Source organism: Symphalangus syndactylus, chromosome 5, assembly GCF_028878055.3.
Source record: "Symphalangus syndactylus isolate Jambi chromosome 5, NHGRI_mSymSyn1-v2.1_pri, whole genome shotgun sequence".
Classification (NCBI taxonomy): domain Eukaryota; kingdom Metazoa; phylum Chordata; class Mammalia; order Primates; family Hylobatidae; genus Symphalangus; species Symphalangus syndactylus.
The window spans coordinates 88,886,618-88,989,798 of NC_072427.2; the positions used below are offsets into that span (position 1 = coordinate 88,886,618).

Consider the following 103,181-nt stretch of genomic DNA (forward strand, 5'->3'; position numbering starts at 1 on the left):
CAGGGGAAGGGTCCCTTTTGCATTGCCAAGTGCCATAACCATGAGCACTACTCTACCATGGTTCTGCCTCCTGGCCAAGCAGGCTGGTTTGCAAGAATGAAATGAATGATTCTACTGCTAGGACTTAACCTTGAAATGGAAAGTCATGCAATCCCATTTGCAGGATCCGTCTGTGCACATGCCTCTGTAGAGAGCAGCATTCCCAGGGACCTGGGAAACAGGTGGCACTGTAAGGTGCCTGTTCCCCAAAACACATCCTAAAAGGTGTTGTAATGGTGAAAACGTTTTCCTTCTTTATTGCCCCTTTTTATTTATGTGAGCAACTGTTTGTCTTTTTTTGTATCTTTTTTAAACTGTAAAGTTCAATTGTGAAAATGAATATCATGCAAATAAATTATGCAAATTTTTTTCAAAGTAATTACTGCATCTTTGAAGTTCTACCTGGTGAGTAGGACCAGCTTCCATTTCCTTGTAAGGGGGTGATGTTGAGGCTGCTGGTCAGAGGACCAAAGGTGAGGCAAGGCCAGACTTGGTGCTCCTCTGGTTGGTGCCCTCAGTTCCTGCAGCCTGTCCTGTTGGAGAGGTCCCTCGAATGACTCCTTATTGTTATTCTGTTAGTCTGTTTCCATGCTCCTAATAAAGACATACCCAAGACTGCAATTTACAAAAGAAAGAAGTTTATTGGATTTACAATTCCACATGGCTGGGGAGGCCTCACAATCGTGGCAGAAAGCAAGGAGGAGCAAGTCACATCTTACATGGATGGCAGCATACAAAGAGCTTGTGCACAGAAACTCCCATTTTTTAAACCATCAGATCTCGTGAGACCCATTCACTATCACAAGAACAGCATGGGAAAGACCCGCCCCATGATTCAATCATCTCCTATCAGGTCCCTCCCACAACACATGGGAATTATGGGAGCTACAAGATGAGATTTGGGTGGGAGAGATCCAAACAATATAATTCTGCCCCTGCACCCTCCAAATCTCATATCTTTACATTTCAAAACCAATCAGGCCTTCCCAACAGTCCCCCAAAATCTTAACTCATTTCAGCATTAATTCAAAACTCCACAGTCCAAAGTCTCATCCAACACAAGGCAAGTTGCTTCCACCTATGAGCCTGTGAAATCAAGAGCAAGTTAATTACTTCCTAGATACAATGGGGGTACAGGCATTGGGTAAATATAGCCATTCCAAATGGGAGAAATTGGCCAAAATAAAGGGGCTGCAGGCCCCTTGCAAGTCCAAAATCCAGCAGGGCAGTCCAATCTTAAAGCACCAAAATGACCTCCTTTGACTCTATCTGTCATATCCAGGTCATGCTGATGCAAGAGGTGGGTTCCCATGGTCTTGGGCAGCTCCACCTCTGTGACTTTGTAAGGTATAGCCTCCTTCCTGGCTGCGTCATGGGCTGGTGTTGAGTGTCTGTGGCTTTTCCAGGCACATGGTTCAAGCTGTCAGTGGATCTACCATTCTGGGGTCTGGAGGATGGTGACCCTCTTCTCACAGCTCCACTAGGCAGTGCCCCAGTAGGGACTGTGTAGGGGCTCCAACCCCACATTTCCCTTCTGCACTGCCCTGGCAGAGGTTCTCCATAAGGGCCCCACCCTGCAGCAAACTTCTGCCTGGGCATCCATGCGTTTCCATACATCTTCTGAAATCTAGGCAGAAGTTCCCAAACCTCAATCCTTGACTTCGGTGCACTGGCAGGCTCAACATCACATGGAAGCTGCCAAGGCTTAAGGCTTGCAACCTCTGAAGCCACAGCCCAAGCTCTATGTTGGCCCCTTTCAGCCATGGCTGCAGTGGCTAGGATGCAGGGCATCAAGTCTCTAGGCTGCACACAGCACAAGGACCCTGGGCCTGACCCATGAAACCACGGAGAGGCTTCCGTGAAAACCTCTGACATGCCCTGGAGACACTTTCTCCATTGTCTTGGGGATTAACATTCAGCTCCTCATTACTTATGCAAATTTCTGCAGCTGACTTGAATTTCTACTCAGAAAATGGGATTTTCTTTTCTATTGCATTGTCAGGCTGCAAATTTTCCAAACCTTTAGGCTGTTTCCCTTTTGAAACTGAATGCCTTTAACAGCACCCAAGTCTCTACTTGAATGATTTGCTGCTTAGAAATTTCTTACGCCAAATACCCTAAATCATCTCTCTCAAGTTCAAAGTTCCACAAATCTCTAGGGCAGGAGCAAAATGCCACCAGTCTCTTTGCTAAAACATAACAAGAGTAACCTTTGCTCCAGTTACCAACAAGTTCCTCATCTCTATCTGAGACCACCTCAGCCTGAATTTCATTGTCCATCTCATTATCAGCATTTTTGTCAAAGCCATTCAAAAGGCCAGGCATGGTGGCTCACCCCTGTACTCCCAGCATTTTGGGAGGCCAAGGCAGGCAGATCACCTGAGGTCAAAAGTTCAAGACCAGCCTGGCCAACATGGTGAAACCCCATCTCTACAAAAATACAAAAAGTAGCCAGGCATGATGGTAGGTGCCCATAATCTACTGTAAGCTACTCAGGAGGCTGAGGCAGGAGAATCGCTTGAACCCGGGAGGTGGAGGTTCCAGTGAGCTGAGATTGTGTCAGTGCACTCCAGCCTAGGCAACAGAACAAGACTCTATCTAATTAAAAAAAAAAAAAAAAAAAAAAGGACATTCAACAAGTCTCTAGGGAGCTCTAAACTTGCTCACATTTTCTTGTTTTCTTCTGAGCCCTCCAGACTGTTCCAGCCTCTGCCTGTTACCCAGTTCCAAAGTCGCTTCCACATTTTCAGGTATCTTTACAGCAGTGCCCCACTCTACTGGTACCAATTTACTGTATTAGTCCATTTCTGTGCTGCTGACAAAGACATACCTGAGACTGGGCAATTTACAAAAGAAAGAGGTTTATTGAACTTGCAGTTTCACATGGCTGGGGAGGCCTCAAAATCATGGTGGAAGGCAAGGAGGAGCAAGTCACATCTCACATGGATGGCACCACAGCATTTATTAAGCACCTGCAGCATGACAGACCCTGGGTTCCAGAAAACTGGAGCTTTCTACTTCGGTTTGTTCAATACACTCCTGGCCCTGTCATTGCTCTGCTCCTAACTCAACCCTGTCCTATGGGTCCCCTGAGCCCCAGACGCGCCTGGAGTGAAGGTGCCTGAGCAGACGTCATTATGATCCTGTCTGTTCTGCACAGGCCAATGGAGCATTGAGCCAGTGCTTATGTTACTAGTGGTGAGTGTCCAGGTTCTTGGTGTCTTGAACAAAGAATTAGGCAGAACGCACAAACAAAGCAAGAAGAAAATGAAGCAACAAAAGCAGAGATGTATTGAAAATAAAGTACACACCACAGGGTGGGAGGGGGCCCGGGCCTAGGGGCTCAATGGCCCCATTACAGTTTTTTGGGGGTTTAAATACCCTCTAGAGGTTTCCATTGGTTACTTTGGGGGCCCTATGTAAATGAAGAGGATAAAGTAAAGTTACAAAGTCATTTACTTGGCATACACCCTGTGGAGGGGATAGTTCCTGTTAGAATTGAAGTGTGAATCAGCCTTCCATTCCTGCCTCCAGATCCGATTTTCCTGCCTCACAGGGCAGGCCACAGAAGCCGGAGAGCAGGCTTTGATCCCGGCGCTGCCCATCATGGGTGGGAATGGAGGGGTGGGTAGGGAGGGGCAGGTCCATCACTTGCCTGAGCCCAGGGCCCCTCTAAGTGCAGGAAGGAGTCACACAAAGTGGTCTCCAGGGCTCTCTCCGAGCTCTGGCCACTGGGGCCTCTCCCCTCTCTGCTCTGGATGACTAGTTAGGACAGGCCTGGGGGATCACCACACATGTTCATTTTGTCTGAAAGGAACGTCCTTGCGGGCACCTTGAGGCATCCCCAGCAGGTTCACTCTGCTGGGGAAATTGAAATTGCTCTTCTCTGGGACACATACTGTCAACTTTCTTCCTCCATCGTCTCTGGTTATCACTAGCAAATTTCTAACAACAGCAAAATAGAATCCTGCGCAACACTTTGACACCTCTGACTCTGTTTCCCGCGCAGCAGAAACTTAAGGCAGGTGGAAGACTGACTTGGATGGTGGTGGAAGGAAGGGACGTCTTATAGTGGAGAAGTTTCCCAGGCCTGCCACGAGAGGGCACCCACCTTATGGAATGGCCGGCCTGTCTGACGCACCAACACAGCCAGAGGACCTGGGCCATGTCCGCTGCGAGAACGCATGCCTAGTATTCAATTAAGAATGCTTGGATCCGCCCAGCCTTACTCTTGCAAACCTCTGTGTGTGTGTTGGTGTCATCTCTCCCTTAAGCCTGAGTCAAACTGATCAGCCTCTGCTAACAGTAGATCAAGTCAACCTGCAGGTGCACTTCAGCACCTGGGGGAGCCATAAAGCTACTGCTCAGCGGCAGCTGCTGATCTGGGCTTGTGAAATGTCCACTGCTCTCCGGACATCCTCTCTTATAAATGAATTCTCAAACTTCCTGAAGAATTGAGAATTATACAGTCCCAAGAGTCAGATGAGATCTGGGATAGGGGGGCGGTCCAGAGGGGAGAGGATGGTGTTGCTGTTCCAGCCCCCACCCCCAACCTGACAAGCAGCTGTGCAGCTTGGCCTGATGCCCCCACTGCCTGGGACCTCACAGCTCTTGAGGAAGCCATGGCATCCGGGGGCCCCTCTGTAGAAAGTACCCCCATTCCCCACACTGATCATCTAGAACGTACCTCCCCAGAGGATGTCACACCTTGGTGCTCACGCTTCATCTCTCTTGTTGCCTTTTGGCCTTCTCTTTCCTAGGCTTGGGCAATCCTGATCCTTCAACTCTCCCCTTAAGGGACAGAGTGTCTGGTCCTCTCCTGCCCCATCCATCTGGTTATCACTAGCAAAATTCTAACAACAGCAAAATAGAATCCATCTAGTCCACTGTTCAATTTCCTGCCCTTGAGCCTGCCCTGGCCTCATGGTGAGGAGGCCCAGCAGCAGCACCGATTGGGAGCCATGGTTGTCAGAGTCAGGGCGTAGGAGTGTGGCTCGAGTCTCCCCCCACCAGGCTAGACCAGAGAGACCTTCCGTCGGGTTCTCCTCCAAGGTTAGTGTTCTGCCTTCTCTGCTTCCCAGACCACTCCCCCAGCCACAGACTCTGCAGGTAAGTCCCACTGGGAAATCGTTTTTTTTTCTGAGATGGAGTCTTGCTCTGTAGCCCAGGCTGGAGTGCAGTGGCACAATCTGGGCTCACTGCAACATCCACCTCCCGGGTTCAAGCAATTCTCCTGTTTCAGCCTCCCGAGTAGCTGGGACTATGGGCACACGCCAACACACCCAGCTAATTTTTGTATTTTTAGTAGAGACAGGGTTTCACCATATTAGTCAGGCTGGTCCCGAACTCCTGACCTCAGGTGATCCACGCGCCTTGGCCTCCCAAAGTGCCGGGATTACAGCGTGAGCCATTGCACCTGGCCTGGCAACCATTTCTTGACTGGGCCTTGTGCTTTTCAACTCCATGCCAGGTACCCAGTGACTCAACAAATTTGACATTTGATCAATGCACATTATTAAGAGTTAGCACCGTTGGCTTCATATTCTGTTTCATTTTTTAAAGTGTGTTCCCCCATTTCCCTCCAGTCTCTAGGAAATCATCAGACCCTGTTCTTTTGCTTGCTCCTACCTGGCCCCGCCAGAGGGCAGCTTTAGCGCCGACTGCTCCACTGCACCCTACCTGCTAGTTTCAGGCTTCTCGCCAAAATACAAAACATGGCAGAGCAGTGTCTGCTAGAAATGAGTTTATTACAAACAGAGGAGACAGGGCTCCAACAGGACTCACACACATGACACTCATGCTCCTGAAACACTGGGTTTGTGAAGGGACATTATAAAAACCAAGAAATAAGCTGTGATGCTCAGCACGTGTCAGTTTCTAAGAACACAGAGAAGGGGAGAGCTGCAAGGTGGAGCAATTCTGAGGGCCGAAAATCCCTTTCCCAGTACGAAGCCAGCATCCTTCATCCCCGCCAGCTCATGTGCATCTGAGGGTGGGGCTGTCTTCATGCCGGAAACCAAACTGCTCTCACAGCTTCTTGCTAAATCGCTATGGCTAATGGATATGCAGAGACTGACTAGCAAGTCTGACTACTGAGCACTCAAGTAGTCTGTCCAGTGGCTAACCGGGAATGGGGGCAGACGGTGTGAGTGCACATCTATGGGGCTGGACAGAGAGCGTGGTTAACCGGGGAACTGGGCGAGCCGGCGCCGAGCCTGCATCAGCCGTGCAAGCCGCTCCTTCAGGAACTTCCGCTTGTCGCTGGTGTCGCTCCGCTCCTTCAGAAGCCAGCTGTAGGTGTCCTTGTCCTGCAGGAGCTGCAGCATGGCCTTCTGAAGCTGCTGGCCGTACGTCTGGAGCATGAAGAACTGGATGATCAAAGGGATGTGGCTGGAGATGCGCTTGCTGGCCTCCTGGAAGGAAAGAACAGTTCACAGGAGGGTGGAGGGGACACTGTGAGGAGGGGACTCTGACCTCACCATGTACACATGAGGATATCCAGATTCTCAATGAGGGAGACCCTCCCAGGGCAAGGACCTTCCCCTGGGTTTCAAACCCATCAATCTCCTCCATGGTGGTGGCAGAGAGGAACTATGCACAGTGCAGAGAATGTCCCAGCTATGAGTCATATTCCCACCAGCTTTTCCTGACCATTAAATGGGTACTTCTGATGCAAGAAGGCAAAGTATGCTCTATAAAGGTAAGCATGCAGACAGTGCAAAAACTGCATTTCCAGACCAGCCTGGTCAACGTGGTGAAACCGCGTCTCTACTAAAAATACAAAAAGTAGCCAGGTGTGGTGGCATGCGCCTGTAGTTCCAGCTACTCAGGAGGCTGAGGCAGGAGAATCACTTGAACCCCGGAGGCGGAGGTTGCAGTGAGCTGAGATTGCATCACTGCACTCCAGCCTGGGCGACAGAGCAAGACTCCGTCTCAAAAAAAAAAAAAAAGAAAAAAGAAAAACACTGCATTTCCAAATTATTTACAAGCCCGCCAAAGAGATTTGAAGGTTTCTTTTTCTTTTTAATCAACACTCAAATGACTCAGCAGAAAAGACATTGGGCTTTCAAAAGCCACAGAATGGAGCTGTCCGAGTTATATGCATGTAGACGTTTTCCACCTCTTCCTTTCTCCCTCCCCAAGTCCCACCTATTAGCAAAACTTTTTTCTTTCCCAGGATGGATGGATCTCTCAGGAAGTTGTAGTGTACTGGTCCCTCAGCAAGGTTCTGGTATCTTCTCTATAAAACAGGGCTAATGTGAGGCACTGGTCTCATGGGGTGGTTAAAAAGATTAAAGGAGTTAAAAGATGCAAGTTTAGAAAGATGCCAGGCATGTTAATAAGTACTCAGTATTGGTGAGACTGAGGCGGAACTCCCAATCCGTGTTCTGTGACCAGAGTGGCCGAGAGGCGGGGTGGTCACCACCTGGACATGGGGGGAAGGAGACAGGACCAGGCCGAAGGCAGGCGTTCAGGGCAATGCTAGAGCCCCAGATGGGGGCAGACAGTGTGAGTACTCACCAGGAGAACTGAAGAGAATCAGCTGCCAAACTGCTACAAACAGTAAGAGTCAGCAGGGGTGTGAGTCGTGGCACTGATACATCTAAAGCTCACATACCAAAATCACATCTACCACCACCAAACAGGAGACACAGAGGGAGAAAAACCCCTTTACAGCACACAACGATGAGAACATGTAGGCATAAACCTCGGAGATGTGCACCTTATACAAAGAAAACTTTAAAATACTCCTAAGGCCCCGGCAAAAGGAAGCCTTGAAAACGGAAAGACTTGGGAGGCCGAGACGGGTGGATCACGAGGTCAGGAGATGGAGACCATCCTGGCTAACACGGTGAAACCCCGTCTCTACTAAAAATACAAAAGATTAGCCGGGCGTGGTGCCGGGTGCCTGTTGTCCCAGCTACTCGGGAGGCTGAGGCAGAAGAATGGCGTGAACCTGGGAGGTGGAGCTTGCAGTGAGCCGAGATCAGGCCACTGCACTCCAGCCTGGGTGACAGAGCGAGACTCTGTCTCAAAAAAAACCAAAAAAAACAAAACAAAAAAAAACCCGGAAAGACTAGGGCCGGGCATGGTGGCTCACACCTGTAATCCCAGCACTTTGGGAGGCTGAGGCCGGTGAATCACTTGAGGTCAGGAGTTCGAGATTAGCCTGGCCAATATGGTGAAACCCCATCTCTACAATAAAACCACCACCACCACCACCACCACAAAACTTAGCAGGGCATGATGGTGCACAACTGTAGTTCCCAGCTCCTTGGGAGGCTGAGGCTGGAGAATTGCTGGAACCTGGGAGATGGGGGTTGCAGTGAGCTGAGATCGAGCCACTGCACTCCAGACTGGGTGACAGAGCGAGACTCTGTCTCAAAAAAAAAAAAAAAAAAAATTCAATAAAAAACCGGAAAGGCTGAAGATGTTCTTGGAAAAAGACATGGTGTCAGCAAGACGTCAGCTCTCCCCACAGAGGGCTGTGCAGTGAATGCAAACCCAGTACATATAGCAGCAGTTCTCCTCGTTCATGAGAAACTGGATACACTAATTCTGAAATTCATATTGAAACTGAACAAACACAAAGAGGCAGAACATCTCTACATAAAACCAAGTAGGAACTCAGGTAACTGGACACCCATGTTCTTAGCAGCACTATTTACAACAGCCAAAAGGTGAACAAGCCAAGTATCCACAGATAAAATAAATGGGTAAAAATAATGTGGTGTATCCATCAACGGAACGGTATTCTGCCTTCAATAAAAAGGAGTGAACCTGTAATCCCAGCACTTTGGGAGGCTGAGGTGGGAGGACTGCTTGAGCTGTCAAAGTCGAGTTCAAAGACCAACCTGAGCAACACAGGGACACCCCGTCTCTACAAAAAATTAAAAAATTACCCGGGTGTGGTGGTGCACGCCTGTGGTCCCAGCTACTTGGGCAGCGGAGGTTGGAGGATGGCTTCAGCCTGGGAGATTGAGGTAGCAGTGACCTAGGATCACACCACTGCACTCGAGCCTGGACAATAACAGTGAGGCCCTGTCTCTAAAAATAATGATACACTTTGGAAGGCCTAGGCGGGCGGATCGCTCGAAGTCAGGAATTCGAGAACAGCCTGGCCAACATGGTGAAACCCCGTCTCTACAAAAAATACAAAAATCAGCCAGGCGTGGTGGCATACGCCTGTAATCTCAGCTACTCGGGAGGCTGAGGCAGGAGAATTGTTTGAACCCAGGCAGGGGGAGGCTGCAGTGAGCTGAGATCACGTCATTGTACTCCAGCCTGGGCAACAGAGCAAGATTCTGTCTCATAATAATAAATCAATAGGCGTGAAACTCTGACACTTGCTACCACCTAGATGAGGACATGGTGCCACATGAAGTAAGCCAGTCACAACTCCTATGAGGTACTTAGGTTAGTTGAATTCACAGAGACAGACAGTAGGATGGTAGCTGTCAGGGACTTGGGGGGGGGGGGAATGGGGAATGCGTTTAATGGGGACAGAGTTTCAGCGTGGGAAGGTGATAGGGTCCTGGAGGTGGCTGCTGGTGATGCTGGCGCAATATGAATGTGCTTAATGCCACTGAACTATGTACCCCAAAATGGTTAAGATGGCAAAATAGACATGATGAATATTTCTGCACAATTTAAAGAAAGAAAAAGTGAGGGTGATATGGGGGTGCTGGCTGCACTAGAGAGTGATGTACCAGTGTGACCTTGGTGACACTGACGGATGAAAAGAAGGAAAACAGGGCTGAAGACAGGATGCAGACAGGACCCAACGCAGAGGGGAAGTGAGTGCCTGAGCGGGCGTGTGGAGTACCAGCGGGAACTAGATGACCCTTCCAGGATGGGACTGGGACCTCTGCTGCCATCTGGATCCTGCCTCATTCTTGACATCAAAGAACTCCAAATGGACCAAAGGTATCATGCAACAGTTAAAATAAGAAATTACTTAAAGAAAATACTGTCCACCTCATTTATCATCTCAGGGAGACAAAGTCCTTTTAAAGTATGACGAAAACCACTGAGGCCCAAATCCAACTCGAGTTTTCTGCTCTAGAAAACTTGAGCATAGTCTAAAACCACCATAGACAAAAATGACAAAGCAAATGATAAAATTCAGATCGTCTGCATCAGAAATCGCAGAGGTCTACTATCTCACCGAGAAGCTCCTCCTGGATGAACTGTTTGCTGAGCAAGAAACAGAAATAACTCTCAACACACAAAAAGATGCACCACCTTGTTGTCATAAGAGAATGCCAATTAAAATTGTAATGAGATGTCATTTTCACCTATTAGGCTGTCAAAAAACCCCAACAAGGCCGGGTGCGGTGGCTCACGCCTGTAAACCCAGCACTTTGGTAGACCGAGGTGGATGGACTACAAGGTCAGGCGTTCAAGACCAGCCTGGCCAATATGGTGAAACCCCGTCTCTACTGAAAAAACAAAAATTAGCCGAGTGTGGTGGCACGTGCCTGTAGTCCCAGCTACTCAGGAGGCTGAGGCAGGAGACTCGCTTGATCTCAGGAGGCAGAGGTTGCAGTGAGCCAAGATTGCACCACTGCAGTCCAGCCTGGGTGACAGAGTGAGACTCTGTCACCAAAAAAAAAAAAAAAAAAAAAAAAACCAACTTCAGTGCAGACTAAACTGGCCAGTGTGGATGGAGCTGGCCTTCTCTGGGTCATCTTTATCAGTCTAAAACAAGCCATCCTTTCCCCAGCTGTGATGGTCTGTTTCATGTATCAACTTGGCTAGGCTTGAGTCCCCAGTGATTCCATCAAACACGAGTCTAGGTATTGCTGCGGAGGCATTGCTGCAGAGGCATTGCTGCGGGGGCATTGCTGCGGGGGCATTGCTGCGGGGGCATTGCTGCGGAGGCATTGCTGCGGAGGCATTGCTGCGGGGGCATTGCTGCGGAGGCATTGCTGGGGGGGTATTGCTGCGGGGGTATTGCTGCGGGGGCATTGCTGTGGAGGCATTGCTGCGGGGGCATTGCTGCGGGGGCATTGCTGCGGGGGCATTGCTGCGGAGGCATTGCTGCGGGGGCATTGCTGCGGAGGCATTGCTGCGGGGGCATTGCTGCGGGGGTATTGCTGTGGGGGCATTGCTGCGGGGGTATTGCTGCGGGGGCATTGCTGCAGGGGTATTGCTGCGGAGGTATTCCGTAGATGTGGGTAACGTGTAACCACAGACTTTAAGTGAAGGAGACCATTCTCAATGATGTGGATGGGCCTCATCCAATCAGTTGAGGGTCTTAAGAAGAAAAATGAGGTTTCCCTAAAAAGAAGAAACTCTGCCGTGGACACAGCCTTAGCTCCTGCTGCAATTTCTGGCCAGCTCTCCCTGCTGGCCCGACCTGGGATTGTGGACTTGCCAGCTCCCAAAATGGCAGAAGCCAATTCCTTGAAATATATATGTATCTTTCTTTCTTTCCTTCTGTTTTTTTTGTTTGTTTGTTTGTTTGTTTTTGAGATGGAGTCTCGCTCTGTCACCCAGGCTGGAGAGCAGTGGTGTGATCTTGGCTCACTGCAACCTCTGCCTCCCAGGTTCAAGCAATTCTCATGTCTCAGCTTCCCAAGTAGCAGGGACTACAGGCATAGGCCACCACGCCCAGTTAATTTTTTTGTATTTTTAGTAGAGACCGGGTTTCACCATGTTGGCCAGGCTGGTCTCAAACTCCTGGCCTCAAGAGATCCAACCACCTCAGCCTTCCAGAGTGCTGGGATTACAGGCGTGAGCCACCATGCCTGGCTGAAATATATTTCTTTACATACATATATCTGTGGTTCTGTTTCCCTGCACAATCCTAATATACCAGGAATCTCATTTCTGGGAATTGATGCTTCCAGATACATGATATACAAACAAGCCTATTCACAGCAACACGCCTGCATTAGCAAAAGACTGCAAACAAACTGTCCGCTTAAAGGGAGCTGGCTCAATATACCACATCCATAAAATGGGATACTCAGCAGCCATTGAAAAGAACAAGGCAGCCCCACCAGAACTGAGGCAGAACAATCTCCCAGGTACAGCAAAAGAGGCAGGGTAAAGAGCAGCATGTCCACTCCTCTGCTAACCTTTGTGTAAAAACCATTATAAAATGTATGTGCACGGGAGCTTTTGAGTGCATGAGTCAGCCTCGGAGGACAGAAATGAACCTGGAGAAGGGCTGCTTCTGTCCAGGGAGCTGCTTGGTTCGGAGACTCCTTTGCCATTGCCACTCATCCTATTGTTTGGATTCTGTGCGTGTATATGCCTCACCTACTCTCAAGGTAACTGTTCATTCTAGGAGGCAGTGGAAGCAGCAGACAGGTGTGAGCCTGGCTGCAGGAGAAGCTGCTGTGCATGCCTGTCTTCCCCTTCACTGGCTTCACGCACGTGCTGCAGCTCCCAGTGTCTGGAGGAATGGATGTTGAGCCTCGGTTTAGAGCCTTGCTGCTCAAAGTGTGGTCTCCATCCAGTAGTATGGCGACCCCTGAGAGCCCATTAGAAATGCAGAGGCTGGGCGTGGTGGCTCACGCCTGTAATCCCAACACTTTGGGAGGCTGAGGCAGGCAGATCACTTGAGGTCGGGAGTTCAAGACCAGCCTGGCCAACATGGTGAAACTCCATCTCTACTAAAAATAGAAAAAAATAGCTAGGCATGGTGGCAAGGTGCCTGTAATCCCAGCTAATTGGGAGGCTGAGGCAGGTGAATTGCTTGAACCCAGGAGGTAGAGGTTGCAGTGAGCTGAGATTGTGCCACTGCACTCCAGCCTGGGTAATGGAGTGAGACTTGGTTTCAAAAAAAAAAAAAGAAGGGCAGAATCTCAGCCTCATCCTGACCTGCAATCAGCATCTGCATTTCCACAAGATCCCAGGAGGCCTCTGTGCTGGGTGGAGTTTGAGAGGCACTGCTTTAAAGCATCCAAATAGTAAGGCAATGGGGACATCTGATAAACCGAGAGATTACAATTTGCTTTACCTCCTCAGGTGTTTACACATCCCAAGGGCTCTACCTGAGTTGTGCCTGTGTTCACTGCCTCCTTCCCTAGGATGAATTAGATTGTACTTCAGGTTAACTGAATCGTGCAGTATCAATCAAAGCATGTGTCTACGAGATAGCTTCCATTTAGTCTGCTACCATTGCATTCCAATGCTGCACTAAGGAACTTGTTGTAAACCAAAAATAAAATCCTATGCCTTCCAGCCAACTCAGCAGACCCCCTCTTGGCCAAGTGGACCCCAGAGAAACCTGAAAATCTGAATTCCTGGCCATAACAGGAAGAGAAGCCAGGCCCTTTTGGAGTTTAGGTTGAAATTGAGATCATAAGTTGGCCAAAAAGACTCTGGGGTAGTAAGATACCATATTATAAAGTCATGCAAGGCAGGGGTTAAGTCACACACACCCCACAAACCATAAAATCTGCTTGGGTGAGTTTTCATGAACTCAGTGTAAAGTGGCTTACTTTCCAACCCGACTCTGGTATAGCATCACAAGACAGATTGCAGACCCTAAAGGAAATACAAATATTTTGCCTAAAAATATATTTTTTGGACATATTTTGAAACAGCTGTACCAGGACAGACAGATCGAAATGGCCCTGCCATGTTTTGTGGGGGAGAATTCGCACCTGTAGAGAATCTCCATCAATGCAGTCAGACCTCTCCCCTTTTAGGCCTTCCCTGAATCTATGAGAGATTAACCGAGAGGCTGCTGCCTCTAAGGCCTGAAAAGAAACATTTACCATTTATTCTCTCTGAAGGCTGCTACCCAGAGTCTTCATCTACATACCTTTGGCCTCTAACACTGCCCTTAACTCAGGCATTTCTTTCTACTGATGTCAAGTCTGTAGACAAAGTTTAACTCTTTCAAGCAAATGCCAACCAGAAAATCTCTGAACACACCTATGACTGGTAAGCTCCCCCTCCTTCAAGGTGTCCTGCCTCTTTAGGGAGGGCAGGTACACCTCCCATGTATTGATTTATGATTTTACCTACAATTCCTGCCTCCCTAAAATGTATAAAATCAAACTGCATCCTGACAGCCTCAGGCACACTTCCTCAGGACCTCCTGAGACTGTTCCCAGAGCCACGGTCCCTCATATTTGGTTCAGAATAAACCTCTTTCAAATATTTTAACAGAGTTTGGTTTTTCCATTAGCAATCCATGATCATCATCCACACTCATCTCCTGGAATATGCACTAGAATCTATGAGGAGACACCATTTTACAAAGAAAGCTGAGGCTGAGAGAGGTTAAGTAACTTGGCCAGACCTAGACAGCCATCAAAACCAGATGTCAGTGGCTCTAAGCCACCATCTCTCTGTCTGAGGTTGAGCTGCTTCTATGGAGGCGATATGGTTTGGCTGTGTCCCCACCCAAATCTCATCTTGAATTGTACGCCCATAATTCCCACATGTTGCGGGAGGGACTCAGGGGGAGATAATTGAATCATGGGGCAGTTTCTCCAATACTGTTCTCATGGTAGTAAGTCTCATGAGATCTGATGTTTGATAAGGGGAAACCCCTTTCACTTGGCTCTCATTCTCTCTCTTGCCACCGCCACCAGGTAAGAAGTGCCCTTTGCCTTCTGCCATGATGGTAGAAGGCCTCCCCAGCCACGTGGAACTGTAAGTCTGTTAAACCTTTCTTTTGTAAATTGCCCAGTCTCAGGTATGTCTTTATCAGTAGCACGAAAATGGACTAATACAGGAGGCTAACAAGGAGGTAAACGACAGAGCTGACCAACGTCACCTACAGAGAGAGCAAGACTAAAGAGAGAGGCATTCAGAAGAAAAGGAAAGAATGGAAGCTGCCATCCTGAACCATGCGAAGACGTACCTGGTGATAGGCCATCAGGTGCTGAAAGAGCTCCTCCATGGAAGCGTCTGTTGTCGAGCTGGACTGGAAAACCCCCAAATCCCAGGGTTTCTTCTTCTTTTCTTCTTCCATCTCCTTCTCTCTGACCTTCTGCAACGCACCCCTGTATACCTGGTCCTGGCAGTAGACAATCTGCTCCATCTGGAAGTGGAGGCGGATCAGCTTCTCACCTTCTCTCTCTTGTTCTGTTCTAATGTCTTCGATTTTGAACTACAGTAAAAAAAAAAAAAAAAAAAATACACAACTCAGTTTCCCTCAAGACACAAATTCCTGAGTCACAGGAAAGTAGGTAAGAAGTCTGTAAATACCAGGTTACCCACTGTGAGTGAAACAGCACGTTTCCTGGAACAGCCCTCTGGGCCGCGCCCTGGTGTATCTAAGGCATGTTTCTAGCCCTGGCTGAGGGTCAGAGCTTCCCAGGAGGCTTGAGCCACAGATGGGCCGGACCCCCATCCCGGGGCCTGGGGACCTGCACAGGCTTGCTTTCAGGCCCCGTAACTCAGCTTCTTTCCTTTCTCTTTTAGGGGCTTCTATATCTGATGGCAAGGATTGTCATAGCCATCAGATAATCCACAGGGATGAGCAGGGGAGCCATGTTTAAGTCAGACAAATTCTGTTTTATGTTCCCGGGGTTTAGAGAAACTGGTTGCCAAAACCTGAGGAGGAGAAACTTCACCCCTGGACCCTCCAGGCCTTGATGAGAGGCACAGTGCACAGTGGCAGGTGCATCCTAAACACCTTACTCCACGTCCATCTCGACCTTCTGAGGAAGGCCTTATTAGTCTCATTTTATGAATGAGGAGTCAGGGGCACAGCCTGGAAGTGGCACATCCCAAGGCCTCCAGCTGGTGAATCATGGGGTCAGGCTCCTCATCTGTGCCGGGGACGCCTGTTTCTAAGAGTGGCTAAGTCTGGTCTCTCGGCCCAGTCTGTCCCCCAGGCTCATTTCCTGTAGGCTCTTTCCTCACTCTGGATGGGAAGACTGTTTTTTTGTTTTTTTTTTTGAGACAGGGTCTCGCTCCATCACCTAGGCTAGAGTGCAGTGGTGTAATCTCGGCTCACTGCAACTTCCGCCTCCTGGGCTCAATCGATTCTAAAGTGTCAGCCTCCCAAGTAGCTGGGACTACAGGCATGCACCACCATGTCCAGCTACTTTTTTGTATTTTTAGTAGAGATGGGGTTTTGCCACGTTGGCCAGGCTGGTCTCGAACTCCTGGCTTGAAGTCATCTACCGGCCTCAGCCTCCCAAAGTGCTGGGATTACAGGCTTATCGTGCCCACTCGGGCCAGAAAGATTCTATTTTTATATGTAGCTTCCTCAGTGAGTTTTTGGATTTGGAGCCATTGCTCTTAGATGTGATAATCTTCTCCACTAACTGTGGATCTCTTGTTCTATGCGTTTAAGCAATCCCTCCTTTATTGCTTTTAACCAGACATCACCGGTAACATCAGAAGAAGCACTAGTGAGTGATGTTATTTGCTGCTCTAAATGTATACAATAAAGTTGAAATAATCCTCATCCAAGAAATCTGTTTTCTAGTGTCAAGCTTAATTTTTTTTTTTTTTTTAAATAACACATGGTTGGTTTTACCTTGGCGGTTCTGTGGAGGTTAAAAAATTCTTCAAAATTTTTTATTGAAACATCTGTGAAAGCAAGCCGGACCATATCTAATCAAAGAGAGAAAAATAGTTCAATGTTGGTAGGATCATTTGTTCTCTTCCTAAGATGCAAAAAAAATATGAGGATCAAATGGTATGAAGTAAAGTTTCCCCTCTCCCTGCTCCCTTCTTCTCTTTACCATGAAAAAGGAAGGCGTGGTCTTTTTGCTTAATAATTTGCTGGGAGAATCTTAAAAGCAAATGACCCCTGGCATACACTTATTTGATATTTAAACTTTTTATCCTAAATAGTTGCAAAGAATGTAATTTCCGTTAAATTATAAATATTAATATTTTATAACACAACTCAATATAAGTCAAATCACTCTTAAATATATCAATGGAATTTGAATTTCTACATTATCCATTTGAAAAACATACAAGAACAAGCTCTTATTTAGATTAAAAATTTTATATTATTTATCTTTTATTTTTGAAACTCATTTCTATTCTACTTCCTCACAGAATTTTATTGTAATACAATGTATAGTATCTTTACGATTGAAAACCTCTTATGGATCTCCATGTCATACATTTCTGAAAAAGAAATAGGTATATCTATATTGGTTTTTATGACTATAAGGCTCTAAGTATTACAAACTTTCCTCTGGAACGAGTTAAGAGTCTACAATGGACCAAAACAACATGATTGCAGGTTTTGGTATATGATTATTAGGGCTAAAAGGTCAATTTTACTGGAAATACACCTCTGAATGAGCTGTTCTGAGGCTATCTCCAGCTCCTTAGTTCATGGATCCGTGAGTGATTATTAATTACTGCTAAGATGAGGCAGCTGAAGTGTGAGTAAGGATGCCGTCAGTCAAGGAGAGGATGAAGAAGAGAGATTCAATAACATCTGGAAAATCAAGAAAGCAAAGCATTTCAAGAAGGGGGTGGATCCACAGTAGGATCTAGTTTCCTACCTATCCGCGACACACCTAGATTCCTACAGCACTCTAAAAGGCTCCAAACACGTCTACATGTGCAGTTATGTCACCATTGGCTTTACTCCTCGGAGACTTCAAATAAACAGCCGATTTTGAGTGTGAAGTTTGAGTATGAAGCCAGCAGAGCAGTGGAACAGGGTGGAGGTGTGGTATGACAGGAAAAATAGAAATATTTTGTCTTTGTCCCCATTTCCTAACACACAGCCCCTACATCTCTTGGAATGTCCGGCCTTAGGAGTATCTCGTGTTTTTAAGAGATGATGCCTGGTGGGCCCCTACATAGCTTCAGGATTGGGGCCAGGCACTAGAAAGACCAAGCCTTGGCTAGAAACTTAGAACTTCCAGCTCCACAGAGGAGGGAGGGCCTGGAGATTGAGTCAATCCTCCATCATGCCTTCATGATGAATCCTCCATAAAACCTTCTCAGTGGTGAGGTTCTAAGAGCTCCCTGGTTGATGACCACATCCTTGTGCCATGAGGGTGGTACCTCCACCCCGTGGGGACAGAAGCTTCTGTGTTCAGGCCCCTACTATGTGCCTCTCCAACAGCTTCATTTGTGCCCCTTATCAAATCCTTTCTAATAGACCAGTAAATGTCAGTGAAGTGTGTTCCAGAGTTCTTGGTTGACCTGAGGAGTGGATCACAAGAACCTTGATTTATAAACAGTCCGTCAGAAGAATGGGAGGTCTGGGGCTTGTGACCAGCATTTGTAGTTGGGGCCAGTGTTATGGGACTGAGCCCTTAAGCTATGGGGTCCACATTGACTCAGGGTAGTTAGTGCCAGAATTGAATTGAATTGTTGAACACCAACTTGGGATCTGGAGAATGAGAGGTTTGCTCGTTGGTGTGGGATGCACCCCAGGAGGAAAGTGCTGAAGTTTGGTGCTGGCTTTGGTTCGAACCTTTCCCTTCTTTAGAAATCAATGCTCAGAAGTGAAACTAAGCACTCACCCGTCACAGTGTGTAGCATATCCACAGCCGGCTCTTCCAGCGCCTTGATTTGCTGTTTCATGATTGTCTCAAATGTCCTGAAATTCACAAAGCCTGGCAGCTCTCTACCACGATACTGATTTTCAAATTTCTGGATTTTTCTACTCAAAATTTTATGGCCTATAGCAGGAAAAAAAAACCCTCTAAATTATTTTACAAAAATAATCTTGCACATTTTTCTAAACACAATAGCATTCTAAATTTTCTGAAAATATAAATGGCAAGAAAAAGTGGTATCAAAACAAATCTAACTGGTAAACTAAAAATATCCAGGGATCGCACACACACACGCACGCCAGATCTCAAGATAATTTTCCTTAGTCATCTAAGGAAGGAGAGTGCAGAGCCAGGTACAATGCCAGGAACCCGCACATGCAGAAACTTCGACTAAGACCCTTTTTTTTCATTTGTTTGTTTGTTTGTGACAGAGTCTCGCTCTGTCGCCCAGGCTGGAGTGCAGTGGCGTGATCTCAGCTCACTGCAAGCTCCACCTCCCCGGTTCACGCCATTCTCCTGCCTCAGCCTCCCGAGTAGCTGGGACTACAGGCGCCCGCCCCCACGCCCGGCTAATTTTTTTGTATTTTTAGTAGAGATGGGGTTTCACCATGTTAGCCAGGATGGTCTCGATCTCCTGACCTCATGATCTGCCCGCCTCGGCCTCCCAAAGTGCTGGGATTACAGGCGTGAGCCACCATGCCCGGCCAAGACCCCTTCTTAAAAACGTACTCGAGTATGAAGTTTTGTGAATCCAATTTTAGTTTTACCAAAGAAATTGTACCATAATACATTCCTTGCCCTCAACTGCACGCCCATTAGAAATGAGCATGAACACTTTCTGGAATTAACAATACATCACATATTCATGCGTCGAAAGTGTTGCCATGTGTAGAAAGTGTTTACAAGTCAAATGGGATAACAGAGTAAACCAGGCACATCAACTTGTATGAGTGTGATACAGTAGCACTGTTCACTGTGTGAGATGCTGCATTTTTCTTTAAACTTTTGGAATTATCTGTACTCCCAACAGTCCACACCATAGAGAGTTAGCCCCATCATAAGTCCAGAGGGTTTGAGTTCCTTTTTGAATGGTAATCTAGAACACTTTTTTAGTCAGGAAATACTTTTCCATAAGGATTTTTCTAACTGAGATGTCATTTACATAGTATAAAATTCACTCTATTAAAAATATATGGTTCAGGCCAGGCGCGGTGGCTCACGCCCATAATCCCAGCACTCTGGGAGGCTGAGGCCAGTGGATTACCTGAGGTCAGGAGGTCGAGACCAGCCTGGCCAACATGGTGAAACCCCATCTCTACTAAAAATACAAAAATTAGCCAGGTGCCTGTAATTCCAGCTACTAGGGAGGTGGAGGCTGAAGCAGGAGAATCACTTGAATCTGGGAGGCAGAGGGTGCAGTGAGCCGAGACCGAGCCACTGCACCCCAGCCTGGGTAACAGAGTGAGACCCTGTCTCCAAAGAAAAAGAAAAAAAAAGTGTATGAGTGAGTGAATTTTAGTATATTCACAAAGTTGTGCAACCATCCCCAGACATAACTCCCAAACCCCACACCCATCACCCATCAGGGATCACTTCCCACTTTTCCCTCCCCAGCCCCTGGCAGCCACTATTCTGCTTCCTGCCTGCCTGGGTTTGCCCGTTCTAGCCATTTTCTATCAATGGAATCATAGGCTGTGGCCTTTGTGGCTGGCTTCTTTCACTCAGCATGACATTTTCAAGGTTCATCCATGGGGTGCTGTGGACCAGCACTCTGTGCCTGTCTGTGGCTGGAACTATTCCAGGGCTTGGTGTTATGGGCTGAGTTTGAGTTGTGACCTCTTCAAATTCCTACGTTCAAGTCCTAACCCTCAGAAACTCAGAATCTGACTGTGTTTAGAGACAGGCAAAGGGGTAATTAAATTGAAATCCGGTCACTAGGGTGCGCTCTCATGCCATCTGCCTAGTGTCCTTGCAGGAGGAGATGAGGACACACACACAGAGGGACAACCACACGAGGACCCAGCGAGAAGACGCCACGTGCAAGGCAAGGAGAGAGGCCTTAGAAGGAACCAGCTCCACCAACACCTTGATCTTGGACTTCCAGCCTCCAGAACTGTAAGAAAATAAATTCCTACTGTTTAAGCCCCCACAAATCTGTGGTACTTTGTTATGACAGCCAAGGCCAACTGCTACACACAGACACACGCCAGTTGGTTTATCGATTCATCAGCAGATGGTCATTTGGGTTCAGTGATATAGAAGAGAGCAAACACGGCTTTAGTTGTCACTAGGTCCTTATCCTGACCATCCTCCCCAACTGCCCCACTCTTCTCTGTCTTAAGCCAACGTATCAGGTTTACCACGCGATTGACTCATTGCTATGGTCTACACGTTGGTGTCCCCTAAAAATTCCTATGTTGAAACTTAATCCCCGGTGTGATAGTATCAACAGAGGAGACCTTTAGGAAGGATTGGGTTATGAGCACTCTGCCCTCATGAATGGGATTCCAGGCATACCTTGTTTTATTGCACTTCACAGATATCGTATTTTTTACAAATTGAAGGTCTGTGGCAACCCCATGTCAAGCAAATCAGCGCCATTTTTTTCCAGTAGCACATGCTCACTTTTTGTTTCTGTATCAGCAATGTTTTAGCAATAAGGTGTTTTAAACTAAGGAACGTACATATTTTTGAGGCCTAATGCTATTACATACTTAATAGACTGCAGTATGGCATAAATGAATTGTTTATGTACCAGGAACCAAAAAGTTTACGTGACTTGCATTATTGCAATATTCGTTTTGTCTGGAACTGAACCCACAATATCTCTGAGGTATGCCTGTGGTACCCCTGTAAAAAAGAGGTCTGAGGAAGCTTGTTCGTCCCTTATCCCATGAGAGGACACAGCTAGAAGGTGCCATCTTTGAAGCAGAGAACAAGCTCTCACCAGACACCAAATTTCCTGATTCCTTAAGAATAGATTTCTCGCCTCCAGAACAATGAGCAGTAAGTTTCCATTGTTTATAAATGACCCAGTCTCAGGTATTCGGTTGTAGCAGCCCAAAAGAAGGGACTAAGACACTCACCTTCTTGAAAATTGTTTTCAATTATTGTACTCCATTTGTGGAACTCGTGTCGGAGTCTGGTAAACAGCCGAATGTCTTCCTCTCCTACAGTTTCCTCTCCTTGTATGAGAGCAGTGATGTCCTGATTAAAGGCATTAATTTTCTGTCAAGAAGAAAAACATCAGTATAAGTGGATAGACTTCAAATCCAAGTGTCAAGGTCATTTGGAGGCCATGCCTATGTGGAGGGTGGGGAGTCACTCCTTGCTTTCTTATGGGACACTGTGGATCAGGGGAAAGAAGAGGTTTTGGCACCGGAAAATCCTATCCCACCCCTTACTGCCTTAGGGATCTGGGTGATGCTTGTGACAGAGGGGGCACAATGCAGCCTGAGCATCCCTCGCTGCTGACTCCACCCCCACACCCGAACTCCCTGCCCTGCCTCCCTCAGCCCTGTCCACCCTTTGAGTGCTACGGGCCAGATGTCTTTGGACCAGCCTTAGGGGAGTGAAGAAGGAAGTGCATAAGGCCCAGGATCCCTTTTTTGACCATGACAAGTGCTTCTCCAGGTCCATGCAGCTGGCAACACTCACATCTATCAGGAAGAACATTTTTTCATTTTCATCTTCCGGGATGTCGACACCATACTTTTGTAGCTCCTCTGTTATTGTCTGGTGACTCTCCTTGATTTGACTTTCTAACAGGGGCAGAGATTTCTGAGGAAAATGGAGAGAAAATAATGGAAATTTATAAAGATGAACAGAGAATGAAAAGGAAGTTCCAGGCCTCCCTCTGCAGAGGAGCTGTGTGGGCCATTTGACTTCCTGGCTTCCTCTAAAAGGAAGCTTTTCCAGACCCGGGGGCAGGGGCGGGGCGCACACACTAGGGACACTGTTTTCTGCCCAGGTCTTCCCCCTTCCCCACTCCTGAGACAGCAGCCTCATGAGCAACACTGAGGCACCCACTGTGCATGGGTCCTGGGCCCCGGTAGAGCGACCCAGGAGCAGTTCCTCTGTGGTCATATTAGGTAAACTCTCCGGAGGGAGACTAGAGAGATCCACTTGTCTAGTAGGTTCTGAAAAAGTGGCATTTGGAGCAATTTGAGATTCAACAAATTTTATGTTGTTTGCAATCAATAAAAAGTGATCAGAGACTTGTGTTTTTAACAATACGGTTGACGCCGTATGCTGGCTCACCCTTCCACGGCAAACATCTAAAAATGCCGGCTGACATGTGAAAACCTTTAAATGTATCGGTGGACTCACAAGTTAGTGAGGGGCAGTCAGAGGCCAGCCCCAGTAATAGTGGCCAGGCAGGGGCTCAAGGAGAAGGCAGCAGTGGAGCCCGGCTCAGCCACAAGGGCATCTGTCTAGGTAAGAAAACTTGAACGGGAACCTATGAGCCTGACTTGGTGCAGAGGCAAAAAATCAACCCCCATGGGCTTGCTCGAGGTGGGGAATCTAATAAGGAAGCATCCCCTTTCTGCATACAGTGGGACCCCAAAGAGCTCTACGCTCATCACGGTCAGCTGGAAACCACCCCGTTCTACACCTGCATTCCTGGGGACTGCGTGGAAGACCTTGCACTCTGGTGCTAAGTTGAAAATTTGAAAAAGGCCAGTCTGGCCAACATGGTGAAACCCTGTCTCTACTAAAAATACAAAAATCAGCCAGGCATGGTGGTGTGCACCTGTAATCCCAGCTGCTCAGGAGGCTGAGGTAGGAGAATTGCTTGAACCCAGGAGGCGGAGGTTGCAGTGAGCCGAGATCATGCCACTGCACTCCAGCCTGGGCAACAGAGTGAGACTCTATCTCAAAAAAAGAAAGAAAAGAAAAGAAAAGAAAATTTGAAAAAGGAAGAGACTACATTCAGGCAGATTTTTAAAAAGAACCACAGAGAGCTTTTACAAAGCTTTTAGAAGTTAAAAAATACGTTCATTAGAATGACTAAGACATTATAATAGTGGTTGTCAACGAGAAAGGAAGAGTTAGTAGCTTGTGCATAAGATTTTAATTTTTATTTTGGCCCAGTAGATATAGTCTATCAGCATCCCCCCAGACTGTGGTCCCCTGAAAAACAATATCCACATTGTCTGGGGGCTTGCTGGAAATGCAGAATTCTAGGCCCCACTCCAGACCCACAGAATCTGAATCTGCATCTTAACAAGATCCTCAGAAGATCTGTGTGTACAGTGATGTTTAAGAAGCCAGCAAGGTTCAGCTCTGTGTTTGTAGTATTCTTTTTAGAGAACCCACAGCTCTGCCCGTGCTTACACAGATGTGTGCGATGAGCTCGCTGGTAAGTTTTTCTGCCAGGCAGGGAACCGTGGCCTTTCCTTCCTCCAGCAGATCCCTAGAAGAGAACACAGGACCAATTTCCACCTTGATATAGTCGGAACACGCATGTCTGCCTTTTTGCTGTTGGGGAAAGTCAAGGCAAATTTCAGTTGCTTACAACTGGATGGAATGTCTTGCAATTGGTACCCAACAAATACTCAGAATTGGACTGAATAGGATTATGACTGAATTTTAGCAATCTAGGATATTTCAACAAAGATATGGAATGAGCCCTTCCAGCTGATATAATAAATGTGTATCATGGTGTTTGACTATAGACTTGGTCATCACAAAAATACACAGACATGTATAGATATGTTTTTATAACACATACCCCCTTCTATGTGTAATATGTGTAGATAATCATAATGGATACAGACCTATCTTCATACGAATACATTGAAGCATATTGAGATAAATGGGTAGCAGAACACTGAGGAGAAGAGGCACAAGATATCTTGTCCGAGATAAAAACTTAAACCATGGGCTGCCTGGAGGAAGGAAGTCAAGCATCTTCTCACTTGATCCAAATTTGTGCTCACAGAGTGAGTTATTACAGGGTTTCCCACATTTTATAGGACATTTTAGGATAAAGGCAGCAGTGAAGCATGAGTTTCTGTGCCTTTTTGTGAGAGTATACTCATACCTAAGCTTCAGTTTCTCTATTTTTCTAAATTGTGGTAAAATACATATAACATAAAATTGACCATTTAACCATCTTCAAGAGTACACTTGAGTGGCATTAAGTACATTCACACTATTATGCAGCCACTGTCTGTCTTCAGAACTTTTCATATTCCCAAACTGAAACAGTGGCCCCATTAAACACTACCTCCCCATTCTCTCTCTCCCAGCCCCTGGCACCCATCATTCTTTCTGTCTCTATGAATCTGACTACTCCAGGGACCTCAGCTAAGTGGAATCAGACAGTATCCATCCTCTTATGACTGGGTTCTTTCACTTAGTAGAATGTTCCCAAGCTTCATCCATGTTGTAGCATGTGTCAGAATGTCCTTCCTTTCTAAGGCTGAAAGTATTCCATGTTTTTGTACAGACCACATTGCTTTCTGCATCAGTCCATCAATGGACACTCAGTCATCTCATCTTCTGGCAATTGTGAATGTGCAGAACAGCATGTAAATTTCCATTTGATATTCCTGGAATTCTGAGTAATGGCTCTCTGTAGGCTTCTGGGAGAACTGAATGCAAGAATGTTTACAACTCTACATAGTCTCATCATTTTAAATCTTACCAATTTATCAGTCTTTTCCTTTTAAAAAATGTCACTTTTGGTAGGAGGGATAGAAGGTTCTTATAAACTATTCACCTACCTTTCTTCTGGGATGCTTATTGCTTCCTTTTAATATTTAACTTTAAACTTTAACTCTTTTGGTATAATGAGGTAAGTAAGGACAGTATTTTAATTTTTTCCCAAATATTAATTATCCCAACACCATTAATAGATACTCAAGCTGATCCACTATTGGATTCGAAATGCTGCATTTATCATGTGTCAAATATATATATCTGGGTCTATTTCTGGGCTTTCTACTTTTTTTCTATTCTCTTCTATTTATGTTTTTATAAAATATGGTTCCAGCACCATGCTATATAAATTATTGTACATTGTTCTCTCCCTATTTTGATTGGTTTTTAGTTTTTTTTTTCTTGCAGTATTTTGTAATCCCCTTTCTACTCTTCTAGCTGAATTCCATAGTCCTTGTTGAGGAACAAGCATAGTCTCACACACACACACACACACATACACACACACACACACACACACACACACACTCCACACATCTGTGGGATGGCCGCCACTATCCCCAGGAAGGCCTGACATCCTGGGCTTGAACTGATCCATGATGAAACCCATGCGAGCGCACCTGAAATATGGGTGGTCCTCAAAGAAGATCTTCTCTCTCTGCAGGGCTTCGGACAGGCTTAGCTGGTCCTGGATCTCCTGCTGGCCCCGGCACTTGACGATCATGTAGCCCTTCTTCAGGTGGAACACGAGGTTCCGCACCACATCCACAATCTTGTCTTCAGTTCCTTTGTCCACCAGGTCAGGCTTCGTCAAGATTCCTGCGAGCCAGATGTATTTGGGGAGAGAACGTGCCCAGTCACGAGGCAAGGTGAACGAACAACACTCACGCCCCTGGCCTCCCCGGGTTTCCTCCCATCCTTGCTTGAGGACAGGCCATGGCCCCTGCAGAACCATGGGGCCAGTGGAGCCCCGCTCCAGAAAAGAACTCCACCACAAGCCACAGGAAGGCAGGGATGCCTCCCAGAACAGCGTGTGGCTCTCCCCAAGCTCCTTCACCCAGGCCCACTGTAGAACATGCCACGTTTTGTTTATCCCTTGAGTTATGGACATCCCATCTCAAAGGCATTCTTAATGAGTACCATGTGCCTCCTGAGTTTGCCCTGCTTCCGAGCCCGCTGTGCCTTTCTGAGCAAGTAGATAAGGGTTACAAGGCAACCCAGCCAGTGAGAGTCAAAAGCAGCTAATTTCACTTGGCCTTGGGCACCAAACCTGCTCCTTTAGCAGGTCTCAGTGGAGGCAGGTCCCCACTGCGCAAAGCCCATGGAGACTGGAGGGACCCTTGCCCACTGGCAGACCACCGAGCGCAGGCAGGCTCCCCCATTCTCACCGAGCACAGGCGGGCTCCCCCATTCTCACCGAGCGCAGGCGGGCTCCCCCATTCTCACCGAGCGCAGGCGGGCTCCCCCATTCTCACCGAGCGCAGGCGGGCTCCCCCATTCTCACCGAGCGCAGGCGGGCTCCCCCATTCTCACCGAGCGCAGGCGGGCCCCCCCATTCTCACCGAGCGCAGGCGGGCTCCCCCATTCTCAGCGAGCGCAGCGGGCTCCCCCATTCTCACCGAGCGCAGCGGGCTCCCCCATTCTCACCGAGCGCAGGCGGGCTCCCCCATTCTCACCGAGCGCAGGCGGGCTCCCCCATTCTCACGGAGCGCAGGCGGGCTCCCCCATTCTCACCGAGCGCAGGCGGGCCCCCCCATTCTCACCGAGCGCAGGCGGGCTCCCCCATTCTCACCGAGCGCAGGCGGGCTCCCCCATTCTCACCGAGCGCAGGCGGGCTCCCCCATTCTCACCGAGCGCAGGCGGGCCCCCCCATTCTCACCGAGCGCAGGCGGGCTCCCCCATTCTCAGCGAGCGCAGCGGGCTCCCCCATTCTCACAGAGCACAGGCAGGCTCCCCCATTCTCAGCGAGCGCAGGTGGGCTCCCCCATTCTCACCGAGCGCAGGTGGGCTCCCCCACTCTCACCGAGCGCAGGCGGGCTCCCCCATTCTCAGCGAGCGCAGCGGGCTCCCCCATTCTCACAGAGCACAGGCGGGCTCCCCCATTCTCAGCGAGCGCAGGTGGGCTCCCCCATTCTCACCGAGCGCAGGTGGGCTCCCCCACTCTCACCGAGCGCAGGCGGGCTCCCGCATTCTCACTGAGCGCAGGCGGGCTCCCCCATTCTCAGCGAGTGCAGGCGGGCTCCCCCATTCTCAGCAAGCGCAGGGGGGCTCCCCCATTCTCAGCGAGCGCAGGCGGGCTCCCCCATTCTCAGCGAGTGCAGGCGGGCTCCCCCATTCTCAGCGAGTGCAGGCGGGCTCCCCCATTCTCAGCAAGCGCAGGGGGCTCCCCCATTCTCAGCGAGCACAGTGGGCTCCCCCATTCTCACCAAGCGCAGCGGGCTCCCCCATTCTCACCGATGGTCCTGTCTCCCTCGGGGTCCACCTCCTGGGCCATGCTCAGAGCCTCTGTGGTGGCGATGTCCACATTACTGGGGACCACCACCAGGCTGATCGTCTCCTGCCTCTGGATGTACTTCTTGATGAGTGTCTTGATCTGTAAGGAAATGAGAGGTGACTCGTGAGTATGGCAAAGGCAAGTGAGAGGTGAGACAGGTCCTGACCTTGCACTTGCTTCAGGCCCTAAGAGTCCCAGGGGTATTTCCCCCAAAAGAAGTAACTTTGGAGAAATGAACCCACAAACGCAACCCTGGAGGTACCTACCAAGCTGGAATTATGAGAAAATAAATGATCTGTGGCAGAAACAGAGCTATAGGCTCAGGGAAAACCATGAGGTTTCAGATAATTAACCCCTAAGACCTCAGATCTGATGGTCACAGTGAAAAATGGCGGCCAAAAAACCCCACTTCACCCCTAAATCTTTAATGTGTAAAGTGAGATTCACTGATACTAAAATATCATTATACCTATTTCTTTCTTGCTTGTTTTGTTTTCTTTTTTGTTTTGAGACAGGTTCTTGCTCTGTTGCCCAGGCTGGAGTGCAGTGGCACAGTCATGGCTCATCGCAGCCTCCCTGGTTCAAGCAATCCTCCCAGTAGCTGACAGGTGCACGGCACCATACCTGGCTAATTTTTTAACCTTTCTTTTATAGAGAAGGGGGTCTCACTACGTTGCTCAGGTTTCTGTCAAACTCTTGGGCTCAAGGAATCCTCCTGCCTCAGCCTCCCAAAGTGCTGGGATTATAGGAGTGAGCCACTGTGTGTGGCCCATTATACTTATTTTTAATGCTCTCTTCCCACATAAGACCCTTTCCTAACACACAGCACTTTAGATATGCTGCAAAGTGTATATAACCAAAAACGAGTCATTGCATAAAACATAAAACAAATACATTGAACACATTTCCAACTGTGCCCACTGGCCTCACTTTCTCCAAAGAAGCTTCCATTCAACTTGACAGAAGAAACTGTGATCAACGGGATCTCTAAATTCCCCACTCACACCTCCAAATACTAACTCCAAAACTCAGCTCTGGACTCACTGTTACTCTAATACAGTACCCTCTTTCTCCTCCCGCCCCTCCCACACCCCCATCCCCATGCCAAAGCCAAGGTCAGAATGGGTCTGAAGTCTGACCTTATACCCAATGTCAGCAGGCTGATTGCCCACAGCCACTCTGGTTATCCCAGGGAGGTCTATTAGAGTCAGATCCGGGACATCTTGGGAGCTGATCTCCAGGGTGATTAGCTCATGACTGATTCCCATTCCTTCCCCGGCAATGGTATTCTGGGCTAGAGAAGAGGCAGGAAAAGTGAAACCCAAACAGAGCTTAGGATGAAAGGATTTCATGACGGTGAATACTCTGAAAGCATCTTCTCCTCTCTGCAAGTCATGGATAAAAGCAATTTGGAACAGATTCAATTTTCTGTGATTGGGACGAAAGAGATCTCAAAGGATACCTCAGTACTTTCCCTGCTGTTGGCCAGCACTTTGTGTAGAGAGGACTTGTGAGAACATCACCATGAGTGACACCCACTTAGACCAGTCCAAAGCTGGGCGGAGGCAAGAAGTTCTTCCTGGTAGCATTCCTAAATCCTTCTCATTGATGTCAGTAGGAAATTAGCAACCAAGCAAAATAAAAACAAATAAAAATATATGGAAATGCCTAAAATATAAACTGGAAAATTATATGGGGAAATGTGCTTATTTTAGCAAAGATAAGCACTGGCTGTTAACATCCCATTAAGAGATTTTATTTTGCTCCTTCCTCCTTAATGAATTTTAGGATGTGAATTTGTTTCACCAAATTGTTGGCTAACACCACTTTACTCTTTTCTATGTCTAGAATGCCTTTTTGGGATGTTTGATATCAATTTAGAACTTAGGAAATAACAGTGGTTATGGTCCACTAATTGTTCCCCCAATATCCATGTACCTGCCATGTGGTCATGAGATCGGGTTCTGGCCAATGGGCCATGTGAAAATGTTATGTGAAACTTCCAGAAAGTGTGCTTACAAACGAAGAGATATGCCCCTTGCCATGGTCCAGCTGGCTTCAAAGTGGACTTGCTGACTAAGTCACGGGGGGGCCTTGGAAACGGAGGCCACAACCAATGAAGAAATGGGATAAGAATAAGTCTTGGTTCCTGACAATGGAATCCCCAATCAGCCCTGGTCTGCCCCCCTTCAGACTTATATGAGAGGGACAGAAAGCTTCTACATTGTTTAGACTACTGTGTTAGCAACTTGCTGGCACAATGGCATCCACATTCCCTTCCATCCCTGTATGCACGCTACTTTACAGGGTGCCTTTGTCACTTCCATGGAGAGAGAGAATTGGTCCCTTGAAATTGGGCTTGGCCATGTGACTTTCTCTGGCTAAGGGGATGTTACACAATGCGACGCCAGGAGAGACTGAAAGGCGTTAGATGTCGGGTCTTGCCCTCTCTTGCTGCTGGGAACCCCTCCACCCAAATTAAGAAGTCCAGCTTAGCCTTCTAGAGGGTGAGAGACCACACAGACCAAAGGCCTGGTCACTCCAGCCAAGGGCCATCCTGGACCATCAGCCCCAGCCCAGCTAGCCCAGAGAAGAACTGCCCAGCTGGTCCATCAAATCACGAGAAATAAAAGTGGTTAAGCCATTAGTTTTAAGATGGGTTTGTTATATAGCAAGGGCTAAGGCACACAGTTATTTTGAGTTTTCTGCTGCAGGCAGCCAACCTAATCCCAACTAATTCAAAATCATGGTTTGTCAATAACATTATTTATCTTTCTATAAACAGTCAACAAATGTGATTAATCCTCCATCTTTACAAATGCTAAACCCATCCCTTCCTACTGCTGGGCATCAGTTCATGTCTCTTCAGTACCTTCCCAGTGTGAATGAAACTTAATCATGTGACATGCTAGAAAAACATGAAGGTCGATGGGAAGATGTTATCCATGCATTTCACAGAGGCTGTTCTTTGTCAGCTACTCTGCCCTGTCTATACTGCTGGTGTCATTTCCCCTTGCAGACACTTCAAATTGATCCTTGTGGTTTGCATTTATGGAGGCCTGCCATGAATTAGCCTAAGCTGGGTTTATGCAAACACAGCCCCTCCCCTTCCCTAGAAAAGGGTGCTGGTTCTGAGTGGGGTTCAGTGACGATCCTGTCCACAACATGGAGTTCCCTGTACAAAGGAACAGGGGGAGGAGCTCCCTCACCCCCATATCTGGCTCCTCTTCCCACCAGATCTAAGTAGGGAAGCCCTTGAATAAGGGACAGATCGTCCATATTTGGGGACATTTTAAAATTCACATTATTCTAGATACTTACATAATAAGCAATACATGTGTTTTTGAGACAGGGTCTCACTCTGTTGTCAGGCTAGAGTGCCGTGGCAAGATCATGGCTCACTGCAGCCTTGACTTCCCAGGCTCAAGCAACTCTCCCACCTCAGCCTCCTGAATAGCTGGGACCACAGGTGCATGCCACCCTGCCCAGCTATTTTAATTTTTTTTTAAGAGATGGGGTCTCACTATGTTGCCCTGGCTGGTCTTGAACTCCTAGGCTCAAGCAATCCCCCCGTGTCAGCCTCCCAAAGAGCTGGGATTACAGGCACAAGCCACTGTGCCTGGCCAGAAATAAATTATTGCTATCAGATGCTGATATCCAAGCGTGCTGGTCATAATGAGGTAAAAGAAGTAGAAGGAACTGGGGCCTGATGTGCAGGAGAAAGGGGTCCTAACAGCACAGGCCCAGGGAGGTGGGAGTATGAACAGTTACAAACAGACCCCATGCATGTCAGAAGGCTTGACCAGGCATCCAAACAGAGGGTACTCACCTTTATTAATTTCCTTTTCTACCTCTGAAGCATCCGAAATCTCAATCTCGTAGTCCTGGTAACTGACCTTGCCTCTCCACTTATCTTCGTTCACAAGTTTCTTCAGTTTCAGCACCAGCGGGCATCTGGTCACGATCCCTAGGAGGCCACGCCCACATCAGTGCTCCACTTTGCTCTTAAAAGGCCTATACAGCACCTCAGGCCCATGGTTCTCAAACTTTTGTACAATCATATGGGGAGACATTTAAAACTGGAAACTTTCTGGTCTTACCCTCTGATATGCGGGGACATTGCACTGTGTCTGGGTGACTTCAAGAACACGCATTCTGAATATGTAACCCAGGTGAGTTTTTGCTTACTAACGCTTGAAAGCCACCACTTTCGGCTTCCTGCCTCATCCCAGTGTTCTGCCATTAGCTCAGGTGGCAGACCACATTGGGAAACCCCCGAAACTCATCTAAACATCTTCCATTATCTCCCCAACATACACACTCTACCCCCATTAGGAAAGCATTCTGCTGCTACCAGGCCACCTTACAACTGTCCTCCCACTGTAAACTCCTTCCATCTTCTACCTACCATGCCTGACCTGTATTGCAAGACCCATCCCAGGCCTGAACTCTTTGAGCCCTCACTGATATAGTTCTGAACTGGGGGACCCAAATGCGTTTATTCAGATCCTCCTCAAACTGTAAATTACGTATGACTTACGTGAAAAAAATGTGCAATGAGATAGCATTATGAAATGGTGTTCCCTCCAAATTCCTATGTTGAAGCCCTAACCCCTAATGGGACTGTATTTGAAGATAAGGCCTTTAAAGAGGTAATTAAGGTTAAATGAGGTCATTAGGGTGGGCCCCAATCCAGTATGACTGATGCCCTTATGAAGAAGAGGAAGAGACAACAGAGATGCTTGTGTGCAGAAGGAAGGCCGCATGGGGGAGCGGTGAGGAGGTGGCCATCTGCAAGCCATGGAGAAAGGCCTCAGGAGAAGCTAAACCCTGATGTTGGACATTCAGTCTCTAGAATTGTGAGAAAATAAACTTTTGTTGTGTAAGCCACCCCATCTGTGGTATTTTGTTATGGCAGCCTGAGCAGACCAATATAGAATGTAAGTTCTTACCGCTGCCTCTGGGTAGGGCAACTCCCGACAGTGCCTCCAACACGGAGCTCTTGCCCGAGCTCTGGTCCCCAATGACGGCGATGGCTGGCAGGGCCAGGTCCTGCTCCACACCCAGAGCCCGCAGGGAGTCAATGAGGTCGATGCAGGGGCGCACCTTCTCCTCGTACTGGCTGCACAGGTTGTTCTCAGCCACCTGGAGGAAGCAAAAATGAAGACTTCTTCATGGCCTGCAGATCATGCCCATGATATGGTTTGGTTCTGTGTCCCTACCCAAATCTCATCTCGAATTGTAATCCCCATAATCCCTACGTGTCAAGGGAGAGACCAGGTGGAGGTAATTGGATTGTGGGGGAGGTTTCCCCCATGCTGTTCTCATGACAGTGAGTTTTCATGAGGTCTGATGGTTTTATAAGTGTTTGGCAAGTTCCTCCTTGAGTCATTCTCTCTCTTGCCACCTTGTGAAGAGGTGCCTTCCTCCATGATTGTAAGTTTCCTGAGGTCTCCCCAGCCATGCGGACTGTGAGTCAATTAAACCTCTTTTCTTTATAAATTACCCAGTTTCAGGCAGTTCTTTATAGCAGTGTGAGAACGAACCAATACACTCCATTAAAGATGGCCAACTTCAATAAGTCTAATACACAGGTTACTGGAATCCCCACAAGAGAGTGGAAGAGAGACAGAAAAAAATATTTGAAGAAATAATACATACAATTCCCTCAAACTTAATGAAAACCATAAACCGAAAGATCCCAGAAACTCAACAAACATTAAGCACAGCAAACATAAACATCATCAAGCCATAAGAGAGTCAAATTGCTCAAAACCAGTAATAAAGAGAAAATGTTAGGAGCAGCCAGAAAATGATATAGTGTGAGCAGAGGAACACAAATGAGAAATCTGCTGTCAATCTTATCAGAAGCAGTAATAAGTGAGAAGACAGTGAAGCAGTATTTTTAAAGTACTGAAAAACACTGTCAACCTAGAATTCCATACCCAGCAAAAATATCTTTTAAAAATGAAGGCAAAACAAAGACCTTTTTAGCCATTCAAAAGCTTAACTAATTCATTACCAGCAGACCTGCACTACAGGAAATGTTAAAGAAGTTCTTCAGGTAGAAGGAAAACGATACTGAACGGAAATCTGGATCTATACAAAGGAGTCTATACTAGAAGGGGTAACTACTACACTTTTTCCTTTCCTTTGCTATCTTTATTTAAAAGATAATTGAATGTTTGAACATCAATAATAACAATTTATTGTGGGGTTTAGGATGTATGTAAAAGATGCATGATAGAAATAGTATGAAGGCTCAGAGCAGAGAGATGGAAGTACACTGTTCTAAGGTTCTTGCACTATACATGAAGTGACAGACTATCACTTGAAGGTTGACTTATTAAGTTAAAGATATATACTATAAACACCAAGAGTTATACTTAATAAGACAACAAAGGAGACATGATGGAATCGTAAAAAATAATCCAAAAGAAGGCAGAAAAAGACGAAAAGGGGAATGGAGAACAGATGGGACAAATAGAAAACAAATAGCAAGATGATATTCTCAAACCTAATTATCTTACCAGTCACATTAAATAGAAATGATCTAAATATTCTTAGTCAAAATGAGTTTGAAAAAGAAGAACAAAGTCAGAGGACTAGCATTACCTAATTTCCGTAATTACTATAAAACTAAAGTAATCAAAACTGTGAAGTACTTGCATAAAAACAGAGAAAGCAGCAGACTTCACACTCGGTCCTGCCCACCTACCAGCAGCTGGGTGCAATTTTCCAAATGTGGGCTGATTGGGGTTCAGGAAGAAAATATAAGAAAATCATTTTATCTTTTACCTCTTTCTAATGACTATTTTTGTGCATGCTTCATCATAGACAAACGTTTTTACTAGAATAACTTCTTTATATCAGGACAATAAGCTATTCATATTTGGGGTTAGATGATTCTTTGTTGCAGGGGCTACCCTACACATTGTAGGAGGTTTAGCCAAATACCTGGCCTCTATTCACTATTCACCCTGAATTGTGACAACCAAGATGTCTCTAGACCTGGCCACAAGTTCCAGGGAGCAAAATGGGCCCTGACTGAGAAAGAACCACAGCCTTGCCAAATGCATGAATACAATTGGTAGCCTCGGTCTTAGTTCACCTTATAACTTTTTGTTTTGTTTTCATTTATTTATACTATCTATTTACAAAAGTGTGTCAAACATAATAAAGCAAATATGCATGTACCAACCACTTGGGTTAAGAACACAAACACTCCCAGTACTTAGGACATTGCACACACCTCCCTGGGTCAACTCCTTCACCTCCAGAGGGTCCCTCTATCCTGAGGCTTGCAATCATCACATCCTTGCCTTTCTTTATAGTTTTGCCACCTGTATGTTTTTCCCACAATGGTATATTGCCTATTGCTGCCTGTTTGGGAATTTTATATAAGGGGAATCATTTTGTATATTTCCTGTAACTTGATTCTTTGGTTCAACATTGTTCATTTGATGCAGTCATTTTGATACCTGGAACTCCAGTTCATTCCTTTTTACTACTGTATAGAATTCTGCTACTTGAATGTACCACACTCCCAGTATCCATTCCACCATGACAGGCACGTAGACAGGCTCTGGGTTTTGCTGTTATAAACAGTGCTGCTATGCATATGGCTCCCAGGGGGATGTGCAAGAGTTTACACATGGTCCTTAAGGTCCGGCACGCAGCAGAATCACCTGGAGAGCCTGGTAAAGCACAGGGGGTGGGCCCTGCCCCAGAGTGTCCAATTCACCAGGTCTAAGAGTGGGAGGAGGGGCTGCTCATTTGCATTTCAATCAACTTCCCAGGTGATGCTAATGGGCTGGGCTGGGGGCCACACTTTGAGAACCACAGTCTATCCCCAGAAGTGGAACTGCCAGATCACAAGACACACTCTGTTCTCCTTGACTGGAAAAGGCCAAGCTGCTTCCAAAGCAGGCAAGTATGAGTGGGTGAGAGTTCCCCTGGCTCCACACCCTGACACCCTGACATAATTACATCTCTTACAGCCAGACGAGAGATGCACCAGGGAGGGAAATGCAGAAAAACGTAAACAGTGGCATCAGGGTGGTGGAAAGGTGGTGGTTCCCTGTATTTTTCTAAATGCTTCAATGTTTTTTAAATATTGTTTGAAAAATTGTTTAAAATTGCCTAGGAAAACAGAGCCAGCCTGAAACAGACCAGTGATCCATGGTAATAAGAAACTGAGCACTCTGAGTACCGGGACACTCCCTGCACTTACTCCTCTCAGCCATATAAAGCAAAGACCATTATTCTCATTTTAGATATGGAAAACCAGGCTTATAACAGGTGGAATAACTACCCACGATCACACAGCTGAGGGTGTCAGCGTCGGGACCAACTCAGGTTGGACTGATTCCAGGGGTCATGATTGGTTCTCACCAAAAATATGTCTTGATTCTGGGCAAAAAATGCACCACATGGCTTCCCTACAGAGATAATATCTTAATGATGCCCCAGGGTTTGTAGCTTGAGACTGAATCATGATGTGAGCAGGAAAAACAAACCTAGCACTCCTTGAACCCAGGGCCTGGGCCAATTCCTTCTAGCATAGATGAGCTGAACCCATCAACAGCTCAGCCAGTGTCCCCAACCCCAGCAGCACCTCCACCCATGGTGAGCTAAGGCAACGAGTCTACATATGATTGTAAGCTGGCAAGTAGAGGGTCAGGATCTGAGTCCTGGCACAGGAGAGGCGAGAGAGCAGGCATCTCTGGGCAGCAGTGGTACCACTGTAGAAAAGGGTGGCCTCAAATGGGCATGGCTCATGTCACATGGATAGTGACTTTCAGAGAGCAACTTACCAAGCGCGGATTTTTCTGGGCCACATTATCATCTCCATTCAGTAATAGAGGGTGGGATGCAGCAGCTGGATCAGCTTTTGCGATGTCCACTTCGGAAAGAACCATCTTCCTTCTTTGCAAAGTAAGCTTAAAACAAAGCAGATGCCTATTGAACAGATAAGCAGCTGTGTGCATTCAACCATGGAACCAAACCCACCACCAGAAGGGAAGGCCCCTGGAGGTGGGGACTCTGACTAGTTTTTCATGGTGATGTCCCCAGAGCGTAGAAGAGTGCCTGGGACACAGTGTGTGCTCACTGGCTCTTTATTCACGGAAAGAGAAACAGAGGGACCTAAAGAAGCCAAGGGCAGATGAAGACAAACGCTGCCTCCCTGCTCAAGGCGCTTCAAGAATATCCCTCTAGGCCGGGCCCCAGGGCTCACGCCTGTAATCTCAGCACTTTGGGAGGCCGAGGCAGGTGGATCATGAGGTCAGGAGTTCAATACCACCTGGCCAAGATGGCCAACATGGTAAAACTCGTCTCTACTAAAAATACAAAAATATTAGCCAGGCATGGTGGTGGGCACCTGTAATCCCAACTACTCAGGAGACTGAGGCAAAGAATTGCTTGAACCCGGCAGGCAGAGGATGCAGTTAGCTGAGATCACGCCACTGCACCCCAGTCTGGGCGACAGAGCAAGACTCTGTCTCAGAAAAAGATAGAATATGCCTCTGTTCCCCAAAAGATTTTTCTAAAACTATCTCCTGTCATAATTTTAGGTGGAACTTGAAAAATGTTTTCAGCATAAATTTGAATAGTTGCAAAGGATACAACTTCTGATGCAGTTGTAATACAATTAAAAAGTTTACATTTAAAGGCTGGGCGCGGTAGCTCATGCCTGTATCCTAGCACTTTGGGAGACCAAGGCAAGTGGATCACCTGAGGTCAGGAGTTCGAAGCAAGCTTGGCCAACATAGTGAAACCCCATCTCTACTAAAAATACAAAAATTAGCTGGAAGTGGTGGTGCGTGTCTGTAGTCCCAGCTAATTGGGAGGTGAGGCAGGAGAATCACTTGAACCTGGGAGGTGAAGGTTGCAGTGAGCCGAGATCGCATCACTGCACTCCAGCCTGGGCGACAGAGCGAGACCCCGTCTTAAAAACAACAAACAAAAATTTTACATTTAAAAATAAAATTGTTATAGAACTGTTTCCAATGTAGCCAAGAGAATCCAAATATTATGGTAATTTGATACCCAAACCTTTAGTTTAAAACACTGCACTCCAGCCTGGGTGACAGAACAAGACTCCGTCTCAAAAAAAAAAAAAAAAAAAAAAAAAACCGTGTGAGCTCTAAATCTTTTAATCTTTTATGCTCTTTCTTTTGATCATCAATTTCATATTTTCATTCTTTTATTCCCACAAATGGGGGAAATGAAACGTCATTCATTTTACTCTTGAAAGCGTGTAACTGACTGCCTTATACTTGTCTGCCTTACAAATACACATGTATGTATTTGAAATTCATTTTTTAAATGTTGTAGGACAAGTGCCTAAATATGAAATTTTACAGTGTCTAATAATCTTGGATAAAAGTAACTGAAAATCTTTCTCCTATGACTCAAAATAAATGTTATAGAAAATAGCACGCACCAACTTACCTCCAATATACGTTCCTTCAAATAAAAGTAACGTCAACAAGTTAAATGGTATCACAGAGTTGTTCTCCTGCACCTCCTTGAAATCAAGCAAAGTGTACAAGTAAGACCCAAACCCGCGGAGCACCCGAGAGTACCCACCCACCCAGTCCCATTCCCAAGGCTGAGAACCGTGCAAGTGCAGGAGGGGTGTGCTCTGAAGCCGATTCCAATTTCCCAGAATCCTTTTCCTATGTTTTGACTATTTTAACTATTTTAATAGATGGATAAAGCACAGAGCTTTGCTGCAAATCTGCTGCCTGGATCAATAATATGTAAGGATGCTCTCCTTGCAGGAATCTCCCCCGAGAGCCACGTGATCTTTGTCAGTACCATGAGGGTTGAAGGGATAAGTTGTTAAAACAAAACTCATCACCCCTGCCTGTCACCCTGCTCTGTAACATATCTAGCTGCACACCTGAGCCAACGCCCTTTCTCCTGTCACACTGGAGTTCACAGAAACGCCCCTGTCAGGAAGGTTGGGAAGCGCTGCCATGAGTTCATGCTGCCTTGGCTAAAGAACACGTCCCCGACACCAATACTTAAAACTATCCTTTTCTGTCTCCCTTCCCCAGGTTTACACACTTCCAGGGCAGGCACCCTTGCTTGATTTGGAAGGGAAGAAAGGGATGTATTCCTTTTTTTTTTTTTTGAGACAGTCTCGCTTTGTCACCAGGCTGGAGTGCAGTGGCATGATCTTGGCTCACTGCAACCTCCACCTCCTGGATTCAAGCAATTCTCCTGCCTCAGCCTCCCAAGTAGCTGGGACTACAGGCACACGCCACCAGACCTGACTAGTTTTTTTGTATTTTTTTAGTAGAGATGGGGTCTCACAGTGTTAGCCAGGATGGACTCAATCTCCTGACCTTGTAATCCGCCCATCTCTTTTGTCAGGTAGGAGTGGGATGGTTATAAAAGGCAACCCATTGTAAACAGTACTCACGGAGTCTGACAATCTGGGAATTTATTCCCTAAAAGTCCCATGCCTTTGGAAAGACTTCATGTGCCCAGGGCATCCCAGGCTCGATATCAAACACCACCACTTCATCTGCCTCTCAGGAGTACCAGTCTTCTGGGCTATGGTTGCCTCAGTTGGCGTTTTTGCAGCCAGATAAGGAGCATCATTGAGACCAAGACTTGTACCTCATGACCACGGGTTCCACTCGATCAGCTGAAACAGGACTTGGTGAGTAGATTCCCTTCCCTAATTTGCTCCATAAAATGAGATTCTCTGAAAGCTAAACCTTATGGGTTTTGTCTGTAAACCATAAACGTTCGTACCTTTCCCTGATCATTCGGAACATCAGTTTGGATTTCAGGGGCAGGGCAATCTCGGGAGTTCAAACCGGTTTCTTACTCCTCCATGGAACTCGGCATCCAGCTGCAGTCTTCAAACTGAACTGAGTGCAGGCACCAGTTCTGGCCTTGGAAGAGCCAAGAGGTGGCGACTCCTAGCTCTCCATCCCAAATTGCTCCTAAAATGTCTTGGCTGCACCCTGTGTTTGGAGAGGAGGCTGCAGGGTTCCAGCCCTCCATCCACTCGCTACTGCACAGCCCCACTGGTCAGAGCCTGAGGTGTTAGGTGGCGTGGATGGGGTTATGCACCAGGCTCTTCTCACATCCTGAGCAACTGCCCCTGTGCAGGGGCTTCCTTCCGTCCCTGCCCAGGGCAGGTTTGTGCCCATGAAACATAATAATGACTTGTGACCCTAATGTCTCAAAATGGAGGCACTCATATTGGGTGGCATTAAGCCTATAGTAAGCTTTTTTCTTTAGAAACAATAAACATACGTGTTTCTCACTTTCGCTCACAGGAAAGGGGTTTTTCTTCAAAGTGGTAAGCATGTGTGTGGTAGACTAAGGGGATGAGGGAACACTTTCTGTGGCCCAATGCCTCCAGAGATCCCAGTGGATAAGGACCCAGTGGCACGCACACTTGTGGAGGATCGCAAAAGCAGCAAGGGACTGGCAACGTCTGAAGCATTTTCGGAATCTTGGCAGTGAGATTTCTGAAAGCTTCTTCCTGACTTTGGCAGCTGGGCAGCCCAGGACGAGGCCCCTGGGGGGACAGATTTCCCTCCACCACCAAGCACTAGAGAGGGACTTCTGGACTCCCTGGAGTGGCTGTCAGTTGGCTGGCCTCCGGAGCCTCCACTGTGGGTCCTTACCCTAATCACTCCCTTTAATCATTGTACTGTGAATGTCTGCTCAATTGTGTGTGTGAATCTCTCACAATAAATCCTGAATTTGAGAATCACTCATTGCCTACTGGGTCATCCTGAAACCTTTTGGGAAAGTGAAAGTTAGCACACAGGTGGAGGAAACCCGGTTAACATAACAACTAAAATGAACCTGACTGGGTGCAGTGGCTCGTGCCTGTAATCCCAGTACTTTGGGAAGCCAAGGCGGGTGGATTGCTTGAGGCCAGGAATTTGAAACCAGCCTGGCCAACATGGTGAAATGCTGTCTCTACTAAACACATACAAATTAGCTAGGTGTGGTGATGTGTGCCTGTAATCCCAGCTACTCAGGAGACTGAGGCACCAGAATCGCCTGAATCCGGGAGGCGGGGGTTGCAGTGAGCTGAGATGGCGCCACTGCACTCCAGCCTGGGCGACAGAGTGAGACCTTGTCTCAAAAGAAAGAAAGAAAGAAAAAAAAGAACCCAATGACCCACTTCATTTCTGCTGTACCTTGGAATGGTGGCTGGATGGCGGTGTTCTCCACTCCAGATTTCAGGGAAGGGGAGTTTTCCTGTAGCCTTCAGACCCAGAACCGATCTCCCAGCAGTGTGGCCACAGAATTCCTGCAATGAGGGTAAAGGTGGCATCCAGGGTTGTCAGGGGGTTTCTCTCCTTGTGGTGAAGCTTCCTCAGGTCAGACCCCATAGAGGAGCAGGGATGGGAGGTAGGATTCAGCCCCCTTCCTCTCCCAAAAGCCCTAATAAGGACCACCTACTGCCTACGTTCTAGGAAATGCCCAAGATGCAAGCGTCTACACTTCCCAAACATAATCCAGTCTAGTTTTTTCTTTTTTTATATACTTTTAAGTTCTGGGGTACATGTGCAGAACGTGCAGGTTTGTTACATAGGTATACATGTGCCAATCCAGTCTAGTTTTAAAACTAACTCTTGCAGGACTGACATTCACCTTTTCTTCTGAAAGCGTTTTTCCCCTCAAACCCCGCTGGCATTTAAATTTGTTATGAATAAAAGAGAGAACATCTTGCACTTTAGACCAAATGCACTGCTACCTACCAAAGCCCCTGAGCTGGGTGAGCAGGTGGGCGGCAAGGGAGCGAGGGAGGCAGTGGGAGGCGTGTCCACCGCGAAACTGGGATTCCTGGCCGGCAACTGCGGTCCAAGGCTGAAAGATGACACAGCCATTTTAGGAGCCCTTTAGGACTGACACCGGGGGTGGAGGTAGAGGCGTGGTTAGTATCACTGGACTCTACTTCCCAATAACAAACGCGATTTAAAATTTGACCAAATAACTTGGGCCATCCCAATTGCCCAGCTCGGCAGTCACCCGCTGTGAGTGTTGGTGGGGTGGGAGCGCAGGTCTCAGCTGTGCCCGGGCTCCTTCTGCCACCTCCGGGACTGTCCTGCCTCCCTTCGTCCACCGCACCCACTCCACGATCCCGGCCAACTACGATGGACCCCGAGGGTGCGTCAGCCCCACGCGCCGGGGAGGCCCCAGGCATGGCATCCACTGGGGCGGTGGCGGGGAACAGCGGGCAGGGGTCTTCCCGCGCATGCCCCATCTCGGCCCAGCTCGGAACCCCCTTTATTCAGCAGGATCGGCGAGAACTCCTTGAACCTTCCCTCCCCGGCGACCTCCGCACTCTGACTTGGGTTTGCTTTCGCGCGTTCGCAGGAAATAGAAGTCGACGGAAAGCGGTGGTCGGCGTTCGGGTGGGCTTGTGGCCCGCGCAGCCGTGGATCTGAAAGTTTCCCGGCGCCCTTCCCCGCTTACTAGAGTCCCTCGGAGACCTCCCCCGAGCCCCGTCCCCCACCCCTTCCCAACCTCTCCTGCAGGAAGGCCGCGGGTTAGGGGGATGTTTCTGATGAGTCATCAGGAGCCTGGGCAGCCTGGTGGGAATCAGAATCAGGCGTGCTCCGAGCCCGCCCATCACCGCCCTTGCTATGATTATCATTGTTAGTTACTAGCAGCCGAGAAGGTGCCCCCGCCGTGCCCGTGCTCCGGAGCGCTAGTCTCCGCCACGAACGCCGCTCTCCCAATGCCCTTCTCCGCGCTCCTAGCGCGGTTACTGGGCACTGGCCCCAGAAGCGACACTCACCGGTCCCCGCGCAGTGCAGAAGTGCGGCCTCCGCTCTCGCTCCGCCGCTTTTACTCCGCGCCCAGCCCCGCCCCGCGCCGCGAAGAAATGAAACTCACAGACCCTGTGCTGAGGGCGGCTCCGGGCGCAGAAACGAAACCTAGCTCCTGGCCCCGCTCCTGCAGCAGCTGCCTCCCGGGAACTCGCGGGAGACGCAGGTTCTCGGGCCCGAACCCAGGCCTGCTGAATCAGAAGCTCGTCTCATCAGGCCCGTCTGAGGATCAAGGTGCAACAGAGGCTCCCTAATGGCCCGGAGTCATCCAAGCCTGCACGTATCCTTGAACCTAGGCATGCCCTTGCCCCCGTCGGTTTTGAAAACAGATGCATTGGTAATTGGGGGTCTTCAGTTCCCTCCCAGGGCTCACTGGGATGATCCCAGCACCAGCAGGGACTACCAGGCATTGTGTGCCAATGGCTGCAGAGCCCCTCTTGTCCCGAACTCCGTCCAGCACTCCCACCCCTAACCAGACGCACCCATATCATCTTCCTCCTTTCCCGTTTCCCCTTGCCCACTTCTAGGCCTCCCTGGAGTCTGGCTCATCTGGTCTCTCCAGGGTGGAAACGGGTGTGTGGAAGGAAAATAAAATAAATAAAATAGTAATAATAAAGCTTAAAATAATAAACATAACATAGGTAATAGTTAACATTTAGTATAAGCTATTTAGAAGTAGCACATAGGCTAAAATTTTAAGCAACCCCTCCCAGCATTGTAACGAGTTGCAGATGCAAGCTTATCTCGAAAGCTTATCACCCGCCTCCGGACCCCAGCCTCCAACTCTAGTCCAGCTTGGATGATGACTAGTCAGTATAACTAAATCGCCAGTTTCCTCAGAATTGTCATGGGTTAAGTGATTTACTGTCTTTGTCTGAAACCTGTATCCTACCTTGTTTTTCCCATCTCAAACGACATATAAGCAAGCTGCTTTCTTTGTTGGGGTTGGCAGCCATTTTGGGCATGAGCCTGCTGTCGGCCCGAATTAAAAGTTCTCTTTTGGCCGGGCGCGGTGGCTCACGCTTGTAATCCCAGCACTTTGGGAGGCCGAGGCGGGCGGATCACGAGGTCAGGAGATCGAGACCACGGTGAAACCCCGTCTCTACTAAAAAATACAAAAAAAATTAGCCGGGCGTGGTGGCGGGCGCCTGTAGTCCCAGCTACTCAGAGAGGCTGAGGCAGGAGAATGGCGGGAACCCGGGAGGCGGAGCTTGCAGTGAGCCGAGATTGCGCCACTGCACTCCAGCCTGGGCGACAGAGCGAGACTCCGTCTCAAAAAAAAAGTTCTCTTTTGGTCTCCACAGGTCTCTTTGTCTTCCTTGGCTAGAGTTTTACTGGAACGGATGAAAGGGGTTGGGGAGGGCTGCGTCAAGCAGACCCATGGGTGGCCCTCCCTTTGGGAGCTCCCATTCCTGACTCACTGGCTGTGACTGGGAGACGGCATTTCCCTTTGGGAGCGGTTGGTGTCAGGCCCCTGAGCCCAAGTCAAGCCGTCGCATCCCCTGTGACTTACACGTATACATCCAGATGGCCTGAAGTAACTGAAGATCCACAAAAGAAGTAAAAATAGCCTTAACTGCTGACATTCCACCATTGTGATTTGTTCCTGCCCCACCCTAACTGATCAATGTACTTTGTAATCTCCCCCACCCTTAAGAAGGTTCTTTGTAATTCTCCCTACCCTTGAGAAGGTACTTTGAGAGATCCGCCCTCTGCCCCCCAAAACATTGCTCCTAACTCCACTGCCTATCCCAAAACCTATAAGAAGTAATGATAATCCACCACCCTTTGCTGACTCTCTTTTCGGACTCAGCCCACCTGCACCCAGGTGAAATAAACAGCCATGTTGCTCACACAAAGCCTGTCTGGTGGTCTTTTCACACGGACGTGCATGAAAGTTGGCACCCTACCTCCATTCTCCTTAGCTCAGCTCATAGTCCCTTACAAGCCCCCACTAAAGACTTCCATGATTAGTGAAAGAGTGACGCTCAGACTTAAGACCACGGCACACCGGCTCGGCCAAGAGATCTTTATTGGAGGCGGCAGGCTAGGCAGGGCAGGAGAGAGAGAGAGAGAGAGAGCGGTGGGGGGTTTGCTTCTTTTATGCTCAGGAGGGCTGCGTGGATGTTTGTGATTGGTTGGGGTGGGGCTTAGAGCGAGGCGAGAAAAACACCTCTCTCTGATTGGTTTTTCCTTTGGTGGGCTTGCATTGAGGAAGAAGAACCTGGAACCAGCGCCATTAGGGTGCTCTAGTTACCTAACAATTAGGAAGGGTCACCCCCAACCAACCCCAAGGCCCAGAACCTGCCCCAGCTTTAGGTCCTGGGGTCGGGGGAAACCTGGTTCGAATCAAATTCAATACTGTTGCACCTACAAGACAGGGAGGAGCCCCCCAGCCTGCTCCCTGTGCTGAAGTCTATTTTGCTTTGCAGGATCCACTCCTAGGGCTGGGCAACCCCATCCAAGGGGTTCTTCATCCAAGGCGTTCATCCAAGGGGAACACAAATTCTCCCAGGAATTAGCGATGACCTCACCTCAACACACACACACACACACACACACACACACACACACTCAACCCCTCTGGGCCTGTTACTTCCTAGTCAAGAACCCAGGCAACAGCACATCCTGAGGGGCTGTGAGCAGACGGGGCTGATGCTTACTGAAGCAGGAACAGTGCCTTGGGAACCCAGGGTAGGTGTGAGCAGAGCTGGCACTCATGTGAACAGAGACTTCACTCTGGGTGATGCTGCTGCTGCTTCCAACAGCGGGAGGCTTCCCCTAAGGCCCTTGTTCACGAACAAAATCAGAAAGAGCTGCAGGCAACTGATAACCAGATAGAGGCACAGCCTCAGCCAGGGTAGGACCCGGAAGGGCAGTGAGGCGCCCTGCCCAGGAAACACAGCACACATAGCTCACTCCCAGTTGCTGCAATGCCTCCTTAAGTTTTAAAGCCCTAGGCATTTCCTTTGCCCACCCCAGTCCCTCCCTGGCCTTAGATTTTGGTGCTTCATTGCCTCTAATATGCATATGATATGGCAGGGCCCTGGGGAGTATAGGTGGTTGTTTTGGGGTGTAATTCAGCAGTCATACAATAATAGCTCATGTCTACTGAGCATGTAGTATGTGTTAGGTGTCAGTGAGAGGCAGGACTAGCTGGATTTCCTAGGCCGACTAAGAATCCCTAAGCCTAGCTGAGAAGGTGACCACATCCACCTTTAAACACAGGGCTTGCAACTTAGCTCACATCCAACCAATCAGGTAGTAAAGAGAGCTCACTAAAATACTAATTAGGCAAAAACAAGAAGTAAAGAAATAGCCAATCATCTATCACCTGAGAGCACAGGGGAAGGGACAGTGATGGAGATATAAACCCAGGCATTGGAGCCAGCAATGGCAACCCCCTTTGGGTTCCCTCCCTTTGTATGGGATATCTGTTTTCACTCTGTTAAATCTTGGAACTGCACACTCTTCTGGTCAGTGTTTGTTATGGCTGGAGCTGAGCTTTCACCTGCCATCCACCACTGCTGTTTGCCGCCATCACAGACCCGCCACTGATTTCCAACCCTCTGGATCTGGCAGGCTGTCCGCTGTGCTCCTGATCCAGCAAGGCACCCATTGCCGCTCCCGATCGGGCTAAAGGCTTGCCATTGTTCCTGCACGGCTAAGTGCCGGGTTCGTCCTAATGGAGAACACTCACCGCATGCCCCAAAATTCCATTCCTTGGAATCTGTGAGGCCAAGAACCCCAGGTCAGAGAACAAGAGGCTTGCCGCCATCTTGGAAGCCACCCGCCACCATCTTGGGAGCTCTAAAAACAAGGACCGCCCGGTAACATCAGCTAGAGGGACTCGTGTGCAATCACTCACCTTAACAGCCACCCTCCTGGAGTAGGATTATCACACCATGTTCTCCATGAGAAGACTGAGGCCTCAGGAGCTGGGTTCCATATTGGTAGAGCTATGGTTCCAATCCAGGTGATTATTCTCCAAACCTGTGCTCTTCAGCACCTCCTTGCTATGCTGAAATCAAGAGGCAGCTTCTGTACTTAGGAAGCTCACAACCTCCCACCTGAATTGCAGAGGATGTGCGTTCTATTAAACAAACGGCAGTTACTCTTTTTTTTTTTTCTACCAGTTAAGTTTCACACTCTTATACTTTGAGAATGGCCCTCTCTTCTTCCAGGCAACTTCTGATCCAGTCTCAGTCCCCCCGTTGCCATCCCTGAACTCAGCACCCAGGTCACACTCAGAGGCTTTGTTGATGCCCGTCCCTCTGCCAGGCTGCCCTCTGTCCACAGGCTCAAAGGGAAATTCATCTCCCCTGCCTGAAGTAAAGGAGTAACAGAATGGCTACTCCACAGAGCAACCCTGGAGGCTGCTGGCTGCCCATTTTTATGGTTATTCTTGATGATATGCTAAACGAGGGTGGATTATTCATGCCTCCCCTTTTTAGACCATATAGGGTAACTTCCTGACGTTGCCATGGCATTTGTAAACTGTCATGGCGCTGGTGGGAGTGTAAAAATGAGGACAACCACAGGTCACTCTCGTGGCCATCTCGGTTGTGCTGAGTTTTGACCAGCTTCTTTATTGCAACCTGTTTTATGAGCAAGGTCTTTATGACCTTTATGACCTTGTGCTGACTTCCTGTCTCACCCTGTGACTTAGAATACCTTTTCCGTCTGGGAATGCAGCCCAGTAGGTATCAGCCTCGTTTTAAGATGGAGTTGCTCTGGATGCGCCTCTGACAACAGGGATCTGTTTGGGAAAAGGAATGGCAGGGTTGATGGCTCAGTTCCCAGGCTCGATGTTTCCCTTGGCATAAGGAGTCTGGGGGTCCTGAGATGTTATTTTCTTTTGCACACCTGTCCTCCTCCAGGCCTAGGTGGACTTACGTGCCTGACACCACAGGCTCCTGGACAGGCAGGGCCCAGTGGAGCCTGGACTTGTGGCACTGGCCTGGCCTCTGCTACCAGGCTGAGGACCGGGTCAACCGGCAGCCCCAGGCCCACGCTGGGTGTCGCTGCACTTGGGATCCGGGCATGGCGTGGTTCGGTGCTTCTGGAATGAATGAATGGGGAATCTGAAGGCCGGCCCTGGTCCTGCAAACGCGGGCCTCGGGGTCCTCCATTGGGCTTACTTCTCCCTGCCCTCCCTGCCCCCATCGCGAATTTCCCAGACAATTCAGTTTCGGTTTCATTTCTGCTCCCTGGTTTCCAGAAAGGAAAAGTCAAATTGCAGGACTTCAGGCTTCAGAATCCAGGGGGCGGGGAAGAAGGGGGCGGTGCCACAAGGAGGGGCCGGTGTCGCTCACAAACACCACTCGCACCTCCCCCAGCCTGGACCCGGTTCTGCTGGGCCCGGGAGGCGGGTGGTCGCGGAACGGCGGAGCATCCTACAACCTGCCCATCCTCCCGGCTGCATTGCCTGCAAGTCCGTCCGCCTGCCCGCGCCCGCGCCCGTGCCCCCGCCCCCATCCTTGCCCGCTTTGTCCTGCCTGGGCGCGAGTACAAGGACTGGTTCCCTTTGCCTCGTTTCGTTTCCTCTTCTGTGCGTGTGGTATAGACCCGTGCTTCTCAAAGGGTGATTCCTGGAACAGCAGCAGCATTGGCTTCACCTGGGAAATTATTAGAAATGAAGGGTCCGGGGCCATCCCAAGACCCCTGCATTAGCACCTGTATTTTAAGGGCCTTCCTCAGGTGATCCCTTGGCAACTGGGCACGAGAGCGCTGGCGTCGGATGCGGTTGCTCTTGGCCCTCAAGGTCAAGGCCGGACTTTTCCTTTATGTCTGTCTGGGTCTCACCAGAGAGCCCTGCGGGGAGGAGTAGAAGCTGAAATCCTTTGATACTGGTGAGCTTTGGAGAGCCGAGCTGGGGGCTGCAGGACCTGGGTTCAGGCATTGTGTACAGGTGGCCCAGCCATTGAAGGAAAGCAAAATATTTTGCCCTCAGAATCTTTTTTTTTTTTTTTTTTTTTGAGATGGAGTCTCACTCTTGTCATCCAGGCTGGAGTGCAGTGGAGCGATCTCGGCTCACTGCAACCTTTACCTCCTGGGTTCAAGCGATTCTCCTGCCTCAGCCTCCTGAGTAGCTGGGACTACAGGCATGCGCCACCACGCCCGGCTAGTTTTTGTATTTTTAGTAGAGACAGGGTTTCACCATGTTGGCCAGGCTGGTCTCGAACCCCTGACTTCAGGTGATCCACACGCCTCGGCCTCCTAAAGTGATCTCTGGCGGGATCACGTGTTTATCTGCTGACCTTCTCTCCACTATTATCCTATGACCCTGACACATCCCGCTCTCCGAGAAACACCCAAGAATGATCAAGAAATACTAAGGGAACTCAGAGACTGGCGGGATCCTCCATATGCTGAACGCCGGTCCCCTGGGCCCCCTTATTTCTTTCTCTATACTTTGTGTCTTTTTCTTTTCCAAGTCTCTCGTTCCACCTAACGAGAAACACCCACAGGTGTGGAGGGGCAACCCACCCCTTCAGTCGTATTCACAATATTGATTCTATCCATCCATGTGCATGGGATATGTTTCCATTTGTTGGTGACGTCTATGATTTCTTTCAGCAGGATTTTGTACTTTTCCTCGTAGAGGTCTTTCACTTCCTTGGTTAAGTATATTCCTAAGTTTGTTTGTTCATTTGTTTTTGCAGCTATTGTGAAGGGGTTGAGTTCCTGATTTCACTCTCAGCTCTCAGCTTGGTTGCTGTTGGTGTATAGAAGTGCTACTGATTTGTATACATTGATTTTGTATCCTGAAACTTTACTGAATTCATTTATCAGACCTAAGAGCTTTTTGGACAAGTATTTTAAGGTTTTCTAGGTATATAATCATATCATTGGTGAACAGTGACAATTTGACTGACTCTTTACTGATTTGGATGCCTTTCATTTCTTTCTCTTGTCTGATTGCTCTGGCTGGGACTGCCAGTACGATGTTGAATAGATAGAAGTGGTGGAAGTGGGCATCCTTATCTTGCTCCAGTTCTCAGGGGGAATGCTTTCAACTTTTCCCCGTTCAGTATAATGTTGGCTGTGGGTTTGTCATGGATAGCTTTTATTACCTTAAGGTATGTCCTTTCCATGCTGATTTTGCCGAGGGTTTTTATCATAAAGGGATGCTGGATTTTGTCAAATGCTTTTTCTGCATCTATTGAGATGCTTATGTAATTTTTGTTTTTAATTCTGTTTATGTGGTGTATCACATTTATTGACTTGCGTATGTTAAAACATCCCTGCATCCATGGTATAAAACCCACCTAACCATGGTGGATTCTTTTCAATATGCTGTTGGATTTGGTAACCTAGTATTTTGTTGAGGATTTTTACATGTTTCATCAGGGATATTGGTCTGTAGTTTTCTTTTTTTGTTATGTCCTTTCCCGGTTTTGGTATTAGGGTGATACTGGCTTCATAGAATGATTTAGGGAGGATTCCCTCTTTATCTTTTAGAATAGTTTCAAGTTTTAAAATTGCCAATATTTCAATCTCACTACTTGTTATTAGTCTGTTCAGAGTTTCTATTTCTTCCTGGTTTTTTAATCTAGGAGGGTTGTATATTTCCAGTAATTTATCCATCTCCTCTAAATTTTCTAGTTTGTGTGGATAAAGGTGTTCATAGTATCCTTGAATGATCTTTTGTATTTCTGTGCTATTGGTTGTATTATCTCCTATTTTATTTCTGACGGAGTTTATTTGGATACTCTCTCTTCTTTTCTTGGTTAATCTTGCTAATGGTCTGTCAATATTGTTTATCTTTTCAAAGAACCAGCTTTTTGTTTCATTTACCTTTTGAATTTTTTTGTTTCAATTTCATTTAGTTCTGCTCTGATCTTTATTTCTTTTCTTCTGCTGGGTTTGGGTTTGTTTTGTTCTTGTTTCTCTAGTTCCTTGAGGTGTGACTTAAGATTGTCCATTTGTGCTTGTCTATTTTTGATGTAGGTATTTAATGCTGTGGACTTTCATCTTAGCACCACTTTTGCTGTATCCCAGAGGTTTTGTCAGGTTGTGTCACTACTATTATCATTCAGTTCAAAGAATCTTTTAATTTCCATCTTGATTTCATGCTTGACCCAACAATCATTCAGGAGCAGATTATTTAATTTCCATGTGTTTGCATGGTTTTGAGAGTTCCTTTTGGAGTTGATTTCCAATTTTATTCCACTGTGGTCTGAGGGAGTGCATGATATAATTCCAATTTTCTTAAATTTATTGAGACTTGTTTTGTGATTATCATATGGTCTACCTTGGAGAACGTTGCATGTGCTGATGAATATAATGTATACTGTTGGTTAGAATATTCTGTACATATTTGTTAAGTCCATTTATTCTAGGGTGTAGTTTAAGTCCATTGTTTCTTTGTTGACTTTCTGTCTTGATGACCTGTCTAGTGCTGTCAGTGGAGTATTGAAATCCCCCCACTATTATTGTGTTGCTGTCTATCTTATTTCTTAGGTCCAGTCAAAATTGTTTTATAAATTTGGGCGCTCCAGTGTTAGGTGCATATATATTTAGGATTGTGATATTTGCCTGTTGGACTAGTCCTTTTATCATTATATAATGTCCCTCTTTGTCTTTTTTTTTTTTTTTTTAACTGTTGTTGCTTTAAAATCTGTTTTGTCTGGTATAAGAGTAGCTACTCCTGCTTGCTTTTGGTGTCTATTTGCATGGAATATATTTTTCCACCCCTTTACCTTAAGTTTTGTGAGTTTTTATGCATTAGGTGTTTCTCTTGAAGACAGCAGATACTTGGTTGTTGAATTCTTATCCATTCTGCAATTCTGTATCTTTTAAATGAAGCATTTAGGCCATTTACATTCAACATTAGTGTTCAGATGTGAGGTACTATTCTATTTATTGTGCTAGTTGTTGTCTGAATACCTTTTTTTTTTTTTTTTCCATTGTGTTGCTGTTTTATAGGCCATGTGAGATTTATAATTTAAGGAGGTTCTATTTTGGTGTATTTCCATGTTTTGTTTCAAGATTTAGAATTCCTTTTAGCAGTTCTTGTAGTGCTGGCTTGGTAATGGTGAATTCTCTCAGCGTTTGTCTGTCTGAAAAAGAGTATTTCTCCTTCATTTATGAAGCTTAGTTTTAATGGATACAAAATTCTTGACTGATAATTATTTTGTTTAAGGAGGCTAAAGATAGGACCCCATTCCTTTCTAGCTTGTAGTGTTTCTGCTGAGAAATCTGCTGTTAATGTGATAGGTTTTTCTTTCACCCTAATGCTTTTGCCTTATACCTCTTAAGATTCTTTCCATTGTCTTAACTTTAGATAACCTGGCAACTATGTGCCCAGGTGATGATCTATTTGCAATGAATTTCCCAGGTGTTCTTAGAGCTTCTTGTAGCTGGATGTCTAGATCTTTAGCAAGGTCAGGTAATTGTTTCTCAATTATTTCCTCAACTAAGTTTTTCAAACTTTTATATTTTTCTTCTTACTCAGGAACACCAATTATTCTTAAGTTTGGTTGTTTAACATAATTTCAAACTTTTCTGAGGCTTTGTTCATTACAATTATTTTTTTCTTAGTCTTTGTCAGATTGGGTTAATTTGAAAGCCTTGTGTTTGAGCTCTGAAGTTCTTTCTTCTGCTTGTTTCATTCAACTGTTGAAACTTTTTCCAGTGTATTTTCCATTTCTCTTTAAGTGTGTCTTCAGTTTTCAGAAGTTGTGATTGTTTTTTATTTATGCTATCTAGTTCTCTGGAGATTTTTTCATTCATATCCTGTATTATTTTGTAAATTTCTTTTAGTTGGTATTTACCTTTCTTGTGCCTCCTTGAGTAGCTTAATAATCAACCTTCTAATTTCTTTTTCTAGGAATTCAGAGATTTATTCTTGGTTTGGATCCATTGTTGATAAGCTGGTGTGATCTTTTGAGGGTGTTAAAGAAACTTGTTTTGTCGTATTACCAGAATTGTTTTTCTGGTTCCTTCTCATTTGGGCAGACTATGTCAGAGGAAAGATCTGGGATGCAAGGCTGCTGTTTGGATTCTTTTGTCCCACAGGGTGATCCTTTGATGTGGTGCTCTCCCCCTTCTCCTAGGGATGGTGCTTCCTGAGAGCTGGACAGCAGTGATTTTTATTACTCTTCAAGGTCTAGCCACCCAGCGGAGCTACCAGGCTCTGAGCTAGTACTGAGAGTGTCTGAAAAAAGCCCTGTAATGTGATACTTCTTTAGGTCTCTCAGCCACGGATACCAGCACCTGCCCTGGTGGAGGTAGCAGGGGAGTGAAGTGGACTCTATGAGTGTCCTTGCTTGTAATTTTGTTTAGTGTGCTGGTTTTCTCAAATGCTGGTTATGCTAGCAGTGAAGTTGTCACGTGGACAGACTCGAGACCTCTGGCTAGCCAGGATATTACAGGCAGTGGAATTAGCTGCTGTTTTCTTTTTCTCTTGGGGCAGGGTTGTTCTGTTATGAGTTGCTGTAATGGCTTGAGTGGGTTGGCCTCCAGCCAAGAGGTGGCGCTACAAAGAGGGCAATAGCTGCCATAGTATACGGAGGATACAAGCTTGCCCTAAGGTTGCCTGGACAAGTATTTCTGTTTCTTAAGTGACGGGTGGGGCCATAGAGCTCCCACAAGGTTATGGCTTTTGTCTTTGAATACCAGGGCAGGTAGAGAAAGACCATCAGGTGGGGCAGGGTTAGGCGGAGCTTCTCCTTGGGCAGAGCTTGTTATGGCTGCTGTGGGTGATGGGGTGTGCTTCTCAGGCTTATGGAGATACATTCCCAGGGCGATTATGTCTGCTTCTGCTGTGTCATACAGGACACCAGGAAGGTGAGGGAAAGCTGGCAGTGACAGGCCTCATCCAGCTTCCATGCAGCCAAGAAGGCCAGTCTCACTCCCACCATGCTCCCCCAACATCCAACAGAGCCGAATTTATATCCAGGCCTCTAGTGCACAGGACTGAGGTCTTGCCCCAGGTTACAAGCCTCCCTGTTGAGAAAGCAAGCACGGCTTTCAGGCCACGCCCCTCCCCACCTGTCATGGCTTCTGTGCTCCTACCTGCACTTCCCATTTCCCCTTCTCCCTGCCCTGGATGCTGTCCAGGAAAATTCACAATCAGCATTATTACAAAGTTCAGCTGGAAGTTTCCTTCCCTGTGGCCCTTCCCCACTTCCACTGGCTGCCCTCCCCAGGGACCCCTGTGAGATTAAAGTCAGAAATGGCTTCCCTGGGTTTCCCTGGGGACCAGGAGTGCCTGAAGGTCTCTTCCCACTGCTTCTACTACTTTATATTTCACTCGGCTCTCTAAATTTATTTCAGCTGTAGGTACTGTTAAATCCTTCCCCCATGATCTGGATTTTTGGGAGAGGGGATGTGTGTTTGGAGATGCTTTCCCCTCTTACATTTCGGCTGCTCACAGTTTTTCGGCTGTGTCGCAGTATTTGCAGTGACAAGCCACCTCTTTCAAAGGGTCTGTGAATTCTTTTGGTTTTCCTGGTATGTTCCTGCAGTGGTTCTTGGAGAAAAAGCTCATAATGTGAGTCTCCACATGCTGTTCTATCCATCCAAGTGGAAACTGCATATTAGTCCTGCCTTTTACCCACCATTTTACCTCTGAAAAAAAAAAAAATAGCCAGCTTCTTCCTTTTAGGTTGACATTCTTAATTTTGGAAATCAGTGCTAATGAAACCCAAGTGTTCCTTATGGAAATATAGTTTGAAGAGTGAGGCTCCCTTGGACCTCCCAGCCTCGTCTAGCTTCTGTGTGACTGTGATGCATGGTTGAGCCCAGGTGAGACACGCAGGGGAACAACACAGACTTCCCACAGAATCCAGAGAAAGAATACATCTGCTGTTTTAAGCCATTAAGTTTTGGGGTGATTGTTACACAGCAGTAGGTAACTGGAACATATTCCCAAATTCCACGTTTGGAGGATTGCAAGCAACCATCAGTGTCAGCCTTTCCACGATCATTTGGTTTGCTTCAGGCCAGATCTGCTGCTTTTGAATTAGAGATACCTTTTTCCAAGTTTTTGGTCGTTGCTCGAGTTTTGTGTTCAGAATGCACACGTCTATTTTCTTACTTGCTGTAATGGAACAAATTATGCCCCCACCCTCAAATTCCTATGTTGATGCCTTAACTCCCAATGTGACTGCATTTGGAGGTAGGGTCTTTAAAGAGGTGATCAAGCTTAAATGAAGCCCTAAGGGTGGGGACCTGATTCAAGAGTCCTTGTAGGAGAAAAGAGAGAGGCCAAGCATAGGCCTGCTGAGAAGGTGGCGGTCTGCAAGCCAAGGAGAGAAACTTCAGGAGAAACCAAACCTAGCAATACTCTGATCTCAGACACTTCCAGCCTCTGGAGGTGGGAGGAAATGAATTTCTGTAGCCTAAGCCACCCAGCATGTGATATTTGTTATGGCAGCTATAGCAGACTAATACACTAGCATTTGAATACAAATCAAAGAGACCTCTGCAAGAGACCCCTTGGGGATGCTGGTCAAGCTGTGATTTTTGACTTGAACTTTCTTTTCCGACATCTTTTACAGCAAATGAAGAAAGAAATTCATGTAATCTTTCTTGTCTGTACCCCTGAACAAAGCTGAATGTTTTTGAGGCACTCTTTCCATCTCAAACTTGGGTTTTAAAACAAATCAGTAATGATATTTATTCTATTGTCTTTTTATTAAGGAATCTATATGTTCGTCATTTGGAACATACAGGAAAACATGAAGAAGAAAAGAAAATGACCCATAATGATGATCACTGGTGTGAAGTTCTCCCTGTCTCTGTGTGTGTGTGTGTGTGTGTGTATTCAGAGACAGAGTCTCACTCTCACTCTGTCACCCAGGCTGTAGTGCATGGTGCAGTCGTGGCTCACTGCAGCCTCAAACTCCTGGGCTCAAGGGATCCTCCTGCTTCAGCCACCTGAGTAGCTAGGATTACAGGTGTGCAACACCATGTTGCCCAGTCTGGTCTTGAACTCCTGGGCTCAAGCGATCCTTCTGCTTCAGTCTCCAGAGTCACTGGGATTACAGGTATGAGTCACTGAACCTGGCTACATTTTTAAAAAGTTTCTTTGCTTTATTAAATTCCTCTTCAAGGCTTAACAGAGCAATGGAAGCTCATGATAATCAGGGAAACAAGAAGAAAAGACAATCACTCAGGCTCCTTTCTTGGTGGGGAGTGGAGAGGCTGGGAAACACAATGACAGTGAACCATAGGAAGCAGGGGGCATGGCCACTGGATCTGAAAGGGACCAGCTAACGGTCACTAAATGTCCAAGGCCTGGGCTTGCGCCATAGCCTCAGGTATCTCCATCACTTCCACAGCACTCATTCGTTCAGTGAGATGTCATTTATTAAGCAGTTACAATGCTGCAGGTGCTGTGCAAGAGACTGGACATACAAAAGAAGAATTTGACCTGGACCTTCCCCCTCTGGGGTCTCATAATCTTGTAAGGGGAAGGGAATACAAATACAAATTAGCAAAGAATGGTAGCAGTATCTTAGGACACTGTAGCTGTGTGCTACAGGGCCCAAGGACTGGAGAGCCATCCCTTCGTGAAGGTCAGGGAAGAGCTAGGTGGTGGAGAGAGCTGAGCCTGTGTGGACCCCTGATGCATGCTCTGATGCTGAGGGAGTACAGTAGAGATGGACACAGATAGTGACAGAAGAGTCTGGCCCCAAAGCAGAAGCAGCATCCTGCACCGACTCTCCTTAGAATGAATGAGACGCACAAGAAAACGACCACAGGCATCGCCGCCCTTCAGTGGATCTCTTTGCTGGAGAATTGACAGAGTGCGTGCCGCGCCTGAGTGAGCCGGTAAATTCTCTCCTTAAGGATTCTTCTCTTGGTGGCAGTCTCACTCTGCTCTTGAAGCAGCCAGGAATAGCGACTTTTTTCCTGTAGTATCTGCATCATGGCTTTCTGCAAGCAGTCACCATTCTCTCGGAGCATAAAATACTGAATTATAAATGGGATCTGGTTGGCGAGACGTTTGCTGGTCTCCTGGAAGAGGGAGAAAGAAGGGTTTGCTGGAGTGGTCTCAGCCCAAGGCCTCTGGTTGCAGAGAGAAGTCATGGAGTTCTTGGGTGCGCACACGGTCGCCCTGTGAAGCCCTGGTGGCCTCGCCCAACTCCACTCCAGTGGTCAGCATCAAGCCCCATGAAGGTCCTATTTGCAGTGACCCCTCTTTACTTCCAGGCATCCCCTCTAGCACTAAGAAGCCCCCTGGTAGGCTAGCAAGCCCGTATCACCTCTGGGCATCCCCACAGCTCCTCCCTGCTGGAGAAAGTCCCCCCGCCAGCCCAGGACTCCCCTGGCTCCCTTCTGGGTGTGCACCAGGGCCGTTTTGAATCCTCCCCTCATTCCATCTTCATAGGCACAGCCAGTGTGCCTGGCAGCCAGGTGCCCATGGCAGGGAAACCACTCTATTCTGAGTGTGAAAGGGCTTCGGGAGGTGGGTGTCTTTGCAGTTTAAAAGCTATTTTTTCTTCCTGGGCACAGTGCTACTTGCATATTGGATAGACAGTCAGAGGCCAAAAAGTTCACTGGGTCACAAAATCTAGGGAAAGGCAATTTCATTCCTATCCTGTGGAGCTGGCAAGTGTGGCATGTTAGTGCCTTCCGAACACCAAGGAAAGCTGGCTTATAGTCACTGTCGTTGACGCTTGTTGTATTTTGCTGTATTCTAATCACAGTAATTTTGTAATTCATGGACTGCATATGAAATATAAGGAATTTTGGAGTCGGAAGTAATTTTGAGTACACGCTCTGCCACTTTAAAAATTGATTGATTGTGGGCAAATTAATTAAAAATGCCTTCACAGGGTTCATGTAAAATTATAAATGAGAAAATATATAAGTAGTTTATCATAGTACAAAAGGGCTTAATACATTGTAGTTGTCCCTCCCTCCTTCCCTCAGCAAAGCCTCTCTAGGTTAGCATAGCCCCTACTCAGCTCTGCAAATGCCAGAGACCACGGCTCCTGCCCCTCCGGGAACTCACCGAGAAGTAGGCATTCAGGTGGATGCCTATTTCAGTAAAGGAGGAAACTGAAGACTCATTACTGGGAAAATGAGAGTTCAACTTCGTATTCTGTAAAGGCTTCCCCAGAGGGTTAAAAATCTCTTCTCGGACTTTCTTCAGAACAACACTGTAAATCTGATCTTGACAAAAAACCATCTGCTCCATTCTGAACTGAAGTTGGATCATGTTTTCTGCCTTTTCTATGTATTTCACTTTTATGTCTTCAATCTTGCTCTGGTTAGATAAGAAAGACAAACACATTACTTCTTTTTCTTCTTTCCTGTTGGCTTAAACAAATTCGGAAGTACTATTTGAACTCAGAAATAAAATGAATCCGAGGTCAAAGAAGTCCTGAGACTTGAAATGATGATTTTTAGAAAGTCCCACTTCGCCCTTTCTGTCCTTATGAACCTGGTTTCCTCACTCCCCACCTGCAGCATACCTTCTCTCCTGCCCTTTCTTCCTCTCTGGCCATCCCCGGTCCCTCCTACACCACCAGCTTTCTGCTCCTTCATCAGGAACAGGCTTAGTCCATACTGTTAGGACGGTGTCAGTCATTCCTGGGGTGCTACCTCTGGTAGAATGGTTCCAGTGCTGACGAACACTGGGATAAAAGTGTGATATACCTGTTTCCCAGGAATCCCAGGACTCCTACGTCACTCATGCAGTCAAGGAAGAAAGAGGTTGGCTGGGCATGGTGGCTCATGCCTGTAATCCCAGCAGTTTGGGAGGCCGAGGAGGGTGGATCACTTGAGGTCAGGAGTTCGAGACCAACCTGGCCAACATCGTGAAACCTCATGTCTACTAAAAATACAAAATTAGCTGGGCGTGGTGGCGCATGCCTGTAATCCCAGCTATTTGGGAGGCTGAGGCAGGAGAATGGCTTGAACCTGGGAGGCAGAGGTTGCAGTGAGCTATCACGCCATTGCACTCCAGTCTGGATGACAAGAGCGAAACTCTGTCTCAAAAAGGCCAGGCGTGGTGGCTCATTCCTGTAATCCCAGCACTTTGGGAGGCTGAGGCAGGTGGGTCACCTGAGGTCAGGAGTTCAAGACCAGCTTGGCCAACATGACGAAACCCCATCTCTACTAAAAATACACAAATTAGCCGGGTGTGGTGGTGGGTGCCTCTAATCCCAGCTACTTGGGAGGCCGAGGCAGGAGAATCACTTGAACCCAGGAGGCAGATATTGCAGTGAGCCGAGATGGCACCAGTGCACTCCAGCCTGGGTGACAGAGTGAGACTCCATCTCAAAAAAAAAAAAAAAAAAAAAAGAAAAGGAAAGAAAGAGGTGATGTAGCAGAGAAGGGGGGTCACAGGGTCACTGCCACGGACTGAACATTTGTGTCCCCCGCCCCCCAATTTACATGTTGAAACCAAAGTAGAAAGTTAATGGTATTGGGAGGTGGGAGGCAATTAGTCCTGAGGGTAGAGCCTCATGAATGTGACTGAGGCCCTTATAAAGTAACCCCAGAGAGGGCTCTTTTCACCGTATGAGGATATACAAGAAGGTGGTGGCCGTCCGCAACCTGAAAGAGAGCCCTCACTGCCACCTGACCATGCCCACACACTGATCTTAGGCTCCCAGCCTCTGGAACCATGAGAAACAAATTTTTATTGTTAATAAGACACATCCAGTCTGTGGGACTTTGTGATAGAAGCTTGAACTAAGACTGTCATGTCCTGGCTTTGGGTTTCTTTTTCTTTTTGTTTTTCTTTTTGAGATGGAGTCTCGCTTTGTTGCCCAGGCTGCAGTGCAGTGGCACAATCTCGACTCACTGTAACCTCCGCCTCCCAGGTTCAAGTGATTTCTGGCTAATTTTTGTATTTTTAGTAGAGAGAAGGGTTTCACCAGGTTGGCCAGGCTGGTCTCGAACTCCTGACCTTAAGTGATCTGCCCGCCTCGGCCTCCCAAAGTTCTAGGATTACAGGCATGAGCCACCACACCTGGCCTAGGCTTTTGAGTTTCAAATGGACTTTTTAAAACTGAAGGCAGAAGCAGTGGCTTGAGAGTGAAAGAGTGAGTTTCAGAGATGAAGTTTCACAGGTGCTGGTTCGTTCATTCTTTTTTTTTTTCTTTTTGGAGTATATGTGACAACTGTGAAAGAAAAATAGACTCTTGGGACCCCAAACTTACTATACCAAAGGGAAAGTTAACTGCCTTTCTTTTGTTCTCAAACAGAAGCTGTGATTTCACATGCGCACTTTATCCGATGTAAAATGTAGATTTACTGAGTGCGAGATGAAATGCATGATTGACTTTCTCTCCACGCCTTTCTTTTCACATATAACACATAGATTCACTGAGTGCTGGTCAGAGCCTTACACGAGGGTGACCTCTGCCTTATTGCCTCATTGCCTACCCTCCTTCCTTCTTTCTTCCCTACCTGCTAGCTCTTTCCTTTTAAAATACTGAAGTTCCCCTAAACCCTTTTTAGGAAAAGCACAGGTCACAGATCGCACTGGAACTTGTGTTTCTTTTTCCCAGGTACATCCTCGACCTGGGCAAAATAAACCTCGGATTGAGGCAGATCTGCCTCAGTCACTTTTCGGTCTACACAACAAAGGACGGTAGACCCTCTGGGAGCAGAACTGGCCTGTGCCGCACTCCTCAAGATTTGTGACACAGGAGGCAGCGAGCCCCCCAGGCTCTGTTGTGGCTGAGGGCAGTGTGCAGGCCATGGCCTTGGAGAGCCCTGCAGTCCCTGGTGTGGAGCCAGGAGCTGCTGCAAGGCTGTGTCTATCCAAGGGCAGCACAAAAGAGGTGAAGGCCCTTGGTGGATGCCAGAGTTCCCATGGCCCCGAGCAGTTGGGCCTGCGGCCGAGTGTTTCCTGTGTTCCGGCGGGGCTGGGCAGGAGCTCAGGGACCAAGGGGACCAAGGCCCCGGAAGGACAGTGGACATCTTGGTGACTGGGGACCAGACAGGTCACCCACCCCATGAGCAGGCATCCGGGACTCAGACACAGCCCCTGACAAAGTGGGCAGGAGTCAGAGCTGAGATTTAATTTTCACCAACAGGCAAAAAGGGTGAAAGAAGAAATTAATTTACATGACAGAACAATGACAGAAATTGTCCTTCTTGCTTGCCTGCACTATGGAATGAGATTTTAATCCACTAGCCCAGGCCTGGGCCGAAGAGGAATTTTATCTACAGCCCAAGTGGCACATGCCCTCTCTTGCCTTTGCTGAAGGTAGTAACTCGGGGGAAGAGTTGCTAAGTAGAAACCCACAGAGCTATGGCAACATCTTTGAGTCAAACATACAAATTTAGGAGTAGGACTAGTAAACAATGCCGTGCTTTATGATTGAAAAAGATTCAGCCTACCAGCCAGTCCTCGGTGGAGCCCCATGTCCTGTGTAAGGTCGTGCAGAACAGATGGCAGGGCACGGGCCTCCTTTCATTTCTCCTGGAGAGTGAAGCTACCTCCTGAGCAGAAGCCAGGCAGGCAGGTGCTTCTGGAGTCACCAGCGCCCCCAGCCCCGCCAGCCCCGCCAGCCCCGCCAGCCCCGCCAGCCTGCCATTGCATCCCTGGCCTCATGGTTCCAAACAACAGTGAATATCCAACTTCTCTCAAGGTTAAACAGCCAGTCAGTGGTCCAGGTGACTAGCAAGTAAACTCCGGGTGCTTACCTGAACAGTTTGGTTAAGGTTGAAAAATTCACCAAAATGTTTTTTGGCCATGTTAATGAAAGCTTGCCGGATAATTTCTGACCAAAAAAAAAAAAAAAAAAAAGAGAGGAAGAAGAAGAAAACATCAGTAAAATGCAAGCAGAAATAAAACTGGTTAAAGATACAGGGAGGATGACTGATGATACACTGACCCATTCCAGGAGACTGAGTTCCCTAGACCTGCAGACCACGGTAGGAGAGGGTGGGACGTCATTCCAGGGACACACAATCTAGCCCTCATGCAACCTGGGCAGGTCCTGTCCATTTCCTGTGCCTGTGTGCATGTTAGCCTCTGACTATTCCTTACATCAGGGGTCCCCAACCCCTGGGCTGGAGCAGTTCCAGTCCGTGTCCGGCAGGAGGTGTGCAGTGAGCTAGTGGGCATTGCTGCCTGAGCCCCACCTCTTTTCAGATCTGCGGTGGCACTAGATTCTCACAGGAGCACAAACCCTGTTGTGAACTGCACATGTGAGGGAGCTAGGTTGTGTGTTCCTTATGAGAATCTAATGCCTGATAATCTGTCACTGTCTCCCATCATCCCCAGATGGGACCGTCTAGTTGCAGGAAGACAAGCTGAGGGCTCCCATCATAATGATGATTCTACATGATGGTGAGCTGTGTAATTATTTCATTATATATTACAATGTAATAATAATAGAAATAAAGTGCACAATAAATGTAATGCAGTTGAATCATCCCAGAGCCATCCCTCTTACCCCTCACTGGTCTGTGGAAAAATTGTCTTCCGTGAAAGCAGTCTCTGGCGCCATAAAGACTGGGGACCGCTGCCTTACGCAGCTGTGTTGGGGGCTGCGTATGATACAGATGAAGCACATGTGCACCCTCTGCCTGCCCCCCAAAGAAGAGAAACCATCCTCCCCGCCTCCTCCATGTGTTTGAAGGACAGCGATGGAAAGCTCCCATGGCACTCAGCGTGCTTCCCCATCTCCTGGAAACCTCAGTACGAGTTCTCAGGCAGAGGGGCAGAATCTGCAGCTCTGACCAGCTCCCAGGCCTTGCCAGTGCTGCTGGCTCACAGACCACACCGAGTAGCAATCTAGCACACCAGTGAGTGTGTCTGCAGGCTGTGTTTGGTAACTCCATTCCAATCTCTCCCTCCAAGGCACTGGGGTCTATGGAAGGTACGAGAGTGATGGTTTGGGAGTCCTGCTTGAAAGTCCTCACCCATGGCTTTCTGGAGCATGCTAAGGGCGGGCTCCACCAGCTGCTGGATGTACTGATGCACGATGGTCTCAAATGTCTTGTAGTTGACAAATCCTGGAAGCTCCTTGCCTCGATACTGCTTTTCATATTTTTCAACTTCTTCGTGGATGATATTTTTAACTGCAACATCGAACAGACCTCCATGGTGAATTCTAATAATTCTGCAGACATCATAAAGCTAGCAACAGTTTTTTAAAGTCTGGCTCCTCACTGTATGCAGAGGCAGTGCTGCAAAGTGGAGTTTTGTTCACAATGAGAAAAATATTCATGGTCTAATAACAGGAGTTTCAGAAATACTGACTTTTGGGGGAAAATATCTTATTCTATGAAAATGTGTTTCAGTTGAAAGTCATCACCCCAAGAGAGAAGTTATTGTTTCTAACTGATAGGGAAAAAAAAAAAACCTGATTAGAGGCCAGGTGTGGTGGCTCGCACCTGTAATATCATCACTTTGGGAGGTCGAGGTGGGAGGATCACTTGAGGCCAGGAGTCCGAGACCAGCCTGGGCAACGTAACAAGATCCTGTCTCTACAAAAATAAAAAAAGGATGAGCCAGGCATGGTGACATGTGCCTTTAGTCCCAGCTATTTGGGAGTGATCGCACCACTGCACTCCAGCCTGAGTGACAGCAAGAGCCTGTCTCTGAAAAATAAAAACAAAACTAAACACAAAAATCTGATCAGTTAAACGAATATGGAAACTTAATCTTGTGCCCCTCACCTCCCAAGCATACAGCCACAGTTTACTGTTGGAGGGAGCTTACCACGGAGGTAAACAGCATTGTTTTCTCCAAGTGCCAGAACAAAAACACAACAGCACACACACAATGAGATGGTTTGGCTCAGTGTCCCCATCCAAATCTCACCTCAAATTGTAATCCCCGTGTGTCAAGAAAGCAACCTGGTGGGAGGTGATTGGGTCATGGGGGTGGTTTTTCTCACGCTGCTCTCATGATAGTGAGTGAGTTCTCATGGGATCTGATCGTTTAAAAGTGTTTGGGGGCTGGGAGCGGTGGCTCATGCCTGTAATCCCAGCATTTCAGGAGGCGGAGGAGGGCAGATCATCTGAGGTCAGGAGTTCGAGCCCAGCGTGGTCAACGTGGCGAAACCCCATCTCTACTAAAAGCACAAAAATCAGCTGGGTGTGGTGGCATGCAACTGTAATCCCAGCTATTTGGAAGGCTGAGGCAGGAGAATTGCTTGAACCTAGGAGGCTGAGGTTGCAATAAGCCGAGATCACACCACTGCACTCCAGCCTGTGCAACAAGAGTGAAACTCCATCTCAAAATAAATAAATAAATAAATAAATAAAGTGTTTGGCAGCTCTCCCCTGCTCTTTCTCCTACCACCTTGTAAAGAAGGTGCTTGCTTCTCCTTTGCTTTCTGCTATGATTGTAAGTTTTCTGAGGCCTCCCTAGCCATGTGGAACTGTGAGTCCATTAAACCTCCTTTCTTTATAAATTACCCAGTCTCGGGTAGTTTTTTATAGCTGTGTGAAAATGGACACACACACACACACACACACACACACACACACGCCCTACTGGAACCTGGGCTGGAGCACATGGGAATCAGAACTTTGCCAGGTGAAGCCAGCAGGCTCTTGTCAAACCAAGAATCTCTCTGATCTTGAATTAGGGGCAAAGAGAAGGGGGATTGGGATGAGTGGAATTGTTTGGGTGACCTGGGCACATTTTAGCACTTAAAAAACTGCTACTTCATGTAGTCTTTACTTATTGCTAAAACCAGATCATCACACCCTAGACCTTCCAGAGGGGAAGATGGTAAACAGTTTCATGTGGATTCCCCCCTCCCCTGGTCCCCTGGCACCCATGCTGAGCTCTGTCTCAATGCCACCAAAATAAATAAATATCCCAGGTCACTTTTTCTACCAGGCTGATGTTTAGCTGCTACTAATGAAGGCTCCGTATCTGGTGTGTCCACAACAGGCACCACGGCCAGCTGGCAGCTGTGCACTCAATTCAACAGTGGCTGCAGAACCTTCATGTGGGGCTGGCCCCCAGAGTCATCTGGACCCCTGCTTTGGGCACAGGCTTCCCTCCAGGCACTCAGGATAGCCGCCCTGAGGTACCCTGGGCTGCTCTGCGAATTCCTCAGGTGGGTGTGGAATGCCATTTTGCCTCAAAATCAAGAAGCAAGGCCAGGCACAGTGGCTCACCTCTATAATCCCAGCACTTTGGGAGGCTGTGGCAGGTGGATTGCTTGAGCCTAGGAGTTTAAGAGCAGCCTGAGCAATGGTGGTGAAAACCTATCTCTACAAAAAAGTACCAAAATTAGCTGGGTATGGTGGTTCATGCCTGTGGTCCCAACTACTCAGGAGGCTGAGGTGGGAGGATCACTTGAGCCCGGGAGGTTGAGGCTGCAGTGAGTCATGATTGCGCCACTACACTCCAGCCTAGGCAACAGAGGGAGACCCTGTCTCAACAAAACAAAACAAAATGAAGACACAAGAGGACATCAGAGGCAGTGGAATTGCCCTGTGTTGAGTCGCTAAGGTCGATGCCCCATATTTCTGGGTCTTGGTCGTTGAGAGACAGTTGCTGATTACCAAGGGTTCCACAGTCTTGGATGGGCATGTTCCACTCTTGGCACACTTATCATGTGCTGGACATAGACGTAGCCTCTGGTCTGGGTAAATACCACCCTGTTTTGCGGGGAGCCCTGCCCAGAACTTACCTTTTTGGGTATTAGTTGCAAGTATGCCTACCCAGTTTTTAAAATCCTCTCTGATTTTGTTGTATAAACGGGTCTCATTCTCCCTTACAACTTCTTCTCCTTCTACTAACTTTTCGATGTCCTGGTTAAACATCTTGATTTTCTGAAAATGATATAAAGTCAATAGTCTTTGCGGAAATCATATGAAAGAACTGGGACCGGCGTTGCAAGATGTCCACCCGCCCGCCTTCATCTCATGGGTGAGGAAGGGGAAGGGCAGCTGTGGGGCCACCAGGGAAGGATGCAGTGTCACGTAGAGCCCCGCGGAAATCCTCACCTCAATCAGAAAGAACATCTTGTCGGCCTCCTGGCTGGGGATGTCGGCCCCGCAACGCCGCAGCTCCTCGGTCGCCTTCTGGTGGCTGTCCCTTATTTGTTCTTCTAACAATGGGAGCGATTTCTAAACAAAACAATTGCAAACAATCAAACTGCGGCTTAAGAGATTGGCCAACTGATTTCTTTGGTATATGGGTAGGAGCCATTTAAAGCATTCAGGAAGATCTGGAATTTTTGTTATTTTGTGAATCTCAGTGAGATGGAAACCGGCCAAGGAGCCCAAAGAGAGTTTTGCACGCAACAGGCATGTCCCATAGCTTGGATGGCTCAGCTTGGAATTTTGCATTCTGCTGTGCAATTGGAGTGGTGAGGAATTGGGTGGTGGACAGTTTTTACTTTTGTTTTGTGGACTGTTGTTTGATTTGGCTTGGTGCCTTGTATTTCCAGAATAAGAACACTTGAATAGAATGTGCAATGTCTTAGTAAAATGGGTTTTTGATGACAATGTGAGTGTTATAAACCGGTAAACACTGTGTCTTGGGGTTGGCGACACACTCCACACCTTATTTAATCCCCACACTGTCGTATGCTGCCTCTTTTTTGCCACAGAGGAAACTAAGGCTCAGAGAATCTGATTACTTGCTATCTTCACAGACCTAGTGAGCAGCAGTGGCAAATCGCACCCTGCCTACAACCTCCCCAGCCCTGCTCGTAAATGCTGCAGGTGAAGACACCTTGGGGAGCAATGACCCCAGTTCCCACCCTGGTGGACAAGTCTGCTGCAGCCCCTGGGCAGGGGGAGCTCCCTGGGACTTGGAGGTGGTTTGTGGGTTAGCATGTCAAGGCAAGACAGGTCACACCAGGAAATTGATAAGGTCTCCTAGGCTCTTTTTTGGGAGACAGTTTGTATCTGCAGGCAAAATGTATTAACTTCTGATATTTCAAATTGTCATTGTTATAATTGAGTCTATTTAAAATTTAAAAATTAATTTAAAATATTATAAATTTTAAATTAAAGTATTTGTGTTGGAAAAAAGTTATAAAAATGAAACTTTTTTTGCAAAAAACAGATGTTTTTCTTAATTAGACAGGGATATAGCTTTCAGAAACCTCTTCTGCAAACTTAGTGAATTCCACTGGAATCAGTGATCCTCAAAGTAGGTTCCCAGGAACACCTGGGACCTTAGAAATGCAAATCTATGGGTCTTACCCTAGACTTCTAAGTCAGAAACTCTGGGGCTGGGGCCCAGGAATCTAAATTTTTTTTTTTTTTTTTTTTTTTTTTTTTTTGAGACGGAGCCTCACTCTGTCACCCAGGCTGGAGTGCAGTGGCACTATCTCAGATCACTGCAACCTCCGCCTTCTGGGTTCAAGCTATTCTCCTGCCTCAGCCTCCAGAACAGCTGGGACTACAGGTGCACAACACCACGCTGGCTAATTTTTGTGTTTTAAGTAGAGACGGGGTTTCACCATGTTGGCCAGGTTGGTCACCATGTTGGCCAGGCCACTCCTGACCTCAGGTGACCCACCTGCCCCAGCCTCCCAAAGTGCTGGGATTACATGTGTAAGCCACCTTGCCTGGTGGAATCTAATTGTAACAAACTTTCCAGGTAATTCTTGTGTGCCTTAAAGTTGGAGAACCACTGGCTCCTTCTAACCAAATTTTCTTTGAGTATGTGCTTCCTGGCTCAAGTAAGTCATTGCTTTTGTCTGATATACAATTTAGCATGGGCCAAGTCCTAGGATCTGGAATCGTCTTTGCTCTAAGGGTACACTTAAATCTTCCCATGTTGCTTGGCCTCATTTATGAAGGTTTAGGCAAGCATTAAAAATATTCAATTTCTCAATAACCACCAAACCAAAGTTTTTCTATAATTGATGATGTCATGAGGCCCTTGTCTGTAGCTGTCTGCTTTTGAGAATCCATAAAAATGGATTTATTTCTTACAAACCAATTATTTCTTAGAAGTTTGAGGCTAGAAGAGAAAATTTTTTTTTAGATGCAATTTTGCTGTTGTTGCCCAGGCTGGAGTGCAATGGCACGGTCTTGGCTCACCACAACCTCCACCTTCTGGGTTCAAGCGATTCTCCTGCCTCAGCCTCCCCAGTAGCTGGGATTACAGGCATGTGCCACCATGCCCAGCTAATTTTGTATTTTTAGTAGAGATGGAGTTTTTCCATGTTGGTCAGGCTGGTCTTGAACTCTTGACCTCAGGTGATCCACTGGCTTTAGCCTCCCAAAGTGCTGGGATTACAGGCATGAGTCACCATGCCTGGCAAGAAAAATTTTTTATACCAGGAAGTATTAACAACATATTGAAAAAAGAAAACTTGTTCTCTCAGTGGTCACTCCTTTTTATATTGCTAAACTGTTTCCTTCTCTTCCCCCCCGCCCCCACCCCCGTGGACCAATTCAACCCTTTGTTTTAACACTATGTACTTGTTGCTTCCCCAATTTGGAAGTTCTTCCAGTGAGCCTGTGACAGTGAGTGAGACAGTGTTCAGAGGGTACTTGTTTGCTTGTTTGGACAGATCAGTGGGGCATCTTAGCCAACTCCAGACCAAGAGAGTGACTTGGGCATGCTGTATTGATCACTTATCACCCAACCCACATGGCTCACTTGGATGTGCATGATGAGTTCGGTGGTAAGTCTTTCTGCCAGTCGGGGAACCGTGGCTGACCCCTCCTCCAGGAGAACTCTGAAATGAGACAGACACTCATGCATTCAGGAAGGACTCGTGTACCATCTTGCTAGTACCGGACTTTGTACTTGGAGGTGAGCCCAGCTCCCCAGGGCAACAAGTGCCATCAGAAAAGCCAAGTGGTACATGAGAAAGACACTTGCCACCAGCCTGCACCCAGGCAACCATGGGCCAGGAAGCTTCCTTCCCTCCTGCCTTTCTATCATCCCCACAAACTCATGAGGTAGGTCATCTTAGCTACAGGAAAACAAACCCAGCCTCACGGAGATTAAGTGAGTTGCCCAGATTAGTATTTTATTTCTCACCACAAAAGTATATACGGTGCTTACTAAGTGCCAGTCACCAATCTAAGGGCTTTATAAATGTTAACACATTTAGTAATTTAACAACCCACTTTAGAGCAAGAAAGGCTGAGACACAGAAAGGTTAAGCAGCTTGCTGCATTTGCTTGCTGCAGCCACACAGCAGGCAGCGTAGCTGCAGCATATTTGCCAATAGCAGGAATTTAGGATGAAGCACACAGGATTATTCCCCAGCACTGCCAGTGCCTCTTACTGCAAGGGCCGGCTCCCAGCAAGTAGGCATGCAAGGATTTCAGATTTCTCAAAGACCTTGAGAAGCGGTTTGCAAAGGGAGGTCCCTGGACTGGCAACATTAGCCTCAACCAGGAGGAACCTGTGAGAAACAGGAAGTCTTGGGCACCTCCCCCGACCTCAGGGCAGGGCAGGGCAGAGCTAGTGCAATTTTAAGGAACTCTCCAGAGAGTCTGCTGCTCAATCAGCATGGAGAACCATGGGCCTGATTATTCTGAAATCTTCTCCCAGCTCGGCGAGGAGAGTTTTCTTCTCCTCATGCCCTCCAGTGCTATTGAAAACAGTGTGTTTCATCCACTCAGAGCAGGAGCAGAGAGGAAGAAAGAAGGAACCGGGTGGCGGTTACTGAGTGCTGGCTGTTGGCGCTCAAGACCTTTGTGTATGTCGTGTTATTTAACCCTAACCACAATCTTGTGAGGCAGTAGTAGGATCCCCTGGAGAAGATGGGAAAGCCAAAATTCAGAGAAGGTGGCCTATATTGTAAGATCACATAGTTAGCAAGCCGTAGACCTGCTCGGCCCAAATTCACTGTTTTCCCATTAGCTCTCCTTCAAGCAGGAGTGACCTCTGTGCTCCTGGATCATTCAGGAATAACAAGTTCCAGAATGAAGGGGAAAAGTGGTCCATTCAATGGGAACAATCCCAGCATCCTACAAACTACAGAGTCTCTATAGGATAATTTCTATTTAATAAAGCCAGTTATTATTAAATTTCTATTTAATAAAAACAAGCGATGTGCTGGCAAATGACTGTGGGCACTGAAGGCTCTAAAACCATGGAGAGTTCCATCGAGCAGTTTTCCTGTGTGCCGTTTACAGTGGTAAACACGGGGTTCTGGAAGTTAGGTGCTCTGTGTTCAGTCCTGTTCTCATTCACTATTTGTTTGACCTCATTATTCTTATCTATGAAAATGGGGGACACTTCACCTGCCTTATGTATCTCTTAATATAAGGACTCAAATCAGAAAGCAAGTGAAAACATTTTGGGAAACCAAAGAGTTCTATGCTTTATGTCATGACACATTCCAGTTTTTAATCAGCACCATCATTAGAATCTAAGAAACAATAATTTGTCTAAATAAGCCAAGAAATTTAACACACAAAAATAAGGTGAGGCTGGGTTATACTACCTTGTGTAATTTGTGCATATGCTTTGGTCATGATCTTGGCCAACTCTGGCAGATGGGCTGGCTTTCATGGAGTCTAATTCCAGGGCTTTCCTGAAGAGTCTCACCTGAAATATGGATGTGTTTGAAAGAATGTAATTTCTTTCTTGGTTGCCTCTGCCAAGCTCAGCCTGTTTGTGATCTCCTGCTGGCCCCGGCACTTCACCATCATGTAGCCCTTCTTGAGGGGGTACGTGAGGTTCTGCACCACATTCATGACACTTTTCTCAGTGCCCTTGTCCATTAGATCTGGTTTGGTCAGGATCCCTGTGAGATGGTTAAAGAAGGGAAATGGAAAGGTCAGTGATCCCCTCAAACAGATTTGACTCCTACTGGACTATGGGCTCCTTTTTTGGCCAACAAGGTCTTCTGCAGTCTTGATCCTCCAGTGCCTCATTCCTTCCTCATTCCCTCATTGCCCCTCTTCTTTGCATTCCTATTGGCTCACTATCTCACCCTCTCACTCAGTTCATTCAGTGTCTTGGCTAGTTGACTTAACAAATATTTCTTGGATGCCTACTGGGTGCCCAGCACTAAGGCAGCATGCATGATTAGAATGGACTGGCTCCATGCACCATGTTTCCAAGAACGCCTTGTTCCCTACTGAGGGGAGTCCCTCTCTAATGTCTCCTGAACAGACTCACTCTGCTCCCTCTTGTGGGTACCTCCTCTGATCTCCTCCTTCCCACTTTCCTCTCCCCCTCCTCTGTCCCCACTCCTTCCTGCTTGCACTGGATTGAAAACTTTGAATTCCAAGTGCTTTTTTTTTTGTTTATGTTGCTTGAGGGTCAAATTGCCACTGCATTTCTTGTTTGTGTGTGTTGAAAAGCACCTTTCTTTCTTCCTTCCTTCCTTGCTTCCTTCCTTCCTTGCTTCCTTCCTTCCTTGCTTCCTTCCTTCCTCTCTCTCTCTCTCTCTTTCTTTCTTTTTTGAGATGGAGTCTCGCTCTGTTGCCCAGGCTGGAGTGCAGTGGCTCACTGCAACCTCCGCCTCCCCGGTTCAAACGATTCTCCTGCCTCAGCCTCCTGAGTAGTGGGGACTACAGGCGTGTGCTACCACGCCCAGCTAATTTTTGTATTTTTAGTAGAGATGAGGTTTCACCATGTTGGCCAGGCTGGTCTCAAACTCCTGACCTCATGATCCACCCACCTCAGCCTCCCAAAGTGCTGGGATTACAGGCATGAGCCACCGTGCCCAGCCTTATCTTCTGTTATTTTGTCGCTCATTTTAATTTGTGGGTAAGTCTGGCTATCTGGTCTACTATTCTTGAACCTCTCTTTCCAGATAAATTAATCTAGTAATATACAAGAAATAAAGAAGAATGGATATTGATAAGAGCTATGCAGAGAGTTAACATAAAGTGATGCGCTGACAAATGACTGTGGGCAGAGATGCGTGATGCAGTCTCAGGTTGGGTGGATAGGGAGGGCCTCTCTCAGAAGGCAACATTTGGACTGAGATCTGAATGAAGGGAGGAGTCAGCCTAGTGGGGAGGGAGGAGTCAGCCTAGTGGGGATGGAGAAGGAGCACTCCAGACCCTGGGTGAGAGGGAGTAGGGATGGCACAGCCTTATTGGAGGGTCATGAGCAAGGCAGAGAGCGGTGGGAACTGAGATCAGAGAGGCAGGCAGGGCCAGGTCACCTGGGGCTCTGCTTTCTAGATAAAGGAGTCTGGGGTTTATATGCATGTGAGATGGCAGCAGGAGAGAATGTAAACAGGGAGGGGCATGACCCGATTGACATGTTCGAAGGCCAGTGGAGAGGGCACTGCCATGGGCAAGGTGAGTGCTAGAACAGTAGGAGAATGTTTGGGCAGTCCAGGCAGGAGACCATGGTGGCTTGGTCTAGGCAGTGACAGTGGGGATGGAGAGGAGTGGATGGATTTGGCACCCGTTTTGGAGGCAGAATCACCAGGACTTCAGATACATTAGACTTGGAGGCAAGGGGAGGGAGAACTCAAGTGGGACCCTTTGATTTGGCTTTAGAACTGGGTGGGCAGTTGGGTTCTGTGAATGAGGTGGGGAAGCCTTGGGGAGGAGGAGAATCAGGATGGAGTACAAAACCAAGAGTTCTGTTTTGGTCATGTTTAACTGGAGACATTGGCCAGACAGCCAAATGGAGTTGTTCAGTTAAGCAAGGTCAGGGTTACAGATACGGATTTGGGAGTCACTGGCACGTAGATGGGATTACAAACCACAGCCGGATAAGATCACTTAATGTGATAATGCGTTGATAGAAGGAGAGCCCAGAACCAAGTTTTCCATACTTAGAGGCCTGAGAATTGAAGAGGCATGGAGACAAGGAGTCTAAGAATGTGACTGCCAGCTGGCCAGTGACGGAAGCAACCCGAGAGAGAGAGAATGGTGAAGGAAGTAGGGAGGTTCAGGAAGAAGGGAGTGGGCAACCGGGGTGACTGCTGCTGAGAAAGGAGAGGCAAGGACAGAGATGTGACCATGTGCTCCTCAGTGCAGACGGTGTGGGTGACCTCGACAGGAGCAGTCTCTGTCTTAAGAGGGGACAGGAGCTCGGCTGAAGCCGAGGGAGTAGACAACGTCCATTTAGCAATGGACAGGTGGGGAACCAGCTTAGTGAGGGCCTGAAAATATTGAGCCACTGTTCTTTTTTTTGAAACTTGATATTCTCTAAGCCACTGTTAAATTATCATCAAATCTGCTCTATTCTCATCCTTTGGAAGTATTGTGTAGTCATTCAATTTTCTTTTTTTTTTTTCTTGTCTTTCTTTCTTTTTTTTTTTTTTTTTTTGAGACAGAGTCTCGCTCTGTCACCAGGCTGGAGTGCACGATCTCGGCTCACTGCAACCTCTGTCTCTCAGGTTCAAGCGATTCTCATGCCTCAGCCTCCCAAGTACCTGGGATTACAGGCCTGTGCCACCACGCCCGGCTAATTTTTTGTATTTTTAGTAGAGACGGGGTTTCACCGTGTTGGCCAGGGTGGTCTCAAACCTCTGACCTCAGGTGATCCACCCGCCATGGCCCCGCAAAGTGCTGGGATTACAGGCATGAGCCACCGCGCCCGGCCTCAATTTCCTTTTTAAAAGAATTGTAAAATACACGTAACTCAAGTCTGCAAGGGAATAATTCAACTCATAAAAATAGGATGTTCCCCCCTGTTCTGTCTTTAGCTACCTTTTTTTTAAAAAATATATTTCTTTACAAAAATGGTAATAAAGTGTACGTAAAGTGAATTTTCCTGTTTTAGCCAGTTTATAGTTCGGTGTAATTACGTACATTTACACTATTGTGTAACCATCACCACTGTCCATCTCCAGAACTTTTTCATCTTCCCAAACTAAAGCTCTTCACCCATTGAACAACAATTTCCCACTTCCTCTCCCTCCAGTCTTGGGCAACCGCCATTCTACTTTGTCTGTATGAGTCCGACTACTCTAGGGACCTCAAATAAGGTAGAATCACCCAGCGTTTGTCCTTTTCTTACTTGAATTTCATTTAGCATAATGTCCTTGAAGTTCACTCATGTTGTTGTGTGTTTCCGAATTTCCCTCCTTTTTAAGGCTAAATAATATTGTTTTACGTATATGCCATGTTTTATTTATCCATCCATCCATCTGTAAACACTTGGGTTGCTCCCACCTTTGGGCTATTGTGGATAATGCTGCTATGAACATGGGTCTGTTTCTCTTTTAAGCCTAGCACCCTTTTCTCTATTTCTATACTTGACCTAGAATGCATAGAAAATTTCCATTTCTGTGGGATGGATCTGGAGGCCATTATCCTTAGTAAACTAACCCAGGAACAGAAAACCAAATGCCACATGTTCTCACTTATAAGTGGGAGCTAAAGGATGAGAACACATGAACACGTAGAGGGGAACAACAGACACTGGGGTCTGTCACAAGGTGGAGGAGGGAGAGGATCAGGAAAAATAAATAATAGGTACTAGGCTTGATACCTGGGTGATGAAATCATCCGTACAGCAAACCCCCATGATACAAGTTTACCTATGTAACAAACCTGCACATCCTGCACGTGTACCCCTGAACCTAAAACAAAAGTTAACGATAAAATAAAATATCCCAAGTTAAAAAAAAAAGAAAAAGAAAATGTGCATTTATTTTACAATATTGTTTTGGGCTATACTAAGAGCAGATCGTGTATATCCCATGACTATAGTGATTGACTGAATTTATAATAATAATAGCTGGCTGGGGGCTGTGGTTCACACCTGTAATCCCAGCACTTTGGGAGGCTGAGGCGGGTGGATCACCTGAGATTGGGAGTTTGACACCTGCCTGGCCAACACAGTGAAACCCCGTCTCCACTGAAAATATAAAAATTAGCCAGGCGTGATGGCATGTGCATGTAGTCTCAGCTACTTGGGAGGCTGAGGCAGGAGAATCGAACCCAGGAGGCAGAGGTTACAGTGAGCCTAGATCATGCCACTGCACTTCAGCCTGGGGGACAGAGCGAAACTCTGTCCACCCCCCCAAAAAATAGCTAATATTTATCGATAACTGTTGATTATCTGAGTTTGTTGCAATGAGAGGACCAGAAAACTGACTATTAAAAAGTAGTACTAAGTTTCCTTGGAGATGTTAATATTCAATTAGATCCTTTTTTTTAGAAAACTTTTTTTCTTTTCTGTCTTTTCTTCAGTGTTAACTTTGTTGACATGCTCAGGTCCATCTACTGGGGGGATGATATGACCTACTTCAGCCCTCCATAAGCCATTCCTAAGGAACAAGCACAATAGCACTTGTATTCAGCGCAGGGCACACTGGCATATGATACGTTCCAGGATCTTCCAAAGACATGCGGCGTCCCTCCCTCCCTTCCCCTGCCCTGGTCCCTCCCTCCCCCATGCCCTGGATGCCCTGGAAGCTTGGTTCTGTTTTTTTTTGTTTGTTTTTTTTGTTTTTTTTTTTGAGATGGAGTCTTGCTCTGTCACCCAGGCTGGAGTGCAGTGGCACAATCTTGGCTCACTGCAAGCTCCACCTCCCAGGTTCACGCCATTCTCCTGCCTCAGCCTCCCAAGTAGCTGGGACTACAGGTGCCCACCACCACGCCCGGCTAATTTTTTTCTATTTTTAGTAGAGATGGGGTTTCACTATGTTAGCCAGTATGGTCTTGATCTCCTGACCTTGTGATCCACCTGCCTCGGCCTCCCAAAGTGCTGGGATTACAGGCTTGAGCCACAGCGCCCGGCTGCTTAGTTCTTTCCTCTTACCGATGGTCCTGTCCCCTTCTGGGTCCACCTCGTGGGCCATGCTCAGTGCCTCCGTGGTGGCAATGTCCACGTTACAGGGAACCACCACCAAGTTGATCGTCTGCTGCCTCTGGATGTACTTCTTGATGAGAGCCTTGATCTGATGGCAAAGAATCACACAAAGGAAGAGCGCATGTCTCACTCCTGGTCATCCAGCAGCACAGCCAGGCAGACAGGCATGACGGCGCAAAGGCAACATTGTCCCACAGCATGACTCTGGGCTTTGCTGAGCCGAGCCCTCTCCTGGGAACGCCTGCCCCGGCGGCCCTGCCCTGGTCTCTGATGAGCTCCCACTTGTCCTTCAAAGCCCACGGCTGGCGTGTTTTCTTTCCTGAAGACCCCCTGATTCCTGCAACCAAGTACAACCCCTCCCTCCCCCCTAGATCTCGCCCGAGATGCCTTGGAGATCCTGCCTTCTATTAGAGTGACTTGCGTGTATGTTGTATCTGACTCGGAAGCCCAGAGATGCCTTTGCGGCCAGCGTTGACATCGTCTCTGTCCTGGTGTCCCCGTGCAGAGTCCAGCGCAGGGCCCAGGCAGCAGATGCTCAGCGAGCAATGTCTGCTCCCCACACAGTTCCCCAGAGACAGGGACCTCAGATGTTTCCCATGGAGAATATCTCCACATGTTTATTTCTAATATTAGTGACTTTTTACCCGCGATTTGTTCTTGGAAGGGGTCTAGTTCAATCAAATTAGAGAAATCTAATAAAATTTATTAGAATGTGTAAGCAAATGGAGATGTAGGCAACATATGCCTTAAAATGCCAACTTTTAATATTATTTTTCCCAACAACAATACAAACAGGCAGACAAGGAAAAAGCTGGCACCTTGGGACATAGTTCCTTATAGTTTGGCACAATTTACATATAGTTGTGCTCAGACAATGCCCCATGTAATTATTTTAAGTGGTGCACAGAAGACAGAAAACTGCACAGCCCAAAATGAGCCGTTCTGTGTCCCATTAGCCTGAGCTGACAACACAGATGAAACTGAGCACTGGAGTCAAATAAAATCATCAAATACAAACAGGCCCAGTGAAGCCTCGGCCAGGAGAAAATTTAACTGGCTAAAGTTATAAGCAATCTTAATTTTTATGTATGTATGTATGTATGTATGTATGTATGTATGTATGTACTTACTTACTGAGACACGGTCTTGCTGTGTTGCCCAGGCTGGCGTGCAGTGGTGCAATCATGGCTCACCCCATTCTTAAACTCCTGGACTCAAGTGTTTTTCCCACTTCAGCCTCCCGAGTAGCTGGGACTACAGGCATGCACCACCATGCCTGGTTAATTTTTTAATTTTTAATTTTTGTAGAGACAGGGTCTTGCTACCTTGCCCAGGTTGGTCTTGAACTCCTGGCCTCAAGTAATCTGCCCACCTCAGCCTCCCAAAGTGCTGGGATTACAGGCATGAGCCACAGCACCTGGCCTTAAGCAATCTTTCTGAACAAGTTTTAACGTTGATCGTCCTTAAGTTGAAAACTCTCTTCTTGCTTGTGTGCTTATTCCCTTTGCCACACCCATGGGGCTGTCCTACTGATGTCTGCAGGCAAACAGACCACACAGCCCAGGGTTCTCCAGCTCTCCTTCCATCACTGTTGACAATTCAGAAGGATGACTCTGCCATGGGGGCCGTCCTAGGCATTGTAAGCTGTCCAGCAGCCTCTGTGGCCTTTACCCGCTGGATACCAGTAGCATCCAAACCGCTAGCAAACCCTACCCCTTACCTGAGTTATGACAAGCAAAAAGATGTCCCGACATTGCCAGTGTCCCCTGGGGGTACAAAAGCTTTGGGCTGGGAATTACCGTATTTAATGCACACTCACTCATGTGCATTCATGTAGGATATCAGAGAGTGAAAATGCTCCCCAGAACAGTTTGCCTGGAGAGGGGGTGGCCATAAAGAGCACGTTATGTGCATGCAGCAAACATTAGCAGTGCCCACCAGGTGTGGGGCCCATCCTGGGGTTCAGAGACTCGGCATTGAGCATACGCCCCCAGCGCCTTACAGCCCAGGAGGGGAGATAGGCAATAGACACGATGGAGACATATCGGGGAGGGCAAGTGGAATCGAAAGGGCCAGGCACAGGGAACAGTGTGTCAGGCAAGGCAGCCCAGGTAGGGCAGCCCTGAAGCAGAAACCTGTGAGGAATGAGGGATGCCCTCTGCGGAGAGCCAGGCGGGCAGAGCACTGGGCAGTGGGAAGCGTAAGCGCACACGCAAGAGTCCAGGGAAAAGTGGGCCGGAGGGACCAAGGGCCGCAGAACCCGGATGTGGTAGGGTGGAGCGAGGGGCCAAGGCGCAGTGACAGGAAATGTGGTCCGTGAAGTAGGGGGGTGGGATTGCATGGGGCCTTGGAATTTTTATACTGATTGACATGGGAGCTGCTGGGGAACTTTAAGGAGTGATAGCATCTGACTTGTGGCTTAAAACACAAGAGCTGCGTGGGAAACACTCTTGGGCTGGGTGCTGCTGGGAAGGGCAGAGGCAGAGAAACCCAGCAGGAGGCCAGCAGAGGCGGTAACCCAGGTCCACGATAGCAGCAGCTTAGGTGAGGATGCTGGTGGAAGTGGGAGGAGACGTGGGCCTGGGCGTGTTATTTGAAGCAGAGACAGCACGCTTTGTAGGTGGACTGGACGTGTCGTGTGAGAGGAGGAGAGAAGGGAGGGCTGACCCCAGTGGTCATGGCCTGAGCCACTGGGAGAGTGGAGGTGCCACTGTCTGAGATGGGGATGTCTATGGGGACAGCAGATATTGGGGGGAAGATCGGGTGTTGCTTGGACCCACTGAGTTTGTGTACTGATTAGATGCTCAAAGGGCACTGGTGAATCAGCAGCTGGAGATAGGAGCCTGGATTTCAGGGGAGAGAGCTGGGCTTGAAATAATGATTTAGGAATTGCTGAAGTGGTATTTACAGTCAAGAGACTGGACTGTAGTCCAGGGACACAGCAGGGAGAGTTTTCAATGGGAAGAACGGATCTCTAGGGCATTGCACCATTTGGAGGTCAGGGAAGTGAGGAAGAATTCACTTAAGGAGAGATCAACGGGAGGGAGAGAAAGAACCAGGGTCAATGTGCCCAGATGCCAGCGAAGAAGACTTTCAAGAAGGAGGGAGTGATCAATTGCATTTGAAAACTAACACATTGAGTGGGTGAACACTGCCAAGCCCTTGTTGCCGGGAAAGTGGAGCCGTACAATGAGGCTGTGAATACAGAAAGACCTTTCACAGGGACAGTCTGGGGAGACAAATCGGCCAAGAATAGAACCCACCCCCTTCCTTATGAGCATTAATTAGCTTTCACATGGAGGAGAGGCATGAATCTTTCAAATGAAAGACACATGTGTTCTTGCTGGAGGAGCTAAGATTTCCATGAGTTCTCAGGAAGACGGGGAGGGGAGGAAGACAGGGTACGCATGACCAGCAGTCTGACCTTGGCAGTGCCTCTGGAAATCAAAGACAATGAAGAATCTGAGAAGAGACACAAAAATATGAAGGGAAAGGGTGGTGGGACTCCAGAAAGGCACATGATTGTGTGCAGGAAGCTTTGACTCTATGACTAAGCTTGTCTAACCTGCCTTATTTTGTTGTTGTTGTTCTGTTTTGTTTTAGGTTTTTAGCAGCCTGAAGCCATGGTTTTTCGTTTCTGTCTTTAGTAATAAGTGGAAAAGTGGGATGAGGAAGGGGCTTTACTGGCCCAGCCAGAAACAGAAACTAAGAACCTGTGACTGTATTCTCTCCTTCGGACACTCCTGGACATCCTGGGGAGTTCAGGCTCCTGAGCCAAGCAAGGGCTGAAGTTCCAGGAACGTGGAGGAGGATGTTCCTTCACAAGCCCAGGAACGTGGAGGACAATGTCAAAGAATCGAGGAATTCCCAGCGGTGGCTTCCTGGTGCTCAGACAGGCCACCTGGAGGCCTCAGCCAGGTTGGGTAGGGCAGGGCCCTGGGGCTCCAGGGAGCCTGTGGGACCTGGAGGGCCCGATCTGCAGGGGAGAGGTCTAGGACAGACTACAGGGGGACAAGGAGGGTGGGAAGGTGATGGAGAAGGACATGTTTGGGGATGGATTCCCAGACTGGTCTTGATCTGAATTCTCCTTCTGCCTTAACAGTCCTTACTCCCTGCTCCTTCACGCTCCCAGCCTCTCACAGCCACAATGACAGTTTTCATTGCTCCCTCTAAACTCCCGTGACCCTGTTCTCTCATGCAGTTTGCTCTAAGAAAACATAAATTTTTTTCTCTCTTGAAGGCAGCACTTATACCTGAGAAGGCTCAGATGTGGAGGAAGTGTGCACGGGCAAACCTCCTTTTATGGTACTTTGCTTTATTGTGCTTTGCAGATTTTTTTCTTTTTTTTTTTTTGAGACGGAGTATTACTCTGTCGCCCAGGCTGTAGTGCAGTGGCGTGATCTCAGCTCACTGCAAGCTCCGCCTCCCGGGTTCGAGTGATTCTCCTGCCTCAGCCTCCTGGGATTACAGGCACAAACTCCTGACCTCAGGTGATGTACCCGCCTCAGGTGATCTACCCTCCTCGGCCTCTCAAAGTGCTGGGATTACAGGTGTGAGCCACTGCGCCCAGCCTTTATCTTTATTTTTATTTCATTTTTTTTTTTTTTTTTAACAAATCAAAGGTTTGTGGCAGCTCTGAGTTGATCAAGCCTATTGGTGCCACTTTTCACAACAGCATATATTCACTTTCTGCCTCTGTGTCTGGTAATTTTTGTGCTATTTCCAACTTTTTCATTATTATTCTATCTGTTATGGTGATGTGTGATCATCAATTTTGGATGTTTTTATTATAATTGTTTTGGGGTGCTATGGAGCAGGCCCATATAAGATAGATAACTTAATAAATGTTGCCTGTGTTATGATGACTCCCCAACCTCTCTCCCTCTCTCTATTCCCTGAGGCACCACGATATTGAAATTAGGCCAATTAATAGCTCTATAGTAGCCTCCAAGTAGAGTGGCTGCATTAGTCTGTTCTCACACTGCTCATAAAGACATACCAGAGACAGCGAAATTTGTACAGAAAAAGAGGTCTGATTGACTCACAGTTCCACATGGCTGAGGAGGCCTCAGAAGCATGATGGAAGGGAGGAACAAAGGCACATCTTACATAGCAGCAGTCAAGAGAGAGTGTGCGGGGGAATTGCCCTTCATAAAACCATCAGATCTCAAGAGACATATTCACTAGTACGAGAACAGCATGGGAAAGACCTGCCCACATGATTCAATTACCTCCCACCAGGTCCCTCCCATGACACATGGGGATTATGGGAGCTACAATTCAAGATGTAGCTTATATTTTGCAGAGACAGGGTCTCACTATGTTGCCCAGGCTGGTCTAGAACTTCTGGCTTCAAGTGATCCTCCTGTCTTGGCCTCCCAAAGTGTTGGGATTACAGGCATGCACCACCGTGCCTGGCCTCATGTTTAGATGGGTAGGTTGTTGGCAGAGAAGCCACAGTCCTGCTGTTGGCTGACGTGTGTCCTTATTGCCGGGTCGCCCACCCTCACCCCTGTGCCTCTCCTGCCTGGACCAGGACCACAGTCCATGTTCTGACTTACGTAACATTCATTTTTTAAAATATTGCCAAAATGGACAGATTTCATGTAAAAATCCAAATTTCTGCCCGCGTTTGACTAGCAGCACAGCTGGTCACACCGGGCTCACAGTCCTGAATGACTGGGCAGGGCGTACACTGTCCCATATGCCTGCCAGTCCCCCAGAGTCCACCTCTCTTTTTTCTGTGACTTGTCAAGCCCAAGTCAGAACCTGGGCATGAGGCCCCCACCTGGGCGGGTCTTACCTGAGACTCCATCCTCATCCCTCAGTGTAAAGGCTCCAGGAGATACACCAGGAACCTGGGGACCTCTGACTCTTCCCCCACTTCAGCTGAGCCCGATCCCAAATTCCAGAAGGGCTCACCTGCAGTCCGATGTCCCGGGGCTGGTTGCCCACAGCCACCCTGGTGATGCCGGGAAGGTCAATGATGGTCAGGTCTGGAACCTCAGGGGAGGTGATCTCCAGGCTGATGAGCTCATGGCTGATGCCCACGCCATTCCCGGCCATGACGTTCTGAGCTATGGAGGCCAGGAGGGGAGAAACCCAGAGCCCTCATTAATGATCCCTGTGAGGAAGCAGTTCCTGAAGGCAATGACTGCTTCTTTCCACGGTATGAGAGCTTCAGTAGGCCCCTGGTGTTTAGAAAACATTTCAGAGAAGCCTGCAGAGGGATCTCAGAACCCACCAAGATGGCTGTTTAATATGTACGTGCACAGACCTACACTTTCCAAAAGACGAGAAGAAAAGATTCTGGTATGTTAGCTATGGGACTGTGGATGCGTTCTGTTCTCTTTCTTCCTGCTTTTCAGCATTTTCCAGTGAGTGCTGTGGTGGTTTTAAAATATGTCCACAAATCCTTCAACATTCCTTCCTCCAAAAGGTGCCCAGTCTATGGGCTGGACATAGGGGCTTGTTTCTAATGAATACATGCAGTGGAGGGGATGGTGTGTGACCAGTTCCTAAATGGATCATGGCTTCCTCCTTGATTCCTTTTGGATGACTAGCCCTAGGGGAAGCTGGCTGCCATGTCACAGGGACACTAAGTAGCTATGGAGAAGTCCACAAGGTAAGGAAGTGTGGCCTCCTGCCAACTGCTTTAGTGGAGATTGCCAGATGGTTTTCCAAAGTGGTTGCCCCAACTTACATTCCCACCAGCAGTGCAGGGGGTTCCAAGATGCTATTCTAAAGATGTCTTGGCTGGGTTTGCTCGCTACTCATTCTTTTTTTGTTTGTTTGTTTTTTGAGATGGAGTCTCACTCTGTCGCCCAGGCTGGAGTGCAGTCTAAGCTCACTGCAAGCTCCACCTCCTGGGTTCATGCCATTCTCCTGCCTCAGCCTCCCGAGTAGCTAGGACTACAGGCGCCCGCCACCACACCCGGCTAATTTTTTGTATTTTTAGTAGAGATGGGGTTTCACCGTGTTAGCCAGGATGGTCTCGATCTTCTGACCTCGTGATCCACCCGCCTCGGCCTCCCAAATTGCTGGAATTACAGGCTTGAGCCACCGCGCTCGGCTCTCACTACTCATTCTTACCCAAAACTTTGACCAAGCCTGCACATGTGGTGTGCTGTTGGTCTGCTAGAGACAGCTCTCCTGGCCCTGCCCCACAGAGCTCGCAGCTGGAGAGACTCCAGACAGATGTCAGCGAACATTGCAGGTGTCCTGGGAGCACCACAGTAGCTGTGGTGGGCACAGCCGGGGTGCAGACCTTTTGCAATTTGAAGTTAGGAAACTTGCTAATTGAGGGCATCCAGCAGCTTCTGTTTTAGAGGAGTGAGCACTGAAATTGGGGTGAAGACTTCTCTATTTGGGAAGGGATCCCTCCAGAAAGCCATTTGACCCAGGCAGACAGGGGTTCTCTGGGAAAGGGCTGAGCCCGCAGGGTCATCTAAAGGCCTCCCGCTCAGTCACTGAGTTTGCTATCCAGTAATGCAAAAGGCCATCCTTGGACTTAGTTCCTCCCTGCAGGGAGTCTTAGTACATTCAGGGTTGTTTTTCCATCTATCCCGGCTGAGTCCAGGATGGGCTGTGCAGGCGGGATAGGGGAGAAGCCTTTAAGGAGGTTGAGAGGCTCCAGTGCCTGGGGCAGGCAGGGCTGTGTGCTCCAAGGGACATTACCACCAGGGCCCCTTGGGGGACAAGGGTGTGGACTCCAGGAGCAACTGGGCCTTTTCTGATCAGCCACGGCCAAGAACAAGCACTGGGAAACTTGTTCCACAGCTGGGTGAGCGGGGTCTGCGTTTGGAGGGGGTGCTGGGAGGAAAGGTGGCCACAAGGTGGCTGGCCAGGGTTAGAGCTGAACTTCAGGAAGACAAGCCATGGTTGTGACAGCTGGGGTGGGACCAGGGGTCCTGCAGCAGCACTTCCAAAGGGGGCGCAGGTGACCTGAGATCCAAAGATCAAGTAGGGATTGGGCAGGTGAAGGGGAGAAACCTGGAAGGGAGAAAGGGTGAGTACCCTGTGGAGTGGAGAAAGCCTGGGCTGGGGAGGAGGGGGAGAGGACAGGCAAGGCCAGCCACGTGGGCTGCAGGCTGCTAAGGGAAGCCACCAGAGGGTCCTCAGCATGGGATGGCTTGATGAGAGGGGACCTGGACAAGGACCTGGAGGGATGGTGGAGGTGACAGCAATGGGGGCAGCCCCATGCGGGAGCGCATGGGGCAAGGAGCTGAGTGGTCACTGTGGGGGTGATTTGAGGAAGAGGAGAAGGAACCGAGGAAGTGAGAGGAGCGGCTGCCAGATCTGAACCTCGGAATGATGTGGGCCTACCTTTGTGTATCTCCTTCTCCACCTGGCCAGGGTCCTGCAGCTCTAGCTCGGTGGTCCGGTAGCTGATCCTTCCGGCCCATGCCTCACCGGGCTGCTTTTTCAGTTTCAGCACCAGCGGACACCTGGTTACGATTCCTGAGCGAGAGGTTCCCCAAACATCCTCAGTTTCCTTTTAAAGAAGTGGCGCTGGGCCCTTCGCTCCCAGGACCCGCCCTGCTGTCCCCAAAGGCCTCGTCTGAGCTTTCTGGCTCTCCCTGGGGCCTGGTGGTAGGTGAGGGGGTCTGGATTGAGCAGACGCCAAGGGGCCCAGGGCCCTGGGAGGTGCTGCTGTCCTTGGGAAGTGTTCGCTACCAGAGTAAGCACCCTGAGCTCCGATGGACACGAGCAAGTGGCTGTAGCCACAGTCCTCACCACAGCACAGCCCCCACCACACTGCCCTGGAAGCGATGGAGGCAGATGCTGGGGCTCCAGTACATGTCCAGGCTCCCCATCTTCCTGCGGCTGGAGTCAGCATGTCGGGTGTCTGCCCCAGGCCCTGTGATTGTCCCAGTGGGCAGCCCTGGTGAGGGTTGGGGGGGGTGGGGGACAGCGGGAATGTGGAGCAGTGAGACCCATCCAGGGGCCATGGAACCCCTCTCAAGGAGTGGGAAGAAGGTGGTGAAAGCCTGGAGGAGAAGCTGGACATCCCGAAGGAGGGGCAAGGGGAATCCTGACAGTGCCCTTTGAGGCAGGACCCTCCAATGCCATTGAACCCAGGAAAGGTGGAAGAGGTGCCGAGTTCCTTGGGGTGGGGGCCCTCACGCTCCTGCCGTGAAGCCCTGAGAACCCGCGACCTTTGTCCCGTGCCCTATAGGGAGGTATTGTCCCATCTTCCAACTATGGGACTCGCCCAGGGTCCCGTGCCTGCCCTCTGGCATTCAGACTCTCCACCCCGTAGTCTCACTGCCCCAAATGCTGAACCCAGAGCACGGAGAAGGACTGGCCATCCCACACCCTCACTCTCTCCTGCCTTGTGCCCAGGCTGATGGCCATCTTATGGGACACGCTGGGTAAAGGACCAGGCTGCAGGTGGCAGCCGGAAGTCCAGGGGAGGGGCACTCTCCCAGGCTCACTGTGGCTTTGCAGTTGCTGCAGGGGGCTGTGTAGGGTCCGGGCAGCCCTCCAGCAGCCCCACCTTGCTCTGGGCAACCTTGGAGAAACCATCAGATGCCTCCTGGCCACCCCAGCGTTCTGGTTGGGTTGAGAAGTAAGCAGCAGTGGCAGGAGAGGGGAGCCAGGGAGGAGAAGGAGCCGAGCACTCTCTGCTGCCGCTGCACCTGCCAGGGCCCCTGCACACTGCTCCTTCTCGGGTTCTGGAAGCTGCTCCCCTTCCTGTCCCGCCCCCTTCTTGCTGGCTTCCCTATGCCCTGCTTACCTAAAAACTCGTTTCTAAACACTCCAGTACCCACTCTGAGGGTACCGCCTTTATCATTTTCCTTTATAATTATTTTATTAAATTATAAATGTACAACAGCTTCTTCACTCTACACAGACTTTTAAAAGTTTTTGTCCAAGGAAAAGGTGTCTCATATCATGATCCTAAATAAGAGGTTTTCAAAACATTGAGAAAATTCTTTAAGAAGGCTTCGCCTGTCACCTAAAGCTTATCGATTTATCAAAGAAATGCTTCTACATTCTTACAAAGACCACTAGGAAGAGGTGGCAAGGTCCCTGCACCTGACTGACACACGGGCAGTGAAAGCTATTTAAACACGTAGGGGGAATCCGGCCCCCTGCCACCAGGCCTGAGAAGCTGCCCTCTTAGGGCCCTCCCAGTGGCCTGTCTCTCCCAGTTTCCTATCTCTCCCAGCGGCCTGTCTCTCCCAGCGGCCTCTCTCCCAGTGGCCTGTCTCTCTCAGCGGCCTGTCTCTCCCAGTTTCCTGTCTCTTTCAGTGGCCTGTCTCTCCCAGCGGCCTGTCTCTCTCAGCGGCCTCTCTCCCAGTGGCCTGTCTCTCCCAGCAGCCTGTCTCCCAGTGGCCTGTCTCTCCCAGTGGCCTGTCTCTCCCAGTGGCCTGTCTCCCAGTGGCCTGTCTCTCCCAGCAGCCTGTCTCCCAGTGGCCTGTCTCTCCCAGCGGCCTGTCTCCCAGTGGCCTGTCTCTCCCAGTGGCCTGTCTCTCCCAGCGGCCTGTCTCTCCCAGCGGCCTGTCTCCCAGTGGCCTGTCTCTCCCAGCGGCCTGTCTCCCAGTGGCCTGTCTCTCCCAGCGGCCTGTCTCCCAGTGGCCTGTCTCTCCCAGCGGCCTGTCTCCCAGTGGCCTGTCTCCCAGTGGCCTGTCTCTCCCAGTGGCCTGTCTCTCCCAGCGACCTGTCTCCCAGCGACCTGTCTCCCAGTGGCCTGTCTCTCCCAGTGGCCTGTCTCTCTCAGCGGCCTGTCTCTCCCAGTGGCCTGTCTCTCTCAGCGACCTGTCTCCCAGCAGCCTGTCTGTCCCAGTGGTCTCTCTCACCCAGCAGCCTGTCTCTAAAACCACTTGGTGCCTGGGGAAGCTTTGTGGCTTACAGGTGGCACTGCTTGCTGCGGAGGGAAGGTGGTCCATTGAACTTACCACTGCCTCTGGGAAGGGCGACTCCTGACAGTGCCTCCAGCACGGAGCTCTTGCCCGAGCTCTGGTCCCCGATGACGGCGATGGCCGGCAGGGCCAGGTCCTGCTCCACACCCAGAGCCCGCAGGGAGTCGATGAGGTCGATGCAGGGGCGCACCTTCTGCTCGTACTGGCTGTACAGGTTGTTCTCAGGCCCCTGGAGAAGGCAGAACAGATGCCACTGCCGTGACCCCTGATAGGGTCCCTGGTGTCATGGAGATGTGTGGCAGAGTTTGTGCGGCTGTGATGTTAGGTTGGGTTGCAGACAGGAGGTGGGAAGGTGGATGGAGGGGGTGCCACTGCTTTCAGGGGCCCTTCTGTTCTGTTCCCATTGAGGCCTCACAGGCGCAGATGCTGGGAGGATTTGGCTGCAGGTGTGCAGGGTGTGCCTCGTGGGGAGGGGCTGGGAGCACTGAGCCAGGAAGAAGTTCCAAGAGGCAGAGACTCTAGCCAGAGGGAGGAGAGGTTCTGGGCCGGGGGGCTGCAGAGCTGGGGAGGGTGGCGAGTGGGTGGGCTGGCAATGTGATGGCTGCAGGGGAGGCTGAAAGAAAAGCTCCAAGAAGGGGACCCCCGCACACAGAAGCCCCCAGACCCACGTCGCAGCAGCCCGTTGCTGCAGGAGAGTCTGTGTACGTTCCTGGTACTTGTTGGGCGTGACCAGGAGAGCTGGAGACATCAGCTGTGCCGGAGGAGCAGACTGGCTGGTTTTGTTATCGTGGGGGGCTGACATGACAGCCCTCTGCACCGGCAGCCAGAACGCACCCTTTCTGAACGTCCCTCCACCGGGCTTACCTTTGCCCTTGGCTGGCTCCTGTTTCCTGGTGGTGGCTGATTGTTCAAAGTGAGAAAGTTGAAGTCCTTGGCGAGGAAAGCAGCGTCCTTCTCCGCCCGCTGCCAGTTTGGAGGAAACATCATTTGTGGCTGCACTGTGCCGAACGGTGGTGGCTGTTGCTGGAGGAAATTCATTTCTTTTTTCAGGTAGCGTCGAGAAGAAAATTGATTTCTCCTCCGGTAGGGCCAAGGCTTGTGGGCCTTAGACATGGGCTGTCTCCCCGTCAGAGCTGGGGGATGCTTTCTCTGCTACTTGGCACCTCCAATCTTCCTGACAAGCTCTGCAAAGACACAAGAGGGAGAGCGGCCCACAGGTCACCAGAAGTCCTCCCCGAGGTGGCACTTTTGCCAACCCCTCCTCACCCCACCCTACAACCTACTCCCTACACACAGATGCAGAGACCAGGGGTCCAGTGCAGGGCCCCTGTCTGCAGGAGGGGCTCTTGGCAGCCACAGAGCACAAGTGGATTTCTACCGGCCCGGGCTTGGGGAACAGGGGGCAGTGGACTCCACATTCCCAGTAGAGTCTCAATGTTCCTTTGCTACTTGTAGTTGTTGTTGTTGTTGTTGTTGAGACAGGGTCTCACTCCGTCACCCAGTGGGGGAGTGTAGTGGTGCAATCAGGGCTCACTGCAGCCTCAACCTCCCTGGACTCAAGCAGTCCCCCTGCCTCAGCTTACCGAGTAGCTGGGACTAGATGCATGCACCACCATGCCCAGCTAGTTTCCTTTTGTGTGTGTATTTTTTATAGAGATGGGTTTTTGCCATGTTGCTCAGGCTGGTCTCAAGCTCCTGAGCTCAAGCGATCCATCCGCCTCAGCATCCCAAAGTGCTGGGAATACAGCCGTGAGCCACCACACCCAGTCTCCTTTGTCACTTCTGATGGTCTGTGTCATCTATGGCATCAGGCCTCTGTGGCTCAGGACCAGGCAGGAGAACCATTAGGTGTGCAGAGATGACAGGCAGCACCTCCTGGGCCTGCTGGAAGCCAGACCTGGCCTCACACCCGGGCTTGGCCAGACACCAGGGGAGTGTGGGAGAAGCAGGTGTTGGGCCCCAGTTCTCAGGCTGTGGCCTGCACTCAGATGAGGGCAGCACTGTGCTGAGACATACGTTTAAGCTTCACAACAAGCCTATGCATTTGACCCTTATCTGAATTTTCAGGGTCAAGAAACTGACATCCGGGAGGACCGATGACACCTAAGCCAGGACTCAGAGCTGGGCCTGTGCTCTGGGCAGGAGCCCCCCACACTCTGGCTCACACTGTATCCCCCTTTCCTCTAGTAGTAAGGTGGATCTAGGAGGCTGAATGGTGTCCCCACTGTCCTCCCAAAATTTATGTTCACCTGGAACTTGGGAACATGACTTCTTTTTTGGAAAAAGACTCTTTGCAGATATAATTAAGGCAAAGATTTTGAGATGAGATCATCCTGGATTTAGAATGGGCCCTAAATCTCATCACAGGTGTCCTTATCAGAGACAGGCAGAGGGAGATTTGGGACACGGAGACACACAGGGAGAAGGGCCTGTGAAGACACAAGCAGAGATTGCAGTGCTGCAGCCCAGGCCAGGGAATGCCAAGGCCTCTGCCACAGCCACCGGGAGCCGGCAGGAGAGCACAGATTCCCCCTGGGACCTCCGGAAGGAACCAGCTCTGCCGACACCTTGATCTGGGACTTCCAGCTTCCAGGGCTGTGAGAGAACCAATGTGTGTTGTCTAAGCCACCCAGTCTGTGGTCTTCTGCCATGGCAGCCTGAGCAGACTCATACAAGCGTGCGACTCTGAATGTGCCAGGCACTTTCCACCGCGTGGTTATTGTGGTGATCAAGTCAGACCAAGCCCTCGCTCCTGGCACACCATCCTAGCAGGGAAATGCCAAAACAAATACACCAACCAACAAGGAACTCCAGGTGATGAGGGAGTGTCTGGAGAAAGACAGGTGGTGGGTTTGAGATTCTGGGGTGAGGGTAACTTGGGTGCCCACTGGAGGGTGTGCCTGGGAATGGGCAGAGGAGCAAGGCTTGGAGGAAGTGGGGACCAGCCTCTCCCATAGAGGAAATGCATGTGCAAAGGTCCTGAGGTCGGAATGAGCTCAGGGAATAGGAAGATGGTCAGTGTGACTGGTGAAAAAGAGGGAGGACAAAGGCTTGCAAGATGTGGGCAGAGGTCTCGCATTGTACATGGGTGTGAGGGAGGCCTTTGGAGGGTTCTGAGCTGGAGAGTGGCGTGATGGGCATCCTTGAGGATAAGGAGACCAGGTACAATAAAGGACACAGCCACGGACCAGGAAGGGCATGAAGAAGAGGTAAGGTTTACACACAGCCAGAGTCCTGGGGCTTTGGGACAGTTGGGCCAGGCCACAGGACTCAGGCTCTGTACAACTGGATCTCATGCGTCCAGAGTTTCTCCCTCGAGCAACCTGCCACATCTGCTACCTGCGACACCTGCCGGCTTTCAGCATGGCAGCCTGGAGGAGTGGGAAGCTAGCCCCTGGGGCAACCTCCCACCCTGAGGTGGGACAACTGGGGACAACTTCCTCCTTCTTCCACCTCTCAGATGGTCATGCTTCCATGTGGCTCGTTAGAAGGTCCACGTAGGATGGAGCCCAGTCATCCTCATGGGGTCTGCTGTCGGGGCCTTCCCCGTCCCTGCTCACCAGCCCAGACCCTACTCCTGCTGCCTGGGATCCCAAAGCCATGCACCAGCCTCTATGGAGGCTCCACTCGGCAAGGGGCAGGGCGGGACTAGAACAAGGCACAGTGTCCTCCACAGGCAGGTGGCAGCACCATCGCCCTAAGATAAGGCCCACGATCCAGGTTTAGGATAAAGAATTAGAAAGTTGTGTTGGGGCCGTCCAGCACAAGGGCTGTGCATGGGACCTGGGGACCCGGAGCATGTGCTGAAATCTCTTTGGGTGTCAGTTTCCACATCTAGAAAATGGGGCTGACCGTTCCTCCTGAGGATGTGGGAGGGTTCCTACAATTACTTATATAGAGGCTCAGCAGCATGCCAGGCACTTGTGGCTCAAAGATTGGGCATTAGTGTCAACACTGTCATGTGTGGCTGTCATTGTGGCACTGGTCTCTGCAGAGGGGACACTAGGCTTCTCACCATCCCCTTTCTTGGGAGGGCAGGGCTGCTGCGCCTGCTCCGGCTGAGAGCAGGGACTGCACTGTGCAGGAGGCGGTGCTCAGTGAGCGTGTGGAGCCTGTCCCAGGGCTGGCTCCTGCCTGCTCTTTAGGAGGGGGCTGCAGTACAGCCATCGAGGCCCGGCTGGGAGGACGCCTGCCTGTCTCTGTCTTTTTCTTTTTTAAGTTTGAGAGTCTGGGAAAGCAAGGGCTGCTTGAGGTTTGGTGCCTAGCTCTCTTTCTGTCTTTGAAGTCCTCCCTCCTCCTGGGGGGCTCTAAAAGACAAGCCCAGGGGCAACACCCTTTGGGAAACAACGGCAAAGGGGGTGGTGAGAGCCGACTGGATTCTGGATGCTTTGAAGTCATGGTCAACAAATCAGCTAATGACCGGCTGTGGGGCTGAAGGGCAGAGGGGAATTGGGGAGAGCAGGAAGATCTGTGGCCAGAGCAGCTGGAGGAGGAGCCACACAATTCCAAAGGGCCTCGGGCTGGAGACTGCCTGGAGCCTGGAGGGCTTTGGCAGGCATGGGCTTCCAGACACCCTCATCCTAATGACTACTCCCACCACTGCTCTCTGTCGCCTACTCCCAACAAGGCACAGAGAGGGTGTGGCTCACCCAAAGTCACATGGTGCATTGGTGACAGCCGAGGCTCCTGGTCCCGGCAGACACCCGTCTTGCCACACCCAATTTATCTGCCTCAGCTCCGTGGCTCCCCTGGTTGAGTTCCTTGCTCTCTCTGAGCCGCAGTTCCTGAGTCAATGTGAGTCTTCATCCACTCTGTAAACATTCACTGAGTGCCTGCTGTGTGCCGGGCTCTGAACACCCAGCCGGGAGACATTGCCACCTTTTTTGGCGCTAAGGATCTGATGGGGGAGGCAACAGTCAAAAGCCGCATTCCCACCATCTGCACGATATCTTTCCTGATGGATTCTGCCTGTTTCCTGTCTCCCCAGCTGCAATAAGGCCCCCAGGGGGGCAAGGATTTTTACCTGTTTTTTTCACAGCTGTACCTGCAGCTCAAAGTACCTGGCATACAGTAGGAGCTTAATAAAGGTTGTGGAGGAAAAAACAATAAAAATGGCGAAAGCATTTCCTGCATAGGAAACTGTCACGCACCCATCAAAATGTTCTATCTCCTAATGTGAGATATTTCCCTGTGGCTAAGCTGTAGTCCTGACTCCAAGTCACATTATTTTAAGAGATAAAAAAGTAAACATTCATACCGAGAATAGATAAGACGGGCATTTGGAGCTGCTTATGATTTGGGGATGCTATGGAAGCACAGAGGATTTATGATATCTGTGATTGTCCACATCAAAAATGAGTAAGGGATCAATAACTTATTAGAAGCTACCCAATATCCAGAGGAGGCATGAGATACTAAAGTAGAAGCTTTTAGTTGAGAAGCCGTGCCAGAAGTCAAGGGCAATGTCCTTATTGACTTCATGTTTAAAAAAATAGCTTTAAATACTATATTGTAGTTCTAAAATAGTAATTGACATCTATCCACCGAACTTTCAGAAAGAAAATCGGATCCATTTATAATTGACTCATAATAATCAATGCAAACTTCTGACAAGTAATATTGGCAATCTCAAAAATAATTTCTCAATAAAGGTGGAATCTGGTCATCTCAGGACACCTGCCCGTGAGTGCCATGAGCCTTCCTAGCTAAATTACTCCATAATTGTTTGCATCATGGAAAAGGTAAATTAAGTTTTACACGCAATGCATATTGGTCAGGAAATTTTCTGGAATTGGCCCAGGAAGTGGTAGAGTCATATCTCATCTGCAACCAATATAACCCAGGCAAGACTGTAAAGGTGAGACAGGATTCAGAGCCATGGGTTCATCATTGCAAGTTTACCTCTTGCTAGACTTTCTGTTCTCAGCATGGAGAATACCTATCTTCTTATCAAAAGATTGTGGACTTACTGTCCTGGAGGGTCCTTCTTCTAACACAGACACTTCACTGTCTGAATCACCTTCAGTGTTCGCAAAATACAAAATCAATCACACACTGAAGCTGAAATTCCCTAACTATAAAACACCCTCCATCTCTCTGGGCTTTGAGTTTTGTCACCAGCTTTATTGGCCGTGCGGTCTTGGCCTCTATCTGCAAGCAGAAGGTTACTCCTTAACTCCTAGGTCGAGGATATAATAGGCTATTGGCGTGACCGTCTCTGAGTGCTCACTTAGTCCAGCACCCCATGAGATCATAATGGGATGCGGTACATGACCAGCAGTAACTCCAGCAAGGCCTGGCTCTGCTCCATTTCATGTACACAGTTAAGCATTGTCAAGGATTAGCCTCACACACGAAGTCTTGTGCCCAAGGAAATGCCAGCCAGAGGAAATGCCGGCCAAACTTTTCTGACCTCCAGCCTGGTGTGGGTCCGCTGGAAGAGACCTCAAGGCAAAAACTTTTCAGACCTCTTTGGAAGGAGCCATTTCAGGTCCTCCTAACAAATGCCAGGGCAGTCAAGATCCAAGGTGTTGACCCAAGTACTCACGAGTCAGTAGAAACAGGCAACAAACCCAGACCAATGGATCAGCTCAAAGGACCTCAAACCAAGACTAACCACAAAAGCCTGCAGATGCAAAAACTAAGAGCAATGGACCAAGCAGTCGGCTTTGGGAGTGGACAGCTTCACTCGAGATGACGAGACCAGAAAATGATTGAACTTCTTGTGACTTCCACCACAGTGGATTTCTTTGTGTGTATTTTTAAACATTATACTCATGGCTATTCTCTCTTTTTCAGGATCAGATTTCAATCCTGCAACCACGTTTTATAACTTACTTGTTTTTGTCTTCTTCCTCCCTCCTTCAGACCAAAACACATTTTCTTCCAACCCACCCTAAGAATGACTCAGCAGTCCATTTGGAAATCTTGCCTCTTGCTGGATCTGCCACCCATTTCCATCTCCAGGAACCACACAAATTGTGAGCATTCCCTTACTGAATTCCACGCCATACATTTTCCAACACATAATTCCAACACATAATTACCTTAAGATCCACAGAATAAACATTCTTATGCCCAGACACACATAGGCTGCCATAATCACTCCTACCATAAAACACAACCCGCATGGCTGGGGTCTGGAGAAAATGCTCCTGCCTGCTATATGACCACGCTGATGCTTTTCACATCCCTTTAGATCTGCTCTCAATTTCACTAAAGGCAGTATTACCACATACTTACATTTCTCATGAACAGATTTTTGCTTCCAACTCTTCTCCACTCACGAAATACAATTATACAAACAACAGAACCATTTGCAAGAGAAATATGCATGAAGAAAAATGTCCACGTGCAGGAAGGCAAGATTGTTAAGTTGCCTCAAAAGTGGTCACCGCTGTTTGCCGAAACAGAGCTCATGGGAAACTTTTCCCTCCGAACAACCCCACACCGCCCCACCCCAAAGGTGCCATGGGAGGGCCCCTTTCCTTACATGGTGCCAATGCACCCCCACGCTGGCCTGAGGACCGGTCATCGTACTTTGGGGGCTCCTAGCGATACAATCGCAGGCTTCAGCTCCTCTCCTGTCCCATTTCCTCTGCTCTTCACAGCTTTCACAGAAGTAGCTTTGCTGGAAGTGTTAGAGCTGCAGGTTCCAACAATTAACTTGAAGGTCTTTAACCTTAGTAGTGGTTCCTGACTTACGGCTATCACGGGCTTATCCCTTGCTCTGGCTGGAATGACACAGCCCAGGAAAAGAACCTTTATCCACCCGCCGTGGTGGGATGGACGACGCAAGTCGTGGGCCCGAGCTCTGGGGAACACTTCCTGTTGCTTTGTTACCCTCCTCGAGTCTAGCGAAACAACCCCCAAATACAAACACTGGCTTTCCGAATTAGAGAGCAGAGCTTGGAATCTTTTCTGGCTAAAGGCAGGCTGAGGGGGACGCGGGCTCCCTGGAAGTTCCCCGACTTTGCTGATGGGACTGTCCCCTGCTAGCTGCACAGCCACGGCGGGCGGGGGCGGGAGCGGGGGCGGGGGCGGCGGGCAGGGACGTACATGCTACTGTGGAGGGAGGAGAGTGACTGATCGCAAGGCTCCGTGCCGGGTGCCGCATCATCCCCCATGCAGGGTGGCCCTGGCTTCTACCGAAGGTGGCTGCTGAGAGCGCCCTGCAGGGCAGGCCCCTAGGGCACCAGAGTCTCAGAGCAGCACCTCACTTCTCGGGAATACCCCTTCCAGAAGCCCTGAGGCCAGCCCAGCACTCCCACCTGCCGGCCCAGCAGCTCTCACCTGCCAGCCCAGCACTCCCACCTGCTGGCCCATCACTCCCACCTGCCGGCCCAGAAGCTCTCAGCGGCTTTCCTGCCTTGGGCTAGAGACTGCTTACACGGCCGGCCGGGCTCAAACACCTGCCCCATGCCCCGGCCAGCCTCATTCCCAGATGCCACCCTGTGCTGACCTGGACTGCCCTCTCTGCAGTGGAATCTTCACTCGGACCCTCTGTCTCAGCCTTTCCTAATGAGCTCCTGCCCAGTCTTGCATCCTGCCCCCGCAGCCTCAGAGGGGCAGAAGGGATCTTCCAGCAGAGCCAGCGGCTCCTGGGCTCAGCAGCCCCACCCGGGGCCCCTACTCACTGGGAGGAAAGACCATGGTTGTGTGAATGGCCCCGCCGCCGCTCAGCCTTCAGCCCCTGTTCTCCAGCCTGGCTCCCAGAGGTCCAGGTCGACAGGCCTCCTGCACCCCCCTCCTCCCATGGGGGCTGAAAGCACTTCCTGTTTTCAGAACTAGCCCTGGGTTCATACAACGTTTTCTGATGTGAAATCCTTGAAACCAGAAGGGCTAGGCAGCAATTTTATGGAATCACTGAGAGATGAGTCCATCTGAAGTTGGCACCAAAAGCTCCTAGCCCTATGGAGACTTTCTCAGGGGGTACAGGAGGGCTTGGCCAGGACCCAGCAGCTCGGTGGGCCTGGTGGCACCCACCCTAGCAGGTGAGATCTCAGGTGGCCTCACTCCACCCATCTGTCTGGGAGGGAGCCTGGGACTCTGAACCCCCAGCCACAATATCCTTCAAAGACTGAGAGCTGGATCCAGCTGCCCTTGGTGACGAAGTCCGGGGTCCAGGAACAAAACTGAGTGCTGATGGGAGGTGATAACTCAGCCTCAACTTCTTCCTCTCCACAGGAAGAAAGAACAAGGGAAACGAGGGTTCCTTTTGTGAAGCCCAATATTCTTCATTTCATGTTCTTTTTAGAACATATTTAACACCATCGCCACCCTCACCCTCATTCTCATGAAGGGCAGGTCTTGCTAAGCATATCATGAGCTGATTACTAAGTTTGAGAGAACAGGAGCTGGACACAGATTGCTCTGCAAAATAAAGGGGTGAAAAGTTGCAGGGGTGAACATGTGTGAAGGTCGGAGGCAGGAGTGAGCCGTGGGGTGACATGTAGGGGATGAGAAGTCCCTCGGTCCCCCTCCCTGTTGCAGTTTAGGGAGGATTTTCCGAAACAGGCCTGTTGAGTAAGGAATGTAGGTTTCGGGTTGTCTGGTGTGTGCCTGGTGAACCATCTGTCTCCCCTACACAATCTTCAGAAATGGCTACAGTGTGTCTGCGTGAGTGGACTGTCTGGGGAGCCTGTTGGCTGCCTGGGTGCCCCTGCAGGCTCACGGAGACGACACGGAAGAGCTGGGTGACACATGGACAGGTGGGACTCGGGCTATGCACACAGGCAAAAGGGAATGAAAGTGGGGGGCTTAAGAGGCGTAGGGGTGCAGCCTCTGCTTTCAGGAGCCACTGCACTGTGAGTTCCTCTCCAGGGCTCAGTCCCCACCAGGTTAGGAACCTGGAACTGGTTCCTGATAAGATGGAGAAAAACAAGGGACTGCATGCACAACACAGAGTGCCAGGGATGAACAATACGGGGCCGAGGAAGACGGCTGGTCCTGTGCAGGGATCTCTGAGGCTCTCCCAGGGAAGGGACTTCTCTTCTTCCCTTTCAGTGGCAGGGCCCAAAGCATCTGAGAGGGACCTCTGCCTGCCCCAGTAGCTGGGATTACAACCATGCACCACCACGCCCAGCTAATTTTGTATTTTTAGTAGAGATGAGGTTTCTCCATGTTGGTCAAGCTGGTCTCGAACTCCTGACCTCAGGTGATCCACCTGCCTCGGCCTCCCAAAGTGTTGGGATTACAGGCGTGAGCCACTGTGCCTGGCTAAACCTCTTCTCTTTGTAAGTTACTCAGTCTCAGGTTTACCTCTATCGTGACACAAATGGACTAGCACACCTAGTCATAGATCAGCCCCGTGAGTGATATACAGGTGCAAAAAGGGAATTAATCAAATCTGTAAGACTGTGTTTCCCAAACTGTGCACCTGGGGTATTTCAGCAAACTCACAGGCCACTATGGGATCTTTAAGATTTCCCAGCGATACACGAAGGCAGCTGTTGGACACCACCCAGCCTACTATTACTGAGTTGTTTGGACCTACCTAATTAGTAAATAGAACTGCCAGGAATTTATTTTGGGTGGCGGGCACCATAAATGAACTACGGAACCACTCAGGGAAACCCAAATGGAGGAAGGTTGAGAATCCCTACTCTAAGAGCGAAGGCCGGAGGACTGGCAGATCCTGAGGCAGTGTGAGGGTGCACGCGTCTGAGAGGTGAGCGGGGGCGACTGAGACAAATCCAGGCTGAGTGAGGAGGCAGGAGTGGGCTTCTGCGTGTCTGCGTCCAAATGTCCCCTTTTGGGGAACACTTTTGCATTGCTGGTGGGAGTGTAAATTAGTTCAGCCATGTGGAAAGCAGTGTGGTGATTCCTCAAAGAACTTAAACAGAATTACCATTCGACCCAGTAATCCCATTACTGGGTAGGTATGTACCCAAAGGAATAGAAATCATTCTACCGTAAAGACACATGCAGACGAATGTTCACGGCAGCACCATTACAATAGCAAAGACAGGGAATCAACCTAAATGGCCATCAATGGTAGACTGGATAAAAAAACGTGGTACATATACACTATGGAATATTATGCAACCATCAAAAAGAATGAGATCATGTCCTTTGCAGGAACATGGATGGAACTGGAAGCCATAATCCTAAGCAAACTAGTCTAATAACAGAAAACCAAATACCACATGTTCTCAATTATTAGTGGGAGCTAAACATTAAATACATATGGTCACAAAGAAGAGAACAAGAGACACCTGGGTCTACTCAAGGGTGGAGGGTGGGAGGAAGGAGAGGAGAAAAAACTATCTATTGGGTACTATGCTTATTACCTGAGTGATGAAATAATGTGTACACTAAACTCCCATGACACAATTTACCCATGTAACAAACCTGCACATGGACCCCTGAATCTAAAATAGAAGTTAAACAAACAAACAAATTTTCCTTTTTTATAAGGATACCAGTCATACTGGATTAGGGCCCACCCTACTGGAAAACAACCTCATCTTTACATCTGCAAAGACCCTATTTCCAAATAAGGTCACATTCAGAGGTTCTGAGGTTAGGATTTGAACATACACATTTGAGGGGTGTGATGGTTAATACTGAGTGTCAACTTGATTGGGTCGAAGGATGCAAAGTATTGATCCCGGGTGTGTCTGTGAGGGTGTTGCCAAAGGAGATTAACATTTGAGTCAGTGGCTTGGAAAGGCAGATCCACCTTCAATCTAGGTGGGCACCATCTAATCAGCTGTCAGCACAGCTAGAATATAAAGCAGGCAGAAAAATGTGAAAAGAGAGACTGGCTTAGCCTCCCAGCCTACATCTTTCTCCCGTGCTGGATGCTTTCTGCCCTCGAACGTTGGACTCCAAGTTCTTCAGTTTTTGGGACTCACACTGGCTCTCCTTGCTCCTCAGGCTGCAGATTGTGGATCTTGTGATCCTGTAAATTTATACTTAATAAACTTCCATATATATGTATATATTTATTTATTTATATTCCATTAGTTCTGTCCCTCTAGAGAACCCTGACTAACACAGGGGGCCTAGTTCAACACATAACAGATAGGTAGTGACTGAAAGTAGTACAGCAAGAAAATCAGCCCACGGCCCCGCCTCCTGCAGCGCTGCCCCACCCCTGTCCCTGTCCCTATCCACGCTTGAGGAGCTGATGCCTGTCCCCGATGCCCAGGATGTGCTTAGTCCATCTTCCACCAGGGTCCTCAGGAGCCCGGGAGGGTGGTGAAAAGGGAAGCCTGGTCACTGTATTGATTTCTATTGAGGGCTGGAAAAAAACTCTAAAAGTACAAAGGGGAGGGAGTTTCCCTACATAAGCTTAAAGCCATAACTTGGCAATTCCAGAGACCTTTGCAAAGAGAAATCCCTCTTTCCAGGTGCATCACTGGAGAGGAAGGCCGTGGGGGGTGAACGCCCAGGAAGCTGGTGGTTACCCAGCTTAGGCAGCGCTGAGGTGAGGGAGTCCAGGTGGAGGTAGTCAGAAATCGCGGTGAACTCATGACTGACACTCCCTGATGCCCCCGACGAAGGCAGAAGCCTCTGGCTCCAGAATGCTTTTGGGTCTATCATCTCCCCAAATTCTCAACAGAGCCTGTCCTGCAGATGAGGAAACTGGGCCATGGGGAGATGCTGGAGGCATCTTGTGGGGGCCCCAGCCCGGGGCTGGGAATCGGGTCTCCAGTGCTGTCTCTGACCTGCAGCTGACACTGCACCCCAGGATGTTGAGATTAGAGGACAAGCACACACATTCCCTGCTGAGTTTGGAAGTTTGACTGAGACTGCCAGGATCGTGTAACACCCCTGGGAAGGATGGAAATGGCTGTGCCGGACACGGTGGAACCTGCTGAAGTCTAAGGCAAGCTGCGTCTCCCACATGGGCATAACCACTATTGCTGGCTTGCAACCAGTCCGAGAGCTCTGCTGGGTCCTGGGCACCAGGGGCCACTCTGCTGTGTCCCTTTGCTCCAGTCCCAGTGTCACTCGCATGGTGTAGGGTCATGGCTGACCAAGCACAGGCACTGAATGTGACCTTATCTCCCCGGGCTCACCTCCTTTCTTTTTAAGACCACTTGTTTTTCACCCACTCAAAGATATATATCGAGCACTAAGTCCTTGAGATACATATCGAGTCAGGCAGACAAAGATCCCTGGGGGAGCTTGCATTCTAGGGCAGGGGCTAAACCTAAATAAAGCTCACATACATCCTGGCCAGATGCAGGGACTCACACCTGCAATCCCAATGCGTTGGGAGGCCAAGACAGGAGGATCACTTGAGCCCGGAAGTTTAAGGCTGCAGTGAGCTGTGATGGTACCATTGCACTCCAGCCTGGGAAGCAGAGCAGGAAGACCCTGTCTCAAAAAAGAAAAAGAAAAAAAAAATTGCACATCCGAAGGGAGTCAAAAGTGCTTCAGGGAGTGGGGCAGGGGTGGGAAGTAGAGCAGAGTAAACGGAGGAGAGGGTGTGAGGAAAGATAAATTGGAATCCTGATCTTTTTAAACTGCTAGAGACAACATTCTAAACACAAAATGAGAAAGAACAGTGTTCAAAAGGTGTCATCAAAGCCGAAAGGGGTGGCTTACGCCTGTAATCCCAGTGCTTTGGGAGGTTGAGGAGTAAGGACTTCTTGAGCCAGCGAGTTTGAGACCAGCCTGGGCAACATAGAGAGCCCCTGTCTCTACAGAAAATAAAATAAAATTAACCAGGTGTGGTGGTGCACACCTGTAGTCCAGCTACCTGGGAGGCTGAGGTGGGAGTATCCCTTGAGCCCAGGAGCTTGAGTCTGCAGTGAGCCATGATCACGCCACTGCACTCCCGCCTGGGGAACAGAACAAGAACTTCTCTCAAAAAAAAAAAAAAAAAAGAAAGAAAGAAAGAAAAAAGGCATCATCAATACCACCATGTGTCCTTTCCGCTCTATATCAATTATAAAATGGACTTCAGCCCCCAGAGTGCAGGCGATCCAGGGTGCAGTGGTCCAGAGTGCTGGAGTTGGCCCCTACTGGCTGGGAACTGGCCACGGTGGGAGCATTCACACCATGAGAACAAGAGAATCAGCAAAGGCCAGAAATCAGGCCCCACCCTCTGCCCCGCCCCGCCCCGCCCCATGAGAGCCAATTTCCCAGCATATCACCGTCACCAAGGTCACGTCAGAGCATCGCAAATACCACAAAAGAAGGAACACTTGAAGCCCTCCGAGACGGCTTTTGGGGCACAAAGCTCCTTACTCAACCCCCAGACTTTGTAGGACGCTGAGCAAAGCTGTCCTAAAAACCACCCCTTTGTGTCCACCCGACTTCTGGCCAGATCAGGATGGAGGCCACTCTGTCCCCAGGGCCAGCCACTTCCCCTCCAGAGCCTCTCTCTCTGTGCACAAGGCTACATGGGCTGGTGGCAACATGGGCCCTTTCTGCGCCTCACACCAGAGGCAGCATCCGAATCTTATCTTTACGGCTCCTGCCTCCCAGCACAAGCCACATTCACCAAGCAGATGTCATGTCACTCAGGAAACATTTTTTAAAGGCGCATCTGCCGTGCATCAGACACAAAGCAGCCCTCCCTGCACTGGCCCCGCTCTTACCGCTGCACGTCCAGGACGGAGAAATCATCTCTTCCCTTTCCTCCACTTCACTTTTATGTGGCGTATGAACCACTCCCTCCCCTGCTCCGTCATCAACAAACAGGGAGAGAAATGAAACTACTTGATCTGGCCACAGAAATGAAACTAAGTTATCAGCGTGCTCTCCAGATGACTCACAGAGTGGTCCTCAAACTCCAGCTGCATCCGAATCCTGGGAGAGCTGTGGAGATAGGGTGGCTGTCCCCCCACCCCCACCAGAGTCTGATCTGTCAGGTCTGGGCTGGGCCTGAGAATCAGCATTGCTAACAGATTCCAGGGGAGGCTGGCATGGGGGCAGCTCAGAGTGGCTCAGTCAATGGAAGGCTCTGCCATGACAGTGCCATCCAGTACCACCTGCGTGGCTCTGAAATGTGACTATTGCCACCAAGGAACTGGACTTCGAACTCCATGTAATTTGAATTAATAGCCATGTGTGGTTCGTGTATCGGACCTCACAGATGCACTGCTGTGACAGCCCGAGGACATGCTCTCAGGTACATGATCTGAACCCTCTGAGCTGTCCTGCTTAGCTCCATGCCAGAGCCGCACCTGACAAATGTCACCTCTCCCCTCATTAGGTGCGGAAAACCCAAAGAAGGAGGGTCAACAGCTTTCCGCAAGCACTCGTGCCTGAGGTCCCTGCCTCATAACCAAGACGGTTTTCTTCCCATTGGAGATAAGGAGGCCCCAGGACAAACCCCAGGCTCCGGAACTCAGCCCTGAGCTGGCTGCATGCCATCTTTCTGGTCCTCAGTTACTTTTCACCTACAAAAGTGAAGGTGCACAACCGCGTGCTCCCTAAGGCTTCCTGCTCTGTGACCAAAGTCAAGGGGGGCCAGGCATTCCTATCCCCAGAGCCAAGAGGTCTGGGAACTTCCAGGAGGAGCCCTCCAGACACCGGAGAGGGGACCAAGCCTCTCGAGGACTGGCAGTGACGGCTGGGAGGGAGGAAGTAGGCTCTCAGCTCTCCTATCCACCCATGATTCTCTCCCAAACAAAAATCAACACTATACGTTTAAAAAAAATCCTGAGCACCTCTTTGCTAAGTCACTGTAGTGACTTCCCTTGGGTGCAGGCTTCGCTCTACAGAAGATATTCAGAAACTTAAAATGTTTTTCAAAACCTTGGCATTAGAAATATTAACACCAGGAGATCATCGTCAGGATCACCTATCCCTGAACCACTTCTCTTCCTGAGAGCCCTGGGGGTCAGAGGCTGAGGAGTGAGGGGAGGAATGTGAATCTCAGACTTGGCAGCGTGATACGACATTTGGTTTCACTAGGAATGTCTTTCACAACAGGGCCTGGGCTGGCCTACTGCTTCAAGGAAGGCACAAAGAAAGGCCTCAGAGAAGCCGGACAGAGGGACATTAGCAGCTCGGGCCAGCTCAGGGGACCCTCCTCCCTCTGTCAAGGCAGCATCCCCCTCCTGCACGCCCCTCACCAGCAGCCCTGGGAAGGACCAGAGGTGCTTGCGCATGCAAACTTCAAGGACAGGGTTCTTGCCTTCTGAGCACTAAGCCCTGAGGGTGAATGAATGTCCCATGCAGCATCCAAGCACCGGGGCCTGGGCGGGGGCCAGAAAAGATGCTGCTGCTCAGGCCTCGGTCACAGCCGCCGGGCGGAGCTCTTTCCTCAGCTCCACATCAGGGAGCGTTACAGTGTGCAGCTTGGTAAAGAGGCGAAGTCCAGAAGCCCCAGTGCCCGCCTCCTGCCCTGGCACACTGACTCTATGGAAAGCGCCAGCGCCTCTGTATGCTGATGAAGTTCCTGGCCACCTGGAAGCCCCTGCAGCACCTGCAGCCATCCAGAGCCAGCGTGCATCCACTCTCCCGTGGCCTCTCCAGTCACAGAAGGAGAGATCAAGCAAAGGCTTGCCTGGATTAACAGAACAAAGGCAATGGTGAAGTGCTGTAGACAAGCAGGGTCCTTACCTGGGGTGTGTCCCTCCCAGCAGAGCACAGGGGCAACGGGTGCACCTTGGAGTGGAACTCCACCCTTTCACGTCCGTGTGACCTGGCTCTTTGTTTCTTTTTTGTTTGTTTGCTTGTTTCAGCCTGGCTTTTCACACCCAGGGCTCAGCCGTGGCTGGCCTGTGGCCACATTAACACGAACAAGAAATCAGTGCTGTTGTAAGCCACTGAGAATTGGGGCAGTTTTTTACTGTGAGAATGCTGGAATTCGGGGTGCCATGTAGCACCATGTTTTAAAAGGAGTCCTGCCAACAAAAATGCTTGGAAACCATTCATCTATCCCAACTCTTTTATCTTACAGATGAGATATAGAGGCTCAGAGAAGCAGTACTAACCTGGCACCAAAGTCTCCTAGCTCTTCTGGGGCCAGGCCCGGGAAAGACATGAGAATGGACACTTGGCAGCGACTGCTGGCCCCAGTGACTCTATTTTCTTAGCACATGCGTCATCTGACCCACCGTTTCAGCACGTGTGGAACATCCTGGACTCCTGGATCTACTGCTGCATCTTCTAGAGAGTGAGGTGTTCAGTTGCCCTCCTTAGAGCAGCGCCTCTCTCCCCACCCCACTCAGCAGCCTGGCATGAAGGCAGGGACTGTGTACTGTACCCCCGCTGCCAGACGTGGGAGACACCCAGAGTTGTGGA

The 103,181-nt window shown here is 48.8% G+C and overlaps 2 protein-coding genes and 2 long non-coding RNA genes across 20 annotated transcripts; 2 read left to right on the top strand and 2 right to left on the bottom strand.

Moving 5' to 3' along the window:
* Positions 1 to 5,767: 5,767 nt before the first annotated feature.
* On the bottom strand, positions 5,768 to 42,562 carry MX1 (MX dynamin like GTPase 1). 11 transcript variants are annotated; one of them, XM_055279742.2, is made up of 17 exons: positions 42,455 to 42,550; positions 41,412 to 41,520; positions 40,848 to 40,960; positions 38,119 to 38,194; positions 36,480 to 36,605; positions 32,616 to 32,808; positions 31,493 to 31,630; positions 28,803 to 28,957; positions 27,624 to 27,762; positions 25,790 to 25,988; positions 23,841 to 23,919; positions 22,161 to 22,283; positions 21,590 to 21,731; positions 18,468 to 18,626; positions 16,502 to 16,578; positions 14,873 to 15,121; positions 5,768 to 6,452 (listed from the first exon to the last, which is right to left on the bottom strand). In XM_055279742.2, the coding sequence occupies exons 5-17, from the start codon at positions 36,582 to 36,584 to the stop codon at positions 6,222 to 6,224; spliced, it is 1,989 nt and encodes a 662-aa protein (XP_055135717.2). In that variant the 5' UTR covers positions 36,585 to 36,605; positions 38,119 to 38,194; positions 40,848 to 40,960; positions 41,412 to 41,520; positions 42,455 to 42,550; the 3' UTR covers positions 5,768 to 6,221. The 11 variants fall into 11 exon arrangements, with proteins under 11 accessions (XP_055135717.2, XP_055135724.2, XP_055135718.2 ...); XM_055279749.2 differs by having other exon boundaries at positions 36,480 to 36,624; positions 42,455 to 42,546; XM_055279743.2 differs by having other exon boundaries at positions 42,321 to 42,479.
* LOC134736645 (uncharacterized) lies at positions 42,520 to 44,344 on the top strand. The gene is made up of 2 exons (XR_010120768.1): positions 42,520 to 42,822; positions 43,790 to 44,344. It is a non-coding gene; the product is annotated as an uncharacterized lncRNA (long non-coding RNA).
* A 3,723-nt stretch (positions 44,345 to 48,067) lies between these two features.
* Positions 48,068 to 57,825, top strand: LOC134736647 (uncharacterized). The gene is made up of 2 exons (XR_010120771.1): positions 48,068 to 48,337; positions 55,137 to 57,825. It is a non-coding gene; the product is annotated as an uncharacterized lncRNA (long non-coding RNA).
* MX2 (MX dynamin like GTPase 2) lies at positions 55,505 to 100,737 on the bottom strand. 7 transcript variants are annotated; one of them, XM_055279739.2, is made up of 14 exons: positions 100,526 to 100,737; positions 86,832 to 87,151; positions 86,004 to 86,196; positions 83,425 to 83,559; positions 81,022 to 81,176; positions 75,049 to 75,187; positions 69,913 to 70,111; positions 68,005 to 68,083; positions 65,385 to 65,507; positions 65,069 to 65,210; positions 62,334 to 62,492; positions 61,110 to 61,186; positions 57,457 to 57,711; positions 55,505 to 56,456 (listed from the first exon to the last, which is right to left on the bottom strand). In XM_055279739.2, exons 2-14 carry the CDS (start codon positions 87,078 to 87,080, stop codon positions 56,214 to 56,216), a joined length of 2,148 nt encoding a protein of 715 aa, XP_055135714.1. In that variant the 5' UTR covers positions 87,081 to 87,151; positions 100,526 to 100,737; the 3' UTR covers positions 55,505 to 56,213. The 7 variants fall into 7 exon arrangements, with proteins under 7 accessions (XP_055135714.1, XP_063495313.1, XP_063495314.1 ...); XM_063639243.1 differs by lacking the exon at positions 100,526 to 100,737 and adding an exon at positions 99,174 to 99,291; XM_063639244.1 differs by lacking the exon at positions 100,526 to 100,737 and adding an exon at positions 97,754 to 97,872.
* Between the last annotated feature and the right edge of the window lie 2,444 nt (positions 100,738 to 103,181).

Bases quoted from the DNA above. Each gene is read 5' to 3' on its own strand.
- MX1 (XM_055279742.2), bottom strand. From the start codon at position 36,584: ATGGTTCTTTCCGAAGTGGACATCGCAAAAGCTGATCCAGCTGCTGCA. The intron at 25,989-27,623 runs GTGAGAATGGGG...TCTGGCTCGCAG, and splicing joins CGAGGGAGACAGGACCATCG to GAATCTTGACGAAGCCTGAC. The intron at 22,284-23,840 runs GTAAGCACGGGC...CATTTTCCTCAG, and splicing joins AGCTCATCGCACACATCTGT to AAATCTCTGCCCCTGTTAGA.
- MX2 (XM_055279739.2), bottom strand. From the start codon at position 87,080: ATGTCTAAGGCCCACAAGCCTTGGCCCTACCGGAGGAGAAATCAATTT. The intron at 68,084-69,912 runs GTGAGACTCTTC...GTCTCATTTCAG, and splicing joins CAAACACATCCATATTTCAG to AGTTCTCCTGGAGGAGGGGT. The intron at 61,187-62,333 runs GTGAGGACTTTC...TTTTTTGGTCAG, and splicing joins CATGCTCCAGAAAGCCATGG to AAATTATCCGGCAAGCTTTC.